Source organism: Stegodyphus dumicola, chromosome 2 (assembly GCF_044657685.1).
Source record: "Stegodyphus dumicola isolate Sdum_Otavi_A_Nest chromosome 2, ASM4465768v1".
Lineage (NCBI taxonomy): Eukaryota > Metazoa > Arthropoda > Arachnida > Araneae > Eresidae > Stegodyphus > Stegodyphus dumicola.
The window spans coordinates 167,819,888-167,937,863 of record NC_140769.1 but is presented as its reverse complement, the minus strand read 5'-3'; the positions used below and the strand labels follow the sequence as shown (position 1 = coordinate 167,937,863).

At 32.6% G+C, this 117,976-nt stretch overlaps 1 protein-coding gene and 1 non-coding gene across 4 annotated transcripts; both read left to right on the top strand.

Moving 5' to 3' along the window:
- Window positions 1-24,282: 24,282 nt before the first annotated feature.
- Window positions 24,283-24,355, top strand: TRNAR-CCU (transfer RNA arginine (anticodon CCU)). Its single transcript has one exon. It is a non-coding gene; the product is annotated as a tRNA-Arg (tRNA).
- An 18,650-nt stretch (window positions 24,356-43,005) lies between these two features.
- LOC146998640 (uncharacterized) lies at window positions 43,006-91,783 on the top strand. Of its 3 annotated transcripts, none has more exons than XM_085811426.1 (3): window positions 43,006-43,144; window positions 82,600-82,760; window positions 89,414-91,783. In XM_085811426.1, exons 2-3 carry the CDS (start codon window positions 82,600-82,602, stop codon window positions 89,553-89,555), a joined length of 303 nt encoding a protein of 100 aa, XP_085667552.1. In that variant the 5' UTR covers window positions 43,006-43,144; the 3' UTR covers window positions 89,556-91,783. The 3 variants fall into 3 exon arrangements, with proteins under 3 accessions (XP_085667552.1, XP_085667553.1, XP_085667551.1); XM_085811427.1 differs by lacking the exon at window positions 43,006-43,144 and adding an exon at window positions 75,077-75,217; XM_085811425.1 differs by lacking the exon at window positions 43,006-43,144 and adding an exon at window positions 75,105-75,262.
- Window positions 91,784-117,976: the final 26,193 nt, after the last annotated feature.

The window sequence follows — 117,976 nt, the reverse complement described above, 5'->3', positions numbered from 1 at the left end:
AAGACCGAGAACTGTTTACTGTCAAGTCTAGATATAGTTGAACTGTAATTATAGACATGCTTTGATCTGGGGGGAAGGGAGAAACACGCAATTTGCCTTCCCTTGTTCATGAAAGGTTCCATTTCATGAAAGAGATTTCATAGTTTTTAGAGAAATCATAAAAAATTTGCCTCACCGAGTTGCATATCTTTGATGGAAGTCCGTAATCCCTGTCGGTCACGGATGCGTAAATGAGGTCTTAGAGCAGCGTCTGAGGATGTTTAGGAATGTTGTTGGTCTTGATTTGTTTTTTTCAGCCCAAAGGGGCAATTTGCTCAGAAGTGCTATTAATTTCATTTTGGCATTTTGCGTCGTCCGCTATAAAACCGCGTTTCACTTTTCAGATTGTTACCACCAAATATTAGTGCTCTGCATTATATTTAAAGAAATTAAGTAATGAAAAATTTGCATGAATGTATGCATGTTTCTCGCATTGTAAAAAAACAACGGGTCCTAGAGACATCAAATTTTGAATAACGTGATAAACTGAACGATTTCAAGGCCAGCAGTGGCAACACTGTAAGGAAGAAAACATTTTTATCCCCAGCGCGTGAGACTGGGCATCGGAAATTCTAAAAGATATGCTCTTTTCAAATATTTTGCGGTGTTTTGTAGAATGTAATTTTATGATTTATGTGCGAATAACATAATATGTAATAATTAAAGGCAGCACACAAAATATTTAAAAAAACGCACACTTGGTGAGTAATTTAAAATCTGAAAGCTTTCAGATTTTTTTTAAATGATTATATCTTTTGGGTTTAAAAAGTATTAAATCATCATGAAATTCAAGTGATTGTTAATGAACATAAATATGTAATTAACTATCATATAAATTATACGCGTATAGGTTCTAATTTTTTTTTTTTTTTTTTTCCTTCTGGTAAATGGATGTCAATGCACGTCTGCATCGAGCGTCTTTAGTGTCAGAATACTTGGAAATTGCAGATATCACTCGCAGATATCACTCTTAATGGCTTATCGACCAAACGCATCTCAAAAACAAAAATCACAGAGCTTGCTCACCAAACTTGAAGCCAATTGAGCATTTGTTGAATGACTTTGGCCACCAAATTGCTGCTCGTTGAACGCCTCTCTAATCCATCCGGATCTGAAAAGTGCTTTTTCAGAAGAACAGCATGAAGTTCCGCAAGACTTCATCGACAGCTTGGGAAATTCAATGAAATCAAGATTTACAAATCTTTAATCAAGAAATTAGAATTGGTTTCATAGATTATGGCAAAGCCACACAAGAGCTATCTGAAGGTATAATATGTTTTCATAGAAATCTTCCTTAGGGAAACTGTTTCGTATATACGTTACATAGAGGAAAAGCATGAAAATGCCCTTTCGCCGGAATTCGAACTCGGGTCCAACTACCAGTGTTTAGCAATTTAACCGCTCAGCCGCTGATGGGGTGATTTAATGGAATGGCTCTAATTAATTCCACGTTAATTATATTTACAAAATCGGCGAATATTTTTACATTGGAAGACATTTTTCGAAACATATCCTGAAGTGGAACACTGCATTAAAATAAATGCACGACTGTCCTATACAATCCGGGATGTCTAATCAATTTAGCTTAAGAAACCGTTCAACGGATACTTATTCTTACAATATTTTATTGAATTATTTTCTTAAATATGTTATTAAAATTTTCTGACAACCAAGATGCATTTAAAAGTCTTAAAAGTGAGACGGAAGGGAAAAAACTGGACTTTTTCAAAATATTCTGGAGATTTTATTTCTACAGCTCTTGATCTCCGATTTGGCAAATGAGCGAGAGGGCCTATACTTACATAGTCAACCTGCATGTTGCATAATCGAGAAAATATTGTTAAGAATTTTATTATTACTTTTTTTATTATTATTGTCTATTTTTCAAAAGTGTGTTTTTGTTTTATTATTGGTTGAAGTTGTAACTATATGTCTTTTCTTGTGTGGCAACAACGCTTCTGTAATTCTTCAATTTGAACTTTTGGAAGTGTGCCAAGTTTGATGGCGTAATGCTCTGGTGAGAGCTTCGATTGATTGTGTAGATGAAACATGTTGTTTCAGAACGTTATTTCTTTAAAATATGTAAAATAAATGTTTTGTTTTCTGAACTCGGATTATGCAAACGTTATTTAGTTTCAACATAAAAGTTTGGCGTCCGCGACAGGACGTTTGTGTGATTTCGAGTAGTTTTGATTTAGGCGTTTTGTTAAAATGGAGTTGTTAAAGGCAAAACATGAAAGTGAACGTACTTCGTTTACGTTAACTACGAAGATTGTGGAAGAAGAATTGCCTACTTGTACGGATCCTGAGAGATTGCAAGTGTTGTTGGGGCAACTAATTGACAAATTTGAACGCTTGGACAGTACTCAAAGCAGTGTTTTAGAACAAACCAAGGAAGCTGATTTTGAAAATGAATTTAATACGGCTGAAGGATACAGAGATTCCTTTATAGCTTTAAAGGTGAAACTTCAGAATAAAATTGGACAATTGAATTCGATGAATGTTACTACAGATATGGCTTCAGTTTCGATTTCGGATCCTAAAGAAAATAAAAACAGGAAGTTCAAACTTCCTAAACTTGAACTGAAAAAATTTTCTGGAGATGCAAGAGAATTTTTAGGCTTTTGGAGCCAATTCTCCAAAATTCATGAAGATGCGGATATTGTGCCGGAAGATAAATTTTTGTACTTAGTGCAAAGTGCAGTACCTGGCTCAAAGGCAGCTCAACTTTTGAACAGTTTTCCTGTTACCGCCGCGAATTATCCTAAAGCTATCGAGCAGCTGAAAGAAAGATTTGGTAGAGAAGACCTTCTGGTGCAGATCTATGTAAGAGATTTGCTTGGGCTTGTTACAAAGAATGCTACAACAGGCAGAACGGCGTCGGACTTAGGAGTACTTTATGATAGTATAGAAAGTAAATTACGAGCGCTGGAAAGCTTGGGACGCACCAAGGAAAAGTTTGCTGATTTCTTAGGACCTTTAGTGGAATCGTGCCTACCTGAGAATATTCTACGAGCCTGGGAGCGGAGTCGAACTTCTGAACAGGGACAGGAAAAGAGTTCTGAAAGAACGCTTGAAAAACTAATGTGTTTTTTAAGGCATGAAGTAGAATCGGAAGAAATGATTAGATTAGCACAATCAGGATTTACTCATTCTGTTAAGCGTCTTAATAAAAATGTTATTTCAGGTAATTCAGATTTAGCAACAGCTGCCGCGCTGGTAAGTACAAATGAAACCAGTAAAGGTAAGCAAAATGTTTGTATATTTTGTGGTAAGCCTCATATGAGTGCTAAGTGTTTTAAAGCTGAAAATATGAGCTTAAATGAAAAGAGGCAACTTGTACAAAAGAAAGGTGTTTGTTTTTCATGTTTAAGAATTGGCCATTTAAAAAACCAATGTAAAGCCAATATTAAATGCCCCATTTGCAGTTGTGATCATGTAAAATTTATGTGTCCTCAGAATGTTAGTTCTGTAGAACAAAATGACTCTAAGTTGGATGTTTCCCTTTCTAATAATAGTAAGAGCGAGAAAGTTTATTTGCAAACTTTATGTGTTCTAATTAAAGTTAAAGATCGAGAGAGAAAAATTAGGATTCTCTTGGATTCCAGCAATCGGGATCCCAACGATCATACGTTGGGGAGAAAATTATGAAGCGAATGAAGGCTGATCCTATTCGACAGGAGAAAGTAATTCATGGTTTGTTTGGGGGGAGGGAAACTGCGCCTGTAACCCATTCTGTTTTTGGTATTGACATAAGCAGTTTAGATAACACTTTTAGGTGTTGTTTTGAAGCTTTTTCTGAAAAAAAGATATGTGGATTTGTTCCAACAATCAAGAATGCTCAGATTATAGAGGAATTGAAAAGCAGGAAAATTGAGGTCAGTGACACATTTTGCGAGGAAAGTGAAATTGATTTATTGATAGGTGCAGATGTCATTGGTAAACTGTTAACTGACGAATACCTAGAATTACCCTCTGGTTTAACTGCATTCAAAACAAAACTGGGTTGGACGGTTATGGGTAAAGAAAATGATACTGTCAGGGATAATGCCCTAATAAGTCTTTCCTTGCATGTAAATAATGCTTCTTTGAAATCTTTATGGGAGTTTGAAGTTTTGGGTATTTCAGACCCGACGGAAAATAGTAAAACGAAAAATCTTCATTGCGACTACGAGATTGATTTTCAGAATAAATTATCTATTCGGCCCGATGGTAGATATGAATTAGAATTACCCTAGAAATGCGAATCTACCAATTTATCAGATAATAAAAGCATTGCTTTGACACGTCATCAAAAAATGATAAAGAGGCCAAAAGAAAATAATTCTTTGAAGGAATATCAAGAAGTGTTTAGAGAGTGGGAAAATTTAAATATTGTAGAAAAGGTTCCGGAAAAGGAATTAAACAATAAATGCCACTTTTTACCACACAGACCGGTTATTAAGATGAATAGTGAAAGCACTAAGGTAAGACCCGTTTTTGATGCTTCATCTTGTGAAAAGGGAAAACCATCTTTGAATCAGTGTTTATTGAAAGGACCTAATTTAATAGAATTAGTCCCTGATATTTTAGACAGAATGAGATTTTTTCCTATTGGTCTGAGTGCAGACATAGAGAAAGCATTCTTGCAGTTAGGAATTTCTCCGAAGGATAGAGATTACTTGCGATTTTTCTATCCAAGTGATGAGGGAGAAATAGTGTATAGGCACTGCAGAGTAGTTTTTGGGGTTTCCTGCAGCCCTTATCTACTAGGTGCGTCTATTAAATATCTCTTGAATAATTGTCCATCTGACTTTTTAGATGTGGCTGACAAATTAAAAAATTCGTTCTATGTAGATAATTGTATTACGGGTGTTTACAATATTGAGAAACAAGAGGATTTAATTCAAAAGGCCAAAAGTCTTATGTCGAGAGGCAGATTTAATTTAAGGGGATGGGAGAGCAATGTTGCTTCCAAATATACTACAAAACATTCTGGGGACACACCTCTTTTAGGAATATTGTGGAATTTAGACAATGATACTTTAAGGTGTAATATAAATGTAAATATGATAACTTGTGATACTAAGGTAACTAAGAGACTGATTCTGTCTATTGTACAATCAATTTTTGATCCAATTGGAATACTTGCACCAATAACTTCCAAAACTTTTGTTACAAGAAACATGGAAGTTGAAATTTTCTTGGGACGAGGTATTGCCTCATGATTTTGTAAGTAAATGTTTTGTGTGGTTATCTGATATACTTTTGTTGAAAAATGTGGCAATACCCCGATTCATTGGAACCTTTGCAAAAGTTGAATTGCATGTATTTGTCGATGCCTGCAAATATGCTTATGCAGGATGTATTTTCGCGAGAAGTGTTGATTCATGCAGTGTAAAAATTACTCTCTGAAGAGCAAAATCTAGAGTAGCTCCTATTAAGAATTTGACGATTCCTAGATTGGAATTAATGTCATGTTGCATTGGATCCCGATTATTATATTCTGTTTGTAAAGCTCTTAATGATTTTGATATAAATGTAACTTTGTGGTGTGATTCCACAGTCGCATTATGGTGGATCAGAAATCCTGGTAATTGGTCAAACTTTGTAAGCAATCGTGTTAAAGAAATTACTAAGTTAACAAAACTTGAATCATGGAGGCATGTGCCTGGTAATATGAACCCAGCAGATGTGTTATCTCGAGGTTGCTCTGTTAAACAAATGATTAACTCGGAGTGGTTTAAGGGACCTTTCTGGCTAAGAGAAAGCCCTGAATTTTGGCCTACGAATATTGTTTGTCAGCCGAGCGAAGCTGACTTGGAAAGGAGGAAGGTAAAACTTATTAATGTTAACTCTTCAGAGGATACCACTCCTTGGTATGCAGAAAGAGTTTCTGATTATGAGAAAATTATTCGTGTAACCGGTTGGGTGTTACGTTTTATTTCTAACTGTAGGAAGAAGTCAAATTTGTGTAAAGAATCTAAACTAACTGTTGCTGAAATCATAAATTCCGAAAAAGTTTTGATTCGGTTGGTTCAAAGCTCAAATTTCCCTGACATTGGAGCTCTTAATCCACTTGATGTATTCATTGATAATGAAAAAATTATAAGAGTTAAAACTAGAATATTGGAACGTAAAGACAATTCTGAATTTTTAACACCAATTTTGTTACCGAGTAAATGTATCTTTACTACATTGTTAATTGAGTCAGTTCATAAGAAACATTGTCATGCTGGAACTCAAATGCTTCAATCTATTTTAAGAGAAAGATTCTGGATACTAAAACAACGTAAAACTGTGCGTAATGTGTTAAAAGGGTGTGTAATATGTCAACGATATAAAGCGAAACCGATGTCTTACGAAGTGACTCCTCTTCCTGAAGATCGCGTAGGAGATTATAGGGCTTTTGAAATTTTGGGAGTAGATTTAGCTGGCCCATTGCTTTTGAAAGACGGTAAGAAGGTTTGGATGGCACTCTTCACATGCGCTGTGTACAGGGCAATCCATCTAGAACTGGTGACTTCGTTATCAACAGAATCTTTTCTTTTGGCTTTAAGACGATTCATAGCCAGACGTGGCAGACCACGAACCATTTATTCTGACAATGGGACTAACTTCCGAGGAACGTATAACGAAATGTCTAAACTTAACTGGGACATAATAGAGAATGAGGCAAAAATAAAGAGAATAGTATGGAAATTCAATCCACCAACAGCCTCCTGGTGGGGAGGGTGGTGGGAACGGCTAGTACGCATGGTTAAAGAACTTTTAAGACGTTCTTTGGGAAAATCGGTTTTATCTTATGAAGAACTGGAAACCTTAATTTGCGATTGTGAGTCGGTAATTAATTCTCGACCTTTAACATATATTTCGGAGAACTCTGAAGATGCTATCCCTTTAACTCCGTCAATGTTTTTAATTGAAAATTGTACTTCAAATGTAGCAGATATAGATAAAATTGACTCTCAGCATTTTTTGAGAAGGATTAAATACCGCACAAAACTTCTTAAAGATTTAAGGAACTGTTTCTGAAGAGAATATTTGTGGCAATTAGTAATGAAACAACCACAAAATAAAGTAACCCGGTTGCCTAAAATTGGGGAGATAGTCTTAATAGGCGATGATTTCAAAAAACGCTTGTATTGGCCTTTGGGTAAAATTATAGAGAAAATTCCTGGTCGGGATGGCAAAATTCGAACAGTTAAACTAAAAACTCAGAATGGGATTTTCATAAGGCCCGTTCAGCGTATTTATCCACTAGAGATACAACTAAGTGAAAATTATTTAGTTGAAGAGCCTAACGTTAACGACGATAAGAAAAACGATCAGACTGACGTACAGCATATAAAACAGAAATTTACGTCGTCAGGACGGCTTGTTAAGAAGCCTAATGTACTAGACCTTTTTAATAGGATAACATATGTTTTTGAGTCGTTTGCCACTGACTAAAAAAGGGGGGAGGATGTTGCATAATCGAGAAAATATTGTTAAGAATTTTATTATTACTTTTTTTATTATTATTGTCTATTTTTCAAAAGTGTGTTTTTGTTTTATTATTGTGTGAAGTTGTAACTATATGTCTTTTCTTGTGTGGCAACAACGCTTCTGTAATTCTTCAATTTGAACTTTTGGAAGTGTGCCAAGTTTGATGGCGTAATGCTCTGGTGAGAGCGTCGATTGATTGTGTAGATGAAACATGTTGTTTCAGAACGTTATTTCTTTAAAATATGTAAAATAAATGTTTTGTTTTCTGAACTCGGATTATGCCAACGTTATTTAGTTTCAACACTGCATTTGTTTCCCAGTTTATTTCAACATCTTTACTGAAAGCAAACATGGGATATACTGAATGAAGTTTATCAAAAGCTTGCTTATTTCCATTTCGGGAAGGAGATTACAATATATCAAGAATGCTAATAATTGACCTACTTCCAAATGTTGTTGCAGCGATTGCAAAAATTTATCGTTAAGGTCAGTTATTTCTAAATCTTTTCATTGCCGCGTTTCTGAAACCCTGGTGCTGTTAGTGAAAGAAATAACAGTAATCTGATTTCGAAAGTAAACAAATTTAGGAATATGTTACTCAGATTTTTTGGAATGTAATTCTTGATTTTTCGTATTGTGTCTTTCTGTAGCATAAAATGAACCTGCTGTTGTGATTATTCCCAAAGTATAAATATTCATATCAAGACTACTTCAAAAGTTAGTTTATGTCTGACAGATTTAAGCTCCTGCTGATGTATGGGGAATTGGATTATTCAATGAACGCGAAATTTACGTGAATTATCTGGTGGAATTATAACCCAGTTTTGACCGAGAACAACTTAGAACACCCGAACTGTGTAATCGTTTATTCGGTTTCTAGCGATAGTCTAACCGATTGCGATTAGACTATTGCTAGAATCCGAATTAAGGCATGGATATTTCATACTCTCTCTCTCCCTATACATATATATATATATTTTCTTTTTGGTAAGAGGAACTTTAAGGGGGCTCATACACCTTAAACCCCTTAACACCCTTCGAATACGTGATAGTTGCAAGAATTGGGATATTTTATTTATTTTATAATCAATTACTTCCAACTTTTTACAGCTGAATACATAATATAGCTGCTTTGGAAACTAGTAACCAGAAAGTTTGTGTTGCCACAAATATTTTTGTAATTTAATCCGCTTTGTAACAAAATATTTCGTCACGTTTCCACCTTGCGCGCACGATATTTTAAAAATGGTTAATGGTACATATTTGAAATTGGATGGAATTCTTTAGCCCTATTTTTTAACTGAACCAAAAATCTGATGAATGTTTTAATATTAAAAAATTTTATGGACGGAAATATTACAGATTTTTTTAATAAAATACATTTTATAAACTCGACTACAAATAAAATAAAAATTTAACATGAAATTCTTAAAATTTTTGGTTCACAGTAATTTCCAAATATTATGAAAGCTATATATTAAATATGGAATTAAATTATGCAACAAAATGTTTTAAGCTGTGCGCGCAAGTTGGAAATATGACGAGAAATTTTGTCAAGAAGCGGGTAATTTCCAAATATTATGAAAGCTATATATTAAATATGGAATTAAATTATGCAACAAAATGTTTTAAGCTGTGCGCGCAAGTTGGAAATATGACGAGAAATTTTGTCAAGAAGCGGGTAATTTCCAAATATTATGAAAGCTATATATTAAATATGGAATTAAATTATGCAACAAAATGTTTTAAGCTGTGCGCGCAAGTTGGAAATATGACGAGAAATTTTGTCAAGAAGCGGATTAAATTATAAAAATATTTGTGGCAACACAAACTTTCTGATCACTATTTCAGAAAGCAGCTCTATTATGTAATCAGCTGTAAAATGTTCGAAGTAATTGCTTTTAAAATAAATAAGTTATCCCAATTCTTGCAACAGTCACATATTCAAAGATCTTATGGGTTTTAAGGTGTACGAGTCCCCTTAAATATGTTGATCCGGAAATCCTGTCCTGAGGTTGACTGGTCTTGTACGATAATTTATAAACTACTAAATGAGTTAGGTATACAGTAGAATTTAATTAGCATAGTAGTTAATAATGAATCGCAGAAACATTTTCTAAAATATGCGATTTTTATTATTTCAAGCAAAGTTTACTTCATCAGATAAGAGATATTTAGAAGGAACTGAGCAATTTTTGCTTTTATTAGTCATAGTTTTTTAATGGTATTTTTATAGAAACATTAGATTTTCATGAAACATGTCATTCTATTTTATAAAACGGCAATTTTTTGCCCATTCTTATCGTAGATGGTAATAGAAATAAGAAGCAATAAACATTAATTTATTTTGCGATATTGCTGTTGAAATGAATTTTATGGTTTAAGTCCAAAGAAGATGACATTTAATAAATAAAGATAACACACAAAACTTTGAAAAACGCCTCATTGGACGTAATATAAAAAGTGGTGGACGTAATATCTGAAAGCTTTCAGATTTATTTATTTATTTTGGAATCGATGGGATGTTGAATATGCCAATCATCTGCCGGTGTGTATTTAGCTATCGACCGCTAGATCATCTTTAACCTTCTTTAAATTTCGACCACAAGAAAGTGTATAGTGACCACTATGGTGTGTGTGTGTGTGTAAGACATTCAGTTAAGATACTACCCAAAGGCCTGCTTTTCAGCCTCGAAGTGGAACTAAATGATATGGTCCATGCAGAACCTGAGGGATCAGGTTCACTATTTCTATGTGCTTCAAAAGGCAGATTCTCCCTTGTAAGAACTGCTTCAGTGCTGAAAAGGTACCATCATCGAATAAAGATGAATTCTTTGACCATCTCTGCAATATGCTAATTCGCACACTGCGTCGAAGTGCATTCGCGTGGAAGTTATTTTGGATAAATACCTATGAATTCAAAGAATGTTTTACATCAATTCGATAGGTACCTGCAAAATGACTTTAAAATTTTTGCGGTTTTAGCTTGGTTTCATTTAGCTGATGATGGCAAAGCACACAAGGCTATCTGTCTAAGCAGAGGAATGCCTTCTTGGAGGACTTTCTAAGAAAAACTGCCCCACACGTTACAGATAACAAATTTATGCGAAAATACAAAAGTGAATTCGCTTGATCGTTTACGTTATCGAAACCATTTTTCAAGATTCTCCAATGAGTTGTGAAAGACGTTGTTATAAAATTTCTAATTTTTATTAGGCCGAGTGCCTTTATGACAAAATTTTTTTTTTACTCTAATTAAATAAGCATTCATATTTTAAATTTTAAACTTCTACGCTAATTTAGTAGGTATTTCAGATATAATAATCTTTTAACTTTCAGCCTTTTAATATTTAAGCTTACATACAACAGTATGCTGAAAATCACTTTTTATTTAAAATGAGTTATTCTTAAAAATTTCGAAATTTTGTTTGCTTTTATTATTACTATTACATAAACGAATTCTTGTCTGTGTACCTTATAATGGGTTATTAAAATCCTAAAGTTAGGTAAGTCATGATGTTACACATAGAAAAAGATGCGGGGAACATTTAACATTAAATTAGTTACAAATTTATATGCGTTTCTGCCACATTGGTTTATTTTCGATCTGTCAGTATCTCAAGTCATTATATGTATTTTTGAACTGCGTAGAAGACTTGTATATCTGAGTTATTTTTACTTTTTACCCTGATTATAGATATAAGATTACTCGAATGATGAAAGATTTTCCCAAAAGTTGTGTACATCCTTGCTACATAATGATTGAAACGAAAGGCATGCTGCAGAAAACTCATGCGCATGATATTAAATACATTTAGCCTTAATGAATAATGTTTTCCGCTGAAATGTATTCACTGATAAATTATTTAGATAATGCGGTGTTTTGTGTACATCTATCTCCCCGACTGATGTATCAATTAAGCAGTCAAAACTTGGTTTTGTATGGTCAAAATAGCACAATGTTGATCAGATTCATCAATGATCGGCTATTTCAGGTATCTCAATTATAATAAAAAATGTCAGAAGATATCTTGAAAAACATGAACGAAATTTACACTATGCATGAAAAGCATGACAAAAAATACTGAATTTATTAATAAAATTGTGAAGTGTAAGTTTTCTCGAAGATACGCGTAAATTTTAAGCCAACAGAAACTATGAAAGTTATTCACTTTAAAATTAGGGGTATTTCAGTGAACACGAAGAAACTCATTAAATTTTACTTTTCTTTTCCTCCGAATTGCGACGCACTTGCCGATTTGGTAATCACCGGTGGACGCTGAGGCCTTTAGCCGTTTCACCATCCTATAATCAAGCAACGTGAGCCAAGACGTCCTTCAGAAGTTAGACCCATAGCATACAGACAGCACAAAGAATCTATCTTAAACGAGCGTGAATCCATTCCATAAAGACTGTGCTTACTTTTCCATAGCATACTGCGTCTTGTTCTTGCCCACGCGGGAATAATTGCACATTCTTTCATTTAGTACTGCTGTTGGTTAATAAAAATCTCATTCAAGTCTTTATCAGGCGAAAAAAGCGGTGTTGTAGTTGGAATTAATTCAAATTAATTTGCAGTCGATAGTGAAGCCTACACGCACACATATACATACGGATTCTTATCTGGTGTGACAGGATGATCTAATCCATGAAATTCGAGTTCTTGGATCTTAATTCGGTACTCATGATTCGACCAAAATTACCAAGCTAAGGATTCAGTGTGGTAACTTCGCAGCTTTAGTCGCTGAATTAACTAGACTTTTAAATATTACTTCTCCTGTTAGCGTAGGTTATTTGAGTATGACAAATCAAGCCAGTGCTATCTGCCTTAGTGAGAGGTTGCTGTTGTTGTGACTTATCTCACTTGTCTGACAGTAACATCAGAAGAAGCCCACGAAGGAGTGCAAGATTGTACCTGTCGTTGGTAAAAACCTTAAGCACCATACAGGTGGCAGTACGACTTTTCTCAGTTTCGCCCCCAATTTTGATGGAGAGCACCCGGGGGGGGGAATGTCTGAGGGTCCCCACCCCTCTTCCCCTACCCGCAACCTCTCGAGAACACTCTCGCTTGCTGCTTATTTAAGAGTACTCCCATGTCTCGCAGACACTATACATTTACAAACATCCATGCCTTCTCCGGGATTTAAAACCCGGGCCTTTCGGTACGGCAGTCAACGTCGTTAACCACTATTCCGGTTGGGCAGCGATTGCCTTCTTGAAAGACTTTATTAGGGAAACTGGCAAATATCACATTACATGTGGAGAAAACTTTTCATGCAGCCAGTTGGTGTGAGATTAAACTCAGGTCGAACTTACAGCATTCAGCCATCTTAACCATTCGGCCACTCATGGAGGCCTTATATCTCGGTTTATTAGAAAGTTATTTACATATTAAAAAATTTACTTAGAAAAAGCATATTTACTTAGTTTTACCTCTAGATACTTGTAGTGTTCAGACAAGTTAATTATCTTTTTCATAGAAGCATTTCAATATATAATATTCGTATATGTAAAGCAATCTTTTGCTGAAACCGTTGTATGTCTTTTTTCTTAAAAAAAAAAAAAAAAAAAAAAAAAAAAAAAAAAAAAGACGGTTGAAATCAAAATTTTTCGGCAGGATGTCAGCTAAGGATGTATTAGGAATCGTCAAACATTACGAAAAGATACTCGCCAGTTGTAATGACTTGTACCAGATTCACGGTTTTCCTTTTGAGAAAATTTGTTCTAATGTTATTCCAAATTCTTGGGAAAAGAAAATTTTGCTCGAAGGAAGATGAACGTTTTTTGTTTCAAGTCGGTATCCGTTTTGCATATGGAGTAGCGATATCTTCGCCCACTGGAGATGATATTGACAAGGGGTCGGTAAATAAATCTTAATGTTCAGTTGAGAAATTATGGAAAACAACCGCATGTGCGCTACTGGCACCATGTAGTCGCATTTTTGCCGTCTACCATTGGCCTAGAACAAGCGTTGCCAGTCTCTCAGATTTACTGCAGCGGAGCAAGTGGTATTGTTTGTTACACCTGTCTTTGCTTGTTGACTATCAGCTCTCTGCAATAATTTTTTATATTTATTTTATTTTATTTAATACCTACCATTACCATGTCACTTTCCAAACCACATAAGAAGGGAAAGAGGGCTTCAAATTTAGTGCTTTAAAGCGAAATGGAGTGCGAATTGCTTTGCCATAGAATTAAATGACAAAGAATTATGTTTATAATGGAATGACATAATACCTTGTGCGAAAAGAGCGTAATATACGTCGTCATTACTATACGACTCGATACGATATTCAAAACTCACAGAAATGAACGGAAAGCTAAAATTGCTAAAAATAAATATCATAATAGCTAAAGTTGGAAAATTTAAAACGGAATGTTTCATGACAGCGCAACTTATTGGTAAAAGTAAAAAACGATAATGAAGCCGTAACTGAAGTCAGCTTAGCAGCAAGCAGAGCTTGCGGTGACTCAAGAATAAGCTTCTATGTATATTCTGCGTGGAACAACTATAGGAGAACAAATCTTCAAGAAAGTCGAAAAATGCCCAAGAACAATACAATTTACAATGAAATCAGTTAAAATATGTAACGACTGATGATGGAAAAAATATGTGTGAAAGGGGAAAATATTAATTGGACAAATTTTTAAGAAGATGCTAAATACTTAACACGTCTGATATTCAACAGATCTGGTACTTCATTGTATTATTCATCAGCAGCTTCTTTTCACTTTTCTGTCATGTGTTAGGGAACCAGTTGTGCCAGCGGTTAATTTTTATTCGCTCTCTTGAAGTTAATCATTGTAACTTTCATGATTTTTTATAAGAGATCGAAGCCAAAGATCCTGATTTGTCCTACCATACAGCAGTTTGATGTGTCAGCAATGGAAAAGTTTTATTGCGAATTTTTAACCCAGAAAAATAATAGAAATTTTTCCAAATGATAAAAAATTGCCTACAGCCACGCTTAACAGTGAATGGCTATGGAAATTAGCATTTGCTACAAACATCGTAGGATAAGGAGAAAGTGCTTTGTGGAACGTATTCTATCGCCAAATAAAGTATTCTATCGATGGAACGTATTCTGTCGAAGTCTCATTGTCAAAAATTTGCATTGTTAGAAACACATTAAACGTGTTTAATCATCTTCCATGCTGTAAAAGTTTCAAATATTAACAAAATTCTCATCCCTCCAGAAATTCGCGGCAGATGTATTTTCTGAACGTAAACTGTAGTTATGATAGTGTTTCCCTAATCTTGATGCAAGTGCAAAGACTTTTCCATATTTCAACAATTCAGTGAGAAGCTTTCGCCAAACCTTTAACTGGAAATAACTGAACTGCAAAATGATGTTTAAGTAAATTGATTTAACCCAATTCTATAAATACATTTCGGATGACGTCATATTCACGAGGATTTACTATTTATATCTGTATTTGGGAGTACTTACCAAAGTGAAAGGATATTTTCGAAAATAAAGTGTGTAAAGTCGCAAAATACAGGTCATTATTAATAGAAGACCATTTGCAAACAATGTTAACGGAGGAAGTACTAATTTCTAAATTCATCATGATGAAATATTTTCTGAAAAAAGCAATTACATTCTTTGCATTAGTACAAAATTTAACTTGTTCCTATAATTCCTATAATACGTTTATTAATAAGTAGAAATACAGTAGAACTCCAATATCCGAATCCATTGGGACCGGACCCCATTCGGATAATCAAAAATTCGGATAATTGGATTTTTTTTCTGAAGAAAGAATCTACGTACACTTTAATCATTGTATGTTGAAAATGGGAGAAAAAAAACTATTTTTAAAGAAAAAGAGGTTTTAATGAATTAAAATGAAAAGGCAACACTTTTACATACATGTTACATAGCGTATACTATACAGTACTTAAAAATGTTGAAAGTTATTGCTTGCTGAACATCTCGGTCAAAGTAAGTCTGACTTGGCTGCCCGAAAATGTCTTCATCCATTTTCGGGCAGCCAAGTTGCGCATCCGCTTGAGAATGAGAAGTCGCATGTAGCCACACTCGGGTTGACGCTCCATTCACTTCAACGGAGTTTTCAGACCGGCAAACGCTTCACTAGCTGATGGTCCCGTGTTTGCTTCAACTCTGATATCAAGATCACCTTCTTCCTTGACACTTTCTTCTCTCACACTTTCAATAAGTTCATCATCATTTAGAATTTGAAAGCCAGGATCTGACGAATCACACATCATATCTTTTGTTGTATCCTCAGCCCACCAGGGACCAAGCTAAAGTCGCTGAACACTGGTAGTTCGGTCCGAGGTTCGAATCTCGCGAACGGGCTGGCTGCATGGGTGGTTTTTCCCATGTGTAACGTGTATACGAGCCAGTTTCCATTAGAAAGTCTTCCACGAAGGCATCCCTCCCCTTAGGCAGATAGCCCTCGAGGCTTTGCCGTAATTAAATAACCTAACCTGTTGTATCCTCAGCACTATCTTCTGAACATCCAGGAATTATCAAAAGAATGTTTTTAATTCATCAAGTGACACGTGATCCTCATCTTCTCCTGTTTCTTCTCTTTCCTTTTGTTGAGATTATGTTTCTCTTTTTCCTTCTCTTCTTCAGATACTTCTGAAAATTTCTGAAGCTCTGAAAGTGATTCGGATAATGAGAGATTCGGATAGTCGGAGTTCAAATAATAGCAGTTGTAAGTGTCAACAAAATGCGTACAAATATTATGCAAAATATCCCTTTGTAAAAAAAATTTTGAAACTTTTTTTTTTTTTTTTTTTTTTTTTTTTTTTTTTTTTTTTTGTCGCGGCGAGGCTAAAATTTTTACAAAGGAAGTTTGTTGGCCGTGTGATACACTATTAAACTCTTAAATTCTAGGTATTTGGAATACTGACTCATTTGAAGCTTGAGACATATGAATTCCACAATATTCTCAAAAAATGTCTTCTACACAATGCCATCTTATATTTAAGCCAGTGTGGTACTTAAAGTATAATATTCGTTTCTGTAAATATTTTTGGTCCTTTTATACGATGGCTATATTAAATTTTAATTGCTTTATACGAAACCGTTATTACTGTAACATGTGATCATGTAGCGAAGTCAAACACTGTATGTCTGTCTCATCTCTACGACCTTCGTTTCAGGTGGATATTGTCAAGGCTCGTTGAAAATTCAATAGCTTGGAAACACATATTTTAGATACCATTGTTTGTTTTCGCATTAATCTGCTACTAAAATTCTGATTTAAAAACCAAGGTATGAAAATTTGATATTATTTATTCAGAGCTATAATTAAAGTTGAAATTAATTATACATATAACATTATAAATATGCTTTTTCATGAATCCAAATAATCACTAAAACTACTTCTTTAGATAGATTATAAAACAAAACTATTTACTATAAATTTTATGTTTTTTCAATATTAGAGAGGATTGCAATCATATTTCACTTAAGGAAATAATTATTTTTTATTAAAATGAAATGGCAGCAGTCTAAAAGTATTTGATCTAATGTAATTGTAACATAATTCTAAGCTATCTTGAAATCACTATATATGTGTGAATTTTAGCGATATTTATTATGAATATGAACTGTAAGAATATTCTCTGAATTTTTATGAACTGCATCATAAAGAGAGTTGCTGGTGATTGATATATGGCCTTTTGATGATGATGTCGTGTCTATGGCAAAGTGCAATTATACAGCTCCGAAGCTGTCAAAGACAGCTTTTGCAACCTCGGCAGCTCTATCAGTATAAAGTAGGTCCACTGGGTCTTCAATGCCGATGTCAAACAGTCTGGCCTGGATTGCTGGGCAGCTGAAGATGTAATGGCGAGACAGTGGGATGTCATCTGGGCAATGAGGACAATGTTGGTGTAACTACACTGTCCGTCTGCAGAAATCCACATACCTTTTAAGTGATTTGTCCTAAGTCTGGTTGGTTATGATAGTCGATATGGCTCTGTCACAGCTCAATTCCGAGATGGAGTTTCCTTTATCTTGACCGATTAGTCTTTGGCTGGCAACTGCATTGGCATCAACGAAGGTTAGGCAGTTGGATGGCTGAGGAGAATCACGGGATGCCTTTGCAAGCTCATCGGCCTTCTCATTAACAAAAATATTTACATGAGCCGGTATCCATTGTAAGATGCAGGATCTTTGGGTAGCAATTATTTTGTTTGTGAGCTCAATGATCTGATGACTGAGTTGACATTTGCCCTTCTGGATCGCTTGCAATGCTGATCTGCAGTCAGAGAAGATGATGATGACCTTGAAACTCTGGTCTTCTTTAGAGAGATAAATCTCCAGAGCACTTTTGATGGTGACGAACTCGCATGTATAGTTGGAGGCGATTTTCCCAACAGGAATACTGTGGCATTTCTGCACTCCGTCTGGTCCTATGAAAAAGACTCCCGCTCCTCCTCTATTCAGATTGGAGTCGGAGAGCCGTCTGTGTAGGCGATCGTCAGATCTTGAGTTGAGAACGTGAGTTCCTCAATGGTATGGCCACCCTTTTCTTTGATTATTGCGGTGGGATCTTTCTTGGTACAAGGCCGTAAGAGATTTAAATAAATTTTTGTTTGGGGGAGAGGGCACAGAATGTTGTAAGGCTCTTTGGAAATTTTGAGAGTCTCATATTTGAGGTTGATGTCATTTCTGATATCTTGGTCATGTTGGAGGGTTGAGGATCTCTTAAGCCTGCAATTGTCACTCCATGCCCTGAAGGTTCTACTTGAGATATGATATTCAGCAAGGGTTTGTATTTTGTTGGTAAATTTAATTGTTATTAATTTTCTTCTGCTCTCCAAGGGAGCGAGGCCGCATTCCTTTTCAATTTTGATGTTATTCGTTGATGAAACAGCTCCAGTGATGATTTTAGAGGCCCTATACTGAACAGCGTCGATCTTTCCTTTAACAGTAGGCCTTGCCGATGCCCATATGGGTGCTCCGTATTCTAGAACAGGCCTAACGATGGAAGTGTAAGTATTCTTGAGGGTTTTTGGTCTTTATCCCCAAGGGGCACCACAAAGTCTTTTAAGGATGTTTAGCTTTTTCAGTGCCTTTATTGAAACATGTTCAAGGTGTTTAGAGAATCTCAACTCTTCATCTAGAGTCAGGCCAAGATACTTGGGGTTAGAAGTTTGTTTGATTTCAGAACCTAATAGCTTTATAATAGGATGAAACGAGCTTCTATTTTTTCTATCTGTTGAGAAGACACAAAAGTTTGTTTTATCTGGATTAAATATGGCCTTTTCCATAGGTTTAATCAAACCCTTCAGAGGCATTGCTTGTGAAATACAGTTTCTTAGCATTAGAAACATATAGTTTCCTTAGCTGATAAAATGATTATGTTATTGATGAATTAATCGTTTGCAGGCTGACATGTCAAATTCCGTGATAAAAGAGTAAGAGAAAAGGAAGTTGAACCAAAATTTCTTGATTGAATAAATGCTTATCTAATATAAACTCTTAAATAAATGCTGCATATTTCATGACATGACAATTTCATACTTGAATTTATCATTTAAAATATAATTAACCCTTTGTTGCATACAAATAATCTAGAGAAGGTAAACGAAAATGTTTGTATTTTTTCTACTTAAATAACCTTAGTAATAATAATAATAATAATAAATTTATTCAAATTTCGTTTTAAATAATTGCTACAGTTTGTTCACTACAGTGGGCAGCATGCATATACGTACATGCATACAAATCTCTGCCCAACGATTTACGGTCATTGCATTTGAAATCATTTCCTGCCTTGTTTGCAGTGACTATTACCATCTTCTAAATGGTAAATCTACAACTGACATGTGCATACAGATCCCCCAAAATACCTTCATTTCGTCGATTGTGATTGAATTCATTTTGCTACGATTTTGTAACCTGTACCTATTGGATTCAAATGTCAAATGTTCTAGAAATTCCTTGCAAACATAAACATTTCCAGTGGTGTTTTGGCTTGATAAGCAGTGCATTTGGATTTCAATCCACTGTTTTCGGTAGATCTTTACACACTTCAAAATTTTTTCAAACAGACATTTAAAATAAAATGTTTAAAATTAATAATTATGAATAAAAAATGCCAATATAAGAAAATGTAAGCAATATTATATAATGTTTACTATGGGAAATTGTACTAACTTGGAAACAGAAGTAGCAGCCATTTTGCAAATAGCAATGCTTTACTTAGTGATGCTATACAGCCATCTATGATCGACAGTTGAAAGTTCTAATAATAGAGAATGAATAAACATAGGAATGGAATCTGCTAAGGCATTTACAGAAGAATAAACAAATTTAAACTTTTGTCTACTAGAGTGGACATGATGCAACAAAGGGTTAACAAACATTTGCAAAAGAAGAATGAAGTAGTTTTTTTTATTTATCATTTAAAATGTAATTAACAAACATTTACAAAAGAAGAATGAGGTAGTTTTTTTTTTTTTTTTTTTTTTTTTTTTTTTTTTTTTTTTTTTTCAGAATTCTGCAAAGAAGCAATATATTATTCCTTCCCGAAATCTTATGGCTGGGGCAATTGACAAGATAGCCCTGTGATTGTCGCCCTGAAAACATGTAGAACTTTATATAAAATCCACGCTAGTATAAATTAGCTTCTTTGTCTAATTTTGCATTTGAAAATATTTCAAATAAGTCCTTTTTATAAAATAATTTTTTAATGGGTAGCTGTTTTATTTTATTTTTAAATGACCACTGGTTATACCCCTCATCAATGGATACGTGGATAAGATAGCTAAACACTGATAATTCGACTCGTTCAAATTTCAGCGAGGTATAGCGTTTGAGGGCAGCTGTATAATCGTTTTCTTGCATAATGTGAATATACACCAGTTTTCAGTCAGAAAGCTCATCACGAAAACATTCCTCCCATTAGGCAGATAACCTATGCGAGGTTTGCCTTAATCAGATAATCTAATCCAAATCAATATTAAATTTTTATGTCTTTTAATTTCTGGTACTGAATTATAATCACGCTAATTTTATATTTTATTTATTTATTTATTTTTAATTTTGCCTACGTATATGTACTTTTTTGTTAGAAGAAATCGTAAAAAATGTCACATGTTTGTAACTTTCAGTGCTTGAATTTGGTTATTTGAGAACATGAACGTTCTCGCTATAGAAGATATGTATGAGATGATACAATCCGGCACCCCGTAGTTCTTGTTATACACGCAGAAATAAAACATCTTCTTTCATCTTGACAAAAGTGTTTGACCAAATAAACTCGGTTTTCTTTGATCAGGAACATTTCACTGTCATACCACTACCACCTTGTTTGCTAGATTTTTCATTTTCTGACCTCGTTGTTCCTTCTTATTAGTACGGTTTCACAGAAAGATGAAAATCAGTCTATGACAGTACATGGTTCTGGTTAAATTATGTGTCCTTGGCAACTAGCACTGCAGAAGAGTATAGTGACTATTAAGCTCTACTTCTTACAACTGCAGAAGCTAAGTCCAAAGAAGGGTTAAAATACCCTTTTATTAGTTCAGAGAATATTTACAGGCAGCCCCTCTCGAGCTTACAGGAAAGCCTCCACTTGGGCTTTAAGATATTAAGATAGAAAATAAGCAACTAAATTAATTCTAACTAACTAAAATTTAATCGAAGATGTACAGGAATAACTAACCGAGTTGGCCCTTAATTAAACCGCACAGGCGAATACTAACAGGCATGTAAGGATACGACCGAACGTACTAAGATGGGCTTAAAGCAACGACGTGGCCAGAAGGTAGAATACGATCGATTTACTGGGAACTTCTGAGCTCTTCTACGGAAGTGCTCAGAAGTTTTTTTAGTTTCTCATTAAATACTACTTCTACCTCATTTACATAAAACGCGATATTGAAAACTCATTCTGGTAGGGAGTTGTAGGTGGAGGAACAAGGTAATAAAGGAAAGGGTGCAAAATTAAAAATAACTATTAGAAAATTAAAATAATCCCTACAACAGGTACAATAAAAGCCATTCTTCCAAAGTTTCTAGAATTTCAGGAGAATTAAAGCAAATGTATCTATTCCAGTGTACGTTACTTCGAAGCTTACTTGGTAACAGAATTTTGCATTTCAAATGGAACTGCCCTATAAGCATTTTCTGAGAAAATTTTCAAATATAGGGATGTTGATGACAGGCTAGAAGATCAAAAGTGAGTACTTAAGTACTTGAGCAACAATATTTAATGAAATGAACTTTGACACAAATCTTTTGCCATCTTGGAAATGAAGCAATACAAAACCAAACATTAAAACTACTGTTACATATTTTTCTGACCCCATTTTCTCAACCGCTTTATTCAAGTACTTCGTAAAATAAAGTTATTCCTAGCAGAGATTACAGGATCTTTGTATGTTGATGATAATTATTAGGAAGAGTTCACTTGCAAGGCAGTTCAAACGCAAAGAAATGGGTCAGTGAGACCGGATGTAAAAAGTGATAATGCAAATCTGGTGATAATACAAATTGGTAAATTAAAAAAACAAAATAAATGATTATTTAGGTTGATCTTTTAGATTTCTTGCTCAAATTGCATATACAGAAGACAGTAAAATGCTACGAATTTTTAAATTCGTATATGATTTCCGATGGAAGTTGTTTGCTGATTTGAAGAGCATATGCTATTAAATCATTTAAGGTAACTATTACTCGGCTAGAATGTTATCTATTGATCTGAGCCAAACAACTTTCTTTAAAACTTTCATGTATTCACTTAAAAAAGGTACTTAATTTTTTTCAGATATTATCCAAATGTTCAATGTTAAATGAAACATTTTTATTAAGATATTATTATACACTAGAAAGTTTATAATAATATCCTAATAAATTATATAGTTCTTTAGATAATTATATAGTTCTTTTGAACATTCAGTTCGACTCGAGGGTTTCTGTCCTACTAACATTGAGGTTATTTTGTAAAGATATAATATTTTCTTGTCTTTGTCATCTAATGCTTATATAGAAAACAATAAATATAATTACAATTTTACAATTTGCGGAGAGGAGCATAATTTTCCGATTAGCACTTTCTTAAAGGTAAATTCTAAATCCTCCCTCCCAGTTTGGAAGTATCAGAGAATTCTTTTGTTTTTCCCTTTAGTTGTTTTCATGTATACAGATTGTTTATGTGAAGCGATATACATTTAAAAAATCTTACCTGAAAAATATTTTCCTGGTCACTTAATGGGAAAATAGTTTCACTTTCAAAATGAAATATTTCTAGTTTTGTAATTCTTAATTTTAAAACTTCAAACTGAAATCTTTCATTTTGGTAACAGCATCAAAAGTCAGAATTCAATTGTCTTTTGGCTCCAAATTATCTGAATTGGATTCAGAATCTTACAACCAATCAAAAAGTGTACTTTCACCATCTTTCTTTCATCATCTTGATCTGAGCTAAAACAGGAAGTAGTAATAATCTCATTTAGTCATACATTACGACAAAACTATCTTCTCAATTATCTTCTCAATCAAAAAAAAAATCAAAACAGAATGAGACTAAAACTTCTTAATGCGGTTATAAGAATTGGGAAGAATTATTGCTTATTCGAAAAGTGGTTTATGCCCATCAATATGTTTTTACCAATGAGAAAAATTTTACATGTATTAGGTTGCTGCAAATACTTCCAGTACAATGAGCCTAAAAGTGATTTTTGACGATAAATAGCCACTCCACTGACATTAGATCTGCAGATTTTAATGTGGGCAAAAGCAGTAGTGAAATTCATCTGGCTTATCTTTGTCCTTTTATAACGGTTGTTTCATTATAAATAGGGATTTTACCTTGGTTGTTTACCCTGGTAATTTAGAATAATTGCCCGGCCAGTTAAGAAGATAAGCCATCCTGGTGACACATACTTTTAAAACATTTTATTTTGTTTTCCAAAAGTTAAGCACGCGACTGTAAATTCGACGTAACTGGAAAAGTTATGCTTTGATTGACTCAAAACGTAACTTGAGTAAGAGAGATTCGATTAAATATTTATGATATTATCGACAAGTATCGATTTATGAGAAAAATGATCAGTAACAAAATATATTTATATATATTTGCAAACATTTACGCATGTACATCACATTTTGTGCATAACACAAGCTCTGCAAGCAACCAAAATTTACCTTATAAAGAATGTGACCTTCACATAAGCAATGCAGCGATGTTGATGATTGCACTCTAAACGTGGTTCTTAAGTTTTGTCGCTTAAAAGTATACAGATTATTTCCTATGTAATCTTTGCCGCAGATTTGTCGTAGATATTGACTTTCCATGTTTAGTAGTCACCATTGCGCTTAGCTAATAAACCCATATAAGTATCACCTGAAGCCACGATAACTCATAGACAACAGGGAACAGACCATAAAATATAATATGATGAATAATAAAACAGCTACATCTTCAACAGACTATCCTAGCTGAAACCTAATAAAGAAACGATCAAAAGCTTCTTTCAAGAATTTGGTATAAGTAGTTATGCTACGTATAAGGTATTTTCTCCCTCTTTTCCGCCTGCCTTCGTGGCGTAATTGGAAGCATATTCGAGAGGTCCAGTGATCGAGTCTCGGCGAGGGCATTGATCGTTTTTCATATCTCCTGCTTCAAACAGACTTAAGGAAACGTGGTGGGCGACAGTGAACTAAAACGTGGTGGGCGACAGTTATTCGTTACCACCAAGATTTAGCGATTGGGTCCCATAACCCCCCAGTTCGCCTTTGAAAAGAGAGACTACATTAGGTATTTTCTGGCTCCTTTCCACATGCCTTCGTGGTGTAATTGGAAGCATTCTCGACGCCTATTCGAGAGGTACAGGGTTCGAATCCCGGCGAGGGCACTGCTCATTTTTCATGTCTACCGCTTCAAAAATGTCTAATGACTCTACAATGCCATATACTCAAAGGCTTCAGAAAGGCATTTGCATATTTGTGGAACGCATAAGTGGTTAGGTCATCTCTGATATTTGTATATTCCCTCCTAATCCACAGTAAGTTTCATCAAAAGAAACTGAAGTACGCATTTCTACGCATGCTTGCTCTTTCTAATTAATCTTCAAAGATTTCATCCCAGTTTTTCCACTTTTCATTTAGTTTTGAAACGAATGTAAATTTTTTCTGGGGCTTAACATCAGATTCTTTAGATTTTTCAAGAACACCTTGATTCCATAATTTCATAACAAGCATGCATTCTTAATTACGAGAATTTAATTCTACAATCTGCTCAGCATTCGACTTTCAAATTAATTTCTTTTTTACTATTTCTTTTCCACTCTTCTTCCATTAAGAGAAAAACGGCATCGACTTCTGTATTAGTTGCAGAATTCAAAGGGTCTATTAAGAAAAAAAAAAAAAAAAAAAAGGCACAAATTCTTCTAACATTATTTTTTCTTACATTCTATTACTGTCTTCTGTGATTTTGCCATATGCAATGCATTGCAATCCTTCCAAAAAAAAAAAAAAAAAAACTACTCTGTTAGTTCTGGATTGTCTCTTAAGATTGCCCTCAAGTTGCGTAAAAAGTGTCGGATACGAGTAATGCATTTTTAAAGCCTTGACTACTTTTTGATTTGTTAAATAAAGCAGATAACTGATGTCTAGAGGATAAAGAACAGCTTTCACTTTTTGCAGAGGTTATTTTAAGCAAGAGACGTGAAAAATGAACAATGCCTTCGCCGGGACTCGAACCTGGACCTCTCGAATATGCACCGAACCACGAAAAACCACGAAGACATGCAGAAAGGAGGGAGAAAAGGGGCGACTAAGGAATAGGAGACCCAAGCGCCAAATCCTGGTGGTGAAGAATCATCATCCATCACCTCTTTAGTTTGGGCGGCGCTGTAGAAACATTAGGTTATTGAGATATGAGAAATGAGCAATGCCTTGGGAGGGACTCGAACCTGGACTTCTCGAATACGCGCCGAGTGTGCTAACCGTTACGCTACGAAAGCATGCATGAATGAGGAAGAAAATACCTTATAATTTTTGACACAACATCTGAAATTTCCATTTCTTTGTTGAAAAATAACACCAGCTTTAAGTTAATCTTAAAAATCTACATTAATATCTAGCTTCTAGAGATAAAATTGTGGCCATGCATGTCTCGAAACACAAAATCGGCTATGAAAAAAATAACAGAAAAATTCCTGCCTAAAGTATTTGAACTACAAGCGTTTTCTTACATTTGCGTTAGACGATGTTCGGATGGAAGTTGAGGCAACGAAATCGAGTACTGCAATTTATATAAGAGGTTTCTGGCATCTTATTATAGTGAAAGTACATCATTCCGACCCTACTATTACATGCTAAATTTTCTTGTATTTTTCTGCGATATAAGAGTTTAGATGTACAGAAAACTGTTTCATTTTCTTTGTAGACAAGATTACATTGCCATACTTAAAATTTGATACAAAACTGCAGCCTACAAGAGTTAAATCCTGGAAAAAAATATAAAAACAAAAGTGTTTTAATACGTTAATACATTCAAAAGAATATTTTTGTCACCGTTACAAGTAAAATAGGCATCTATAAAATCAGTAGAGAATATAATTAACAAGGAAGTAATTTAAATATTTTATTCGTATATCTTTGCTAAAATTTCTAAATCTTAGAGAAACATTTTGAAACTAAATTTATACTGTAAATAATATCAAAAAGTTTCAGTTTACTAATTTGTGAAAAATTCATGTTGATTGATAAGTAAAATATTAGAGTAGAGTCCTTTTGCAGAGAAATTTAGCTGCCATTTGAAACCGATTTTGCCACCGATGAAAATTCATTTTCAATAAATATCAGTTTCAGTTCTTTGTAATTGTAAAATAGTTTTTATAGTTTGTCATCTTATAGTTTATCGTAGATAAAGGTTTCTAGATCACTTTAATACTATAGTTTACTCTGGTAAAAACATACTATAATAATCTTTAAAATAGAAACATTTCCTTGTTTCCTTTTAATACCTTGGAGGAATGACATCATTTTCATTTGGTGAATTTTATCTGCTATTATTGTTTCGATTTAATGGAATTTTGTCCTGCAATTTTAATATTTGAAAGTAAACATTGTAAAGTATTTTATTTTAACCAACCAATTATTATGATTTAAGCCTTTACAGTAAATTCTTCTTTTCGTAATCTTGACCAGAATGCAAATTGGGTTTTTGTGTGTATCTAAGCTGAGGGCTGATTAGATTATAATCTCAACTAGCTCTTACTCTACTTTAGAAACTCTATAGAGCTTAAGGCAGCCGCATCTTGCTATTACTTACTTTCGCCAACTATACCTTAAGTTATATTCCAGCTTAAGCGCATTTATACGTGCCGGTAAAATTTTATTTTATGTATAGTATTCGACTACGTTACCTTACATTTGAAATTTAAGCTTTCTGTTATATTAATCTAAATACTAGGAAGGTAGCAGAAGTTCATTGTAGTACAAATTTTGCCCATTCTATTCAGGCTAAGACTAAATGAAAAAGATTATTTTAACCTTTTTAAGCTTCTTCAGTGTTTATGATTTACTTAAAACTAAGCAATAGTTCGTTAGCAGTCTAGTAACGTCAGCAGGATTTAAACACAAGCTTTTAGTTACAATACAAACCTACACCATATTAAAAACAAAATGGTTGTGCCTGTTTTATTTTTTTGAAGCATGTATTCCTCATGTCTGAACTAACAGTGGGATGTAATTTTAAAATTTGCTTTTTCTAACCCTTTTAGCGTAATAAATACACTGCTGTGCAGAAAATATTGTATCACTCACATATCCACTGTACTGTCATCCGCATTATAAATGAATGCAATGAACATGAGAAAAGAGTTACTAATGCAGATACAGTTCTCGGAAATTCTGCATTCCTTCATTAGAATATTGAACAACAAAATGTTTCACATGTAGCATTCCTTCAGCTCCGATTTTGCAACTATTGTTGCTAGGTTCTAATTCTGTCTGGCAAATTTCAAAATAAATATTCAAAGCCCGTGTTAGCTATTTAAAACCGGTACGGAGATTTCAAATGAGAGAACATTCCAAAAAAGGTGCCTGACCGGCGACAATAGTTGCTATGATTATTTATAAGAATTGGAATTTTTTAATAAAACATATAACTATATAAACGGTGGTCACATAGTGCATCTCTTCAGAATTAGTGTTTTTAAAATAGCGATTTTTGCTTCATCGTTCTTTCGTGAAAACGGTTTTTCAGATAGTGTTCTCAGATGTAAGTATTTTATAAAGTTACAATTTAAACTAGATTTATAAATTTTTCTATGTATGAATATCTTACTTTTACGTAAAACATTTTGAAATTATTTACTTTATTCTGTAGTTTATACAAATTAAGTATTTGCTTTACTTATGTGAAAAGTTTATGAAATCACTAAAGGCATTAATTTGTGGAATAAGGATAATTTTAATTCTCACAACTCCTCATGTATTTGACGCTCTTCCAATTTTATATTAATTTGTAGACTAGTTTTTCCGCAATAGAATAGGTTACCAAGTGAATAATTTAAATAGTTAATTAGGAATGTAAGAAAATTGTATTTTTAAGATTTTTCTAAAATAGAAATAGATAACCTATTTCTTAATCATTAAAAAATAAATTATAAGCCTGATGTTAACCATAAATCCGGAGAATAAGTTTACTGAGTAACGTAAATCAAGCCAATATTTTTATACAGTAAAAGTAAAAAGAACACACTGTAAATAACAAAAGCATAAACAGCATTAAAAATAAAGAATTTGAGCTATAAATGACTTTAAAGAACAATACCATTAAAACTTAAACAATATCGCTGAGTTTAAACTCGCATAAAATAGTCGGTTAAAAAAAATTTTTTTTTGGGGGGGAAGAAGTTACTTTATTAAGAATTCGATGACCTAATCTTATGAAGCGTCATCTTATTGTCAACATCTTGTCCTTCTAAGTAATCGAGAAGGTAAAATTATTTGAAATACTATCATAAAAATTACTTGGCAGTTAAAAGCAAATCGAAGCCAAAACTAATATGCACTTGGTTTTTATAAAAATTTAAAGGAGTAGCAGGGGGGGATTAAGGTGAACTTTGAAGGAGCAGTAAGCTAGGATGAAAGGGAGGAAGGCAGTAGGAAAACGTTTAATCGGCAGTTTTTTTATTTACATTTACTCTTGTATTTTAAAAGGCGTCAAGGAAAATGCTCTAAAATAATTAAATAAGGTTAAATAACTGTACCCTTGATTTATTTGTGCGATTAACAAATTGACTTTTAATGGACGATTTAACAATATTAATTGTATAATTACAATTATAAACAATTATATCATCATCTGTTACTACTGCTATAATTTCACATTTTTTCTTTGTAATATTTCAACAGATAACAGATTCCTGGACAGCCAGTAAAGATAGAGTACTATATTAATGATGCACTTCAAAATCTTACAGAAGGGCATTACGAATATGTTTATTTGCAGCTTGCATTAGAAGAAAAGACCATGTTCGATGACCCAGTTTGCATTCAAAGAATTAAACGGTTTATGATTATCTTGGTATCTCCGTAAATTGATCTTTGTGTTAGTTATTCTGGAAAAAATTAAAGTATTATTTTTTAATACACAAACCCTGCTGCAAATGGACTATAGATATGCTACAGATGGGCTATAGATATGCAGTATATTAACTATTACTTATACAAACAATAGAGGTGATTTTAAATTTATTTGAACTTTTTTCTCCCTCATAGGTTTCTAGCAAAATCTGAAAGTTATAACTTTAATAATCTTTCTTTTTGTTTAGTAAATGAATTTACTAAACGAAAAGTGGTTAAATTTTCTAGACGATATGCCTATATTTAATATAAATAGAAAGAATTTATACTTCAGGAGCAGAAAATAGCAACATTCTGCTTTGAATAACAGAAAATTTTCGGTTTAAATTTAATATGCAGATTGCTTCATTCATAAAAAACTGGTAATACATTAGTATGCATAAGTTTAATTTTAATATAATAAATTAAAAAAGATGCTTAAACAATTTATTAAGTCAAAAATTTGAATTAGATTAAATTTAATCTTCACATGCGTATAAAATTTACAGCTGAATAAAATCAAAAGTTTCAAATTTTGAAAAAATGTTAATAGATAATGTTCCGAATAATAATTGAAGCTGTGTTTGTAGGGATTTACTATGATCATCTTTATAATTGTATTTAAGATTTCTTAAAAATTAAAATTTATCAAATTTAGGCTAGTTTTATACAACTGCTTTTATCGCATCGTTTTTCAATGGCTCTTAAGAAAAATTTGAGCTAATTTTCAGTGTTAAAAACTCCAAAACTATTCGCTTAAATATTATTTAATTATTTTCTAATCTAATACCACTCATATTCAATTGCTATTATAAAATTACGCAAAAAAATAATTTTTTGGAAATAATTTGAATAAAACTTTTTTCGTCTGGAAATGAAACAATGAAAATATTTGCTCAAAAAATGATCAAATTTTTGCTAGTCAAACTTTTTTATAGTGTATATGCATTTTATATTTTTGTTTCATTTCACCGTTATGTGTGAATTTCAGATTCTTCATGAGGGTACAATAGAGCAGGAAAATTAGGATGCAAAGATTCTTTGTAATATTACGCTGGCATTTTATAAAATAAAAGGAATCAGTAACAAATTTTGAACTTTATAATCCGAATAAATAACTGCGTGCATTTACGTTAAAGAATTACTTTAAAATTTATTAAAGTAACTTGAAAGTTGAGAGATTTAAGATTAATATTATAGAAGATTGAGATAAAGATATATTAAACATCTAACAAACTAATGCAGTTCAAGTTTTTCGAAATAATTCATGATTCACCTGAGAATGGTATTTGATAAAGCATTACGTACTATCTAGAGATTGACGTTTAAACCTTGACAATGTCAAAGTAAACTTTGGTCCAAGTTTCGGAATTTGCACTTTGGTTACATCGATGAGTTTCTTCTGAACGATGTTCTTGAAACTCATCTTCGTCAGATCTTAGCTCTCTATCAGAGAGATTAATTTTACACGCACAGATTACAAATTGCGCATAAAATAACGACAGGCTAAAATTTTTCATTCCCTCCAAAACCTAAGGTTCTCTTTATTTTTTATCTTCGAATTTCTAAGGCTATTGATGAATCAGGGATCAAGGAGATTAATTTGACACACACTGATTATAAATTGCGCATAAAAAACGGCAGGCTAAAATTTTTCGTTCCCTCCAAAAATCTAAAGTTCTCTTTATTGGTGATCTTCGATTTTCTAAGGTCATTGACCAACCGTATTGCTTTCTCTGCCACGAAGACAGAAGTTTTGTTAGACATTCAAAAGTATTTTGGAAAATCCAGTTTTCGAAAACTGTTTTTACTCTTTCTGTCTTTTCAATACCTCAAATGAGCAATTTGGATTTCTAATAAATATAAACTAAAGAAATATTTTTATATCTAAAGTGGTTTCTTTGACAAAAATTAGAATCCCGCACTCCTTGATTGAATAGACGAGTGGTATGATATCAAACTGTCAAAGCTATTTATTATTTCATTTTGAGTTTCTAAGTACAATTCACATTATTCCTCTCAAATTCACTTTTGGAATGCTAAACGCTATCGATGATATAATTCATAAACTTTTTCAGTAAAACTAATTCAGTATTGGCAGTCTTTCAGGGGGACCGTCTTCAGACATTCCGATAAGGCATATTGTTTTAAAAAGCCTTTTTTGAATAAAAAATACAAATAAATAACAGATGATGCGGCATAATAAGAGGCAATGCCATGACAGAACACTTACCAGTGTACAATTCCCTTCTCGATCTAAGGAGACAACTGATCTACTAATCAACTCTCAGTGTGTGCAGTGGTTAGTCGGAATATGAAGAACTCTTAAATTTAAATGCCGATTTGGAAGAGCGAAGATTTAGATCTTTTCGACAATTTCCCTTGCCCTTTTTTGCCTAGGTATTCAGCAGCAGGCTTGACATCTCCCAGACGTTTGAAAGTACTTTACATTATGGCAAAACTCTTGCTCTTAGCCATATTCTCCACGCGCCTATGTCATTCTCCAGTCCTTTTGCATAGTGTTGTCACTCTATTTCAGCCCAAGTCCGATTTTAGCAGATTATTATTGAAAAAAATTCTCAGTGTATTGGTAGAGGCACTATGAAAAGAAAATGAAACTTTCGATCGCGAAAAGATTGCACAGCGCATGCTTTATATTGCATTTGTGTTACATCTACTTTCATAACTACTCAGTCTGCATATTTCATGATAGATAAATGTAATTAATTAAAAGGAAAACAGGAAATAACCAAATAATTTTAACTGTTTAGTAGCGCAGCGCAAAACCCTTACATGCAGACCAGATACATTCATTCCCTTCATGATTCTGGCTCATGTGCAACGGCATGCTCTCATTTGAAAGCTATAATTTAATGTGAGGAAAGCCAACCAGAAAAAATCCAGAAAATTTCACATTGGGAAGATGTTAATATGTAAGACATATTTTAATTAAATAAGTTAAATAATTTTTAACTTCATACCTTCCGAGCAAGAGACACATAAAAAACGCTAAATATGAAAAACTCCATTTAGTTTCTGCATTATGTATTTTTTATGAAGATCAGAATAAAAAATAACAAGCTAATAATTTTAAAATAATTATGGTATAACAAATAGTTCTAGATTTAGTATATCTGATTGGAAATATCTATGGAAATAAGTTATGGAAAACTAATTCAGTTCTATCTTTGTTGAAACTGACTAATTTCAAGACAAGTTATTTAAAAATTGCTTTCTCTGTGCTAGCGGTGTTAATGACACGTTAGTCCTTTTTGATGAAACAAAAATTAAATATCTAACCAATAATGAATTATAAGTAATGAGTTATATTGAACTAAAAATTCAATCCAGGCTTGGAGAAGAATTTCCTAAATCCCTTCCTTTCCTAAATCCCTTGACGTTCTAATTACCCTGCAATAAATTTAATTTCAAAACTAAAATTATCAGATACCTTTTCTTGTTTCTTTTCCCACTATGTTATATGTTTTCAATTTGCTAAACAAGAAATGGTTTCGTTCTATTCTTATGTTTTCCGTCTCTTAATATATTAAATTTCCCAGTTCTTTTTCCCGGAACTCATAATATTTGAGCAATGCCGCTATTGAGAGAAATTTTTTCCCCTTGAAAGATGTTCATCTTACTATAAATAACATTTTCCTGTCACAAACATTCATAATAATCTAGAGATCACATTAGTTTCTCTTCTTGTAGATACTAAATTTTCCCGAATTCTAAGCAAAATTCAAAGTATTTTCTCTTCCATTAACTAAGTTATTGGTTCATTCTTAAATTCGTTAAATGAGATTTTAAATGTTGGATAATTTATAATCATATAATTTATAATATTTTTTAGCATAGTTAAATGTACATGAGTGAAGTGAAGAAGCATTAAAATTTCTAATAAAAGAATAGAGATCTGTAAGGAAACGAAAAATAAATAAATATTTCGCTGCTAATCACTGTTAGTCTCTTAATTATTCATATAATTTTTGTTTGAATGAAGTTATCTTAAAAAAACATTTTGAGTTGATTCATTAATTAGATTTTCTTAGCGCTTTAATTAGAAATTGATTAAATTTAATCAATATTCTTGATATGAATCATTTACTTGCAAATGTTTTTCACATGCCTTTGCCTTTAGTGTTTCTTCGATTTAGTTCAACTTCAATGGGTGGCTCTATCAATTCTCTCATATTTTTTATTAGATTTTTCGATTTATTTTATTTTCGTACATCTATTTTAGTTTCAAATCTAAAAAAATTTTGTACTTTGAAGGGAACGAGACTTATGCCAGATTTTTCTCGAAATGCACAGAGTAATTCTCAAAAATTAGTGTTAAATAAAGTTTAAATGTTGCCTAAATTTTAAATTAGCGTTTCCCTTACATCTATTATAGATATCTCCTTTTTGGAAAAGAAACCGAAATGATGTGGAATTATTAATCACGTTTGAATTCGAAATTTTATTCCAAATGTAATATTTTTCTAGAAAGAGCAAACTTTAAACCGAATTCATTGCATGAAAAATTAAATGTAAAGCTGAGATAGCATATTATCAAACTGATTGCTTGGAACAGTATTAATAGCATAAATTGCTCAGAAACACCCAGCAAAAACCTTACAGTTAGGCCTAACAACCGTCCTTGCAATCAATGTCAGATACAGTTACAAGCCGATGTATTCAGCCACGTGGCTTTCTGTTTTTTTCAATATCTATCCTGTTTTATCAAAAAACATTTTATACGATAACTGAGGAGTTAATATACACATATTTGGTATTTATCTATTCGAAGAAAATTGAGCAATTTCAATGATAAAATTTTATACTTATTATTAAGTGTTGATTTTTGATATTGAGTCAAATGTATACGTCGACAAACGAATTTACGGTTAACTACACCTTGTTTACAAACTGTTTACTTAGCTGGCAAATTAGCAATAAAACTTCAGCTTAATTTACAACTTTATGTAAGTTGTAAAACTGGTTTATGCTAAAACTTGTATTGCAGTTGACGAAATTCTGGTAACTGGCTGCTTTGTTAATTAAAATACAACGCCAAATTACTTTTACCTGTTGATTAATTATGGATCTTTTCATAGCAGCTTTCGAGTTCTTTGCTGTAATTAACAAAGCTTTATTTGGTTATTTAACGCCCACAGGACACTCCATTTATAGAAATACAAAATCTGATGTGCACACCCCATGACTTCCTTGTTCAAAATATTAAATTATACGCATTTTTTCTTGCATTTCATTTAAACTTATCGGATTGAATTAAATTTACTTCGTCGATAGCACATAAACCACAATAGAATAAATGCGTTCTTTAAAATTCACTCTATTTGTTTACCATAGCGACACTCTGGCTCTAGGTTCACTTAACAGCGTTATATTTCGTCCATATTATAACTCAGAATGCACAAAATTTATATCATTTGAAGAATTGTCTGATCGTTGCCACATGTTCTATTCAAATACTATAATAAATCTAAAACGATGTACAAAAGAAATTAAGAAAACAAAACAAAAAAGAAGCAGTTTTTCACAGACGATTGAGTATTTCTCATTCAATTAATTCAGTTTTCACTTCGCGACAAGACAGAAATACATAAAAACTCGAAATATCTGTATTGAAAATTACGAAGTAAATCTTAAACACATATTTACTCAAATAAATTCCAGAATGGATTAAGCATGATTAAGCAATAATAAAAGAAGGCGTTATCTTTGTTATCGCGAAGCTTACTTTCTATAGATTGGCAACAAATCTACTATTCTGCTGTTTTAAATGTAAACAAACATGACTGCCGTGGCAAAAAATTAGACTTAGTGGCACTTAAACAATTTTAAAATTGTTAATAATTCTAAAATTATTGCGTGCAGATTTACTCTAGGCATAAAAACCTTAACCGGAAGATAAGAACAGCATGATTCAATCATTTTCAAAGCAAAAAATGCACAATTTACAGACATCTAAGAATAAAGAAACTGAGATTACTGAGCCGAGTTAACAGAGTGGATATGTTACGGTGAAACACCGAAATCTGGAGAATGTCGACTTTCACCGGTGAATGACAACATTCACATAGTCGCTTGGTGTATGTCCGAAATATTTTCCAAATGCTCTTATTTCTGACTTACACCGGTGAATGTTGAACATATAAGAATATTATATTTCCTTCTCCGTAATTCATTCGCGAAAAAACGCACTTGAAACTCAGAATTAGAACTTAATATAAGAACTTTAAACACACAGTACATTCAAAATGAGAAAGGAAAATAATAGAAGTTATAAACTTACCAAATTATGTGATTCAAATCTTATTTATTGTAACAACTTAAACTATTATGACACTTTGAATTGCACAAGAGGCCCTTGCTTTTACAATTGCATTTATTTGTGGAACACTTCCTTTTGGAATGGCAGCGTGTACATATACTCCTCTCTTTTCGACCTACACCAGAGCATATCTGTGATTGTCGATATACACCGGTGAGGGTCCGAATGTACAAGAATGTAAAGAAATATTCGATCTTTCACCGACGTATTTGGTGAATGTTGACATTCTCCGGTGAAAGTCGACATTCTCCAATTTCGGTCTTTCACGGTAACAGATATATACATGTATTTATATACTTTTGGTGCGGCCGATTGCAACCAAAGTACGAGGTGCACATCTACATGTTATAGCACTCCTATATAATAAATTTCAAAGTCCTGAGGCTACTCGTTTTTTAGTTATGCGAGATACGTACGTACGTACGTGCAGACGCCACGAAAAATTCTCTTCAGAATTCATTTTAAAGCAGTTTTATAACTTTTTTTTTTTTTTTTTTTTGGAGGAAAAGAGTCTTTTATTCTGTTCTTACATACAGATGTCACGCAAAAACATCATTAAATTGCATTCGATAGCGGTCAAAATGGATATTTTCGTTGAAATATGTTCCTTGAAACTTTTCGCGATTACAATACTTCCTTTTTACTTCGTACATGGAAATAAAAATGGAATGGGCATTTTAATAACTCGAAACACTTTTCCAATAAAATCAAATAGCCTTAAAATTTGAAATTCAGATACGTGTCATAGTTGAGTCCAAAATTTATTTTGGTAGACAGTTTTAAATAAAATTAACCTAAAATTATATCTGGGTACAGTTTTTCGTTCTTGATGGAGTCCTAATAGCTGAGAAGATAAAGTCATGAAATACTGGTAGCTTGCCATGAGATCAGCACCAATTATAAACAAGCTAGCTTTGTATGGAACTCTCATGTTTTTCGCATGTATAGCACAAATACCAGGCAGTTTGTCTTAGAAAGGCTCAGAAATATATTCAAGACAACCATTTTGTTCTTTGTGTTAATGAATCTAGTTAAAGCTTAGTAGCAAAGTCCAGAATTTACCAGACTAAAGGATATTATTTTATAATTAATTACAATAAGTTTTCTATACGAAATAAAACTGTCAAAATGTAACGTTTTTAAACTTAAATTTTAAACTATTTTTAATGCAGCCGAATTGTTTACAAATAAATTGAAATTTAAGATGACACTATTCTAACTCTTATTTGGAAAACATTCTACGGTGCTTTCAAACTGACAGATCTGACCATATGATTTCCATATTTCGAAGCTTCTAACTGCATGGGCCAATAAAACAGAGCAAGAGTCGCATGTAGAATTTAATATTTCTTAATCACAAAAGTGTAGTTTATATCAAGGAGTTAAGAATGTGTATGTAGTGTTAAATTTTAATTCGAAAGTCATTTTTTAGGAAGAATTTATTGAATACCATGGCACGTATATCTGGTTTCATAGACACCTCAACAAGTGAAAAACTGAATGGATGAAACTTTTTTTTTTCTTATTTTTTATTTTTATGTATTGATTTCGCATGCTTCATATAGAAAAAAAAATATTGGAAAATACACATGCTTCCAAAAAGAAATGTCATGAGCAGTATATGTTCGTAAAGCGCTAAAATGGTTTCTTTAGATAAGTGTAACTTATAATACTCGAATATATTTTTTTCTTGCAGATCTGATTGTATTTCTATACATTTGCAATTCTGTAGGTAAATTTAATGTCATCTGAGAATGAAGAGAAAAATATATTGAAATATAGTTGATGCTTTCCAAAATCTTAAAATCTATTATCAGAAGATTTTAAAAAGTGTCATTCAATGTCGTATATATTATTTAGAGTCCTAGTGTGAATTAAGTTGTTATTTAAGAGAAAATTTAATTTCGATTATTGTCGTTCTTCAAAATATAACTTTTATTAATTCCTTTGTCCTTAAACATTTGTGTTCAGTTAAGTAAATATCCAGATCTCTTAAAAATTACCCAACCAACCGTCATTTTCAAATTCAAGTTCGAATACTTTACTGTTATGTAACGCATGCCACATCAATGAGTTCTGAGGTGGTAAATCTCGAGCTGTACACGTCTGTCCTAAATGAAACCAGAATCTTGGCTTTCAGAAGAATAACAGAAATCTGAAGCGTTATTATAAATAATGCATGGTAAATAATGCATGGTCAGTATAACGTTGCCAAAGCATTATTTGTATGAACGTTTCCAATCATACTTTCCGTGTGCATGTAGTCATACTGAACCTAATTACTTTTTGGGTAGTTTGCTCTCATTCAGTTAATTATTGTCGAATACCAAAATTTAATTGAATGCCCATAAATGCATTTATTTGTGTCTCTATCGCATAGACGCAATTGTTCCCGTCAATTTTCTCTCAGTGCATTGATTTGCCATTTGAGAACTGTTTTTAAGTAACCCTCGGTAAAAAAGTACAAAACGCAAAAGTTTTCATCGCAAAGATGAGACTGAGGAATCTGTAAAAGTATATTTTTCATCGATTCCATTCGAACATTTCTAAAATTGGGCAAAATTAACTTATCATTAAGCTATATTTCAAAAATTTCAGAATAATATAAATAGTATTATAAAGTAGTATCTAAACTTAAATATCTGAACAGGTGTAAGCGCTTCAGATGTTCCATCAAAAATATATAATTTATAAAATTACTTAAATTTAATGATTCTAACGAATTTAAATTAGATCAGATATTTTAAAGTTAATTCAAGAATCCTCTTTAGTTCAATTATATCTAAACTCAGAAATTGCGTGAGGAATATTTTTAACTAACTACTGCTGGAATGAAAGAATTTAAGAAAACATAAAATAATAAAAACGTTATGCAGAACGTTCTCTTCGCCCAATACTTTAAATTATCACTATGTTTTTTACAGAACGTAAATTAAAAATCAAGAGGAATTGTAAATCAAATATTATCGATTTAATTTTTTTAAAGGTTAAGAAAAGCTTAAAGAATAAAAGAAAAAGAAAAAAAATAAAAGTTCGAATTAATACAGCACTTTTTATATTAACTGTGCTACATTTTTTTTACTTCATTGTCATTTGCCTATGTATCAAAAAGGAATTTTTTGACGTTTTCATAAAAATTATAAATTATTTTATATTTTTCTAAATTTTAAATTTATTATTTTTCTAATATAAATTTATTATTTTTCTAAATATATAATGTTGCGATTTAAAATATTATCACAGTTATGCAATGATTTAATAGAATTATTTTTTGAATTGAAAAATCGGGCAGCTATAGTATTTTGACTGTATGTAAGGGTGTGCATTTACCGCTTTACCTTAGATGAAAACATACCTAGGCATGACTCTATCCAGCGGTTATATCTTTTTGAAGTTACAACCGTGTAACCATTTTCTGTTGAAGCTATTTTGCACTATCGACCAGCTACAGAAAGTAGTTTCAGATAGTTGGTTACTTTTTGAAACTTGTTTTTACATGCCTGCACTTTTCCGACATCCAACTCAATCTTTGTATCTCTTATTGTTTCTTCTGCTTCCTTTTTATCCACAATTCTGACCTTTCTAAAATCATCCAAATTCCTTCATAGTGATATTACATCACCTGCCATAAAAACAAAAACAAAATGCTGTAATTTAACATACGCAAAGCAAACATTATCTTGATTTAATTTCGATTACAAGACATAAAATCGATATCTGATCAATCTTTTGCGAGTCTGCTCAGCGGATTTATCAAAGTTTCAGATGTTTCAGATAGTCCAATACATTGAACTTCGCAACTAAAGGAAAGGTGTTTTTGAGTTCTTCTAAGAGCTGGTATACTTACGTGATATTGCGGTATAAAAAAAAACTAATTATCCAGCCTAAATGGGACCGCAAACCATATGATATTGAATGCACTATTTTCTAGTCTAGCTTTTCTGTAGGGAAGAAATGATGACCGCCTGTTAGGTGCCTTCATCATAAAATGGCCACCATTCCTAATTTTAGGAGCTGCCAATGTTGAAATAAGACAAGTGCCCGCCATGGGGGGGGGGGTTCTGTAGGACAAAATCCGTATTCAGTATGATGCAAGTGGGAAAGTTTTATTATTTTTATAATTATTTTTTTCATTTATCCTACAGTACAACTCCAATTATCCGAAGTCCGACTATCCGAATCGCTTTCAGAATTAAAGAAAAAAAATTAAGACAAAAACGTAGTGTTGGACAATCAACGATTTAAGACATTAAAAGGAGCAAACCTACAATTTTAAACTTTGTGTTACTGATTGAAAACGGAGATGGAAGTTCTTCAAGAAAATCAATGAAGGCAGCAACAAACAAAAATTTAGAATATGCCGTTTTCCAAATGGTTTTTCAAGCAACGTTCTATGGGAAACCCAATTTCGTGTCTGATTCTTTGTGAAAAAGCTAAGATCTTAGCTCAAAAGCCAGAGTTATTCATCCCTTTAAAACAAGTAACGGCTGGCAAAGAAATTTTAAGTGCAGTTACGGTGTCCGTCAAACAGCTTACTTTGATCGAGATGTTCAGCCAGCAATGACTTTCAGCACTTGTAAGGACTATACATAATGCTATATAACATGTACGCAAAAATGTTGCCTTTTCATTTTAATTAATTTAAACCTCTTTTTCTTTAAAAATAGCTTTTTCTCCCATTTTCAACATGCAGTAATTAATTAAAGTGCACGTATACCCTTTTTTTCGGAAAAAGTCCAATTATCCGAATTTTTGATTATCCGAATAAGGTTCGGTCTCAATTGATTCGGATAATTGGAGTTCTACTGTACTTTTAAGGCTGATTATAAAGAATGGATATACTTACAAGAAGCAAGAAAATTATATTTTATCTTTAAGCATGAGAAATATCAGGCGAAAAACAAGGCTGCTTAACGAGTTAGTAAAAGTTGCTGACGCTACTTGTATTCTACATACCAGATAGACATAAATTCTTTGCTTGGAGAGAGAATATCATTTTGCTTGCTCAGGCTGTTTCTTAAAAATAAGCCTTTGTTATGGATAAGCAGTGTTTTGCGGAGCATTTAAACAATAGTAAGCATATGCAGTGCGTAATCGCTTTTCTGTTAATGTTTAAAAGTTAACCTATTTAATAACTGTCTCATATATGATATATTATTATATGAAAAATCTACATATTTTCCAAATGATATGGGACAACACTTTTTATATGTGATAATGCGCTATTGAATTAAATGAAAAAGAATGTGCATGATATGTCTGCTAGATTACACTAAATATGTCATTAACATTTACTTACATAAACTCGGTGGCTTTTAAAATATGTACTAATCAATTTTATCTTCTTGTAAAGCTTAAATCTGTAAATAAATTAAACGTATGAAAATAAATTAAGGGTAAGCTTGATTTTATATACTTTGAAGAAAGAAGTGATTCGAGTACCAAGAGTTCCAGATAATTGGTGTTTTATTATAATTAGATTTGATGCTTATTATATTATAATTAGATGGTCGATGATGATATTTAATGCTTAATAGGTATTTGATGCCGAAAGTCCTCTCGAGAGGTTGGCGTTAGAGGTAGAAGGGTGGGATACCCTCGGACCCGTCTTCAAGGTGTATATTTTGACGGGTTGCTCTCTATCAAAATTGAGGACGGAACTGAGCAAAGTTGTACTGTCACTTGTATGATGCTCAAGGCTGTTGCCAACGCAGGCGCAATCTTGCACTCCTTGCCACGATGAATTTCGTGGGCCTGTTCTGATGCTGCTGTCAAACAAGTAAGATAAGTAAGAAAAACCACAACTTTTTGCACTAATTACGATTACCCACTGCTAGAAGAAAGCACTTTAATGCTTAAACCATGTAAGAATTATCATAAACCGAAGGATGGAATTTTCGAAATTAATATAGTAAAAGATTTGTAATACGAAAACTCGAATCTTTCGTATTCTAAACTAAAAAACTATCAAACATTTGAACTCAAAATTTTGACTTTAAAATTAAAAATTTTTCAAAGATTAGTATTTATTGACAAAAGAAGTACTCATTTGCCGTTTCGGCAGATACAAGTCACTATTTTCCTCGTGACAATCTTGATTATCAAAGTTTTAATTTTCTGGTGAGAAGTCCCGGTTCCATGCTTGATGTTTATATGTATTAACTTTTGAAATAATCCTTTTCTTTATACACTTGCTTTGATTAAAAAAAAAAAAAGTTTGGGAAATGTAAAAAACCTGAACCGTTGCTTAATAACGTTATATATAAAACTGCATTAAGAAAATAAACCTCAAGGTTCAAGAATTTTCATTTATTAAATTTTATTTTTAGTTTTCTAATAGATATAAATGTATTTTTTTAAAAACTGTCTTCTTAAAGCTGTTTTCATTGAACGCAGATTACAAATATCTCTTTAACGAAAGACCTTTAAATATGAAGTAATTCTTTTATTTTTGTTTTCTTTTTCTTCTTATAAGGGTTTGAAAAACTTTTAAAATTTGGATTCGAGAAAATTTACGATCCTTTGTAGAGACATTGGGTATTTATTGAAGCATAAGACATAAAAAATGAGTAATGTCCTCGCCGGGACACGAACCTGGACCTCTCGAATAAGCGCCTAGTGTGCTAACCGTTACACCAGGAAGGCATGGTGGAAGGAAGAGAAAAAACACCGTTTTAAAGGGCGACTGGAGATTAGGAGACCCAGTGGTGAAGAATTATCATCCACCATCTTTTAGTTCGAGCGGCACTGTAGAGACATTAGGTATATATTGAAGCATGAGACATGAAAATTGAGCAATGCACTAGCCGGGACTCGAACCTAGACTTCTCAAATACGCGCCGAGTGTGCTAACCGTTACAATACAAAGGCATGCTGGAAGGAAGGAGAAAATACCTTATACCTTATTTCAATATAAAAAAACGCATGCAATTTTTATAAAAGGTTTAGAAAAATATTACATATGATCTTCACAATCCTTACGAATTTCGAATGTAGTAGTTTATACAAGTTGTTATAAATATATTACATTGTGATTTTTAAATGCTTTATTGGTAATTCTAGAAGCTGCTTTTTTCCTTGAATTTTTACTTCCTTTGGAATTACTTTAATAGCTTAGAAGAAGATATATTTGATGTTAAATACAATTTTTTCCCACTGCACTCTTCTGACTTTACAGCTAACGAAGGGGGCGGGAGGACAAAACCAAAGATTGCATGAGAACAAGTACTAGTTCAATGAACTAGACATCGATCTAGTAGTTATTATCTTTTTTTTTTATTATTATTAGAGTAGATAACATTTCCCCCTAGGAACTGACCTTCTTTCTGCCTTCTTTAAATACAAAAACTTATTTTAGAATTTATTATAAGTTTTCAAGAATACTCAAATTTTATAAAAACATTTCGGTTGTAAAAGGCAAGCTCTATCACTACAAATTTCTTTGAAATTTTGTAAGAGGTAAAAATTATAACTCGTTTTTCTGAGAAATACTGTTGATGTCAACCTTCTGGAATTTGGCTCAAGAAAAATAAAAATAAAATTTTCTACACCGCTATCAAAATCACTTTTTTTCCTTTCTGTGCACTTTGACTTCCTATCAGAAGGTTAAAGAAGCATAATCGTAAACAATCAGATACAAAATTTGTTTATTGTATTTTTGTCGCTAAGCGCTTTAGGTTCTCCAAAGCAGAAGTGGCAAAAAGACGTTAAATAATTCTGTTTTAAGGTAAGAATACTTGATGTGAAATGTTAAAAATGCTCTCTGTCTCATAATTGTTACATATTATGTAAGCATAAAAATATGAAATAATTACGTTTTGTTTGAATGATAATATTCTAAGAGAGCAACAGAAAGTCTGCAGTAAAAGGTTTAGAAATCATAATCTATTTAGGAATTGATCACTTTTTAAAACTTTGTTTTAAAAGATATTTAAAAAATTTTAAGACTGCAAATTTTCCTTTGTAAGTGAATCAAAGCAAAGTTTCTGCTCTATATAAGTTTTTATGTGTTTCTATATGTTTTTTTGTTTAATTTTAATCATATATTGGCAAAATTATTGCTTTTTACAGAAGTAATATGAGATGATGTCTAGCTGGAAAATCGAAACACTTTTTCATGACATTTTAATGTTTGTATGATTTCCCTTTGAAAATTAACGTATAATAAATCTTGTATACTGCAAAACAAAGTATGCTTAAGAGAGGAACTGAAAATGATAGCCTTCATTATCTAAGGACTTATACATATGCTGAAGTCATGTGTTAACAGAACATTAGTAACTAAATTTAGAAATTTAAAAATAGTGAAAATTAAAATATTAATAAAAAAAATCTGAGAGCTTTCAGATTTTATATTGTGCCCAAAGGGGTGTTTTTTAACGTTTTGTGTGTTACCTTTATTTATTAAATATCATGTTCTTCCTACTTAAATGTTCAATTCAACAGCAATATCACAAACAGTAAAAAGAAGAAACGCAGTAACATAGTAAGACTCCGTAACAGAGCTTCGCTTAACACAGGGTTTCTTAAACTTTTTTCAGTCGCGACCCCTTTTTATAACTGAGATTTTTTTCGCGTCCCCAGAACCCCATAATATATTTAAAAAAATTTGCGGGACCCAATAAGCATTGCGGAAATCCGACACACGCGTGTGTGAAACTGTCAATTTTTTCACTTGTACTGTAATATACTAATGCAGTTTTAGGTTTAACATCATTAACTTTAATTTCTAGTTTTAAGACATAGAACAAGGGGAAAATTTTAATCTAGTAACAGATGAAATGACAGCTTCACGTGGAAAGCAAGGAAAATGAACGCTTATATTATAAAAAGAATGCGTCGAAACGTTTTGGTTTTTTTTCCCTTTGTCTGTATTGTCTCATCTTTATCTATTTTTAGATGCATTGTGTAAAAATATTGGGTAATTGTAAAATTATTATAATAAGTTACATAAATATCAAAACTACTAAAATTTTTGGCGACCCCATGCTGCAGGTCCCGTAACCCCCTTAGGGGTCGCGACCCTACAGTTTGAGAAACCCTGGCTTAACAGAAATGTAACCCAGCATAAGAACACTTCACTTAACAGAAATGTAACGGCGGAGAGGGAAAAACAAAACATCGGATCGATAAGTCTTAAATCGGTAATAATATTTTTTATCATTTTTTTCTTCACTGATTTTTTTAAAATTACATACATGTTTGTAATGTAAACAAATGCGGCATTCATTGGAAAAATGATAAATAAGCCACTTAATGAGTTTTGAGATAATGCCGTTTAAAGATAACTATCAGAAATAAGTGACGAATAACGTGTTGAGCCCTTTATCATTATTCGATATATATTGATTTTTAAAAAAGAATGTAAAGAATTGGATAAACTTTCCGCTAATGGGGAAAATGTCTCAGTTTCAATTAAACTGGTTTAGTCATTGCTTTTCCGCTGAACATCTCAGTTGTAATGATTGATTTCAATTGATCTCAGTATATGACATACAAAGTTTTGCTCCTCGAATTTTCTCCTGTAGAAGTTCTTCAAGTAACTATTATTACGAATGATTACTTCAATTAATTACCTAAAAGTTTTTAAACTACTAAAATCGAAAACATTACAGATTCGGACAAGTTATAAAATGTTTTGTTTGAGCATTCCAAATGAGATTTTACCATTATGTGAGAAAATACATCAGCGTACAGTGTCAGTTCAACCAATGCTGTTGGTAACATTCCAGAAACGGAACTCGAAAATTAGTTAAATTATGAACGCAAGATTTGAAATTTATAGTTGGATATTAAATCATAAACTAATCGTCATTAATTTGAATTTATAGTCAGATTTCTCATACAATAGCGTAGTATAGTGAGTGTTTTATCCAGGCATGTGAGCTGGTTGCATGGAAATTTCATGGTCTTCATTTAGTCAGTTTTTCCCTAGAAAATCCTCCATGACGGTATCCTTCTCCTTAGATAGGTAGCTTTGCTTGCTTTGCATTAGTTAACTATGTTACAAGTAAACGTAGATCCTTATCAAAAAAAGAAAGAAAGGAAAAGGATACCAAAGCAATAAAGTTATAAAATAGGATAAAATAAAAGATAAAATGTAGACATGTAAGACCCCAGATAAAATGTAGACATGGAAATGTAATAGGTGTTAACTTTTTCCTTTCATTGCCGAAAAGGTGTCATCATGTGTTGTTTTCTCTCCTTCTTCTAGAAAAATATTAGGCAGAATGCTAATTCTTATCCTCGATTTCTAGTAATAAAACCCAATTCAACCGAAAATCAGCTTAACCGAAACAGTAAAAAAAAAAAAAAAAAAAAAAAAAAAAAAAGATTTTTAATTATGAATACGAAACTTCCCAAGTTTGGTTCTAAAATCAATTTTAATATGCGATCTGAGTATACCGAATGTAAAAAATCAAATTTTTGTACAGGAAATGACTTTTCTGTATATTGCTCACAAAGCACGATAACATTGTACTTAGAATAATTGCTGGTAGTAATTTAAAGGAACGTAGTTTATAACCCTTACGAAGCATCATCGGTTGGACTTTCAATGGGGCTTTAATATGGGAACAACTTGCGTATTCACCAGAACTAGATTCCTATAAATTAGGAATCTGTGTTTCCTAATGTGGAATGGATGTGTGTTTAATTCATTCTTTTTTGCCTTATTTATTTTCTCAATTTTTAATTTTATGTTATCATTAATACTATAATTTTATTACTAACAACATGTTTTGTTTCACTATTGAATCTGACAAACAATCAGACTTTGCAAATCAGACAGACTGACAAACAATCAGACAAGAAAAATGCAGTTTTTTTTTTCTTTTCAAGCCAAAACTCTAGAATAAAGCCAAATTTGAGATAAGGGAAATAATCGCGAAAAGGAAACAAACTGCACTTTTTAGAATATTTTGGCTTAACATGCAAAAACATCATGAGGATATAATGGATTTCGAGTGACAGTTCAAATATTTTTCAGATTTTCGCTCGGCAGTTTTATAGTTTTGATTTAAGATAAGATATTACCAACATGTCCATCTCTGATGAGGAAATAAAAAAAAATAATTAATCTGTTCTCTGCTTAATTAAGCTATAAATTTAGGCTGCTTATGCTATGTACAGCAAGCCCTTGTCAAAGTGGGGGTTACATCATTAACACACTGCGCGTACGGCAAAATCGTATTTCGCAAAGTTAGCTTACTATGGAAGAAACGGGTTCAGATTAAAAAAGTATGAATAATTTATGCAAACCTTAATATCATTGCAATTAAAAAGAAAAAATGAAATAAATATTAATTAAAAAGATTTCTACTATTGCTTAGTAAGTCGGTATATTATACAATTGCTTTTTAAATATCTGGTGATTTTTGCCTGGCACAATTCATGATGCAACTCATTAAACGTTTTGCGGGAAGGATTGCAAAGTTTTTCTGATGCCTGTCATAAAATGTATTCTTCTTTGTTCATTTGGGTCAGTTATTCATTTGTCATTTGAAAATCGACATTCTGGACTAATTTCTTAATTTCTCCTTCTTCCATATCTGAAAATCCTTCACCTGCTGTCGATTTTGCGATTTGCATGATTTTTTTGGTTTTATTTTCAATCACTGAAGTGGTTTAAAATTATTGGTAAGTTTTGGCCAACCCTAATGCCAGCAAGTCTTCGTTGTTCATGAGATTCACTTGTTCCCAAGTGTTTGGATTGTGTGTTTAATATTTACATTCATCGTTCTTTCTTTTGCCTTATTTATTTTCTCAATATTTAAGTTTATGTTATCATTAATACGATAATTTTATTACTAACAACATGTTTTGTTTTCCTATTGAATTTGTATGAAGAGCAACAACATTTTTTTTATTTATGATTATTCTTTTGGTATGGAATAGTTTTCTTAGCCGCACTGTGCTGAAGGAATTTTTCTGTAAGTAATATTTCATGTTTTCAGAACGTTAATACAGTTTGTCTGCAAAGCTCATTTCTTTTAGTTCAAGGCGACTACCATACGAGCTAAGGCAGAATTTCTATGTAGAATCTTATGTTAAACTTCTTCCAAAATGCTATTAATGTTCTTGTTTTTTGTCTTCTATTGCTTTATTTGCAGATATGTAAACGTGCATGACGTAACAGGCTCTAAATGTTTTCTGATTCTTTGATCTATTGGTTGGATTAAAGATGGGTGGAAAGAATAAAAACTCTACATTTGGATACAATGCTATGAGGGCAATGCAGGATTTACGTATAACCTACACAAGCTATAATTTAGGGCCCCCCAAAATTAAAATATTGTATAAATATAGTATTAAATATAGTATAATAGGCTCCATATTTCAAAGAGCTTAGGGCCTAATCAAGTCTAAATCCGGCTCTGTGTGAGTGCTCTATCGTCTTCTGGAGCATTATCGAGAATGGGAACTTTTTTTTTTGTTTGAAGTTTTGCTGTTCTAAACCATATTTGACTTTTTTTCAATGAATTTTCAAAACAGTCATTAAAGAGGACTGTCGCAACGCGTCCCAATGTTCTGCAGCGTACCGCGTATAACTGATATTCTTGTGTTGGTCAAATTAAACGGAAGCAATTTGAATAACGTATAAACGGAAAATCGCATTCCGCTAGTCCGCGTTTACTGTAATGCTTCTATGGCAGTAAATATTACTAATTTTTAACAAACAGTTCGTCAAAATAAACTGTATCTCGTCGATATTATAAAGGAACAGAAACAACAATCACACTAGTTAGAAAGTAACAAGACATCGACTGATCTACTTCACCCCCTAAAATAACAGTATTCAGAGTTACAACGTTCGAAGAAGGGGAGACAAAATACTTCCATTATTTTCAATTTTTAATTCATAGATGTCATTTAAATTATCAGATAGCAGTTTTAAATTAAGTTGCTTTGTTAAGAAACGTTGAACTATCGGATATATTCTTAGAGACCCTTTCGATAAAACTCCTTCGAAGTAAAAATTATTTTTCTCTGAAAAAGTCGTTACAGATATAAAATGAAAAAGACAATGAAACATTAAATGAAGAAACGTTAATTTCATGCCATTATCTTTTACTTCTCAGTTCTTTTAATAGCATGGCAATAAAATAATACCCAAGATTTTTATCTTTATTTGCTCTAATAATAATAACTCTTTCCGAAATTCTTCTGTATCTTCTAAAAATAGTTTATTTATTTATTCAACTATAAACTCGACTGAACTCTAACTGTTAAATGCTATCTATAATCCGATAAAATTCGGAAGGTTATCATTCTGCTTTTTAGACAGATGCGTCAGAGATGAATGTCTCAAGCATAAAATACTGAACTACCGGCGCCATATTTGGACACGTAAATTCAGAGGTGTATTGGTGTATTTAATTATGGCAAAGCACACTAGGGCTATCTGCCTAAAAGGAGGCATGCCTTCGTGGAGGACTTTCTAAGGGAAACTGGCTCGTATACACGTTACACATGGGGAAAACCACGAAAACGCCCATGCAGCCAACCCGTTCGCGGGATTCGAACCTCGGACCGAACTACCAGTGTTCAGCGACTTTACCGCTCGGCCGCTGGTGGGCCCCCGTAAATTCAAAGGACCAATGTCTTAGTTCACAGTGAGTTAATCTTAGACAATTCACAGTTAAAAAATCTTAAGACTAAAATGAAACACATAGTGCGTGTACACACACGCAGTATGTGTTTTTTGTTTGTGACCCAGGGAATCGACTGTAGCATCAGATTAGGTCTCTAAATTCCCCCAAATTCAAAAGCACACAATATTCATTGTGGCAGGGGTCAAGATTGTTGTACCTGTCATTGGCAAGATCCTTGAGCACCATGTAAGCGACAGTACGACTTTGCTCAGTTCCGTCCCCGAATTTGATGGAGAGAACCCCAGGCGTGAAGGGTCCGAGGGTTTCCCAACTCTATTCTCCTACCACCAACCTATCGAGAAGACTTTCGGCTCGCCGCATATTTAGAGTGCCCCCACTATCCCGGTTGGGCCGCACACACATTGTGTATATGCATGAAATAAATACCCATTTTTATATTTAGTTTTATATATTTGCATTTATAGAAAGATTAAATTATACATTATATATAAATAAATGCATTAATTTGTTAAACTGACAGAAAGGACTTCAGAACTCATAGTTATTATATTAGAGTTTTATGATCAAGAAGATTCGCATTTTCTATTATTTTCTTTAAAGGAAGAGACATTTTTATTCTATTGTAAGTCGGAATCTTTCTCAAATGGATGCTACAATTTTGCTTACATTTTGAGAAATCTTGCCAATGTTTGAAGCACACATTACCTTCCAAAAGTTAAGTAGCAGATGAGCATAAACACTACGTAAACTTTATATATATATATATATATATATATATATATATATATACGGTATATGTATTATATATTTTAAAAGTTTGAACGTTATATGTTTTAAAAGTTTACGTAGTGTTTATGCTCATCTGCTACTTAACTTATATATATATATATATATATATATATATATAATGTATAGACATAAAATTTTGCCCCCAGATATATAATTCGATAGCGTATCCCACACTTCAGTGATTAAGCATGTGCAATCTGAAAATGTTAGTTTATATCAAATATCATATTTATAATAAAAGGACTGCAAAAGCTTTTTGTAAAATTAACTGGGGACTCTTAGATACGAAATATATCCCTCCTTGATGAGAATGCAAATTTTACAATTCTGTAAAACAGGTATTTGAAAGTTTTACAACTACGTGCTGTCAAAAAATATGTGCCATACCAGACACTTTAGTTGGTGGGAAAGCGAATGCATGTCTAAATTTCTGTTTTAATTCGTTCAAAATTCTAAGCAGAAGGAAAAGCACAGCTACCTAGGTGCTAGATGGTGTCATACATGTTCACTTAAACTGAAGTCTAATAATAGAGCTGTCTGCACAGTGTGCGTTAAAAACATCGCGGAAGAAAATGTCGCGAAGAAAACAACGCAAGGAGAACACGCTCTTGTACAAAGCATATTGGGAGAAAATCAAAAAGAAAACTTCGCAATTCTAAAATTTCGGGGTAGAAAACAAAGTGGTGCAAAACTTCGCAGTTTTTAAATGTCGTAGTACAACATACAGTAGAACATCCAGAAACGAGTTTAATTCGATCCTGCATTGAGCTTGTATAGCGAATTTCTCTTATCTAGAAACAAACTTCCCCATTGAAAATAATGGAAATCCAGTTAATCCGTTCCGTACCCCCAAAAATATCAACATAAAAACCAATTTTTCTAATAATAGTAAATAATATAATATTAGTTTACCTTTATGATAGCTTCCGAAGAATAATAGTTTCCGACACCGACCTTTTAACTGCTTCTCCAACAATTGCACACCAACAATTGTTTCTCAACATCTTCTAGGAGTGGAATTGTTTCCTCTTTTGTATGTAATCAGTAGGTAAGTTTCAAATATCTTCGTTTGGATTTTTTACTCCAAGTTTGACGTTTTAGAGGAATCTTTTTACTTGTATGTAGTAAGTTTCAAATATTTTCGTTTAGACTTTTACGCCAAGTTTGATGTTTGACGAATCTTTTTTACTTGTATAAAGACAAGTAACTATACTGAATTTGAGTTTTAAAAATATCTGTACTTTTAGCCCAGAATGACTGTTAGTCTCGAAACGGTATTTTGCTTTGGTTCACTATAAATGGCGTATCACTTTTTAAATTGTTGCCACCAAATATTATCGCCCTATATTATATTTAAAGAAATTGAATAATAAGGAATCTGCGTGAATATATGTATGTTTCTTGCACTGTGAAAAAACGACGGTACCTAGACACACCAAATTTTGAATAACGTTAATTCTCCACCCGAACATGAGCACCTGGAAGGCCGAATTTTGAATTTCGAATTTGCTTTATTGTCTATTTCATATTTTGTAACGAATTAAACGAACGAATTTTTAACGAATAACTCACCGAATTTTTGATTAACAAATTTAATGATTTCAAAGCGAGCAATGGCAACATTGTACCCCCCCCGAAAAAAAAACACTCTTATCTCCAGCCGGTGAGACTGTCTATGTCTAAGTTCCAAAGATATCCTGTTGTTAAATATTTTGTGATATTGCTGTTGAATTGAATTTTCTGTGGCTTAAGTGTGAAAGCCTGATATTTAATAAATTAAGGTAACACACAAAACATTAAAAAAACGCCTTTAGACGTAATATAAAATGTGAAAGCTGTCATTTTTTTTAAATTAAAAAAAAAACATAATTTAAAAAATCATATATACCTTTTTAATATCTTAATTAAGTTTAATGAAGTATAAATTTTAAAACTAATTCTGGTCTTTACTGTAATAATTATTCTCGTTTATCCTAATAATTTCATATTTTCATATGCTTTGAAGTTATTTCATATATTCTCATTAAAACACACATTGTGAAGTAATGTATTCTCTATTAAGCTTATTTTTTGTACCTTGAATTATAACCATGTATCGTATGACTAAAAAAATGGTTTAATTACATTTCCTTTCGAAAAAAACAATTTTTTAAAGGATTCCACAAACTGTGCAGTGCAGATAATAAAACATTAGAATTTTTTTTAATAATAAATGGAATATTGTATTTGAAACTGCCCACAACTAACACCGGGGTCATATTTTGTATAAGAATCCATGTGCGAATGGAATAAATGTGCGTATATATACTACCTGGTTTGGTTTGGTTTGTTTAATTACGGCAAAGCACTCGAGGGCTATCTGCCTAAGGACAGGGATGTCCTCGTGGAGGACTTTCTAAGGGAGGCTGGGTCATATCCGAAATGACACTAGAGGTAAACTGCGAATAAATCCATGCAGTCAGTCACTTAACTCGAACTTTGGACCGAATTACCAGTATTCAGCGACTTTAACAGCTCGGCCGCTGTGGGATCTTAATATACTATCTGAGGAAGGATTTTATAAAATAAGTGTTTTTTATTACTCTTTTCCTAAACTTATAGCAACTGATACTCACTGATTTCACAGAAATATTGTATCATTAAAAATACTATTGTTCAGAACTGATATGAGCAATAACATGTAACAAGTCAACTAACACTTTTTAATTAAGTATTTAATTATAAACTTACATCGGATGAAACATCTTGGAACAAAGTAAACACCTGACTGATTCTAAACAACAAATTTTAATTTATTTCCTGTATCCTTGTTAAATGCTTCTTTGTGAAATGTGTAATGCTTAAGATCAAAATAACGGCAAAGTTAGAAGATCTGTTACAATTAACTGAAAACTCAGTCAGTTCAAGATTCAAGTTTTGGAGATTTAATTTAAACTCATTTCGCCAGAATGGTTTAGCAAGTTCTCCTAAATAAATTAATATTCTGATATACTGAAAAAAAAACAACTTTTAATCAAATGAAAAGTAAATAAGATGAAATGTGTAATATACAGAATTAAATAAGAAAAATTCTTTTATAACGCGCAAACCATTCTCCATCCGTAGCCAAAGAATTTAGTATTTGACTGAGTGTACAGACTAATAACTTCGAAACTGGAAATCATAAACAATACAAACTATCATATTCGTACTCAACATATTAATATAAGCTCAAACTTGTTATTTAATTTTGGATACTATTTGGCTGTTATTCAGCATAATTTAACATTCATTGCTAAAGGGGAAGTTTTATATGCTATTTTCATAAAAGAAAAAAAAACGTTTCCATTTGGAAATGTTATTTGCACATTCGAAATATCATTACTAAATTCTAGAATTAGACATAGGTTCTAATTAAAAAATCAAATTAGTGCTTAGATTCATGTACTCGTTGGGATGAAAACAGTAAAAATTACTTCATAAGCCGTGAATAATGCATGAATGTGCGTTGTATACTACTATAGGGATAACTAAAGGCAGTTTTTAAATAATGTGCTTTTAGCAACAGTAGTAATTCAGAAATAATTTAGTCAGCAATCAATGTCAACTGAAAAAGAAAAAAAATAAAATAAAATAAAAGTATGCCGCTCTGCTCGTTTTGCGTACATTAATAAAATTTCTGTTCTGTTTAAATTGCTTTAAAATAGTTTTCTCTCATTTGGTTTATAGTGCGCATTCTTTTCAGAGGAGTTATATTTTTGCAGAAGTATTAATGGAAGTTTGTTGGTAAACTAATGCAAATGAGCTTTGTTTTATAAAAAATACTAGTTTCGTAATTTTTTATATGTGTTGAAAATAAGGAATTTTTTTCCAAATATTTTACTAGAATATATTTTGCTAAACATTATCGTCAGTCCAAGATTAGTAAGCGTTTCTAACTAGAAATATAAAATTCCAGCAAACTAATTGTAAAACTGCAATTTATAAACGATTTGCGTTTTCATTTTATATGATTAATTAAAACAATGATATAACTAAGCAAACCAAATAAAAATACCATCATTAAAGTACACTAAAACAAAATAAAATGAAAAAAGAATTAAAGTAAAACTAACAGAAGAAAACACGTTAAGAATTTATTTAAATATTTTGCCAAAAAAGAAAAGCTTTCAAAACTAAACTAAACTGAACTGTAGATTTCAAATTTCGTGCATTCGGAGGGAGAAAAACGTCTGAGTCTTTTCCTCCAGGAAAGCAAAATTATTCAGCTTAAAGTTTACTTGTTGTGACCAATAATTTCTGACGCTGACTGTTTTGGTATGCGCATATTATCTTTTATACGTCATTAATGACTTAATTTTAAGATAGAACTCCGAAAGAGTATATGAACACCTACTTGAAAGCTTCACGATCCTTTAAAATATATTTTGCATCAGTAGTGGTCACATTAACTGGTTCTGGGATTTATAATTGTATAAAATATAATAATTTACAATCGAGTCTATTTATTTTTCTTTCAAGGTAAGTTTTTCCCCTTTAATTTTTCATATACGTTAAATTTATGCCTGGTACATTTCATAAGCCGTATTTGATGCTAGTTATTTCACGATTATTCTAAATAACAAAATTATAACTTGCGATGATTTTTATCGTCTCTTGTTCTTGAAATTGAGAAGGTAATTATTTTGCATTCCTTTAAATTGAGAAAGCAGAATCCCGAAATTTATAAAATAAAATACTATCGTATTGTCATAGTTAGTTCTATGAATTTTAATGCAATGAGTAAACGTTACATAAAAGTCGCAAGATTTAAAAATGCACAATAATTTTTCTGGAGTTTAGTATTTTTAAAATGTGCATCTGATCATTTCTGTAAATTACATAACAATTCGGCCAAATTTGTTTCAAAAAGAGTTCTTTTCTTTGGTACTGCTTTATGTACAACAAAGCATGCATAGAACGTTTCCTTCGCGTTTTATGTAAAAGAAAAATAACGTGAAAATAAATAAATAAAGAAAAGACTGCCCTTTCTAAAAGGTAGTGGATTAATTACGGTAGTTTATTTCTGCTTATTTAATTTTTACTCGAAACTTCGTCCATAACATCTTAATAGCAAACACAAGATAGACTTTGCTCACTCTAATTTAAAATGCATTCTAATATGGGATTCAGAAAACGATTGCATTCATTTGGCTTAATTATAACATGAAAAAAAGTATTATATTACACTAAAGAGATAAACGTGACTCTCGCATGAAGTCCATGTTGTCTAAGTCTTTCTAATTTTAATTCATGACACATCTCATACATAGACATATATCAGATTGAATTATAAACCAAGTATAATTAATCAAGTAATCCGAGGAAAAGAATAAACTAAACCTAGTGAGCAAAAAATATACGTTACATTCAGAATTTAAAAAATTTTAACATAAACGTTTTCGCAAAGCCTGCCGGGAAAAATATATCATACGATTGCAAACGCACAGATCACATGATCATTTTGTTTTCAACATAACGTGCAATGTTTGTCTTGAAAATAAAAGTCCTTTAAATAAATTTTCTGGCTCTCTTTCCCCAGAAGTGAAAATTTGCTAAGATCCGGAAAATGATATCTCAGGCATAAAAATTATTAAAATATAGGATCGCACGTTAATATTTAGTATTCCAAAATTTTAATAATATTGAGCTTTCTTCCAGTTTTTTTAAATATTTTTTTTAGTAAATCAGAAAGGATTTATTTTATAGAAATTTTATTAAAGATATTTAACTGCACATAGTAAATAACAAAAATATAATAGATTAAACTATAAAATTAATTATATTTAAAATTTGAAAAAAAAAACTGCTTGAAATTAAGAATCTGGTATTTATGTCATAATTCCAAATATGTTTGTAGTAAATATGCAATAAGAGAGCATTCTTGTATTACCTTTTAAATTTATTTTACTTTTCATGTTTTATGATCATTATTAAAATCAGTTTTTCTTTCATTGGGAAACTTACGATTTGAAAACTAAGAAGCCTTCTAAAATCTTTTCGTTACCTTCAAAAAATTAATATGCATAAAAAATTACTACACGTAATGCTATATATGAGTTTTTTAAAAATAAAATTTTCTTATTTCTAGCGCATACTTGTAAGATTAGCACATAAAAATTCATAGAAATTTTAAACATAAATTATCGTCAAATATTTTTAATAATATTCTCAAAAGAATTTTAAGAAGAAAACATTAAGAACTTCATTTCTTATTTTTCAAAGTTCAACAACATTCTAATTTAATGCACGGAAATTAGAATGTGTGGTTAAAACGCTTTATTACGCTGTATTACCTCATAAAATTTTATCATAATCTGCCAAAGATAACTTTCTCAAATGTAACTAGCACCCAGCTGGTTCATGTGGCTTGCCAGTTCTGTACAATTATTAATGATTTAGAGTTATCCGCAAATGTTTAAAATACTTCCTCAAATTACGAATAAACGCTGTACTGCACATCATTCAGTTCAAAATATATATCCATTATTGAAATTTATAAAGTATTAAAATATACTTTCCTATTTTGAAATAATTTTGTAAAAAACAATTTTTTAATGCTTTCAGGTTTTTAATAAATAACCTTCAAAACAAAACTTTTGTCCTCTGAATTAAAGAAAATTTAAATTCCATAAAGGAATACTACCAAAATAAAAGAATGTGCATTATTGAAAGTTCTTTATCTTTGGACAAATCACTAAGTGATTGTTCCCAGTATGACTTTAAGAAATATTTATGCTATATAAACTTTATAAACCATAATATTGTATAAAAATATCTGAAACGTTTCAAATTTTAAATTACATCCAAAGGGGCGCTTTTTAAAAATTTTGTGTATTACCTTTATTTATTAAATATCATGTTATTTGTACTAAAACCATAAAATTCAGTTCAATAGCAATGTCGGAAAGTAATTTTAAAATGAGCCTATCTTTAGAATTTCCGATACACAGTTCCGCGCGCTGGAGATAAAAAAGGTTCCCCCACCCCCGTAAATTGTTGCCATTACTCGCTTTCAAATCGTTGAGTTTGTTACTCAAAAATTCGTTAAAGTTTTACAAAATATGAAATCGATAATAAAACAAATTCCAAATTTCAAATTTGGACTTTCACATGCCCATATTCGCAGGTGGGTTACGTCATTCAAAATTCGATGGCTCTATGTACCGTTGTTTTATCACAATGCGAGAAATAGACATACATTCAGGCCGATTTTTCATTATTTAATTTCTTCAAATATAATGCAGGACTCTAACATTTGGTGGCAACAGTTTGAGAAGTGAAACGGACATTTATAGTGATTCAACGCAAAATCGCAAAACGAAGTCCTTCAGGGACAAAGCTCCTTTGTCCCTGAAGACAATAACGTTTACGACCAAAAACAATAACGTTTAGTTTGGTGACAGGGAGAGTGGGAAGCTCTCGGATCTGTCCCTAGGAGGATTCAAATTTGTCCCTGGAAAGGGTCGTGGCCAAGACCCTTTAAGACCCCCTTGTTTAAGACAGCATATGTCGTTGGAAAGGGTCTTGGCCACGGTGGCCACATAGGTGGCCAACACCCTTTCCAACGACATATGCTGTCTTAACCAAGATCAGATTCATGGACTTGATCTGATGTTACTATGGGGCAAGTAAAATAAATCACGATAATACCATCACTCCATTCACTTTAGTTTGAAAATTCATGTAACTTAAATTCAAGTATTAGAAATATTACCCCAAACTAAAAAGAAATGAAAAAGAGAAAATTCATCCATTTTCCAATTCAATTGCTAATATGAAGCATCCACAAAACTAAATTATGCTACTTAATTTTACGTATTTTACGTATAATCTAATTCTCATGCTTTTATTTTGTACAAAAATGAAGTATAAGTTTGAGATTTGGAATCAGTAACCCAATTTGATAAATATTCTGTTAGAATATTTTTCTTATTTTGTTGGAGTAGAGAATTCTGACTTAACTTCCAGAAAGAAACATTATTATATTTGTAAACACTAATAAAATAAAATAATATTCAGAAATTTATGAGTATCTTAGGCAATTTCTAATTTTTATTAGTCCAAAGGGGCTTTGCCCCTGAAGGACTATTGTTTTCGTTTTGCGATTTTGCGTTGAATCGTTTTACCTTAGAGAATAGGTACCATGTATATATGTTTCCTTGCAGAAAGTTTTAACGTTAATAATTAGTTGGCATTTCTCACTCAGACTGACTGATATATCGTGATATTTCATTTCCTGAATTTTTGGAATATGAACTATTACTTTTATTTGTCCAAAGGGGCTTTGTCTCTGAAGAACTATTGTTTTCATTTTGCGATTTTGCGTTGGTTCACTATAAATGTCCGTTTCACTTTTCAAACTGTTGCCACCAAATGTCCTGCATTATATTTGAAGAAATTAAATAATGAAAATCTACATAAATGTCTGTATATTTCTCGCATTGTGATAAAACAACGGTACATAGAGCCATCGAATTTTGAATGACGTAATCCTCCTGCGAATATGGACATGTGAAAGTCCAAATTTGAAATTTGGAATTTGTTTTATTATCGATTTCATATTTTGTAAAACTTTAACGAGTTTTTGAGCAACAAACTCAGCAATTTGAAAGCGAGCAATGGCAACAATCTACGGGAGGGGGGAACCTTTTTATCTCTAGCGCGCGGAACTGTGTATCGGAAATTCTAAAGATAGGCTCATTTCAAAATTATTTTGCGACATTGCTATTGAACTGAAATTTATGGTTTAGATGCGAAGAACATAATATTTAATAAATAAAGGTAACAACAAAACGTTAAAAAAACGCCCCTTTGGACGTAATTTAAAATCTGAAACCTTTCAGATTTTTTTTTTAATTTGCTCTTCAAAACTACAATAGAATACGTTTAGTTTTTATGCTTGACTTTTGGGATATTGATAGAATTTTCGATGAAAAGTAGTATAAATTTAAGGATAATTTTGTCTATTTTTTATAACGTCGTCTGAGTAAGAATTTTCTCCAACTATGAAATCTAAATCTTCAAACAAACTTTCGCAGCACACATTTTCAGTGTATTTGATGTTTTGACAAGTTAAATAATTATAACTGAAAAAGCATACTTCTAGAAACAAAATTTGTAGCGATATGCGCAATAAATATTTTCATGAGGCGAATTGCAAATTCAGTAACGAGTTCTGTCTCCCCTACTGCAGTCATTAATGTCAAGAGAAATCTGTTTTTGTTATGTAATTGCCACCAGAAATGTGCAAAATGTCCTAAAATTTTAGTTGATAATAAGGAATGAAAAATGACATAAATCCGTAAATTAATATATTTTCATGAAAATGACAACTTTGATCATGTGATAATATTAGTAACAATTCGTGAAATTTAAGTTGTAATACCACCCCAGCAGAGAAACGTATCAAAGAGGAAAGAGTTTTTCGTGACGAATTAATTTATAAAAATCATCATCTTATGATCAAAAACTCCCCGAACAATCATTAACAAATTTTTTATTACTCTGTTATATGTATTGCTAAAGAATAGCTAAAATGTTTGTAGGATTCCCCACTGTGTAATTCTAAGTTACATTTAAAAGGGAAGAATCTTAAGAACTACTAAGCGAATAATCGCTTGAGTTCATGAGAACAGTGAATAAACGTGGAAAGGGTTAAAAGACCCTTTATTATTCAAATAAGATTTAACAGAAATCAGTCTTGGAGTTGTACAATAAAGCCGTCACTCGGGCTGCAGCTTACGAGACTAAGAATTAAACTAAACTAATTTTAACTAAAGAGATATAGCCGAAGCTATTAAGATTCTAACAGAGTTAGCCCCTTAACGCTAATCAAGGGCTATCAAGGGCCTAAATTACAGCCGAGCGTAATAATAGCTTACGAGAGAGTACCCTAAAAAAGGCGGACGCGGTCTAGCCAGAATATCTGGCATCTCTCTCACTAAGACAGTAGAACTTCGTGGTTAAATACCGCTCTTCCTCATTAGCATTCAGACGTAATTCTAAAACTACATTCTGGCCGGAAGCGATAGGAAAGGAAGTTTAACTCAAAATTTAACTGTTAATAAAATTAACATAATCCTTACATGTTATAATTTTGAATCCAAATTCCTAAAAGATAGCAGAACATTAATTTATAGCTACGGTTTCAAATTAACATTTGTGAAATTACTAAAATTCGAAAATTTTTATTTCATAAAATCCAATTTTATGCGAAACATAAATCGACATCTTTTGTCTGTGGATAGAAGTAAATTCATTAACATAGTTTTAACAGCCTTATCAGAGCAAGTTTTGCGTGGTATGAAATTTTTCTTTCTTCTTTCCCCCTATAAGTGAAGTTTATTACAGTAAAAGATAACTTATGAATTTGAACTTTAATCATATCATATTCGAATAAAAAATTTTAATTCTCAATATTATTAATAAAATGTGTCGAGCGACTAAATTATCCTAGTCAGACATCTTAATTTATTTAATTCATTTTTTAAAGTAACGGCGTGTGACTGTGAGCAGAATTAAAAAGGAAGGTCTTCGAATCGGTGTTCTGTTATAAAGGTAGCATTTGACCACTGTACGAAGGGAAATCAATCTTTACAACAGTACATGCACCCCAAGAAGATTAGTTTCTAATGTGAAAAAAAAAATCTTCAGAAATGTTCGAGAATTTTCAGGGTGGGATGCCGCTAAGCAAGGACAATTTTTATTTGCTTTGCTAAGCAGATTGGCAGTCTAAAATCTTTGCATAGCGGTGCCCCGGCATAAAGATGGCGTTTATGAAGAGTGGGTTTTTTAGATTAGTAATTAATATTTAGAAGTATGCGGACTCTTTTATATTATAGCACCTTAATGAAGGTTTCTGTCTTTTGAAACAGTGGCTAACATGTCTAAAGATGCCGGTAGTATTATGAGAAGTACCATTATGAATCGATAGAGATATTTATTAGGGCAATGTTTTTGAAACACCCTCCATGTTGAAACGTGAGTGATCTTAATCTGAGTATTTCGAAATTACTGACCATTATGCGGATGATATTTGAAATGGCTATTACTCGGGATCTGAATGTTTTTCTTTTTGAAGTACGTACTTCATTGAATTTATAGTGTGAAATTAGAGAATATTCTTTGCGGTTTTGAAATAATAATTTGTATCCAACTTGAAACACTACAACCAAAATTAAGCTAACATTAGTTTATTTCCAAAAAATAATATTTACCCTTTGATGATGCAGGCATATTCAGCTAGCAGTTCTTAAGAGCACTATTGTGGCTATCTTTCTTATAATCTAAAATGAAGCAAACGGCAAGGACATTCGATACTGAATCCAAAAGGGAGAACTGTCTGGCTGACATTTAGTGCATATAACTGCTTACTTGTGTGAACTCAACGTACGTTTTCAAAGGCCAAAAGCAACTTATGAATGATGTTTTAAAGAATAGCAGAATTCGGAATTAAATAACGAATTAATTTAGAATCCTGTCTTTCTTTGAAATACAATTCCTTATTTGCTCTTGAGGTTTAAGGCTCCTGCTTTTGATGTGAAATTATGTTGCTTCCAAAATAAAAATAACAAGCAGCTTTCTTCTGGAACTCTGGTCATGTAAAGAGTGAAAAATATTCAGGATTAAATGCTTTTTTATTAGAAAACTTTGCGGAAAAATTTTCGAAAACGTCAGTTGCATTTTATTATATTTATTACTTCACTATCAGATGTTATTCAGTTTATTTGAAAACTTATAAATGTTACATGTAAAGTTGCAATCAGATAGACAACATGACTGAAATTTGTTTACGTTTATAAACAATGCCTACTCAGACAAAAAAGTCGAGTTCTTCATTTTCTATCCGATAGCTCTTTTTGAAAGCTCTCATATTTGTGAGCACCGTTTCTTTCGCATGTAAAATCATATATGTAATTTCCTAAAGAACAGAACTTTTGCGCTGGCGCTTTGATTGTACTGTTCACAATTCTCACTTTTTATATCAGATTGCACAAAGATGCATTCCGTAAAGAACAAAACTTTCGTACAGGCGCTTTCATTGCACTGTTCATAATTATCTCTTCTTATATCAGACTACACAAAGATGCATTTCTTATGTATTCCGTTAAGAACAGAAGTTGTATTCCATAAAGAGAAGAGTTATCGTACAGGCGCTTTGATTGCACTGTTCACAATTATCATTTCTTATATCAGACAACAAAAGATGCATTGCTAGTGCATTCCATAAAGAACAGAAGATACATTTCCTAAAGAACAGAACTTTCGTACAGGTGCTTTGATAGTATTCACAATTATCACTTTTATATCAGACTATACAAAGATGCATTGCTAATGCATTCCATAAAGAACAGAACTTTCGTATAGGCGCTTTTATTGCACTGTTCACAATTATCACTTCTTATATCAGATTATATAAAGATGCATTAAACTTATAAACGCCTTCTTTTAAACTTCTTTTAAACTTGTCAAAACACAAGTTTTAGATGAGTTAACTAGATGTAATTTTATTAGACGTAAAAATAAATGCATTATACTAGAGTGATTAAATGCTATTACATGTAGTACATCCCTAGCATATTTTTATCTGGCAGTCCGGTCTCAAGCGCATTTTTGTTGGGTTATGCGCTTCGCAAATTCTGAAAGTTTGTCCTCCCATGTCATAATAAAAAATAAACTTTAATTTTTACTTAGTTGCTACAACTGAACAGACGTAGAACAGCAATGAATTTTGTATTGGGATTACAAAAATTTAAAAGATTTTACAAAGTAATACACAGATCAAGTTTAGCATTTTATATTAGAAGGAAACATAATGGTTTTTCTTCTTGAAGAAGATGCAACATTTAACGTTTTTTAGAAATACTATTAGAATGAATACACAGTGCATTTATTTTATTAAAAGAATGCTTTTATTTTACGCTTTCATATTAACACTCTCAAACTTACTAATTTAATGTATGAAACTCGTGTAAGTTTTAACATTTTGATTAAAATTTAATGGTTTGGCTAACATTTTAGTCATAATAACAGAAACTACAACACAGCTTAGAACAGGCACTTCGATCGGGCTCAAATTTCTGCGAACAGACTGATGTGCATGACTCTTTCGTGATTCACTGATGTCTATATAAGCCAATTTCTTTTACGAAATGTCCTCCACGAAGACATTCCTTTTTTTTTATAGAAATAACTCTAATGTACTTAGCCATAATCCAATATAAATCTAATCCTTGAAGAATATAGATCTTGTACATGTCTGCCTTCCTCAAAACGTACATTTTTGTAAAATTAATTAAATTTAAAGTTAAATTTTATCTTATTATGAGCATAAAGTACAATTCGCATCTAAGATCCGCAGAAATTTGCTTATAATATAATTTCAGTAATTCGCGGACAAAATATTTTTAAATTAGCAAATTATAATAAATGTTTTGAAAGTGAATGGACTGTTTAATTAAACTGTTAGTTCGAAATATAGAATAAGCTCTAAAATTTGAAAAACAGTTTTATGTCTTTAGAAATAACTTTTGGCTACATTATACATATCAGTTAAAAAAGACAAAAACCCGAAACAGTTCTATGCGTTAAATGCCCCAGTTAACAATAGCAGACGAAGCAAGATAAACACCAGTATTAGATACAGAGCCAGGTCATTCTTCCTTAGGAATTTCATACAAATAATGAAAAATTGAAGTATTTTTCTTCTATTAAATGCATAATTTAAATTTCCTTTTTGGAAGTAGCCGTTTAATATGATGCAATTTTAAATGACGGTATTTTAACATTTGGTGTTTCCTAGAAATATTATTAGAATACATGGTGCATTTATTTTATTAAATGAATGCTTTCATTTTACGCTTTCATATGAACATTTTCGAACTTACTAATTTAATACATCAAACTCAAAATTTTTAACATTTTGATTAAAAGGTAATGGTTTGGCTAACATTTCATTCATAATACTGAAATTAGTGCACATATGTACTACATTTTACGGATTTCATCAATTATTCTCTATGGTATCTATTTATATCTCTAAAATTTATTATATTCTTAAAAAATTAATTTATTAAAACCGCACCAAATAGTATTGCTACTAATTTTATATATGTCAGGGAAAATTTACACGAGATTGTAGTATCTTTCGTATAATGTAACAAGAAAAGTCTGAAGAAATCGAATCTCTGCCAGGAAAAATAAGATTTTAGGGGCATGTTTATTTAACATTGAAGTAAATATTTATCTCGCTAAATAGGTGAAATATCGTCAAACTGGCCATCATTTTGTCGCGTGTAATTTTTGTCGCAAGATTTGGAGAAAAAAATTGCCAAACTTAGTGACCATTTGGCGGTATTTAAGTCCAGTCCGTGTATAACTGTAATTGGTATTATAACTGAGTAACTTTAATTAATCTCTATATATAACTGTAACCGTATTCGGCCTTTATGTGGTCCCTGTATAACTGTAATTAAACTCTATATATAACTTAATATCTCTAAAATTAAATAATAATCATATCCAGTCCTTATATGTATCTTTAATCTATATATTTTCCAGTAATTTCGAGAATGGAAAGTACTAGATATTTCTCGGCGGCCGGAGGTAAACTATACAAGCCCGTAGAAAGCATTATTTTGAAGTTTTTAGTACAAAGTCAGATATCCGTGTGAGCTTAGCTTTGTATTGTGTTCTGTTTAACATTCTTAGTAGTATAACGTGGTAACTACTGATTGTGCTGTGTCATACTTAGAAGAGATATGCGAGTATTTTTGTGGAAAGCTCTAGAAGTGTAAAGCATTTCTTTTGTGAAACTAAATTTTATCTAGCTATCAGGGGTTTTATGTGCATTCAAGCCATTACGAACCCGTACGCATGCAAACGTATGATGATTTACAATTGTTGATTGCCCGGGCTATCGGAATAATGTTCAAATGGAGGCTCTTAAAATCTGCTCATCCGAAAGGTATTTCAAGAGTTTATTGGTAAAAGAAAAGGTGATACCAATACAAAATCTTTGCATTCCATGCCCTGGAGCGCTCTCTCATATATTCTGTACTGTTCATACCTTCTTCTGTACTAACGCATTCTGTATTTCTGCGTTCGAATTTTATAACTGTCCTACATTATTTTGATTGAAAATATCTCTGCACGGAATTTTTCGTCTTTTGTACCTTAAAAAATATTCGTACGACTGCTAGCTATGCAGCTTTTCTCAAAAGTTCCCTTGCTTGTATTTTAAAGATAGTTTTGGCAGTATACCAGTTTCAAGTACATAGTTCATCCAGGAAGGATGTCGGGATGTTTTAGTTGTAGATTCTTGTGGCAAGGGTTCTCTTCGTTTAGGATCTCCAAAGGTGTTTTCAGTCAAGTAACCCTCATGTACTTGTATTTTACCTGAATTAAAGAACTAATGAAAAAGCATACGACGGCTGAATTTGAAAAAAAATTAAAGGCATTCTTCTCGTGTGTCCTCATGATGTACCAGTCAGCAGTACATCATACTCTAACTTGGAAGGGCTTGATTAATTTTCTCCAATTCCCGCTTTGAAAAACTCTGATACAGCACATTTCTCTCCAAAAATAGTATTACGAATTTTGTATGTAGAGAGATGATTTTAGTGTAATCATTTGTGAAATTGTTGTATTTTGCTGCGTAATGTAACGGGAAAAATCTAAAGAGAAGAGCTATGCCGGAAAAGTAAAAATACAGGGGAAAGGCCATTTAACATTAAGTAAATGAGTATTTCGGTAATTTGGCGAGAAATCGCCAAAAGTCACCAAATTTGGCGACATTTTTGTTCGGTCCCTATATTACCGTAATATGTACTGTAATTGAATTGAATAAATGTAATTGATCACTGTATTAGCTCTAACCTCAATTCGACCCTCATATGACTTTCCAGCAATTTCGAGAAGCAGAAAGTACTAGAAATATCTCGGGGACCAGTTGAAAACTATATAAGACCGAAGGAAACAGCTTCTCTCAGTTGCTTAGTTATTGTTGTTGCGACCCTAATATAGTAAAAGACTTCAGATATAATGTTTGAAGATGGTTTACAAGTGCAAATAAGTATCCTTTTAAAAACTACTCCACTTATATAAGCGTAATAAGTTGACGATATTCACAAGAAATAGTTAAGTCAAAATAGTTAGTTAATAGAAATAGTCAAGCAATAAAAGCAGCAGCAGATACTGATCAGCTTGAAATATACAGGTAGATAAAAATTAAGTTAACAAATTTCCGTTTAAGTTTAAAGTTGAGGTGTAAGTAATTAATTCACTTAAACCTTAAACGATTGAGCCGAGTGTATAGCTTAGATAGTTTTCAGAAAAACATTTTAAGGATAAAAATAAGCTCTTATACAGTCGAGCCGATTTGTACGATTTTGTAGTATTTTGTTGACAAACAAACTATGAAAAGATTCTAAAAAAATCACTTGCTTTGGAGAATAATTTCATAGAACTCTACGTGATGGAGTAAAAACAAATTATGTTTTCCTTTGCATCAAATATGTAGGTGAAAGATGAGTAGGTCAAGGGGCTTATCTTATCAAAAAAATTATCTTCCCGGTACATTAGTTTTTCTAATTTCGAATTTTCTAAGTCTTTAGTTTCTTTTAATTTTTTAAAATTTTTATTGGCTTATATCACGTTTTTTAACAACTTGGTATCTATGATAAAAGGCATTACTATCTCGGAACGCAGATAGATCACAGAGAATCTGTTCCATCAAGCGTTAAACTGTTTCAATAAGCTTCATTATGTATATTTCGAGTAAGCAAATTAACTGGAATAAACCCTGCGAATAAATCAATTTTAATCTATATTTTCAACATGATGCTTAATAACCATAGTTGGTGTTGGTGTTTTTAATTATGGCAAAGCACACTAGGGCTATCTGCCTAAGGGGAGGGATGCCTTTCGTGGAGGACTTTCTAAGGGAAACTGGCTCGTATACACGTTACACATGGGGAAAACCACGAAAACACCCACGCAGCCAGCCCGTTCGCGGGATTCGAACCTCGGACCGAACTACCAGTGTTCAGCGTCTTTTAATAACCATAGAGTCTGATGTAGTCGTAGTGAATGCAAAGTATCAGCATCTCTTAACTATCATCCAGTCGTGATCTGTATATGGCATCATCCTAGTTTAGCATAATCTATACACATCATCCTAGTTCAATATAGTCTTAGTCAGCTCTCGAAGTAGTTTTGAATACGACAGGCTTTTCAAGATTTTCAAACTGTTTTTACTGCATATCATATGCAGTAAAAACTGCATTTTTACTGCATGTTTTACTGCATATGCACCTGTTCATTATTACTCATCATTGTGCCAAACGTTTAGCTGATGCAATTTGATTGCTCTAATAAAGTGTAATCAAATTTACGAATGTTTCTCAGTAAAAATTCATTTTCACCTAAAATTTTGTTTTTCCGTTGCCCAATACCCATTAAATACAGAAATAATTTAAATAAATTGTAAAGTCATTAGGATTTTCGAAGTAGGAATCACGAAAAATGAGCAATGACCTCGCCGGGACTCGAACCTGGACCTCTCGAATACGCGCCGAGTGTACTGCTATTACACCATGAAGGCATGTAGAAATGTAGGAAGCAGGGAGAAAATACCTTATATACTTGCTCTTTTAAAGAGCAGCTGGAAATTAGGGGACCCAATAACGAAATCCTGGTGTTGAAGAATCATCATCCACCACCTTATCCCTGTTCGGGGGACACTGTAGAGTCGTTAGGGTTTTAGAAGTAGAGCAATGACAAATGATCGAAAAATGAGAAATGTCCTCACCGGATTCGAACCTGGATCTCCCGAATACGCCCCGAGTGTGCTACCGTTACACTACGGAGGCATGCAGAAAAGAGGAACAAAATACCTTATAAAATGTTCTATCTGAAAATAATTTCCATTTAAAATTTGTTTTCATGCTAATTCTAAAAGAGTCTAATGTTAATTATAAAGAGGTTTAATATATATGATAAACGGCTGCATAAGCATTACATTTACAATATCATTCTTGTATCATGTTTAATGTACCATGATGCTTTTTAGAATTACTGAATTTGAAGGATTTAGTCAGTCATTTTCTGCGACCCAAGAACGCTAAAACTTCTGATATACATAATATTAGTGGGTATTAACTCATCTTATTTCATCAGCTGACAATAAGTTTCATGAGGATTTTCTAATTTTGGAAAATGGAGAAAATCTGCATACATTTTCTATTTCTTATGTATGCTATTATTTTATCAACTAATAAATTAAAATTTTATCAGCAGTTAGTTACAAGGACTTATTTACGATACATTTCATAGAAATGCATTAATGATTCTTTTCATTTGGTTATACTTCATTTTAGTTTTATTACCAAAATTTAAGTTACAAAATTTAAATTTATATACCTAGTAGCTTTTTATCGTCTCATGTAGGATTGTCTTTCTTTTCATGTCTTCTTTCTTATTTTAACTAATCAATTCATTTAGTAAATTTTAAGCGTTTGGAATTGAGTTGATTATTAGGAATAACTGAAATGAATCACTGATAAACTTTATAGACGATATATTTGACAGTATCGATATAAATAATAATCATTAACCTCTTTTATTCTTTAAAGAGCCGCAAGATTTTGAATTTTAACCTATCTGAAAATATTGTTAGAAACCTTTATGCTTATGGTTTAGAAATCTTACTCAAATTTGTTACGAAACCATTTTAAAAATGCTATTTAAGTAAAATTGTTTTTATAATTAACAAAGTTTTCTTTTAACAGTATTTTGAAAAATAATTTACTTTTGCTTAACTAAACGTTTATAGGTCGTATGAATAATACGAATTTGAAATGTCTTTTTTTATCTACGATATTATAAATAATAAAAGGAAAAGGATCTGTGATTGATATATATTTCACATTTTATAAAATTGTTCTTTAAACCGTTTTAAAGAGAAAAGAAATAACATCTATTGAAGGGAAGGATATTCTAGTAAAACTTGTCATATGGCTTATGCCCGTGTCGGGATGCTTAGTCCTTGAAAGTTAAAGTAAATAATTGGTGGTAAGATCGAGAATGTCTGTTACTGGCCTGTGGTCTTAGATACTCTCAACACCATATGCTTCACAGTTTTGAGAACTTTCCTGGAGGTGACATTCTAGGTTCTCGTAACTTTTTATCTTTACCATAAACTTCTCACGAAGATTTTAATTTGAAGGCGTTTACATGCTACCATATCGTAAACTCATGTGCAAATGTCTCTGCCTTCTCTAAATTTCACCTCGAACCTAACAAACAATACGGCAATCAGCTAAGCTAACCGTTTGAGGTATAAGGTATTTTATCTCTCCTTTTCACATGCCTTCGTGGTGTAACTAGAAGCATACTCAACGCGCATTGGAGAGGTCCAGATTTCGAGTCCCGGGGAGGGGACTACAAAGTTTTAAGGTCTGCGTTTAAAAAAAAAAAGAAAAAGAAAAAGAAAAAGGAAAAAAAAATTAAAGTTTTTTTTTTCAGATTTTAAATTACGTCCAAAGTGGCGTTTTTCTAACGTTTTGTATGTTACGTTTATTTATTAAATATCATGTTCTTCGCACTTAAACCATAAAATTCAGTTCAAGAGCAATATCGGAAAATAATTTTAAACTGAGCATATTTTTAAAATTTCCGATACACAGTCTCACGCGCTGGAGATAAAAATGTTTTTCTGCACAACGTTGCCATTGCTCGCTTTGAAATCCTTGAGTTTGTTAATCAAAAATTCGTTCAAGTTTTACAAAATAGGAAATCGATAATAAAATAAATTCCAAATTTCAAATTTGATCTTCCAGATGCCCACATTCGTAGTAGGATCACGTCATTCAAAATTGGATGGCTCTAGGTACCGCTGTTTTATCACAATGCGAGAAACATACATACATTGCGCAGATTCTTCATTATTTAATTTCTTCAAATATAATACAGGGCAATAATATTTGGTGGCAAGTGTTTGAAAAGTGAAACGGGCATTCAGAGTGATTCGACTCAAAATCGCGAAACGAAAACGATAGTCCCTCAAGGATAAAGCCCCTTTGGACTTTAAAAAAAAAAAAAAAACTAATGACTCTACAGAGGCTTTAAAGTGTAACACAAGTCGAGCTTAAATTAACCTATACTGTCCAAAACTAGATGTGAATGCTTTATGCAACCTTGCATCCTTGCAAGGTTGTGTTTGCAACGCCTAAAGTGTAACACAAGTCGAGCTTAAATTAACTTATAATGCCAAAAAACTAGATGTGAATCCTTTATGCAACTTTGCAGAAACTTGCATCAGATTTTCAGTTGCGAAAGTTGCAAAAAGGATTAAAAATATGCTTAGAATTTTTTGTGAATTTAGGATTTCATTCACATATCTTAATTTTTGAAGTCCTCCGTTTCCAAACATAGGTACTTCCTATTCGTGATTTCATCTTATTGTAGCTCTACATCCTGTGAAGTTCGCGCGTACTAGGAACTAAACAGGTGTGGAATTTGATACAATTGTTTCTCAATAAACTACCTCGGAGATCTAAACTAGCTCTTTACGTCTAGCTTTTTGAACTCTTTTCGAAATGGACTGTACTTGATGTTTTTGGACTGTATTTGATGGCCTATTCCATGTCCTAATCCAACTCATTGCCTACTTATATGTAAGATTTCGTGTCATTTCGTCAACTGGTGTTAACGTGACTGAGCAATAAGCGTACAGATATTTCACTTTTATGTTAGTAGGAATTCTGCTGACCTGCCGAATAACTGAATGCTGCTTAGGCGGTAATACGTTTAAATTGCAATATATTTTGTAACATGATTGTGATTAAGATGGCACAAAGTCTGTGGGAAATTTGTTATCTATCTGAAATTCAGAAACGAGAAGAGGTAAACATCGTTTGGAACTAAGCACAATCTTATAACTAACATGTCCTAGTTTTTAAAATCAGGCAGATCGTACAAGGGCACGTTTATCAAAATTTCGTTTTTGATCAATACATCTTAGTATTGATGCGATCTTCTTTTTGTATTAAGTCCAAGAAAGCTAATCAAAAATATGATTGGGCTATTTCTGTTGCAACGAAATAAAAATCAAATATCGTGTCTTCTCTGTGTGGTGGGCACGGAGAACAAGAATTTGGTCCTTTATATTTTAAATATTGTTTTATGAAAAGGAAAGAAGTCCTGTATATCCAAAAAAAAAATATTTCTTTTCTATCTACAATAAAACGCGTGACGTTTTTATACGTTTTGTTAAAACCTATTTTAATAATTTGTTAAAACCTATTTCATTATCTATATAAAATAGGTTTTGTTAAAACCTATTTTAATATCTGTTAAAACCTATTTTAACAAAACTTATATTAAAGTTTATAAATGATATCTCTTTCTTTTAGGAAATGTAAAATTGAGATGATAATAAATTTTGCTTGTTTGAAATCAAAACTTAGCAAACATTGCCATTTTTTAAAACTGCAATTGCGCTGTAATTGTAATTCATACATATGTCGAAAACTGTGTTTAATAAGTATATATAAATGTAGAAAAATATTTTTTTAGCTTATGTTGCATAATATATGAATAGTTTTTCAATTAGCATTCCCAATGTAATATAGAATATATGCATTGCCATTCTAAAGCATCCCAAAGTTAGTCTAAATTAATTCGAACCGAAAAATGATTAACAGAAAAATTGGATAATTAAAATCACATCTACAAAAGAAGAGAATAAACATGATTCACGATCTTTTCTTAAATTTTAGCTTTTCAAATTCTTTCTTATATTATATGAAAGAATGTACGAGGGCCATCCAGGAAGTAGATTACGTTTCCGTCTGTGTCCGCTAGGGGCGGGGCTAGCGCGGCCATCTTGGGGTCAGAGCGTTGCGCAGCTCAGTCTGCATCTAGCCGTGCTAGTGAGAGGTTCGTGCTGTGCTCCGTTCAGATACTGTGACGGTTTGAAATGTCTGCGTTAATTGAAAATCCCGCGAGCTGCGAGGTGCGCTCAGTAATAAGGTTTCTGACTGCAAAAAACTGTAAACCGATAGAAATCTATCGGCAGCTTCGTGAAGTGTATGGGGACAACATTATCACTGAAGGTGGAGTGCGTCAGTGGGTCATAAGATTTCAAAATGGCCGAACCAATGTTCACGACGAAGATCGAAGTGGGAGACCCAGCATAGTGACCGCCGAACTTCTCGAAAAAGTCGATGCTAAAGTCCGTGAAAATCGAAATTTCACAATAACGGAACTTTCTTTGAGTTTTCCACAAATTTCGCGAAGTTTGTTGCACGAAATCATCAGCGAAAAGCTTGGTTACCACAAGTTTTGTGCAAGATGGATTCCAAAAATCTTGACAGAGGACCACAAAAATCAGCGAATGGCTGCAGCGTTGAACTTTTTGGACGCTTACCATAAGGATGGTGACTCTTTACTCGATCGCATCGTTACTGGTGACGAAACATGGGTGAAACATGGGTGAAACATGTGAACTGTGAAACGAAATTGCAATCAATGCAGTGGGGGCACACAAGTTCTCCCCAAAAACCCAAGAAATGCATGCAAACAATGTCGGCAAGGAAGATGATGGCGACTGTTTTTTGGGACAGAAAAGGTGTAATTTTGGTGGACTTCCTGGAAAGAGGCACTACAATAAACTCTCAAAGGTATTGCCAAACTCTCCAAAAACTCAGAAGAGCAATTCAAAACAAGCGCAGAGGAATGTTGAGCTCTAAGATCTTGTTGATTCACGACAACGCCCGGCCCCACACGGCAAATGTCACTCGTAAAGTTCTTGAATCTTTTAAGTGGGAGTTGTTTCCTCATCCGCCGTACAGTCCCGACCTGGCACCGAGCGACTTCCACCTATTCCCAGCAATGAAGAAGTGGCTGGCTATGCAGCGTTTTGATGACGACGCACAGCTGCAAGAAGAGGTAACGAAGTGGTTGAAGGCGCAGGCGGCCGAATTTTTCGACGAAGGAATTTCCAAGCTCGTACATCGCTACGATAAATGCCTTAATTTGTATGGTGACTATGTAGAAAAGTAGTATTTGAGTGTGGCTTTCATCTGTATATAATAAAATTTGTTTCCTATACTTTGTTTATTTTTTTATTCCAAAACGTAATCTACTTTCTGGATAGCCCTCGTATAAATGTAACGTAAAACTAAAAAGCGTGCATCACAAAGTGTTATTTGTGACGCATGTTCAAAATATTATAATGGCATTTTTTTAAATGTAAGCTTACGTTTCGAACGAACCCAGACTGAAGACATCAGTATCATTATCACGAGGAAAGGGCAGAATCAAAATATGTTCTGTTATAGTACTAAAACAGTTTTTTTATTCGTAACAGCTCAAAGAGGTGTTTATGATTTCATTATAAATGTAAAATTACGTCCCAGCGAAATAAAATTTAAACAGATATGATCACGCTTCAGAAACTGACACACAAAGAACTACTTAATACAAACCTCGTGCTTAGCGGTCTTGTGAGAAAAGGCCGAGTTACATCGTGAAGAATTTCTTTGTACTTTAAGAGAGAAATTCTCCTTGCATAATTTATGATGAAATAATAGCAGAGGAAGTTTTCTTTTTAGTTTTTTCCCCTGCTTCTGTGTATTTTGCATTGATCGTCTGAAAATTTAAGGTAGGAGTATTTTCATTTCTTTCAAGCCACCAAAGAAAGTTGTTACTATTTTATACCTCAGAAAGAAAACTTAAATGTAATATTAATGTTTTGTTAACTAAGATGTTTAAAATATATTTTATTGCGCAGAATAGTTTCGTTAGAAATAAACAGAATCGATTATTTCCTAATGAATTATTATGATACCTTTGGATTCTTTTGCCATGCATTCATTTTATTAAAATACCTTTAAATATATGTATGCTCCAATCCGGTATTTACGAGAAAGGTACAACATTTAATGATTCTTTTTAGACAACTAACATTAATCAGTGGTAATTTAAAATTTTCAAATTAGTAATAAAGTTACTGTTAATAATAACTTTAAATAAATTAATAATAACTTAAATCAGTTTTAAACTTTTTAAGTAACTTTTGGTGAATAGTTTCAGTATTGTCAGATAATAAAAATAATAAATATGTTATTATTGATGTGTTGGAATACTGATATTTTAAGGATTAAAACACAATGCTACTGTTATCATTTAATTTATAAAGCTATAAGGTATTTCTCCCGCTTTCCTAGTGTGCCTTCGTGGTGTAGTGGTTCTGCAAGCTGGGCAGGTATTTCAGAGGTCCGTTGTTCGATTCCTGGCGAAGGCGGTTGCTATTTTTCGTCTCTCCGGTTTGTCCAATTAGCCTAATGTCTCTACAGTGGGGCCCGAACTAAAAGGGTGTTGGATAAGGATTCTCTACACCTAGGATTTGGCGATTATGTCCTCTAAAAACCCGAGTCGCCCTTTAAATAGGGGAGTATATAAGGTATTTATCCCGCCTTCCTAGTGTGCCTTCGTGGTGTAGTGGTTCTGCACGCTGGGCCGGTATTCCAGAGGTCTATGGTTACATTCCCGTCGAAGGCAGTTGCTATTTTTCATCTCTCCGGCTTTTCCAATTAACCTAATGTCTCTAAAAAGCTTTCTAGAATTTTTTCATATTATCTTATTTTAACTTAGTTCACGGTTTATTAAAAATTCAGGAATAATTCTGTCCATTAAGAATACGCTGTACGAGAGATCAAAACATATAAAAATTGCACAAAGAATTCAACGTTGCAGGAGGATATGTGTAAATAATATTTGCATCCGTAAGAGTTCTTTTATATTTGTTTACTTTTAATGGTAAACTTTTCTTCTGAGTGTTAGATTGTAATCAAGTTTTCAGATTGTAAGTGTTTTTGTAATTATGTCTTAATATAATATATTTTTTTAATAAAATTCTAGCTTTATCTACTTATGTTACCCTAACAACTGTGAAAGAAGACGTGATCTCCAAACTTCTATTATTATGACCTAAAGTTCAAAAACCAGAGATTCAGGGTTATGACCTTCCCTAAAACGTTCCCTATGTATAGGAATTTAGAAATGTTCTACGAAGTTCTACGATTTAGGAAGGCTCTACGAAATCTTCCTCGACTCCATGTTACAGTTGAAAGTGTCACTGCATGCGTAATATGCTGTTCATCTTGCGAAACTTCTCACGGTCTTCTCCAATAAAGGGGTCATATGATAAGGTTTCTAACCTACATTGACCATCCTTATTCGAAGCTCACGTGGGGTGTGTATATAAATAATTTTGTTGCGAGGTTCGATTATTAGTTTAGCTCATCTGATTCCTCTGAGACGCAAGCCGCAAGTATCGTCTGCTGATAAAAGTTTTTGTTGAAAGTGAAGTGGTAGGTTTTCGCATTTTATTCGAATTTTGTTCTAGTATTTAAAAGGTAAGCGTTATTTGTTGTATTTATTTAGCATTATTTTGTGTTTATTCTTTTTCTTAATATGAGTTATTTTATAATGGTCCGTAGAAAGATTTTTTTAAGATTCCAGGCATTTAATATCATTTGTTTAGCAGAATCAAGTATTTAAACATTTAAGTTTACCGTAACTAGAAGAAAAAATTGGCATTTTCACTGCGGGATTTTGTATGCTTATAATGATGCAAGTTCCTAAAATTTCTAGTTGATTTCTTTTCGTAAAATTTCTTATTTTATATATATTTTTACGAATTCACTATACACTTTGGGCTGATTTTGCTATTTATAACCTTATAAAAGACTAATTTAGCATTTATAATAAGAATTTTTTATTTTATATATATGCTTTCGGATGACACTCAATATCAGTTATGATTACTTTGCCTAATTATGTGATCCCGTTCTTTATCAACTGAAATTTACACCTCTTGCACCTCGTAAATATTTACTTTTAAAATACTTTATGTTTCATGTTACAGTAGATGAATAGAAATTTGAACTGTTATTTTTGTATTTGTATTGCAAAATCTTAATATTTCATTCATTGACTCTTGAGAAACTATAGTTTGAAATTCGCGCTTCCTTTCCTGTTTCCATTCATTACGATAGTTTTCTAATACTTTATAGGATAATGTATATTTTCTATTTAATTTTAACTTGTTGCTTAAACTTTTATACTTTGCGTGTCAATATTTCGTCGTTTGCTGTTTAAAAGTTCATAAAACTATGGCTATCGTAATGTATCTTATATTACGTACAATTAATCTCGATCTTACATTTGGACTGCGCTACGAATATTTGAACTCAATTCCGGTTTTTTTCTTTATTCATAGTATTTGGCACTAGTAACTATGCTTATTCAATTTGAGTGATGGTATAAAAAAAACTACAAATGATTACGTTTATCTGAAATGACTGCAACCCTGACGAGTTCAGATCATCCATTTTCATATCTGAAATGACTATTTTATGCAAAGCATTTATTTATAAAGTAGGAATTTATCTTCAAGCGTTAGTTACCTGTATTAAACTACTATTTTTAGTAAAACGAACAGAAATAAATACGCTATAACAAACACATGTAATTTTCAATCTTCTCGCGTTAAGATTTCCAATTAATGTTTTTTAAACAGATGATTATAGTTGCGTTTGACTTGATAATTGTTGTATTTAATAAGTATTATTCTTTTGTGTTTAGAGGTCGTAAACAAAAATAATAGTGTCACAAAACATCAATTGTCAATTATAATTGTCAATTTTCTCAGGTTAAGATTTCTAGTTAATGTTTTTGCTGTTTCTTTTTTTAAACAGTTGATTATTGTTGCGTTTGATTTAATAATTGTTGTATTTAATAAGAATTATTCTTTTGTGTTTAGAGGCCATAAAAAATAATAGTGTAACAAAACATCAACTGCTAAAGAATAAAGCAAATTAAATAAAATAATAGGATAAAGAAAGAATGGGCTTAGAATAGGATAAAGAATACAGAAAGTATAAGATGTCTCACAAGGCATGATCTCATGGCAAAATGAAAGTGTCGAGTACAAGGAAGAACGTTCGGATGATTTTGAGATTTTCACTTAGAACATTTACGTTTTAGTTCTACATGTTTTGAGGAGACTTGTCCCTTATCTCTCCAGATTTTTCATGAATTTATATAACTGAGTTTGCATTGTAGTGTAAATATAATGATTACATGGCATATATTGAGGGAATTATGCAGTTGATATTTGCATTCAGACTTACAATATTGGGTTCGAAAAGTATAATAGATGGACTTTTACGATAAAGATATTATTACGATAAAGCTTATTACGATAAAGATAACTCTTTGAGTCAACATTACATTATTTTCCCTTTAATTTCATTAGACAAAAGATTTGCATAATATTCCCCATTCACAGTTGCATTCCCTTTCTTTAAAATATGTTATGAAGATTGCTTTACTGTCTACAAAACTTCGATCATAATGGTTTTCGTTGTCTTTCATGGTGGTGCCCACAGATTTCTTCTCTGATAAGTGATGCTAATATAGAACCAACTTTTTATATCCTTTTTTATCCAACTTTTCATATCAACTTTATTTAATTTATTTATTTTTTACGAATGGCTGCTAAAGAGTTCTCTGATTGGTATTGTCTTACAGCAATTGACAAGTTTGAACTGCTGGAGGAATTAGGAACTTCCATCTTGCAGAGACTTTGTTCCTGTGAAGGTGTTGGTCTAGAATAAACAAAACGGTTATTTTAGAGATAACTAACTGTATTGCTATATTAGTTTTTAACCTGTCACGCAATGTGAATTCCTTCTCGAGAGCAATGTTTTTTTTTTTTTTTTTTTTTTTTTTTTTTTTTTTTTTTTTGATTTCAGCGTCTTCAGTATCCGATCTTGATGAGGATTATTTTCAATGGATTCTTGCCTGAGAAATTCTTTTTGCCCATTCTTTCAGTGTCGAAAATGAATGGGAGGAATCTCCATAAATATCATTCTGACGTTGTTTTATTTAATTAGGATTTAGACTTTGTTTATTAAAAATTTAATGGCTAAACGATGCTCAATATTAAAAATTTTAGAAAATTTTCCAAAGCGCCTTTCTCCAGTAACTGTTGCAAAAGAATTCAAATGTTTACTTTAATGAAATTTTCAAATTTTCGTTCTAAAAATTGCCACTGAAAATATATTGCGAAGTCGTTTTATCATAGGCAGCCGTTGGAAACTTTTGTATTTTGCTTTGTATCTGCTTTAGAATTTAATGAAATACTCTGAGAATTTCAACGACATATCGTATTTTTATTATAGTTCGTGGACTTTTTAATGTAAGAAGTTTTAGAACTCTTGATATCGAATGCCATTAGAATTACTAATTCTAAATGGCACTAAATGATAACGGTAAATCTACCAAAAACGAAAAACGCTGTAGAAGTATCAGAATGGGCCATGAATGAGAAGACACACGGTAAAATGCATCACTCGTGGGCACTACCTAAGTTAATAAGATAGAGGTTAAGTGGTGGATAGTACTGTAAAAATTTAATTTTAAACGTATTTTTGAGGAACTATATTTATTAGATAAATGTTTGTGAAGTTCCTTTGATTTGAATAGCCAGTTATTTTTATGTTTTGGATCTGTACTGTCACTTCTCTCTTTCCGTTTTCCTACCAGAATGTAAATTAGTTCGAGTATACTTAAGTTAGGTTTTGGGACTGTTACGTCAGAGCATGTTCTGCCACTCGTGGCTACGTTGCTTGGTTTGCCACTTTAGAAAAGCGCTCCTGTCTTCGACCTTGCATTACGACTGCTGATAGTTGAAATCTACGCCAGTGAAGTTCTTAGCCAACTTCGGGTTAAATTGCTATTGCTATGTGTAGCTCTTGGCTATTAGTTTATTTAAATTTCAGCTTTACATTTGATCTACTGCTTTAATTCCTGGCAATAAATGCTGGCGGAGTTGGGAGCACCAGAAGAACCTCCTGTTAATGTTATTGAGTTTTTAAAAAGGATCTTTTACAGCTTCTCAGTTTCTATTTTACTTAGCGATAACTCGCTTTATGTTTACACAGAGTTTAACACTGGGTAATACCTACGAGAGTTAAGCTTTACATGTTATAATTTAAGAAGTGACGACTCAAAAAATTTTCCTTTAATTTCTATTAAAGGTAGTACAACTGCCTTTCAAACTGTTTTAAGTATTTAAAATAATTTTCCCCCCCCTCCAAAAGAAACTTCGAGAAAATTTATATCTTTAAATCAAATAAACATGGAGTGAAAAAATGTTTAGTATAATTTCGATTGGCAAATTTCAGTGATTATTATTAGAAGATCAAATATTTTTCATCAGTCTCTCAAAAAGCATCACGTTAAAGCACAGGGGAAGAAATTAAGAATCAGAATATTTTCGAAGGAAGACTTACCTTTTACTACTTTTCAATTCGAAAAGGGAATTTTTTCAGAAATAAAACTGTATATTTTTAGATAATTATATACTTTTTTTTAACATCGAAACTTTCAAAGAAATACTCATTTAATTGTTTTAAAAATTATTTAGGAGACGTTCATTTTAAATAAATAATTGATCCTGTAAAAATGACTACTTATTTATAAATCTTGTCGTAGAATCGAAATGCCAAACATGAATCTTAAGTTAACTAAATGCGTTTGAATCGCTAGCGTTTGCGAAAAATTTGTAACTTTTCTCTTTTATTACCCTTTCTCTTTCCAGTGAAGATTTTATGGGCATAAATAACGTATTCAAGCATCATCAAGCAGCTACAGAGTGCATGGGAAGCAAAGATAACACGCACGTGGGTTAAGATCATGGCAGAATGCCCAAATAATTTCTTCCTATCCTATTATGATCATTCGACGACTTCGTTGCAGATAAGTTACTCTAGCAAGTGTACATTGGATTACTTACCTAACCCATCAGCATTTCTTTTAGTTAAGAATATTTGTTCTTATCGGAAAGATACATAGTATCAAGAAGTTCTAAAGTTTGTTTCTTAAATTTAATGTAAGGTCGAGTATTACGTAGGAGGAAAATTAGCTGTACCCATTGATGTTAGAAACATCTTTAGAGAATACGTTCCAAGAATTTTAAACCGTTACCGTCGGTTATACGTCCCATTAAGTTGTCATGCATTTATCATGCACTAGACTTGTATTGCCATATGTTGTCACTTAACAAAATATTTTTTTTTTCTGTGGCGAGCACTTGCCTATAACGGCATTGGTCACTACTAAGGTCAGAGGTGGTGGCCATTTTTTTGTAGAGGCACATAATAGGCGACAATCGTCACCTCTTATGAAGGGAGAGACAATTTTGCATCCATGCATTCTCCGAGATTCGAACCCGGGTCCTTTGGTATCACAGTCAGGCTTCCCTAACCACTATACTGTCTGAGCGGCGACTTAACAAAATATAAGATCTTTAATTTAAGTTCGACGTTGTCTAGCAAATATGCAGTTGTCAGAGTGTCGTCATTCAGCAATGTAAAAATCTCTAAATTATTTTCGAATTCAATGAATCTCAACTGTTCGGCAAACTTGGCAATTAAGAGTAATAAATTCAATTTTTAATAATTTTAATATTTAGTTTTTTAATAATATATGTAATTTAAACCGCACTTTATTTAGAATATTTAATAAATAAATTTTATGAAATTTTACATTATTTTATACACGTTTCAAAATATTTTATACTTACCAAGCATATGGATAAATATAGCAACGCAATAAACGTCATATTTCATTTATTAATATGCATTTTCTCTTTTAAATTCGGGAAAATATCTAAAATATTTAGCAAAATGGTTCTTAGCGTAAAAGGGGAACAATTTGAAGAACTAAATGGGAAATTAACAAATAAGAAACAACACTAACCGGTTGCAAATTTATTCATATTACGCCGATTATTGTTGTTTATTGCTCGCAATCTTAAAATTTATAAATTGGAGACTAATGGAGACCTTCGAAACTAAGAACAATGTACAGTCATTAGGTTATGTTGAAGCAGAAGATGCAAAAAATGTGCAGCGCCTTTGCCAGGATTCAGACCCTGGACGTCTCGAATTCACAAGCACCGAGTGTGCACGGTGGAAAGAAGGAGAAAATACCTTATATACTCCCTCTTTTAAAGGGCGACTGGGACGATGCGACTCCATCGCCAAATCCTTGTGGTGACGAATTTTGTTCACTACGTTTTAATTCGGGCGCCACATTACAATCAATAGATCTTTTTGAAGCAGGAAACTTGAAAAATAGGCAATGCCCTCACCGGGACTCGAACCCTCGACTTCTCAAATACGCGTCGAGTATGAATCTAATTACATCACGAAGACATTAGGAAAGGAATGAAAAGTACCTTATAACAATAAACGCGTTAAATTTAGCCATTTTGTTAAAATTTGAGAGTTTTATACGAAGTGTCGAGCCCGAAAGCATAATTTATTTCATTTGAAACAGTTGATGATGTTTATATATTTGTTCAACTTTGATATAAAACTGATGTTGACTAGAATTATGCATAATTCCGAAGTCTCAAATTCTTAGGGGCTTCTTAGTCTGGAATTTTTTACATTAATAAGTATTTTGCGGTTATATCAAGTTCCTATTTTTTTTTCATGGCATTATTAAGATGTTTTCCACAAAAACAAGGCAGATACATAATTCTTCAGTATTTCATCATATTCAAAAACCTATTTAAAATGCATAGGTCTTATAAAGCCTTGCGTGTGACAGTTTTGTGTCCTAGCATTACAGTTATTAGTCATTACATTTTACCATACTTGCGAAATCACCTAATATTTAGTTATGAAACACTTCTATTTAAATTTTAAATTTTACATGTCAACAACATTCTTCAAAAATTTTTCTTGTTCATTTAGTTTAATCTCTTGGCAGTAAGACAAGAAAATTAGAAGTGTGTATGTTGCTACAATCATTGCTTGTTTTGACAGAAAAAAAATACTTCTTATGTGGATAAGAAACATCTATATGCGTATTTGGTTTCACTACTAGATATTATGACGTGATTTTGAGCACGTAGCTGCTTTGTTATTAAGGCTGCATTGAAACGAGAAATATATAATTTAATATTCTTATTCAAAATATTTTTCACAAAATCAAAAATGTGGTTACCCTACGCAATTTTGTAACCCACGCTTTTTTTGCTAGCAAAAGGAATTTTAAGTGTTGTGAAATTTTAAAAAAGTAATTCTGAAAAGCATAATATTTATTTAAACCTAAATTAATAAAACCTGTTAAGTTAATAAATCATAAACTCTCTTCACATTGAAAACGTTTTTTAAACATTTAATGAAGCTGTGAAAAATAATAATAATAAAATTGAGTTACAGTTATTCAGGAAATATTTCGTTAAATACAAGATACCAAACTAGCAAATACAAAATGCCGTAAGATATTCCGTTTTTCAATGTAATGAAGTTTCGTTTTTAATCTTCTAAATGTGTGCGTCAAATATTTCAAGTTTTGTGATGAAAATTAAAAGGATATATATGAGATGCCTTACATACATCATTTTATATCAAAGGTATGAGAGAAATAACTTAAGTTTCTGCCATTTTTACTTCTTCTTTAATATTCGAGATTATATTTCCATATTTTTGACAATTCTTCGAGATGTGCAGAAGATTTGCTAAAACATCCTTTTTAGGTTTTTGGGAAAAATAGCAACACCCAAAACACGCTGCAGTTTAGTTACTGTAGAATCAGTTATCGTATATAAAAGTTTAACTTGCAATAATTTTCCTGTTATAAATACTAACTTTTATGTTTTTTCTTCCAGATGCATTCGTCTATTGTTTCGGCATCTATGTGCGTCTTGGTCCTCCTCATGATTGAAAGTGTTCATGAGGTAAATTCCAATCCAGTGAAATATAGTAGGTGGGAAGATTATCAAGAAGCAACAGGCAGAAAGTATACAGATAACAAAGATAACAAATGCCTGTAAGCATATTATAATTTTATTTCTTTCAAAATCTAGAAATCCGTAATGATACTTATAAAGTGAAGCTGATAAGCTGTTAAATAATTAAATAGGCATTTAATACTGATAGAATTATACCAATTAACCAAGTAATAGTTAAATAGCATTTTAATTGCAGTGAAAATATCCGGTTACATCAAAAAGATTTAAAAAGGACATTTGTGATTGTTGACATCTGTTAGCCTGAGAACTTTTCTGTTACATTTATATCCACTATGGGTATCATTTTTGAGTTATTTATCATGACAGAAATTCACAACTAACAACATCAAAATACTTTACTCTATTCTATTTTTGAAATAAATCTGATGTGGACACCACGTGGCTTCCTTGTATGGCTTATTAAATAATACGCATATTTTGCTGCATTTCAATTAAACTTATTTCCTCGAATTTCATTACAGATATATTTCTCATCCAATTAATTCAGTTCTCACTTCGCGGCAAAGCAAAAATATATAAAGTAAAGCACAGAAAAACATAAAACACCAAATACAATTAAAACAGTTAAAAAGAACAATTTTTACAATTAAAATTAGAAAATCTACGCAAAAACAAGCAATTTGGCAAGCGGGCAAGAAAGCAGATTTTTCGGTGCACAAAACTGAAAGTTTACTTTTGGTCCCACTCGGAAAAAAGGCATTGAAGGTGCAGAAAATGACTTAATTCGCTATTCTACTAATTTTTAAATGTAAAAAAAAAAAAAAAAAAAAAAAAAAAAAAAAAAAAAAAGGCGTTTCGTTAGGCTTAACTCGCCACTTTAAGTTTTAAATTGTTGAAAATACTACAACAATTGCATGCATATTAACTAAAGGTATAAAAACCTTAACCGGAACGTAAAACTTCCTAATTCGATCATTTTGAAAGCAAAAAATGCACAATATAGCAACATATAAGAATAAAAAAAACTAACCTCACCGGTAACTGAGGTAACCAGGTAACTGAGTCGGAATATATAGTATATACAATTGGTGTAGCCGATTGCAACGGAAAAGGTAGGTGTACAATTACAGGTCATAGCAGTCCGATATACAAAATTCAATGTTCTTGAGTTATGCGAGAAATATAGATACTTATATAAGAATATGTCAAGAAAAAAAATTCTTTTGAATCCGTTTTAAATCCATTTTACGATCCTTTTTGTGGAAAACAGTCCTTCATTCTGGCCATAAGTACAGATATCATGCAAAAACATCCTTTAAATGGTTTCGAGCGGTCGAAATGAATATTTTCGTTGAAATATGATACCTGAAATTCTTCGCGATTACAATACTTCCTTTACTTCGTACAAGGAAATAAAAATGCATGAGTAATTAATATCATATGCTGCCATGGTTACATTCTATCCCCCACGTTCGCATTATTACAATTGCTTTTGAACGGTCATGACGCCATCTGGCGGTAAACTGTGGAAATCGCTAACACATTATCCAAATTAATGAATTAAGATTAAACAAAACCTTAGATATTGATAGCCCGCATGAACACTGGTAGTTCGGTCCGAGGTTCGAATCCCGCGAACGGGCTGGCTGCTGGGCGTTTTCGTGGTTTTCCCCATGTGTAACGTGTATACGAGCCAGTTTCCCTTAGAAAGTCCTCCACGAAGGCATCCCTCCTCTTAGGCAGATAGTCCTCGAGGCTTTGCCATAATCACACACACGCATTGCATTAATCACACACACACAGCCCGCAAACGGCGGAGTAGATTAGATTGGATAAGATCTGGACCCCTGCTTAATTCATCCAGGTTTCGGTTCCCGCAAACGGGTTAGCTGCATGAGGCTTTTCATATTTTTTCCGATGTAAAACGTGAATGTAAGCAACTTTCATCCAGCAAGCTCATCCGCGATTGCGTTCCTTTTAAGGCACACAGCTTTCGCGTTCTTTGTAATAGTTAGCCTTGCTTACACTGTGTGCTAGTAAAACATGATAATTATCGCCTACTTATTTAAAACTACTTTTTAATACTTTCTTCATCTAGTAGATATTAGAACATATACGAGGGACATATAAGTATACCATTAATAAGGATGCTTTCAGTTATCAATTAATGATAATATTATTGCTTATATTATCATTATTAATTAAATATATAAATCTAATCAATAATAAGGGGATAATAAGAGATAATATTATTATTTATATTATCATTATTAAGCATGCTTCCAGTTAAGTAGTTTCGTTTAAAATATACTTTTTTCTAAATACTCTCACACATACTTAAGTGCATTTAATTTCCAACTTATCTTTTTCCGACCTTTGAGGCACTCGTATAAAACCGATAGCATATTTGCTGCTGGTAGCAAGAAATTATGATAAAATTTATCAGAGTGTATAATCTCTTCAATATTTTTTGACGCTGGGTAAATTCACTTCTTTTGGATGCTTAATTTTCTTTCCTAGAAATTAATTAGCGAAGGAAATACATAGATTGCAAACCTTCCAAAACTTTAATAAGATTTCATATAATATACACTGGTGTGCAAAAATTAAGGACGAAGTCGAAAAATTAGCATATCAGCTGAACGAAGAGGCAGAGCGGACAGAAAGACCAATCAGGAGATTAAGTAAGGTGATGTACGGTAGCACATGCGCAGATATGCAGGTAGACGTAATAGGGGCGTGTCTGAGTAGTATAAAGCATGTTGTCGGTGTAAGATCAATATTTCTGGCAAAGAGATTGCACGCCGTATAGCAGTTAAAATCACACCGAGTTGCTACCTCAGCGAGAAATGGCGAATAATCAATCTGTTAGACGACATCTGGATGCTTTTACCCGAGGTCGAATCATTGGGAAGTTTGAGGAAGGCCGCAGTGTGACAAGTGTGGCTGCAGAGTTCGGAATTGCTCACAGCATCGTTTCACAACTTTGGAGACAATTTCAAACTACAGGAACAGCTATCCGGGGGTTTAGTAGTGGTCGTCCACGAGGAACCGCACCCGCAGATGACCTGTATATTGCCTTACAGGCCAGAAGAAACAGGCGGCAGAAATAGCTAGACACACGACACATGCGACTGGACGACCGATATCGCGTTTTACCGTGGCCAGAAGACTGCACGGTGGTGGTCTGTTTGCACGACGCCCTGTACGGTGTGTACCTCTAACGCCTGCCCATCGGAGAAGGCGTTCTTTGTGGGGCCGGGAACACCGGAATTGGACAGACAATGAATGGGGACGAGTACTCTTTACAGATGAGAGCAGATTCAGTCTAAGTAGAGATTCTCATCGCATACTCATCTGGAGAGAGCGGGGAAGCCGCAATCATCCCTCGAACATCATTGAAAGGGACAGGTATGGAGGTGGCGGTGTCCTCGTTTGGGGAGGCATCATGCTTGGTAGTCGTACAGACCTTCACATCTTCGACGCAGGTTCAGTCAACGGGACCCGTTATTGTAACGAGATTCTTCTTCCATATGTGCGTCTTTTTAGAGGCGCTATGGGTCCGCAGTTCCTTTTCATGGACGACAATGCACCATGTCATCGCACAGTAGCTGCCGAACAGCTCTTAGAGAGTGAGGATATTGAACGTATGGATTAGCCGGCACGATCTCCGGATCTCAATCCCATCGAGCATGTATGGGATTTTCTAGGCAGACGCTTGGCAGCTCGCACCTTACCACCAGTAACGATTCCGGAGCTTCGATTGGCGCTGCAAGACGAATGGGCAGCAATGCCTCAACAAATCATTGACACCCTCATTCTCAGCATGGGCAGACGCTGTGAAACCTGCCTAGCAGTCAGGGGAGATCATATCCCCTATTAAAGACCGGATGTTTCTTGCTGGACACCCATAACAGGGATGTTTCGGCCTTCAGTCGCATTGCGCTCCATGCTACTTTTTCAATAAAGCTTCTTTTTATCCCTCTGATTTCTCTTTTAGTAAGTGTTGCTTACATTACTCATGTCCTTACGTATTGGGGATCTTACGGTATTAAATGTGTTGATTTGGAAAGCTTTTGTACAAAGTTATATTGAAAAAACCGTCTCGTCCTTAATTTTTGCACACCAGTGTTATTGCTTAGAAAAAAGTAGAAAAATTAAATTTAAAATTTTCACACGTGAGTGTATAAAATGATATCTTCAAAGCTGGAAAAGCAAAAAGCAATCAAATGTATTTGTAAAATATTGTTCTAAAATTGCACGATATCGGAAAATTCTTCGGCATGATAAATTTGGTGAATCTAAAACGGAAGTACTTTTAAAAAATTGAAATACGTGAGCTCTGAATTTATGCTTACAATTCATAGCATTTTAGATATCAGAGAGTTTGTAGAAGTATTCGAAAAACACTTTACTTAGTCAAGCCATACTTTTCATAGTCGCAACTAAACTTGCGGTTGATTTAAAAACTTGAAAATTTCATATGCAGCATTAAGAATAACTCTTACTATAATTATTATAGTAAAATAAAACATGTTTAGCACTCTTTTAAGAGCAAGTTTACTTAATTTGTATCTAATTACAGTAAAAATTAAATGATATTTAATTTATTTTAAACCATGCGATTTAGAATTTGAATTTTTAGCTGCGGAATTTAGCGTATTGTTTGTATATAGTATATAATTAAGCAAGTAAATACGATATGTATGTACATTTATATTTATATATTACAGTATCAGAAAACTTTTTGATCAAAAATATCCAATATTATCCCAATTTGGTTCTAAATATCTTACTATTTTTTCTCTCTCTCTCTCTATATATATATAATATATAATGTGTAAATAATACAAAATAAAAAGTATAAAAGCAGTTCAAGAAGTTCAAAACTAAATTATATTTATACCCTGGAAGCAGTAAGAAATGGTGGTAATAATACAAAATAAATTCAAAATACGTTTAAAATCCATCCCATATTCAGTTCGGAACAAACCATATATTTGAATGGATAGTTGTATTTGTAGATGGTGATAAATAAATATCTTTCGTTATATCGTCATCAGGGAGTTGGTGCAACGAAAGATGTGAGTATATCAGTTTGTTTCTGAACCGACAAAGAGACAAAGTTTAATACTTAATATAAGCTCAGAAAATTAATCAAAATAATCTGTGTTTTTATCAGTCTAACCACTACAGGCAAGTAAGTAGTGCAAAAACTGCAAAATTATAGCATTAAAATAAGCTTAAAAAATAAAAAAAATAATTTTGAGCAGACCGAGTCCAAAAAACAAACCATGTAAATATAAGCAGTCCAAAAACAAGAAAAAATATAATAATACACATAAACGTGAAACCATACTGGCCAAAGTAAAAAGTGTTTTGCAAAATTAAGCATCACAATCATAAACAAGAAAAAAGTTTAAAAATCTGATAAAAGTTATTTTCTATTTAAGAAAAACGAAATCCTCATACTCCAGAAAAAAACATGCAAACAGAAGCAATCAAACATATGAAAAATAATAAAAAAAAATTTTAAAAACCTGGAAGCTTTCATATTTTATATTACGCTCAAAGGAGCGTTTTTAACATAATGCGTATTGCCTTTATTCATTAAATATCATGTTCTCCGTCCTTTAACAATAAAATTCAATTCAGAAACAATATCACAAAATATTTAAAAAGGGCATATTTTTCGAATTTCCGATACAGAGCGTATAGTGTTGTCATTGCTCGCTTTGAAATCGCTGAGTTTGTTAATAAAAAATTCGTTAAGTTTTACAAAACAGGAAACATATATTGAATTAAATTCAAAATTCCGGCTTCCAAGTGCCCACGTTCGGTTGAAAGACTAAGTTATTCAAAATTGATGGCTATAGGTACCTTTTTTTTCCCACAAAGCGAGAAACATTCATGCAGATTCTTCGTTATTTAGTTTCTTTAAATATAATACATGGCGATAATATTTGGTGGCAACAGTAGTCAAAGTAATCAATGCAGAAAGTGAAACGACGTAAAATGTCATTTTAAGACTAATAGCCCCGGGTCTAACGCCCCTTTGGGCTAAAAATGGGTTATCAGGCGTGAGTGATAGTTTGCGAGCTCAGTGAGATAGAAAAACCAAACCCTTTTGCGTAACCATTAAAATATTAAATTTTTCAGCCTTTTCTTAGATTAATTTCTAAAGGTACTTTTTAGTAATTAAACTTTCTTTAAGAGAAAATGTAAATTAAAAATTGCATATTTTTAAATTTGCGTAAGCTTATAAATAAAATTAGCATACAAGCAGTTAATGTCAATTTTAAAACAGAATAAATAGGTGCATTCTTAACCAAAAACTAATCTCACTTCTTCAGGTGCATATGAAAAATGGCCAAATATTGATTTTGCCATTTAATCGGTTTGCTAGTAACTAATGAAAACTACCAATTAGTATAGGCTTCATTTTTATATTCTGCTGAAAACAGATGACTAATACTTTTTTAAAACAGTAGCCTTTGTCATGATGACAACAACTGCGATGTCCGTTACTAGCGATAAATTATTTTATGAACTTGCCTATCATGTGTAATGAGTAAGTATGGTTCAGAGTATAGTCGTTGATTATATAATCTCTTACCGAAATGATATATACTATATACCTTAAAATATTAAATGTAACTACCTAAAACACTTTGTTATATCTAAATATGTGTATTGTAAAATTTCTTAGATTTATTTATTTATTTTTCAGGCAAGGCGGAGCCATTCGTGATCTATGTGAGAAATGTACCAAATTCACTAAAAGCGAAGTCGTTTTTCCTCTTTGCTGTGAAGGCCGAGAAAATGTTCGACCTTGGTGTAAAAATTTTCTCGAATACACACCAGCAGAATAAAGGAAATCAGTAAAATTTACATCAAATCCCCAAAATCAATCCCACCAATATTGATATGTTCCGAATCTGAGGTCGTCGAACTCTACCTCAAGGAACTTTTGTTGATTCGATGTGATTACGTTAATTTAAATGAACTTTTATACGTCTCTGTCATGAAATTCCTTTTGTAAGTGTTGGGGGCAAATCAAAAAAGCAGCGTATTGTCATTCATCACAGTTCCGAGTGCTAATATATCCTTACACATTTCTGCACAATACAGGTGTCTCTCGCTTTTCGATGATTTCATCGCATGAGGCTTTCCCCATTTGTAATAAAAATCAGTACATTTATTTGGCAAGTGATAGCTTTCATTTAGTTTGTTGTATTTCTCTGTATACATACCGTGTTTGGCGAGTAATGTACGAATGCACCATTACCTTTTATCAAAACATATACAAACTGAAATATATATGTTAGGTTCGTATAATGACGACTTCCATAGTTCAGCAATTGATTTTAGTTTGTCAAATAAGTGGGGAACACCTGTATTTGTTTAAGAACACAAGTTTTTATGTATAAGTTTTTATATATGCATAATTTATCCATTTTTAACAAAGGAGACCTAATAAGAATCAACTTTTAATTTATTATACTCTGATTTATGAATATAAATTTTCGATTAATCATCTTTTGTGAAATTCTCATAAAAGAATGGCATTCTAAGAATTCAGATAAATTTAGAGTAACGGTTTTCTTAAGGAATAACTATTAATTCGGTGAAGAAATATATATTATTAAACATTGAGATTGAAACAAAAGGAACTGAAAAATATACCGAAAAGAGCAACAATTATTCTTCATAGTGTATTTAGCCAGTATATTTATTTTCAGCGTTGATGAAACTTGATAAATTTGTTTGACAATAATAGATTTTATAAGGCAATATTTGTTGAGAAATATTTTTTTATACTATACCCTTTAGCCAAGAAATAATTTTTTATTTTAATATATCATTTGGAGAAATCTTTTACCAGCTTTGTCTTTAAATGCACTTTATCTGAACGAAGTTTAGAAGTATTTACTGTTTGTTTTATTTAAACATATAATATAATAATTTTTAATTTTATTGTGTATTTTTATGTTATATTTATATCAATATTGCATATTTTCTATATGTAAGCCGCATAATGACTTTTTAATATTAATAATTGTAATGCTAGGTCTAATAAACGATATCCATGCGATTTTTTAAAACTTTAAAGAGTTAAAAAAAATTTGAATGCAAACTGATTAATATATTTGCAGTCCTTTATTATATATGCTGCAAAACAATATAAAGCGCGTTTTTGGACTTTTATAAAGACATTTAAAAAAGATTGAAAATAAGGACAATCGCCTGCTTTCAGAATCAGAGAAATTTGTTATCTTACGTTCAGATGAGTACTGTATACTTTTCAAAAATCAATAATTGCAAAAATCGGCTTTATGTGTAAGAAAACTCTAATAATTTTCCTACAAGACTTATAATTAAAAGCGAGGAAATGTAAGTGATAAAACAACAAACATTTTAGTGAAAATAAATGTACATATTATTAAATTTAATTTAGATTAAATTTCTTTATTAATATAATGAAAATTATAAAAATTGCATTTCAATTTATATATTGTTTGAAGAATTTTGCATAAATATATATTATATAATTTTGTATATATATATAAAACACACACGTGTTTTTATTACTTAATTTTATGTTGATTTTATTCATTGAATTGATCTTTGTTTCTGTTAATATCGAAAATATCTGGAAAATCTTAAATATGATTAAAATTTTATAAGTTTTAAATGTCAAATAAGAAATTAATCTAATGTAATTTAATTAATGCATGTTAGAATTTTCATATCATTGTGAAGTTCAAAATATATTACATTGAAAATCCAAACTATTATGTCACATCATACTTCACCTTCAATTTTAGAGCTTAATAAGTATTAAGAATAATTTAAATTCACCGTATACAAATATTCTTGATGGCTCCATAAACCTAAATAACTCATATTTGCATTAAGTGTTTGTAAGCGTCTATGATTAAGTTTATTTATATTGCTTCTCTGTATACCTTTTTGTACATACATATATTTTCATAAAGGATTTTATATTACCTCTACGTTCATCAAGATCACTTTTGTTGAATGATCATTATTTATTATTTTTAAAAAATTATTTTTCAATAAAATGTATTTTAATACAGTTGGTATTTTGTGCATTTGTTGACCATTCTTGATTTTTTTAATGATCACATTGAAGAAATATTAAAAATATAAAAACTGGGCATGACATACGTTTAACTCTAGTCTTTAATTTATTCTTAAAAATATGATGTTACTTAATGAGTTACTTTTCAAATGTTGATGAGTTATCTTCTTGACCACAATCAGATTTTCTGAAAGATCAAAATTCAACAAATTTTATATCTCTGTTTCTGAGGGATTTAATTTAAAACGAAAATTTACAGAATAAAATGATCTATTACTTGGTGATATCCCATTCCAGGTTTTCCCGATTCAGGCTGTCTGAAGGTGGTAGCATGTATTGTGCCATTTCACGCTTTTTTACTCTTCTGCAAGCGTTCTGGATGAGAACATCAATCGCATCATTTTAGTCTTTATATTTTCAACCTTCCATTTTAGTTGGTAGGGAGACTAAAGTGCATAAAAAACACTTCTCAGACAGAGAGGAAGGCATATTCTTTGAATACCAGACAGTAACTCTAAAAAATCATTTCCCAATGTAGAGGACATTAGGATGCTTTTGTATCAGGAGAGATGAAAAATGTGCAATGCCCTCGCCAGGACACGGACCTCTCGAATACGCGCCGAGTGTGCTGGCCATTACACCACGAAGGCATACCAAGAAGGCAGGAGAAATACCTTATACCTGTGTATGGTTTTATGGTTTAACATTATTTTCTGCAATGAAAGTCACATGCTTAGAAGTCTATAAAGTAAAAATCTATTTTATTAAAAACTTTGATTTTAGTATCATTTACGATTTTCGTGAATTTTTAGAACATTATATTTTTAATACAAATTTAATGCTAGTTGAATCTTGAAAAGCTTTCATTTTTCTGCGTCGATGTCATTTTTTACTTTCTATATTTCATTTTTCAAGATTTAGAATTCTATTTAAAAAAAGAGTAATACTATATCGTACTCAAATTTTGGAAACATCTTGTTTTCTGTATTAGGTATAATCACGAATGTTATTACATTAAAGTTTCGTATAATATAAACAGCATCTAAAGTTAAAGGGCGAAGAGTCATTGTGATGTTACTTTATACATACATCACAGACACATGACCTCCTAACGCGCTTTCGGATTTTGCGTTGAACCTGAATGAAAAGACTGAAATGATAATCGTTTTTACCCACTCTATCAAGAGAGGCTGAAGTGGAAAGTTTTTAAAAAAGCCTTTACTGGGAAAGCTTGAAATGGGACACAACCGGTTACTTATCAACAATAAATAGTAAAAATTAAGCAGCCTACCTTAAAAGATCATATTGAAATCAAATCTTCAAAACCAAGATAGCTGATTTTACCTTTCAAGGAATGAAAAGGGCACTCAACCCAGAAGCGCAAAAGAGCCACTACACACTGCTCCGACCAATATTACGCTGCTGCGTTTTTTCAGCTAAAAACAAAACATTTATTTACAGCTGAAGAAAGTGATAGAAAGCTCTTCTCCGAAATAAACCTAAAGGACAAATAAAGTTGTTTGATCTGTATTCAGTTTTAATTTGCTAGTCATTCTTTATCATAAATGCATAGTTTATTGCTAAACTAAAATTAAACTAAAATGAAGCTAGTCACATGCGTTTAGCTGTTGTTTAAACAAAAAATATTCGTAAGGATTAGGCATAAGAAATAACAAAGAATAGTGCTTGTAAATATGGTAAAGAATTCTGCTAATGTGTTGCTGTTTTGTTGTTGACTTGTCTCACGTGTCTGACAGTAGCATCAGAACAAGTTCACGAAATTCATCGTGGCAAGATAGCGCCTGTCGTTGGCAAGAGTCTTGAGCACCTGTAGGTAACAGTACTATATCGCTCAGTTTCCCTTCCAATTTTGATGGAGGGACGGGTCCGAGGGTATCCCACCCCGTCTTCCCTTACCAGCAACCTTCTCAAGAGGACTTTCGGCTCAACTCATATTTGAAGTACCCTCATGCCGCAAAGACACTAAACATCCATGCCTTCTCCGGGATTCAAATCCGGGCTTTTTGGCACCGAAGCAGACTTCCTTAACCACTATATCGTCTGGGTGGCATTCTACTAATGTTTAAAACAGAAGAATGCGCCAAATGACAAGCGATGACATTTTATTGAAAACTTACATATTTTCAAAATGCTATGCTGTAACTAGCAGTTGGGTAATTAGTGTTCTAGTACCTTTTGCGCTACCTATTTCCTTTCAAAGATTCCGCTGTTATTATTAAGAATAGACAAACGTTTCATATAAAATATACATAATACCTTTACAAAATTTTAGGACTGAATTCATAAAATGTTGAGAATAAAAGAAATATATAGGTGTTACTTATTTATGGGCTCGTCATGAATTGAATGCCCATAAAACCGATGAAAGCTTGATGAAATTTATTTTCCTTGAACACTTCAAAGTTCTGGAACTTTCCATATAAAAATATTTGTACAGCTCTTCTCAGAACAACAAACAGTAGCTACTACTTGAAATTACTGAGAATGTCGAACACAAAGCAATGTGCCTCAAAAAGCGAAAGCTTGCACGGTGATTTTTCAGTCACGGTGATCTTTCCGAGCTAAGCGCTGCAAAGTGATCAGGGATCGTGGTGGGTGCACAAGCATTTAGCCATTGATGCTTTCTCTGGTCCTATAGGATTTTCTCACGTTCGCCAGAAAAATTTCCGGTAACTTCGATTTCTGAAATGCCGAGAAGGCATAGTCGTAGTTACATTGGGCCGGATGTATAGTTTTAGTTAATCTCTATCACATATACACAGGCTTTATGTAGTTGTCTAGAAATGACTGGTAAATCTTTTTATATCAGAAGGCTATTTTGTATTTAATCAAAGCAAATTTTGCGGTTTAATCGGCCGTACTGAAATTTTCTCACGCAAATTCTTACGCAAAATGCTTCCGCTACGTGGGACTGGACATTGAAAAGAACATTTCTCAGAACCCGCACAGTTCCACAAAACCTACGTAGCTAGGTTACCATTTTCGCTTACTGAACAGACTTGAACGCCAAAGAGTAATCGATTAGCGTTCAGATTGGGATCGCGTGATCCTTCAGAAGCAGACCTTTCGTCTGATTGGTTTATCCCTACCCAGGACATAGCTGCAGACTGAACATTTTTGGCGAAGTTTCGAAATATCCTGCGTAGCCGGGACATCGTTTCCGTAGCTAGGCGGGACTCCGTTTCCAGCGGAGCTGAATTTTCTAGGAATCCTCCCGTTTAAACCAATGCTACCAGAATCCATTTTCTCAGAAAAGTCCGTTTAGCGGAGACCGTCGCCAGATGTGATAACCCCTTTACAGACAAATCGCCAAATGTCGCCAAGTTTGGCGACGACTTGTCGGTAAAAATTAGTCTTTAAAAACATCATTAGCTTGGTCTTATCTCGCCAGTTCTTTTCACGTATACAAAATTTGCAGTACTATTTATTCGCTTAAGGTTTCTACGTAAATTCTTTCTTTTGCAATATACTATATCTCTGTATCTGCAACAGATTTTGAATGCTTCGTAGAAATCAATTCTTGAAATGGTCTTTGGTCTCGTCGTTACAGTTTTCTGTATTTTTGAAGTGCTTTTATGGTGTCTTTTAAGACACCATTTTAAGGGAATAAAAAATAATCTCCAAGTAGGCAGTAAATTTGCAATATTTTGTTTGCTAACAGTTGCTTTATGCAAAGCAAGCATTTTTTTGCTTTTATCTTTGACTCACTAAACCCATAATGAGAATTTTTTTTAATTAAAAAAAGTGCATTTAAATTTCTTTCCGCAAACGGAAGATTTTTAATGGACGATAATTGATTTATTAAGTAAGCAGTGCACAATTTATTGTCTTGACTCTTCACTGGGGTTGGTTAAATATTCAAATCTAAAATGTTGTAGAAGCATTATGTCTATAAAGAAAGAAGTAGGAATTTAGGTATACTAATCAAATATTATTCTTTTTTATTCTTTTTGGGTAATGTTATATTTAAAAGTGCGTAATAATATCTCTTACATGGCATTTACAGATTTTAATGGAATTCAAGCTTTGAAAACTGAAAAAAAAAAATCTAAAAGCTTTCAGATTTTATATTATGTGTGTTACCTTTAATTATTAAATGTCATGTTCTTCGCAATTAAAACACATAAAATTCAATTCTACAGCAATCGCACAAAATATTTAAAAACATCGAAATAACATATCTTTAGAATTTCCAATACATCGTCTCGCGCGCTGGATATAATTTTTCTTCGTACAGTGTTGCCATTTATCGCTTTGAAATCGTTGAGTTTGTTAATCAAAAATGTATTAAAGTTTTACAAAATTTCAAATAGATAATAAAACTAATTCAAAATTCAAAATTCGGGCTTCCAAATGCCCGTGTTCGGTTGGAGGACTACATTAATCAAAATTTGATGGCTCTAGGCACCGTTGTTTTTTCACAATGCGAAAACATTCTTGCATTCAAGCAGATTCTTCATTATTTAATTTCTTTAAGTATAATACATGGCGATAATATTTGGTGGCAACAGTTTGAAATGGGAATCGACGCAAAATGCAGTTTTGAAATTAATAGCCCTTCGGAGCTAACGCCCTTTGGGCTAAAAATATTAATTTCTGCGGCAGCTTGCTATGCAATTATAAGTAACACTTCCAGACTATTTATTACACTAATAAAATATATACCAGCTTTTATTAAAGATGAAGTTACTGGTATTAAAATTAACTACATTAGGTATTTTATCCCTCCTTTCTGCATGCTTTTGTGGTGTAACTGGAAGCTTAATTGAAGCGTATTTTTGAGGTCGGGAGTTAAAATCCCGACACTGCCCACTTTTCACGTCTCCTTTCCCCCCGGGAGGAAAAAAAAAACCTTTATGAACCTACAACCAGACAGCAGAAGATTATCAGAGATGAAAATTTTAGCATGGAATATGAAATGTAACCTGTAGACCAAAAACTTCTAAAAATAATATTCGAATTTAATGCTATGATCATGTCCTGTCTAGCCCTCTGACACAAAATTATAGAAAATTTTATATTTACATTAAATTGAAGGAACAGATAACAAGCATGCTAACAAAACAAATCTAAAAGAGAATCAAATCACAAAAGAAATTATTTAATTGGATACATAAAGCAACGGGAGCTATCTGCTTAATGGAAGTGATGGTTCCGTGAACAACTTCCTGAAGGGAACAGCTTTAATTGGTAGTATTTATGTCAAGCAAGATAAAAATCACAAACATGTCCATGTAGCGAATCCGTTCCTCGGAATATGGACGCTCCTGTAACTACCGCAGGTGAGCGGTCTTACCACTCGGCCATTGATGAGTCCGAAAGAAAGTTGTTTCCAGTGAGTAGCAGCAGTTTAGTAGTGACCTTCCAACATCTTTGCAAAATTCGTAACTTGTTTATAACAGAAGAACAGCAATTATTGAAGTCATTGTAAAGAACTCTGATACCATGATCCTATTAGAGTTTAAAGCTTATTATCAGAGATTTCACAAATTTAAGAGGTCATTATTTCATATTAATTATCTGCAAATGTGACGTACTTTAATTTAAACCTGTTAAGAAAATTCATAAACTTGTATAAATAGTACCCAAATAAGCTTTCAGCATGGCGAAAAAATAATATCACAACGTGTGTTCCTAGAATATTTAGTTTTTGCATTTCTTCTTTGATGTGCTGACACGAATAACTTTATCTGAAACCTGTATATATCAGTTTAGTCTACTTAAATGCTAGCTAGCGTTATCGAAAGAATTCAGAGCTGATTGAGATTTCCAAAAATGATAAAATATTATTTTTAGATTTAGGTTCCATGCAAAAGTTCATATCAAACAAGTTAATTAATAGCTGACTAGCTCTCCAGATACATAGTATACATAAAGATACAAAAACAAAGAAAAACAACCTATTAATTTAGGCTCTTATTGATTGTTATCAAACGTTTATATCAAGATATTGCAATATCTGCAAAAACGCCTGTTGAAAAATCGCAATTTCAAACATAATTCCTTTTCTTGTATAGTTTTTGTCAGAAGTAAATTTCAGCATTCATAGAAATGGTTACTTTATAAACACCAGCTGATAATTTAAAATTCTTAATTATTATGACAGCAAAGACTTGTGGATTTAAATTTGAGATTTCAAACCTCAATTTTAGCAATATGTAGCGGAATTTTTGATCGCCACTGTGTTTCTGCAATTGTGTATTAACTTGTAAAATTTAAAATGTCTACATCTCTTTGAGACTTTTTCGTCATTTCTTTCTGACTTCATCTTTTTTTTTTTTTCTTTGACATAAAAATTCCTCCTCGAGTTTCCTACCGAATTTGCGCCTGTATATAAAAGCACGTATTCATAAACAGTATTATATTATCATACAGAATTATTCATAATTCCTTAAACGTTTAATAAATTCGTACTAAATAAATTGCACACCATATGTTATTGCAGTGAATTAAAAGTAAATTTAATAAAATTTATTTTTTACACATTTTCCAAAATCTCCGTGAAAGCCCCTTTGCTAACACGGCAGACATCCGTACTTCTCTGGAAAGATTTACTGGGACATACTGTAAAAGTGGGTTTTGGCAAAGTTGAATAAAATTAATAAGACAATTGTCGACTTACTACCTCATTTTCAAGGTCGTTTGCGAGAAAATAAAATTTTCTGCGAAAACGAGATCATTTGTTGAGTTTCTCAACCAAAATTGCTCGCAAAGATACATACAAAGGACGAGATGATGATGTTTTAGTGCAGCATCGGTATTTACGTATCATGTCCTGCTTACGTATTATCGCAACCATCTTGGCGCAATTTGGCGATTTTTTATGAATGAAAATGTAAAAATTACTCGGCAACACCGAACATATAGAAAACGTATTTCCTCGTTGTTCTGTTTAGAAAATTTTCAGCAAAATTCTATAATACTGCCAAGAATTCCACAATTTCATTTTTAAAACTAAGTTTAAGGCAAACACCTATCACGATTTGTGTATAAAAACCGTAGAGACTTGAAATACAACAAAACAAAACGCATACGATAATGGTGGCGTTGCTTGACTGAAACGACTGTTATGAGCATGGTTGCGGGAAGAATGATTATGTGCCTAGTTGTCAGAGTTTGGCACTTTCTGAAAATTGTCTACTTCTACTAAAATGGTTGCGATAGTACGTAAGTACCCAACAGGCTTTTCATTCGTCAGATTAAATATCATATGATAACTTCTTTTGGAACAGGAATATTAGCTTTATCCCTCCCATCTCTCTTTATTAAGAATCTTCGCAACCATTGCTGTTGACTTCTGTCGTGTGTGATATACTGGAAGGCACGTAGAACAAGATGGATAATCATAAAGAGTCACATCCGGAACAGCCAATCGCCAGCGGCAGAGATGTAAAATCGCTGAACACGGATAAGTTCTGACCTAAGTTTGACTCCAGGCGAACTAGCTGGCTGCATAAGCATTTTCGTGTTTTTTACCGTGTGTAAAGTGTAAATGAACCAGTTTTCCTTAAAAATTTCCTTCACGAAGGAATCCCTCTCCTTAGGCAGATAGCCCAAGTGTGCTTTGCCGTAACAAACTAAACAGAAATCCCAGCCCATCTGGTTTCCATCACTAGCGTCCACTTTTGTGATTTTTTGTTAAAAAGAATTCACCGATCTCTTTTATATGTCTTTATGGCTTTTGTAATGGTAATGAGAACAGTCTAAAATAATCACTGTAATGAAGTAGATGAGACGAACTAGCACTTTATAAGTTTTTCTTCCTCTGATCCCGTGCCTTCGTGGTACTATATTTCGCAAACCTGTCCGGGGTTTGAGTCTCGGTGAGGTCACTGCTCATTTTCACGTGTCTTACTCCAAAATAAAACTCCCTAATCGTCTCTACAAACTGCTTTTACACGTACGGAGCCGGTTTTTCCTCCTGAGCAGCGCCCTGTCGTATCTAGAGATAAGGATACAGATTATTTGCAAAAACCTAGACCTAGACAGAAACTACGACGAAAAACCTAGACAGCTCAATTTTTATTTCAGTGCAATAAAATTTGACATTGACTGTATAGTTAATTCAATATTTTATATAGTATTTCATGAAATCATAAATTATTTTGTAATATATAAAAATAAAGATATCTGAGACGGTATCTGACTGGCTATTTGAGATGAAAGATGTATTTGGATCCTCATTGGCCCGAAAGAGGTAAAGTTTTTGTTCTGCTGGATGGAGAAGCAGAGAGGAAAACACAAGAAAAAAATCATTCAAGCTTTATTAATGACGATTTTGAACATTCGGAGACGTTTTAGATGATCTTTTAAAAAATCTTTCGTATTTGATTTTATTTATAAAATATTCTTACAGAAAGCTTTTACATTAGATTTTATTTAAAAAAGCTTTCTTGAAACTTTTCATACTTAACCATTAATGGCACGGAGAGAGATTTTTTAAAATATGATATACAAAAACAGTATGTCACAATACTGATCTTTGCATTGGCAGTGTAATGCATTTCAATAGTTTTTTCAAATTTTCCAATTTATTAGCTTAATTTTATCTATTCTGCTAAACTCTAGTGGATTTAAAAATTAAAAAAGTTACAAAGTTTCTAAATAGTCTAACGTAATATGCTATAAAGCTGGATACGTCCAAAAATAATCCTTTCAGTTAAAATATTGTTTTTATTTGATTCAGTTTTATTTAGAATTCACTTTTCTTCTTTCTTGAATCTCATGTATTAATCGTAATTGCAGTTCTCATTATCCTACATTTAGAAAAAGAAAAAAAAAAAAAAATCTGAAATGTTTCAGATTTTAAATTACGTCCAAAGGGGCGTTTTTTTACATTTTGTGTGTTACCTTTCTTTATTAAATATCATGTTCCTCGCACTTAAACCATAAGATCCAGTGCAACAGCAATATCGCAAAATAGTTTTAAAACGAGCATATCTTTAGAATTTCCGATACAGACTCACGCGCTGGAGATAAAAATGCTTTTTCTGCACAACGTTGCCATTGCTCGCTTTGAAATCCTTGAGTTTGTTAATCAAAAAATTCGTCAAAGTTTTAAAAAATAGGAAATCGATCATAAAACAAATTTCAAATTTCAAATTTGGTCTTCCACATGCTCATATTCGTTGGAGGATTACGTTATTTAAAATTCGATGACTCTATGTACCGTTGTTTTATCACAATACGAGAAATATACATACATTTATGCAGATTTTTCATTATTTAATTTCTTCAAATATAATGCAGGACTCTAACATTTTGGGGCAACAGTTTGAAAAGTGAACCGACATTTATGAGTCCGACGCAAAATGCCAAAACGAAACTAATAGTCCTTCGGGATTCAAATCCCTTTGGACTAATAAGATATATTTTATCGTAATTTTTTTCATTTGCTTCTTGTTCTCTTCTACAGAAAGCTTAAAATCTTTTCAGTTTTAAAAATTAACTTAAATATTGAAAGAGAATACTGAAATATTGACTATCATAAACTTTTTATAAGAAAGCAAGTCATCCTATTGAACTTCAATTCAGCTGGGTCAAGTAATGAAATATGATCTTAATGTTAGTTCTTACATAAGTGAACTCGGTCTAATCGACTATTTGATCAAATTAATGGTACAGGGTGTTTCCGAATTCGAACGACAAATTCAAAGGGATGAGGATAAGTATCGAGAGAAGGAAAAATTACCATAAAATATGGGGTTGCATGTGTTTACAAATGTTGTCACATTTAGTGTGTGAAAATAACAAGAATAATCGTCAAGAGGACGGGAAGCTTGATAAAGAGAGTGTCCAAACAAATGCGAGGATTAGAAGCACTGCGGTCGAGAAGAAACCTTTTCTTATGCAGATTTCCAGGGTGTATGATGAGGGGAATAAAAGCAGCGGTCAAGAAGAGAAAACCTTATCGTATGCAAATTTTCTATGCACACGGGAAAAATAAAAGCAGCGAGTAAGTATTCATTATTGGACATTGAAGAATTCGTGAGTGTTAAGCTTCATTCGGAAACAATATGTCAGATTACACGAACGAGGAATATGCGGATGTGCATGTGCATTTGATTAACGATCGAGCCGGACGGGTAGCAAAGCGGATGAAATCGTTTTTTTTCTCTTGAAATCAGTTTTTTCTCTTGGATGCAGTGAAGCATCTGAGAGCATGGATCATCGCCGCTTTCATCAGACATCGCTAGCACACTGGGTATGCTTGAACGTATCCAATAATCCTTCGTCCGTTGGTATCGACCGTGCAATGACCTTCGCGGCCGCAACTATGAATATTTTCTATAAAATTATCTCAGTCATCTGCTTTCTGAGATTGAACTGTGATGCACTGTAATTGTGCTTTACGTCAAATAAATGTTTTTATACTTATTATTAGCCCCTTTTGTTCCATTCGACATCATACCATTCATAAATATTTTTGCGATTTTCTCCCATTAAATGTAGCTTGTGACCCAATGTTCTATGAAAGTTTTTCTCCTCTTGATATCTATTATCACTCCTATGAAAGTGTCGTTCGAATTCGGAAACATCCTGTATAGTTACAGTGATCAAACTCAGCACTTACGCAGAAATATTTGCTCCCGAATAAATGCAACCAATCTATTAATATAAAATAGTGTACATACATAATATATATATAAATATAAATTTCTCATGATGCTCCTTTCTACCCTATTTAATGCAGTGATAAAATATTTCTGTCCCAGTTTAAAACATATATGTTATTAACATGGGCCGCATTGCATATTTTGCTTGTAGAACATTTTGGAACATATACTATATAAAATTCCAAATATATAACTAGTTATATATTTGGAACATATACTATGTAAAATTATTATTTCTAGTTATTCAGATTCATTTCTATAAACCAGGGGTTCTCAACCTGTGGCAAGAGAAAAATAGGTGTTATTCAAAGAAGTAAAGTATTTTTAACTATTAAATTCAAAAATTAAAACCCCAACATCCTGATTGACTTTTTTCACTAACACTCGTAATTTTATGCGATCTGAGCTTTGATCAAGAGTGCTTGTAGTAGTAGTACTTTGTCGTGGTGGTACTAATGGTTTTCAATTCAAGAGGGTACGCGTCTGTCAAAAGGTTGAGAACCGCTGCTCTAAACAATTTTGTATATAGGATAAAACCGGGTCTAAATCTCAAAGCTGTTGAAAATATTGTAGGTATTCATTAAAAATAAAAAAAATCAAATCTATGTAATCAAAAATTTGCACGTGCTTTGGATATACGTGCACTGTACGTTATAAGTAAAATCTGCGAGGACATACAAAGTATCGGCAAGTATATGATCAATAATAATAGCAACATTTTTTTTAAATCTTGCTGCAGGCCACGGAAAATAAGGTCGAGGGTCTCTGGCCATCGATGATTTAATGAACATTAACATGATGAGGTGGTAAACTGGTCCGGGACTTTTGGAAAATCACTCAAAGTTCTACTTGAGCCAAAAGATAAAAAGTGATCGTGACGTCACAATTGCTGTCAGATTTATGAGGCTGATATAACCCTATCGTCCAGTGACATTATATTTTGAACTTCGGAACTCACGCTAAAGTTAGCATTTGTGTTTATCTTTAGGAAAAAAGGGCAATGAATAAAAAAAAATGCCTAAAAAGATACGCACGTGGGAACATCATAACGTTTTGCAGTTGGGATACCTCGGCTCTGCATTTTTCTCCGGGAAGATATTCCGAGAAATTTTGCTGATTCCCAATGTCTCTTCTAGAATCTACGATTTGCATAACATTAAATATGTATGTTTTTATAATGAAAATCAAGCAACATGTAAGAGAAACACTCTTTTTCTTCTGGGACTAAAATATGTCTGTAAATACAATGCCTATTAAATTTCCAGAAACTAATTTTTTAATATCTTTACATATAATAAAAGAAAGTGTCTGTCTGTGTGTGTGTGTCTTTCGTTCGTGCTGCGCGTAAGCTAATAGACCCCGGGCTATGGAATTTGGTACATAGATGCATCTAGACAAGAGCTAATGCACCTTGATGCGATTTTTTCAAAATTCGAATCAGTTTTTTTATTTTATCTTTTTTGATGAAATTTCATAATTTTAAATAGTTTCATTCTTTTAGAAATGTGTATTTGGCAATAGTTTTTCATGCAATGCTTTGTATACTGGACTACTGACAGTTGAAAATATGAGATAAAATATTATTAATTATACACGCAACACGCCCATCGCAGTTGGCAAAGAGGTTTGTATATTTTGAATTATGTCATATACAAAGCGCAATTTTGATTGGTTAATGATTTCTGATGATAGTTTCATTCTTTTAAAAATGTGGTTTTCGCAGCAGTTTTTCATTCATTGCTTTGGATACTGGACTGCTGACTGTTTCCTTTTGAAAATATGAGATTTATTGCTTATTTCATTGTAATTTTTTATATTATGTTTTAATTATATATAATTTTAATTATATAAAAAGTTTTGCAGGATTTGTTTAGGAAACAAAGTTCATAACTTTCTTTACACCATTTGAATTCCTAACTTGATTCTTCTTGATTTTACAACGGGAAGTTAGTTAATTTATTTATTACAATAATTAACATTTGTGTTAAGGAATATCACTTATTTCATTGTAAATTTTTTAATATATAATACACTTTTACTGATTTTTTTTGATAAAGTTGTTCTACAGAGTAAAATTCTATGCAGTTTTTTAATTTAAAGTTTGGTGTTCCCTTTAAGCATTTTTCTGGTGCATTTAAAAAGCCAGACGAAGGCTGACCGCATAGCGGCTAGTTTAGAATAAAAAAAAATATTGTTCTTTGTGTGCTTTGATACTCCTTGAAAAGGTATAAATTATTCATTTGCATCTTCGTAAGTCATATGCATCACCCGAGTTATGAAATCATTATATGATAACTATCAATTTTGGAATTATCGTACAGTGGAAACTTCGATCACGAAAAAAGCAGTTCGCAGAGAAATTTTCCACACAAAAAAATATCTTCGATGATAAAACGATGTCTCAAGGTACGAAAAAGCACGCCGGGAGCAAATAGAATGAAATGTCTTCAGAAGAAGAAGACAGAGAGAAGGATGTTCCGAAGCATTCGATTCCTAAAAATTTATGCAGAATGGGGTAAGCTACAAAGGTTCGTTGACAATTTGATAATGCATTAGTAAGCAGTAGCATAAATATTTGCAATGACAATGCCATGCTTTCTCTTAGGAACTTCATACAGATACAAAATCCAATCACATTGAACAAACTTTTAAAAGACTTAGCGAGTCTGATGTAGAGGTTAGCGGTGTCAAAAGAAAGAGAAAAGGGAAAAAAAGAAGAATAAAGACAAAAGACATCTGATAATTTTGGTGAATAAAATTTCACTTTCAAACAATAACATTTTATACGTTGCCGCTCAGGTGGTGAAGTGATTAGTTTCGCGACTGCCGTAGTGATGAGCCTGGGATCGAATCCCGAAGAAGGCATGGTTGTAACTGCTCGTCCCTTCATAAGTGATAAGTGCGGAGGCTCATATTTTGGCTCTTATGCCTCCCATAATAGCACCTACTAGGTGCTTCTATAATGAAATGGCCACCACTTCCGGCCCTTGTAGTGGCGCAAGGTTTATGTCTATTAAATAAAGCACCCGGCCATTTAAAAAAAAACAAGTTATACGTTTGGCTTCTTCACTATTTTCTACTCCGCCGCAACTTTTCATCTTAGAAATATGGTACAGTTTGATTCAAGGTTTTCTATTTTTTTACTTGTAAAAAGGAAGTACTGTAAGCGCGAAAAATTTCAGGCATCGTAATTTCAACGCAAATATCCATTTTTACCGCTACCGAATGTAATTTAACGATGTTGACATCTGTACGTAAAAACAGAGTAAAGGACTCTTTTCCCTCCAACAAAATTATAAAAATAATTTAAAATGAATTCTGAAGAGAATTTTTCATGGCGTCTGTGCGTACCTACGTATGTACGTATCTCGCATAACTCAAAAAAGAATAGCCTCAGAACGTCTAAATTTTGTATGTAGAACTGCTATAACATGTACATGTGCTTCTCATATTTTGGTTGCAATCGGCCGCACCAAAAGTATATAACTACATGTATAGTAAAAAGCACAAAGTATATAACTACATGTATCTAAAAAATCTTTATATATCTCACTCTTTTTAGATAATTCTACTAAAATTAATCTTAGGAGATAATACAATCAATATTTCTTTAGTAAATAAATTATTATATATATATATATATATATATATATATATCCACTCTGTTAAGCGCCTCAGTGATCTCATTTCTTTATTCTTATATGTTTGTAAATTTTGCATTTTTTGCTTTAAAATGATTGAATTATGTTGTTTTTATCTTACGGTTAAAGTTTTTTTACCTTTAGTAAATCTGCATGCAATATTTGTAGAATTATCAACAATTTAAAAGTTGTTTAAGTGCGGCTAAGTCTAATTATTTTTGCCATGGCGGCCATGTTTGTTAACATTTGAAACTTAGAAGAATAGGGATTTGTTGCCAATCTAAAGAAACTAAACTTCGCAACAAAAAAGATAACGCCTTCTTTTATTATTGCGAATGAAATCATGCTTAATCCATTCTGGAATATATTCGAGGAAATAAGTGTTTAAGATTTACGTCGTAATTTTTAATGCAGATATTTTGAGTTTTTATGTATTTTAGCCTTGTAGAGAAGGTGAGGACTGAATTAATTGAATGAGAAATGCTGAATCGGCTGTGAAAAGCTGTTTCCCCCCTTTAATTTCTTTTATACATCGTTTCAGATTTATTATAATATTTGAATAGAACATGTGGCAACGATTAGATAATTTTTAGATGATATAAATTTTGTGTATTCTGAGTTATGAAATGAATGAAAGTGAATCTAGCGGCAGAGTATCACTATGGTAATCAAATATAGCGAATTTTAAAGTGTATATTTATTCTATTGTGGTTTATGCTCTATCGACGAAGTAGATTGAATGCAATCCAATAAGTTTAAATGAAATGCAAGGAAAAATGCGTATAATTTAATATTCCGTACAAGGAAGTCATGTGGTGTACACATCAGACTTTTGTATGCTCAGTATACCCCATCAGACGGTATAGTGGTTAGGGGAACTAGCTGCGGTACCGAAGGGTGCGGGTTCCAATTCCGCAGAAGGCATAGATGTTCGTATGGTGTTTGCATGGGGACACTGGCATTTTGGCCTTCTTAATTTTAATAAATGTTTAACTTTTTACGTAAATATTAGGGAAGAGATATCTGTATTTATGTGATCATCTGTTATGTTTGAATTTCTCCCTAGTGATCAGCATTAAGTGCTTAATTATGTTTTTTACAAATTATGTGCATGTTCTAAGGTGATAGAAGTAACTATGGAATTAATTTAGGTAAGATTTTTCTTTGTAATTATGTATCAGCATTATGTATTCAAGCGTTTGGAATCAGATATCAGTTTTACTGAGTAAGGTGCTGTACTTTTCTGTTTTTGTTCACTTTAACGTACTCAAATCTGTATTTATTACTTCACTGCATGTACTCGTACTTGGCTAGGATATAGACTACATAGAATTACTTAATGATCAGTTTTATGTATTGTGTTCATCAGTTTTAGTTTTTAGGAATTACCTATGCACTTTTAAGTGTTATGTATGCAGTGTTAGGGATCAGGTTTCTGTATTTCTGTACTCAGTATCATGTTAGTTTTTCACTTTAATATTTAGTTTTGTACTTATGTAAGTATTATCCTGCCTGCAAGTACTACGAAAGAAAATGTAGTTGCATGTTTCAATGTGTAAAACAACTCCAGTTTAAGTTTGCGCAAAGAACTAAATTATGCAGGAATTTGTCATCTTAGTGATAACAAGTACACAATCTTTTAAATGTTTTTACATAAGGGTCACGTACATGGAACGTAATCTGCGTTAAATTACGTATGGGCGCTAGAATTTTTTTTCAATATTTTTTTTTTATCTTCTTTTTCTCTTTTTTAAGTTTATTATGTGCAATAATTTAATAGGTTACATCTTTCCTTCATGCAAGACCAACGACTTTACAAAAGCCCTATAAATATATGACAGTTGTGTCAGGATTAGCATCCGCATGTAGACATTTAGCAAATCCAGATAATCAACGGCATTTAATTTTTCAGGCAGAGTCCTCCTTTCTTTACTTTATCTAACAACTTTTTATCTATTCTAATAGCGATTCTTAACAGTCTTTTGATTGCTTCTTTGCTTAATTTTAAGTAGTTCCTAACAGAATACTCTTACCCCGAACAACAATATCCAAGCTTACATGTAGACTTTATGAGGCTCATAGCCGTCTATTCGGCTGCGTTCCCGGAGCAGGGTGGAGTAGAGATAAGATGATTTTTCACTCTGAATATATGGCGAGCCGGAAGTCCTCTCGTGTGGACTGTTGGTAAGAGAGAGGGATGGGAGATCCTCGGACACCCCCCGGGGTGCTCTTCCTCAAAATTGGGGAGGAAATAGAAGTCCAACCTCCTTGAGACTCTGGCAACAATTCTTCAAAGAAATTCACTGACAAAACAACGACAGCATATGCTTAGTATAGTGTATAATACTATGCATGTGCTAGTTTTAATGAATTACGTGAGTTCTGATTACGAACTTACATACAATGCGGTATTCATTAGGTACCCCTGTATAGACATTCTTTTTTTTTTTTTTTTTTTTTTTTTGAAAGCAGGAGTCATCAAAAATGAGCAACGCCTTCGCCAAGTATCGAACTACGTACGTCTGGAATAAGCGCGCAGAGTGAAGACCACTACACTACGAAGGCATGCTAAGAATTCGGGAGAAATACTTTATACCTGGAGCGGATTAATTCATTTTACATTAAATCCGATGACGAAAATTGTTTCGGTTTGAGAAAATTTTGGGTGCGAACTATTTTCAGGAACGAATTAAGTTCATAAACCAAGGCGTCACTATACTTCATTAAGATTTATTTAAAGTATTTTTTATGATACAAAGGGAAATAAACCAATTAAAAAGGAAATTATAAGAAGTGTTATAAATTAAAGTTAGCATTTATTCCTTATATCATATATATTTTTATACTATAGTAGCTCCTTCTCATAAGAGAATGAGTCGATGAGAGGAAATCGATATTAAAATATAATTGCAAGCCTGTGTCTTTTCTTCAGAGACCGACAGTGAATTTTACGTTCCGGTTGTAAGCATTATATCATAAGCAGCATCATAACGGCTCCAAAGTTCAAATTCAAGCAGAAACAGCCAGGGAACGATAAAATAATTTTTAAAAAAGTGCGCAAAAAGGAATTCTAAATAGTGTTGAAGAAAAGTCACTTCAATCTACAGCTTGCTGGACGCCATCTTGTGTTGCAGCTCTGGATGCAGCCTCAGTTTAAATTTTGCTCCAAAATAAATTATTTATTATTGTTCAAGTGAAAATGTTTATGAAGCTGCTGAACGATAATCTTACCCCTCCGAAAGGTTTATTACTCCCCTTTTACAGCAAGCACTTTTTAAGAGGTTTATCCACCTTGCTTGCATGACGAATTTTATCTTAGGTTTAGGCTTTATAGTTCTTTCAGATATTATTGGTTTATACTAAAGCATTCTGAGATTCCTTTCTTTCCTCGGTATTAATGTGTATTATTTTACCATTTTCTGACTCTAAATAAAGAATAGCTTCAATCCATCGAAAAATTCGAGATCTCTTTTGCGATCAGTGTCGTGTATGTATCGTTAGACTCCTTTGGACTTAGTGCTGGACGCAACATATTACCCTTCTTAAATACACTTTAAAATAAAAATAATAATTAATGTGTGTATTAATTGTAAAAAGCAAAACTCTGTAAATTTATAAGGTACTTTCAGAAATTAATTAGAAATACTGAAATTAATCGAAAAATGAAACGCAGGCGACTCGTCTTCTGAATCTTTTAAATACACGTACAGCCCAGATGTCACTCCTTCAGACTTCTTTCTCTTCCCCCGACCGAAAAGGGTCGGGAAAGGACGGCACTATGGCTGTGTCCAGGTCATTCAAGAGGCCGTAACGAGGGAGCTGAAGAGCAGTCCAGTTTCTGTGTTCTAGGAAGACATCAGTGATTGGCAGAGTTGCTGGAAACGCTGTGTGGATGCAGAAGGGACATATTTTGAAAATTATTAAGTCGATGTGTCAAAATTGGGAATGAATGTTTTTTAAAAAATTCAGTCCTACTACTTTCCGGACAAACCCTATATATTCATGTAGTTAATGCATTCATGTAATGTCCTCCGGGTCCTTGTTTGTTCATACGATTTTATAGAGAAGCAAATATATTCCCGAGGCAGGGCTTCTGGGACTCGAGGGAGCTGCTGGTTCTAGATAGTGAAGGGCATGGGACATATACCTGTTTACCTTTGTTAGACAACAGATGTTCCCGTCCTCTGTCACTTATCACCTGTTGGTGCCAAAATTAGCGGCGACATTCACTATTACGCCAGCTGTGTCATTTGTTGAGCTAAAGATCTAAGAAAAAGGTCTGTTTCTTTCCTGGTATTATCTTACTGAAGAATTAGGACGGGGGAATAAATCGCCTGGTTGACTTCACGGAGCCAGGCTTCTTTCAGTTTTAGTCGCTTTTAAGTCTTAGAAGGAGAAAGGAAAATCGGAGAAAGGAAATATCGTAAAATACATTTTCTTTTGTTTTTCGTTTGAGTCACTTAAATTATTCTAACTTCTACTATTATGCTATTGCCTGGGTCTTGAGTGGTACTAGGCGCACCGGCAGGTGATGGATAGCCGGATGTCCTGTACTATCTGAGAGGATAGCTTCGAATAATAAATAAGAAGCTGTGACCCCCCTCCCGTAACTCTGGTGTTATGCGACTCGTGCCTAGGGTGAATGACACTACACTTATAGTGTCTTAACGAAGTCTCTAGAGTGCCTGGCTATCTTATCAAGCAACAAGCAATACTGGGTCAACAGGTAATACTGGAACTTTTTTATCCTGTACTTTCGTTTTTAATTTATCTATGGCTGAAAATGACAATATAACTAAAAATTCTGCTTTTGCAGGCATAACCTCTTAGGTAGACATTTCTTCTTAAAACAAGGAAATCAGTCGAAAGAGCAGAAATGAATCTTTCATCTAGTGAGTTAGAAATTACCTCTACTCAAGTTATTCTATCAACGTCTGGAGAAGGGCAGCAAGCTATTAAAAGGATAACTACCTCTGTAGATAAAAATAAAAATCAAAAAGAGAATGTCCGGAGCATAAAAAAATGAAACGTACTCGAGAACTGAAATTTGCCAAAGGTACTTGGGTTGAAAAACCCAAGGGAAAAGGTGAAAAAAAAAGCATTCTCAAAGGATGGAGCAGAATACAGCCCCGAAGACTTGCAAAAGAGACAGACCTGAAGGTTATATCTTCAGGGAGTCTCTTACGATGGTTAAGATGAACGTACTCTTTGACGGTCATCCTGAAAAACATTTATGGGAGGAACTGACTTTAAACTTCTGATAACGTTGACTATTTCAGGTATTCTCAATACTAAACACCTGAGCTCTATTAAGAGGTTGTTAGACTTTATAAACAAAGAGTGGGAGGCCGAAACAAATGGACCTAGGAAACCATTGGGTTTGATGCGTTTGGGCACAAAATGCTATTTAGAAGGTTAGGTATCAGAGGTGCCTGATACCTCACAAAATCAGCCTGAAGAAGAAGATTGTGCTATCATACTATTCAAAAATCACGCAGTCGTGTGTTATTTAGATGAAAATCAATTGAGATTCATATGAAGCGACATTTAAATTATAGTTGCCATTGCTGTCATTCTGGTTTTTAGCTGTTTTCCTACCATTTTTCTTTACTACGGTTTCAATAATGAAATTTCTTTTCTGTAATGGAAGTAATAAATGACTAAGATTGACAGATAAGAAGAGCTGCACTCGTGATGCCATCTTAGAGAAAATGACTTCAAAAATTACCAAGTTAAATGCTCAATAACTTCTGAACAACCGGTATGCTATTGTAAAGTCAAAAACAATTTTCTGTTACGCCGCTTAATACAGTCACACTCCTACTTCTGTTAATTTTCTGAGATGGTGGTAGAAAGTACAATATGGCTGAAGGTCTGAAGTTCCTTTTCTGTTTGCAGTCTTTATTTGAAGGACTTTTATGTTGCAATCAGTTTAAATATCAGATGACCTTTCTTTAAATAATATTGATTCAGAATCTCTATTCAGTTTCCTTGCTACTGTATAAAGATTTTATATCTCTTATATTAAAAGAATGACCTTCTGATATTAAGTTTCAAAGAGTCAAGGTAACATGAAAATAGTAAACACGAGAAAATCGTCCTTGACAGCGAGTGACAATTTCATAATACATCTCGTGAAACCAAGATCACTAAATTTCACTATGCCGTGGCATAGCTACATAGTGATATGAGGCGGTATTAGAAGATTCCTTTACCTTTCTTAAAGCTACCGTTTTAGAATAATAGCAATTTAAGTAAAGTTTTTCAATAACGTGTCTATTACTATAGAAGGTATTTCTCCCGCCTTCCTAGCGTGCCTTCGTGTTGTAGTGGTTCTGCACGCTGGGCCGTTTTTCCAGAGGTCCGTAGTTCGATTCTCGGCGAGGGCGATTGCTCATTTTTCATCTTGCCTGCTTCCAAAAAATACCTTATGTCTTTACATCTATAGATAAAAAAGAATATAACAGTGACGAGAAAAGAGTGTAATAGTGATTCATTGAGTTCGATACAAATGAATTCGAAAAAAAATTGTTAATATTTACGTAATATTCGCATATAAATTACCAAGCAAATTCTCCATTGAAAAATCGTTATCTGTGTCTCAAAGGAACGTTGGTAAACAAAAATTTAAATGCTCTAACATAAATATTGAATAATAAATCTGAATCATTCGTTTTTATGTAAAAACATGCGCTGATGTTTTACACCTTTCAGGTTTTACAATTTTTATAAGTGCAATTTCAGAAAAAAAAATGCAATGGTTCATTAAACAATTCTTTGAAAATGTTTATTAGCTTACTTAGATTTATTATTATTTTTAATAGCTTATTTTATTAGCTTATTTAGATTCTTTTAACAATCACAAGTAATTTCTTCAAAAAATGGTTTTTTATTATTACTGCATCTCTATTTCGTCTTTTTTTTAAAAATGTGACTAAGTTAATTTTGAATCGATAATTAGTTCGCCAAAAACAGAATGAAAAAAATATGCTACAAATTCATATGTCCATTGATCTGGCCTATATCTTCATGCATATCTGTAGTTTTCATCAATTGAAACTGCAATAGTTACCTACTGCAGTTCGAATTATGAAGCTACATTGATTTTAAAGTTACAAAGTTTATTCTGAAACTGCGCATATTACTAAAATCCAAGATCACTAAATTTGAAAAATTCAAGATCAAACCAGTTAATTGTAAAGACAATGAAAAAGTTCATTTATTTAATAGCATTTTCATTAAATTATGCGTCCCTTACAAACATCAATAATTTGGGTGGTAGGTGTAATGTCTTATATAAGCGCTTAGATACAGTGCAGCTGTTCGCTTTAACTGAGAGAGCTAACGGGCAGGGGATCAGGCGTTGAACTCTGAACTCCTGTCATTTAGATGTTTACAATGTGAACTTTCATATTTTTTAACATCTCTTCAGACTTTTTTTTGTGAGAAGACAAACAGCAGTAGGGTGTTGCCAAGGGCTTAGGGAACAAAATAATTTGGTCGTTTCTTTTTCTCCCGCTATCAAGGGGTTAAAAATATTTCCACAAAATTCTAAATGATTTTCTAAAATTTGCTTGTCAGAGTATTTTTTTATGATATTTCCTTAAACTTTTTTTATTTATTATCTTCATCGACTTCCCCAAAAACTTTCGAAATGAAGTATTTGAAACATGCAACTATGAGTGTCAAAAATTTAGTTTTTCTAACAAGAGCAATAAAGATAAAATCGAAAATTTAGCTTGTTTATAATCCTCGTAAAAAATTCATGAATATCTTAATTATGCAGATTGACTTCGAGATGCATTTTTCAAGATCAATTTTCATTACCTTTACTTTTCTATCTATTATATTTTTAACGCATTATTAAAGTAACTTGAATTTATTTGTTTAAAATTACAGAAGGTGTTTACACATTTTTAGTATGAATTCAGTAAAGAATTTTTAAAAAGCAAACATTTTGGAATAAAATTTTCTGGCAACAACTTATGTGATATGTGACATATCGTCTGCTACTTTTAAATTTATTCCTTTTCAAAATGTTGCATGGAAACAAGCTGTGGATTGAAGGAAATGTTCTTGAGCTTTTCGAAGAGAAATATTCCTGTTCCGCAACTCAAAAATGTTGTGAAATGCATGGAATTAAAATTTTTGTGCGAAAAATAAGCAGCATTTTTCATTGGAAAGAAAATAACTCTCAGTCATTACTTCTGCATGGAAAGAAGATTCTAAACGAATACCCGAAAAAGGTACATACTGTTTCTAATGTCTCTAAAGTTAAATCATTGGTAAAAAAATCCGCCGACGCAAGAAAATAATTGCAAAGTCTTTAAATACATATGTAGCAATATTGTATAAAATAATAAACCAAGATTTTCAACTTGAAAAAGATTAATAATATAATGTTCACCAGCTTTTGCGGAGGCACGGCTCAACGCAGAAGAATTCGTAGAACCATAAATGTAAACAATTTTGAAGGAGATAAAAGTAAATACTTTGAGACCGTTGAAGAAGCATAAGTTTACGGACGGAATGACGGAAAAAAAAATGACGGAAAAAAGTCTATTTACTATCCAAAACGAAGAGAAAAAGATTAAAAACCTGGTTCTGTCAATGCAGAGAAAATTTCAGCAAGTGATTTATGATTGTTTTAGAATTCTCTTACGATGGAAACTAAAAATAAGAAAAGTGGGAAAAAATGTTAAAATCAACGTGCTATCAAGAGAGAGTTTTACATCCGAGGTTTACAGAAGAAACTCCATTTCTTTATTTCAATGATTTTCAGAGAGTAAAACCTCATCAAGACAAAGCAAAAAAATCATACTTTAAAACGTACCACTCACTGCATTCCTTGAAAAAATGAAGACTTATACAGGTATTGCATATTTAGGTTACGTATTCCTGCGTAGTCCCATGACACTTCAACTATGGATTATTGTGCCTTTGGTCTGTTTAAACGAGCTTTTTCTAAGTGCAAAACCCTTCACGATTGACTCCGGAAAGTAGTGGAAGAGGAATGGAAATTAGTAACCCTAGAAATTTTACGAAAAGCTCTTCTAATCACAATGAAGAATTGTAGTCCAGAAGAAAGCTATCAGATCGAACATTAAAAAATACTCTTTAAATACTAATTAAACAGCCCCGAAAACGTTCTAAAAGTGTATAAATACTCTCTGTAGTGTATATTTTATTTCTCATAATTAGTTTAACACTTTTCATAACTGAAATTATTCTCTAATATGCACGAGTACGTAACAAAAAATTGCTAAGTCCATTAACTGATGTTAAGCAACGTATTAAAGGGTACTTTAAAAACCCTCAAAACAAATAATGATTTTCCATTTAAAACTAACCGTAGAGTTTTAAAGTTTTATTCACATATTTATTAAATTTTGTTAGCATTTTATTTCGAGCATATTTTATTTGAAAACGTGCATAGTTGTAATAGGTTTGATGGAGTTGGATGAATAGGAGTTTAACTATATTATAGGACTTATGAAGTAGTTCTGAAGAAGGAAAACAAAATATATTTGTAATCAGACTACTATTGTTTCTTGAAATAGAATTTGTCAATTTAAGAACTCAGAGAATATTGGCGTAATAAAAGAAAAAATTCGATTTTGAATCAATTTTTCGAAATTTTATCGACAAAAAAAAGTAATGAATGAGTTGCTTTTCCTGTAAAAATCGAATCTGTGTAAAATGAAAATATTGCGCCAATTTTATTTTTTAAATTGGTGTTTAGTTTCAGTGGAAATTTCAGCTCACGTTTGAATCCAGAGCACAATCTATAAATTCTGTGCTGTACTCGTTAAATAAATATAGCTGTTCACATCAAAAATATTACAAAGTGGTATTTAACATTCGTAGTTAGAAAATATTTGTCCCGTTGCATTCAAGATGTCATATGCTAAAAACATAACGCATATTGCACTGCTATAGAAAACATAATGAACCAAAGCAATTTTACGAATATGCAGATATAAGTTTATTAAATGCATTTCTCAAGTTTATATACACTGCTTGTAAACGTTACGTCACAGTGCAGGAATTCCTCGAATTAACTGAAACTTACAAGAAATGCAAAGCAAGTTTGATATGCATATGCTTAGAATTTCAAAGTAACAGCGCATGCGTGGGCTGAGCAACTTCTCTGAACTGTCGTTTCAACCAAGTAAATAAAAGGCTGAAACGGAAAATTAAAAGAAGTATTTCGTTATTTGGCCAGTTGGTAAAAGTGCCCCGGGAAATTACCAGGATCGATGATAAAGGCCCGATCGAGGATAAATGATGAAAATATGAAACACCTGCTAGAATGATACTTTCACTATCTTCGCAAATCGTATGAGACATAGTGTCTCATCACAGAAGCATGTCATCATACAAGCGTGGGTTGATAAGCACCTTATTCACAGTGCCGGACAGTACAGTTTCATCTTCATAGTTTGCTCAACATTGGTGCGCTTCTAAACGTGTGTTTTTGTCAATTTCAATCGTTTGAAGACCTCTACGCGCATCAGATCAAACAATCCACGGACCTCTCTCCGTGGACTGCGTGTATGCATTCATTTGTGCAGTATTCCTCTGAAGCAATGCCACCGACGCCTGCGGCTATAGTGGGTTGATTAACACGGACACTGGCTTGCTGACTGGCAACATATCTTTTCTAATGAATCCCGCTTCAACCTAAATAGTCGAATATCAGCAATAGTCGAGTAAGCGTTAGGTGCTGTAGAGGTAAACGCCTTTTTCCAGAGTAAATTATTCAGCGTCATACTGGACGACCGTCAAGCGTGTTGTCTTGAGTTATGATGTGCGACCCGGTTGGCTAAAATCTGCAGATACTCTTATGAGCAACCGTTACATCGGACAGGTTATCCAATACGAAGTCGTACTCTTCATTTACTGGAGATTGTATTTTTGAAGGATAATGCCTATCCACATGTTGCTAAAAGCATTCAAGATTCCTCAGCACGTCAGATAATGCTTCTTCCATGCCCAGCCCATTCACTAACATGCCATTTACTAAATAAGTCATGAACTTCGTTACCCGCAACTTGCTGTTGACTTTCGTCCCGCTGCCGGATAAACTTTGGGCTCGGATATAAGCAATAAAGAATGCTCTTTCTCAGCAGAGTGGTAGCTAGGGTTTTAAGCACCCGAGGACAACTGGAGATCTCTCGTCCCTCTTGTTAGTCACGAATGGAAAACATTTAGTTCTAAAAGCTCGTAACCCCAATTCGACGTCCTTGTTCCTCAGGTACATTCAAAACCTGATTGATTCAAAACCACAAAGAGTACCAGATATTATTTCAAAGCACAGTGGCTTCACTAAATATTAATTTTTGTAACTTTCTTGATTTTTGTAACTATCTTTCTTCTTTCATTTAACTTTCTTGTATTCCACTGTAAACTGAATTGATAAATTTAATTTAATTATTGTGACTCTTTCATGGTGCTGCAATTTTCACATCCAAAAGTGTATCTGGATTATGACCCTTCAAAGATTTACTAACTGGTGACGAAAATTTAGGAGGAATGAAATTGCACTACAGTTATGGAATTATATAAATACAGTAGGAAAAATGCATATGGGAAAAGCAGTAATGCATTAATAAGTATTGCTGAAGACATTTCTTGCCGCAAAAAGTAGAGTGTAGTATGAATTTATTCCTTACTGACATGCGATGAGTTACAATTTTAATGCTGATGTACTGAAATGTTACTTTTAGTTCATTCGATGCCGATGTTCTGATTCATGAGCATCTCGGCAATGCTATCAGTATGAAATATCTGTACTAATATCAAATCCTTGCTTTTGCCCCCTTCTGTATATTCTCTTGATCTACCGTCTTCCCCCTTTGCAATATTCTGTTGGTCTGCCGTCATTAATTTTTTGTTTCTCCCTTTAA

Coding starts and splice junctions, on each gene's coding strand:
- LOC146998640 (XM_085811426.1), top strand. CDS start 82,600: ATGCATTCGTCTATTGTTTCGGCATCTATGTGCGTCTTGGTCCTCCTC. Junction 82,761..89,413: donor AACAAAGATAACAAATGCCT/GTAAGCATATTA, acceptor TTTATTTTTCAG/GCAAGGCGGAGCCATTCGTG.